The sequence below is a fragment of the Nuphar pumila genome, chromosome 15 (genome assembly GCF_984573655.1).
Source record: "Nuphar pumila chromosome 15, dmNupPumi1.hap1.1, whole genome shotgun sequence".
Taxonomy (NCBI): Eukaryota; Viridiplantae; Streptophyta; class Magnoliopsida; order Nymphaeales; family Nymphaeaceae; genus Nuphar; species Nuphar pumila.
In genome coordinates this window covers 42,065,351-42,197,823 of record NC_143263.1, presented here as the reverse complement: position 1 = coordinate 42,197,823, position 132,473 = coordinate 42,065,351, and the positions used below count along the sequence as shown (strand labels likewise).

General features: G+C 37.3%; 1 protein-coding gene and 1 pseudogene across 2 annotated transcripts; one reads left to right on the top strand and one right to left on the bottom strand.

Annotated features, from left to right (window-relative positions):
• The first annotated feature begins 22,483 nt into the window (after positions 1–22,483).
• On the top strand, positions 22,484–43,540 carry LOC149815252 (tryptophan aminotransferase-related protein 4-like; annotated as a pseudogene).
• Positions 43,541–57,177: 13,637 nt separating this feature from the next.
• On the bottom strand, positions 57,178–122,384 carry SOL1 (carboxypeptidase D). Of its 2 annotated transcripts, XM_089990192.1 has the most exons (15): positions 122,120–122,384; positions 121,712–121,784; positions 120,385–120,480; positions 120,068–120,098; positions 119,500–119,556; positions 114,300–114,395; positions 112,674–112,796; positions 112,405–112,509; positions 62,990–63,036; positions 61,673–61,798; positions 61,344–61,446; positions 59,970–60,032; positions 58,621–58,704; positions 58,148–58,211; positions 57,178–57,661 (listed from the first exon to the last, which is right to left on the bottom strand). In XM_089990192.1, exons 1-15 carry the CDS (start codon positions 122,235–122,237, stop codon positions 57,345–57,347), a joined length of 1,503 nt encoding a protein of 500 aa, XP_089846318.1. In that variant the 5' UTR covers positions 122,238–122,384; the 3' UTR covers positions 57,178–57,344. The 2 variants fall into 2 exon arrangements, with proteins under 2 accessions (XP_089846318.1, XP_089846319.1); XM_089990193.1 differs by lacking the exon at positions 59,970–60,032.
• Positions 122,385–132,473: the final 10,089 nt, after the last annotated feature.

Below are 132,473 nucleotides of genomic sequence, written 5' to 3'. Positions count from 1 at the left end.
TTTCAGATTCCGTAGGACAGAATGTGACGTATCTCGTTCCTGGAAAATGATCCAAGAGAGAGAGAGAGACGGGCATAACAGTGGATGGTTTTTTCATCCACTGTTAATAGGCGAAAAGAGTCCGGCTGATAGCCGAGAGAGAGAGAGAGAGGTAAAAAGAGATGACTAGGCATCTGAACACACACACACACACACATCACCAAATGCTAGGCAAAAAGAGATGACTGAAAATTGGCCCGACGCGGAATGGGACCAAACACACTCTGCCAAACCCATCCAAGAAGGGCTCACAGTCCCAGCCTGAATTTTGGCCACACCTGACACCACAAAATTCAAACCCCTCAAGATGATTGGGATCCTCCATAAGGCGACCACTCCCAAGTCGGGCCTGCAAAGAATATTTAGATCTAAAGTACAAGGTGAGGTCCCCTTCATTCCTACTAATAGACCACCACCACTACTTGGACATAAGTGCATCATTTTTCTAAGAAAGGTGTGGCACACCCAATCTGCCCATAACAACAGGCCTGGAGACACGAGACCAAGCAACAAACGCTATACTATTGTGATCATTAGTGCCTCCCAATAAAAAAAAAATTGCATTATTTCAATAATGTGCTTTCCAATCTTCACTGACATAAAGTGGGAAGGTATGGCAGACAAAACCGATTTAATAAGAGTCCAACAATTTATTAACAACAAAATTAAATATTAAGCACAACCAGTGTGACAAATATCATGAGATTTACGAAAATCTCATGATAATATCACAAGAAATTGCCTGAAAGTTTAAAACGACAATTTCTCACGAGATTTTCAAAATATCGTGATATTTATGAAAAACACATAAATACCATGATTTGAATGCGATATTTATGTTTTAAACAGCTATTTATCGCAAAAAATCATGTGTTTTTATTTTTATTAATATTTTCTTATAAAAAATAATTTTTATATTTATTTATTTTTTTTTTACCAAGATTTTGCCAAAAAAATGCCAGATTTATGGAATTTTTTCAGTTTCTAGCAAGTTTTTGAAAAATGGAAAATTGCCGATAAAAACGTTTGTCACTATGAGCACAACTTAGAAAATATTTGCTTGACACCCTCATGGCAAACATATGCACACATCTATATTTGTCTAGTTTTGAAACCTAAGAGAGGACATCCCCTCACCATCCACGAATGCATCCAACATCTTAGACAACTGAGCTATCTTGCTGCAAGACAATATATTAATTTAATAAAAGTTACATATTTTATTTTCATATATAATTTTTCTATGAATAACAATCAATTATAATAAAGCAAATAGGTCTTACCATCACTTGATTTGTTTATGCATTGACAACCCTAGGTTTTTTAGGAGTACGAGTCATGCAAAGCATCTGTCCTTGAAAAGGCTTCGCCCCATCATCATCAACCTATGAATAAATAAAATATGATTAAAAAGTATAAAGTCGTATACATAAATGACAACCATGCAAAATCTAATACATACATTCTCTTCTCGATATCGTGCGAAACTCTTTGTGCTCGTAGTCTGCAGAATTTTTTGTTGGGCATGATTATTTGTGTTCTTTATACTTCGTGCCTACAAAGACATGTAAGTGAGATATATATATATATATATATATGCAATATTATAATCAGATATAATAAATGCATTGAACATTAACATATAATAAAAATTGCAAACCTTCGATTGACGAAAATCAAAATGATGCATCAAACATTCTCACTGATTATCATTGATGTAAGGTGAATGTGCACCAAGGTGATCCTTGAGAGTACTATGCTGCTTGTAGATCATCCTAAGCTTGAACATAAACTTTCTTCAGACTCTAGCATATTCCTTCAACACCCACCTTTTCATTATCTCCAGAATTTCATACTTTTTTTGCATTAACAATATATGTATCTTACTTAATGTTGAAAGAATAAATGCTACATATCAAATCAATTATATATATATATATATATATATATATATATATATATATATATATATATATATATATATATATATATATACCAGAATTGAATCCCAAATATCCTCTTTGTAAGAATATCATAATGCATGTTAGGTAAAAAAATTGAAAAATGATTGTACTGTACAACAAAAATGATGCATTTCCAAAAATTGCCCCATAATTTACTAAATCTGTTAAATGGATAATTTCACAGGTTTTCACTTTTTTCAACTTTTTTATCCCTCACAACTATGAATTTATGATTTTTGTGGGTCACAATGTTGAAAGTGGATGTACCCACGAAACTTGTCAACAAAATCGCATATGAGATTGCGATATTCTAAAAAAGTGTGAAATTTCAAAACACGAGAAAATTGTGACAAGTATGACAAGGCACATTGTGAAAATTCTTTAAGTATTGCAGAAGTTTGTACCTTCTAAAATTCTAAACGAGTACTGTAGGGGTATTGTAATTTTTTTTCTTATAAAATTATGTCTTATATAAATGACATTGTTTTTTAACCCCTTATTTGCATATGTATGCCCTATGTTCGTAACCCTAGGGTTCTTTTAGTCTCAATCCTTCCGACGATCTTCTGATGACATTCAGGCTTTGTAAAAATCATTTATCGATGATGGTTCATCGATGATAATAAACTTTGAAAGCATGAGCAACACTTCATCGATGATGCGTTTTTTGCATGGGCAACACTTCATTGATAATGAGTTTTTTTAGTAAAAGTAAGGACGACACTTCATCGACAATGAGTTTTTTTGGTAAATGCATCGATGACACTTAAACGATGATAAGTTTTTTCGATAAAAGCATCAATGGTGAAAATATCAAAGGTGAGATCTTATGGTATGGGTGGGATAAAAAACCAAAAGTCCATGAGTTATTTGTGAGTGTTGTATTCTCATTATATCGAACATGAAGGATGATGATGCAGAAGGCATCCACTCTAACAAATTGTGATAGCCAAAAAGATGTGTTGAACGATGATGATGTAGAGTTAACATATCTCATAGTCAACGTTTGTTCAAACACATGGTATGGGTGAGATAGAAAAAAATCAGGAGATCAATACAAAATGTAGAATCAACGATGGTATACTGTGTTTTTTCCTTATCGAAGACGTAACACAATTTGACATTTTTGAGACCAAAGAGATGAAGGTACCTAAGGTACCTCTGCACATACCCTATTTTCTTCCCATCAAAAGAGGTAGTGATAATCAACATTCTTGCAAAAGAATGGAATGAATGCAACATATAAGCGACTTTATTTTGTAAAAAAATGAATGCAAAAATGTATGAGCAACTTTATTTTGTAAAAGAATAAAATGAATGCAATGCATGAACAACTTTATTTTGATAAAGAATGAAATGAATGAAATGTATGAGCGACTTCATTTTGTAAAAGAATAAAATGAATAAAATATATGAAAAACTTTATTTTGTGAAAGAATAAAATAAATACAATGTATGAACAACTTTATTTTATGAAAGAATGAAATAATGCAAAATGTTTGAACAACTTTATTTTATAAAAGAATGGAATAAATGCAAAATGTATGTGCGATTTTATTTTGTGAAAGAATGGAATGAATAAAATATTTGAGCAACTCTATTTTGTGAAAGAATGAAATAAATAAAATGTATAAGCGACTTCATTTTGTAAAAGAATAAAGTGAATGCAATGTATGAGCAACCTCATTTTGTAAAAGAATGAAGTGAATGGAATGTATGAGTGACTTCATTTTGTAAAAGAACATATTGCACGTATACATACAAAATTCTTATACAAATTCTCACATATATATGCAAATTTTTTTAGAATATATGAATTTCTTACTTATGCGATATTTTTGCTTTAAATTTCACTGTTACAAAACATATCTGTATGTTTTTACAATTTAACAACATATAAACATAATTGAAATTTACAACTAAAATTCATTTACAAACATAACACAACAACTACAAATTCTGTTAACCTTACATTCAAAGTTACAATGGAGTTTTTAATTACAACCATGAATGAACTTTATATCCAAATGGCATCCAAGTTTTTATTCATTCTATCAAAATTACATCCAAATGGTACCAATGCGATTTGGATTCAGATACAATTCAAATCATGCCAAAATGAATATTCAATCTGGTCCACACTTCCTTCAGATCCAAATCCAATATCCACACGTGAATACTTTCACAAAAATCATCTTTGAAAATGGTGCATGTGGTTTTTAGTAATTTTAGAAAGTTTCAAGTACTAAATTATAAATAGTGTAGAATAGGCCTTGATTTAGAATTTATAAAAAGTTTTTCTACATATAGTGAATGTCCAAAATTGTCATTGACTTTTTCTAAGGTTTCACACCACCCTCGCTCCCAAATCCTTTCTTTCCTTTTGCTTTCTGATTTCTTCTTCTTCCCCCTCGTTCTTTCTCACCTGCTATTTCTGATTTTCTTCCCCTCTATTGTTTTGAATGTTTTTTTTCTTGTTTGGATTTATTTTTGCTGTAGGTACCTACGGTTGGAGACTTCCAACTCGGATTTGGTATGAATCACCATCTACCTTCATGATCGGTGGCCGAGAAATCTCCCCCTTCAACCGACCGGTCTCTTTTCTTCTACCATCGATCTTCCTCTTCATCAACTTAGTCTCCAACATGTTGTAGCCAAAAATGAATTCCAGCAATAAAAAGGATGTTTGTGGCATGAAAACCAAGGTGTAAGTCCACTACTCTCTACCCCCACCTTCGTCGGGCAGCCCTTGAGGTGCGCCTTCCTCCCCCTCTCTACTTTTTTGTTTTTAACCCCTTGGTTTTTTTAAAGAACTCAATATTGGCCCATTTTCTTTTTTATTTTTCTTTGGGTTTTGGGTTTTAGGTATTATTTTGTGTCTCATCATTTTTTTGGGTTTTAGATTCTAGGGTCTCATCATTTTTTTGGGTGTTTTGGTCGAGTCTTGTTTCCTCCGAGTCAAAGAACTTAACCGAAAAGGCCCTTCGAGAAAGTTCTGGTTTGTAAAATCTGTATGTATAGATTTGTAGCATAGTTTATTTTTATATTTACTTTTATTTGATTAAGTTTAGAGTAGTTTTAGAGCTGATATGTGTTTCTTTATCTTTAGATTTAAGTTTTTCAAAAAAACAAAAATAAAAATAAAAAATGAGGGTTTTTTTAGTGTTTTTCTTCATATTTTTCATATTTTCTTGAAATCGTTAGTTGTAAAATAGGTTATTTTTATTATTTTCATTAAGTTTAGGTTCAGATCTAGTGTAGATTTAATTTAGATCATGTTCTTTATTTTCAGTATTTATTAGATTAAATTATTTTGTTAAAATACATTAGCCGATTTAGGGTTTTGTAGTTTCTTTTAAGTCTTTTTAATTTTAGTCAATTAGATCTGACTAATTATTGTTTAATTATAGTATTAGATTAGTTTATTTAGTGTTAATTCATGTCCTTGATTTTTGTTAATTGATTCAATCAATTTTGTTTAATTAATAGTTAGTTTAGCTAATCGATAATTAAAATAGAGTAGAATAATTAGTTTCTTTTAATTTTTTTTATTTTTTTCAACTGAATAGGTTAATGTTATTTGCCGTCTTTATCAATTTCTAAAGTTAGTTTTAATTCCAGAAATTTTACTTTTAGTACTTAGTTTAGAAAATAACATTAGTCTAATTATCATTTTTAAGTAAAATAATATTAGCTGAATTCCTTGCCTTTAATCAATTATCAGTTTTAATATAGTTAATGATATTTTCATTTGATTGTATTTTCGGTAGTAATACCAGATTAAAGTAGTTTTATTCATTAATTAGATTAGTTTTATTAATCCATGTTACTTTTAGTCAGATTTAGATTTTTATATTGCTTAGATTAGTTATTAAAAAATAGAATAGCTAATTTACTCTATTATTTAAATTAGCGTTATCTCTTATAAAGCATCATTTTTATTTTCGTTTAATCATGATTTGCTGCATTAGAATATTAGTTTCATTCAGTTAGTCAATTGTAGTTTTATTTAATTCATGTCAATTTAGTTAGTTTTAATTTTTAATCTTGCAAATAGAAATAGATAGTAGTTGTTAAATAGATTAGCCGAGTCTTACGTGTTATTTTTAATTCATGTTTAATTAGATTAGATTGTTAGGTAGTTTCTTATTTCCAAATTTGCTATTGTTTGTTAGCATATCCATACAACACGTCTTGTTAATTGCTAGAATATTAGTTAGTTTTTAATTCTTGAATTGCTTGTTATTAATTAGTTGTCTTTATTTAATTAATTAGCATAGGTTAGTTTTTATTCTTGTTTCATGTTTGTTATTTGTTAATTAGTTTGTAACTTTCGTACCTTAGTTTAGTTGTTAGTTTGTTATTAGTTTTTATCTTTTAGCTAGTTGGTTTTAATTCTTATGATTCAGTTGGCATGATTTCTTATTCATTTGATAGTTAGTTAGTTAGTGTAATTCAAGTTAGTTAATTTTTAGTTTCATTCTTTGAATTAACATTTCTACTTTTTTGATTAATTTAGTTAATTTCAATAGAGTAGTGAATTAGAATAATTAATGTCCCTCTTTAAGAGATCTTATAATTTAGTTTCATTAATTTTATAAACCTTTAGGGTAGGTCCCCTTTTTATTTATTGTCCCTCTTAATTATACTATCATTCATTATTTAGTTTAAATATATTTGGGTAGTAGTTCCCTTGCCTTTTTGTTTTTTTTTTGTTATATTATAGGTCCCTACTGTGCTAGCGTAAGGAGGAAGGGTGGGATGATGTGGATACAAACGAAGAAGAGGATTATAAAGCTCCCTAAATATTATATGAGGGCCCGAGATTAGTTTAGGATTTTTATTGTTTCTGTCTTTTTTATTTTTCAGTTAGCTTGTAATTGAGAATAGATTAATTTTTTTTACCAATTATTAGTAAATTATACTTCAGTGAATTGTTTTGCCTAAGTTCTGTTCACTGAGGAGATGATCCGACTTGTTACTCTACAACGAGTGCAAGAACTGAATTTTAAAATTATTATTTAGTGTGCAGTTCTTGATTTAAAAATAGTATTTTCAAAATCGTTACCAATTTTTTGGCGACAGTGTCGAGCAACGGGGAACGACAAAAGGCAATAGTTCACTACTTGCTTTATTAATATTTATGTTATCTTAGTTTCTAACATAGATAGTTAGTATAGGTTTTAAGATAGTTAGTACATATAGGTTCACTTTCTTTTTGTGTAGTTACAGTCTTTTCTTTTTATTAGATTAGGTTTGTCGTGCATACCTAGTCCAGACACCAGTGTAGGCAAGGGCATAGGACTTTGAGTAACCCATTGCATCTCTTTGTCAAAAATTTGAGAGAATTATTCATTCTCTTCAAGGTCCAAGAAAAATGGGTGACATGATGCTTGTTGCTCCTACACTCCCTTTGAGGGAGTACTTCGTCCCCACAAAGTACACCCAGGCATCCATCATCAAAAGACCTGCTGTAAGGGCGCCACAATACGAGATTAAGGCTAGTTTAATCCAAATGTTACCATATTTTTACGGCCTTAGTCACGACGATCCCTATAGGTACCTTGACGAGTTCCTTGAAATATGCTCCATGGTGAAAATCCAAAATTTTGGGGAGGATGTTTTAAAGTTGACATTTTCTCGTTCTCATTAAAGGACAAGGTCAAGTATTGGTTAAAGTCCTTAGATACTTTAGAAATAGGGTCCTGAGATCAAATGCAGGAGTTTCTAAAGAAATACTTTCCCATAAGTAGAACCAACCAGTTTAGGCGAGTCATCACTAGCTTCTCAGAGCTAGAGGGCGAGCAATTCCATGAGACCTAAGAGAGAATGAAAGATCTCTTTCAAAAATGTCTCCATCACTAGGTGTCGAGATGGCAGTTGGTGCAGTGCTTTTATGACAGTCTATCTGAACGAAATCATCATATGATCAACTATTCGTGTGGGGGCATATTCATATTGAAGAAAGAAGATGAGGCATGGCGTTTATTCGATACATTGAGCAAAAAATCCCTGCATCATGCTTGTAACTCTCATTCTAAGAGAATCACACCTAGCATTCTCAAGAAAGGTGGTACTCTAGAGATTGGGGAAGCTATTGAGTTAAGGAGTAAAGTTGATCTGATTACTCAAAATCTCAACCAACCTTTTGCAGGCTCAACATCTACTCATCAGGTGTGTGCTCTCTGTGCCAGTCTGACACATTCTGTTACTGAGTGCCATTTGGCATCTCAGTACCCTGAATTTATCCAATAACAAGTTCAGGTTGCTCAGGGGTTCGCCAAACCCATGAATGACCCATATTCTTCTACATATAATTTGGGTTAGCGAAACTATCTTAATTTTTTGTGGAGGAACCAACAAGCTACAATTCCTATCTCTCCATCTCAATAGGTTGGCCCAGTACTTTAACTCAATCTTATCAGAGGCTGAATTACCCTCAACCCTATCCGTTCTTTCCTGTGGTTTACCTCCCAAGAGATCGCTCCACAATTGTCTTTTAAGGAGAAAATTCTCCAAGCATTTCAGTAGATGAAAACATCCAGTCATAATGCTTTAGTGAATTATAACCAAGTGTTAAACTCCCATACTCATTCCATAGCCAAGCTTAAAACGCAAATATGACAGTTAGTTGAAGCCTTAATGAAAAGAACTAAGGGTAGTTTACCCAGTCAACTTGTTATGAATCCAAAGGGCAAGGAACCCATGGCTTTCGGTCTGAACATGACAGACCTCCACCGAGGAACGGGATAAGATCTGAGCAGAAATCATGTACCATATGTACAAAGTGAAAGTAGTTATAGAGTGTTATTTATTTTTTTCATTTTATGCTTTGCTTTTGATTAGATTGTTTATTTTCTTTCACTTTTTGTTTTCTTTTGAATTAGATTTTTTCATGCATATATGATTTAATCTTTTGTGCTCTAGTGTTATGAGTTACAGGTTACAGGACACATGGCACTTATAAAGGAGCATCCTATTTGCTAGACCAGCAAAAAATCATGCATTTGTATATACATGGTGGTGGTGTGAGGACAAGGCGACAATCAACTCAAGAGGCTCTGCATAAACATGTTGTATATTTTCTTCCTCACATAGTTATTTTTTTATGTTCTTAGGTGTGCATTAGCATCTACATGTTTGCATTATTGCATGCCACTAGGGATAGTGTCATTAAAGCATGGGTGAGGGTATGAGATGCACACCGATTTTTTTTTCTGTTCATGTATCTGTTTATGATAAAAACTCATAAAATTAGGCTTTTAAGAAATAAGTTTTAAGCATATATGAATGTTTTTATATGAGCTGACATTTTAGAGATTTTTAAGCCCCATGTAATTTTTTTTTTTGCAAAAAGAGTGGTTATTTATGTGGATTTCAAAGAAAAGATTGTATATGAATGTTAGAGTTTGTTTTGAATCACAAATATGAATATGCATAATTTGTTTTTAAAAAACTAAGCAAATGAAAAATATAAATAAATAAGAGCCTCAAAGAAAAAACACATATGTTTAGTTTGTTTGATATCTTGGTTGTTCCTTAGCAGTTGGGTTCAGACACAAGCTGACATGTTTGCGTTCCCATGTTGAAAAGGATGATGAAGAAAATCACTTCTGTGTCTAGTCGACATCTATGGCCAATTTGGTTCGTGCAAGTAGAGATCGATGGTGTTTACACCTGGTGCCGTAAAGCCTTCTGGTTTGGGAGCCACTAACTTGAAAGCCTCTTGGATATGACTCGCTCAAATCCTATTGCATAATCAAAAATCATCTACCCTCTTTTCATCAGGGGATCCGAGCCAAACAATTTGTGTCTCACTCAATTATTATTCATCGAGAAGTCAGAAATATATCTCTTTTGGACAGAAAGAGATTGAACATTCATTTGATCTTGATCCTTGTTGAGTGAAAAAGGCACTAGACTAGATTTGCACAAACCTCTAGATAAGATCCATAAATGACTTGTTTTGGGTAAGAAATGAACATTACCATGTGTATATTCAAGTGCATGGTACACATCGGTACTCCAATGCATTTCTCCCTCTAAGTTAGAATAAATATATTTTTGAACCCTCTCTTTAAAATGAAAAGTGGATGTTTGAGTGTGAATCTCGTTACATGGACTTAATAGAAAGCCTAAGAGATGTAGACATTGCACATGACAAGAAAAAAACTATACGTAACTATAAAAATTTAAGGTCTAGTGATTCAAGCAATTAAGTCTGAGGGATACTTAGTATCTGGTGCCCTAAGGTCGTTTGGTCTGGGAGTCACTGACCCAAAGCTCGCTACATGGGTCACGAAAACCTAAAAATTGAAACAATGCTCAACTAAAAAAAAGTGTAAAAATTTTAAAAAGAAAAAAAAAATAAGAATAAGAGTTTAATGAAAATTTTATTGCTTAGAAATAATTATGAAAAACTGTGCAAAAAAACATACAAGTGATGATAAATGGGCATTAACATGATTGTACTTGATTTTTTGAGAAAAAAAGCATAGATAATTACAATTTTTAGAAAAGTGAAAAAAAGTTTTTCTACTGTGGAGGCATGTAAACTCTAAATATGTTGTGAGAATGTAATTGCATGAAATATCTATTTAAACCAATTTCTTAATTGCCTAATACTTTTTGAAAAGAATTCTTAGACATGCATGACAGACGAGACCGTACTCGTTCACTAGGGTAACCCAGGGATTTAAAGGGGTTGATGCATATGCCAAATACAATCATGATTCCAACGAAAGTGAGTTAGAATTTGTTTATTATTATTATTTTTAATTCATGCATTATTTATTTTTAATTTCTTAGCAGAGTAGTTTAGATTTAGTTTGCTCGGGGACTAGAAAACAAATAAGCATGGGGGCATTTGATAATGCATTAAATGCATATTATATTATCATAAAAGCATGAAATTATATGAACTCTTATAGCTTAAACATATTTTTTTATGTTGTTTTAGGTATGAAGAAGCTACAATTCAAATTTCATCATAATCGGAGTTAAAACGAAGAAATTAGAGCATTTTTTGAGAAATCAAATTTGTACTGATTTGATCTTGATCCAGATCCAATCCAAATCATGCAAAATAGATATTCAATCTGGTCTACACATCCTCCATACCCAAATATAATATCCACATGTGAATGCTTTCACAAAAACCCTCTTTGAAAATGGTGTAGGTGGTTTTTAGTAATTTTAGAAAGTTTTGGGTATTAAATTATAAATAGTATAAAATAGGCCTTGATTTGGAATTTATAAAAAGTTTTCTATATATAGTGAATGTCCAAACCTGTGTTCATTGTGTTTTGCTAAGGTTTCACACCACTCTCTCTCCTAAACCCTTTCTTCCCTTTTGCTTTCTGATTTCTTCTTCTTCCCCCTTGTTCTTTCTCGCCTGTTATTTCTGATTTTCTTCTCCTTTATTGTTTTACATGTTTCTTTTTCTTGTTTCGATTCATTTTTGTTGCATGTACCCATGGCTGGAGACTTTTAACTCGGATTTGGTGTGAACAACCATATACCTTCACGATCGGTGGCCGAGAAATCTCCTCCTTCAACCGACCGGTCTCTTTTCTTCTACCATCGATCTTCCTTGTCATCAACTCGGTTTCCAACGTGCTGCAGTAAAAAATAGATTTCAAAAACAAAAAAGATGTTTGTAGAATAAAAATGAAGGTGTAAGTTCACTCCCCTCTACCCCTACATACCTCGAGCAGCCTTTGAGGTGCGCTTTCCTCCCCCTCTATACTTTTTGGTCTTTAACTCCTTATTTTTTTTAAAGAACTCAATCTTGGCCCCTTTTATTTTTTATTTTTCTTTGTGTTTTTGGTATTAGGTTTTATTTTATGTCTATGATCAGATTTTAGGGTCTCATCATTTTCTTTTTAGTATTTTGGTCTAGTCTTGTTTCCTCTGTGCTAAAGAACTTAACCGAAAAGGCCCTTCGAGAAAGTTTTGGTTTATAAAATCTGTATGTATAGATTCGTAGCATAGTTTATTTTTATATTTACTTTTATTTGATTATGTTTAGAGTAATTTTAGAGCTGATTCGAGTTTCTTTATTTTTAGATTTAAGTTTTTCAAAAAAATAAAATAGAAAAATTAGGGTTTTTCAATTTTTAGTGTTTTTCTTCATATTTTTTATATTTTCTTGAAATTGTTAGTTATAGAATAGGTTATTTTTATGATTCTCATAATTTTCATTAAGTTTAGGTTCAAATTTAGTGTAGATTTAATATAGAATATGTTCTTTATTTTTTATATTTATTAGATTAAATTATTTAGTTAAAATATATTAGGTCATTTAGGGTTTTGCAGTTTCTTTTAAGTCTTTTTAATTTTAGTCAATTAGATCTAAATAACTTTTGTTTAATTATAGTATTAGATTAGTTTATTTAGTGTTAATTCATGTCCTTGATTTTTGTTAATTGATTCAATCTATTTTGTTTAATTAATAGTTAGTTTAGCTAATCGATAATTGAAATAGAGTTGAATAATTAGTTCTTTTAAATTTTTTATTTTTTTTCAACTGAATAGGTTAATGTTATTTGCTATCTTTATCAGTTGTTAAAGTTAGTTTTAATTCCAGAAATTTTATTTTCAGTACTTAGTTTAAAAAATGTCATTAGTCTAATTATCATTTTTAAGTAGAATAATATTAGTTGAATTCCTCACCTTTAATCAATTATCGATTTTAATATAATTAATGATATTTTTCATTTGATTGTATTTTCTATAGTAATACCATATTAAAGTAATTTTATTGATCCACGTTACTTTTAGTCAGATTTAGATTTTTATACTGCTTAGATTAGTTATTAAAAAAATAGAATAATTGATTTACTCTATTATTTAAATTAGCGTTGTCTCTTATAAAGCATCATTTTATTTTCGTTCAATCATGAATTTCTACATTAGAATATTAGTTTCATTCAGTTTGTCAATTGTAGTTTTATTTAATTCATGTCAGTTTAGTTAGTTTTAATTTTTAATCTTGCAAATAGAAATATATAGTAGTTGTTAAATAGATTAGCCGAGTCTTGCTTGCTATTTTTAATTCATGTTTAATTAGATTAGATTCTTAGGTAGTTTCTCAGTTTCAGATTTGCTATTGTTTGTATAACACGTCTTGTTAATTGCTACAATATTGGTTAGTTTTTAATTCTTGAATTGCTTGTTATTAGTTAGTTGTCTTCATTTAATTAATTAGCATAGGTTAGTTTTTATTCTTGTTTCATGTTTGTTATTTGTTAATTAGTTTGTAACTTTCGTACATTAGTTTAGTTGTTAGTTTGTTATTAGTTTTTGTCTTTTAGCTAGTTGGTTTTAATTCTTATGATTCAGTTAGCATGATTTCTTATTCATTTGTTAGTTAGTTAGTGTAATTCAAGTTAGTTAATTTTAGATTCATTATTTGAATTAACTTTTTTACTTTTTGATTAATTTAGTTAATTTCAATAGGGTATTGAATTAGAATAATTAATGTCCTTTAAGAGCCCTTCGTAATTTAGTTTCCTTAATTTTGTAAACCTTTAGGGTAGGTCCCCTTTTTATTTATTGCCCCTCTTAATTATACTATCATTCACTATTTAGTTTGAATATATTTGGGTAGTAGTTTCCTTGGCTTTTTGTTTTCTTTTTGTTATATTACAGGTCCCTATTGTGCTAGCATAAGGAGGAAGGGTGGGTTGAGGTGGATACAAAGGAAGAAGAGGACTATAAAGCTCCCTGAATATTTTTCGAAGGCCCGAGATTACTTTAGGATTTTTATTGTTTCAGTCCCTTTTGTTTTTCAGTTAGCTTATGATTGAGAATAGATTAATTTTCTTTTTCAGTTATTAATAAAGTATAGTTCAGTGAATTGTTTTGTCTAAGTTCTGTTCTCTGAGGAATCGATCCGACTTGCCACTATGCAATGAGTGCAAGAACTAGATTTTAAATATTTGGTGCGCAGTTCGTGATTTAAAAATATTGTTTTTAAAATCGTCACATGAAGGCTTTGGTAAATTTATGGGGAATTTTTTAGAACACGACATTTTTGTTGTACAATACGATCATTTTTCATAAAAAAAATGTGAAGGTGTTTGGCAAGGAATTTGTATGATGATTCCTATGAAACTACAAAGGTATTATGTCTCTCATCCTTTTAAGTTGTCTGTACTTATTAATGACAACCTTATGCTTATGTCCCTGTAAAGGCCTATAATAGTTAAAGCACATGTACACTCTCTTATCATCCTAGCTACTACATTGAAAAGATATGCATTGATAATTTGTTAGTTGCTATAAACAACAACTCATATCAATATGATATAGCAAATACCTAATGACTTAACAATCATTTTATATTTTTGCATCGATACTTATGATGATACTAGTATAATATTTTGCATATGTTGAAAATTGAATAATAAGTTAAATATAAATAATATATAACAGAAAAAATAGATTTACCATGCATTCACTCAATATATTACACAATTAAAAAATAAAATACAAAATCTTTAAAATCTAACTTATATATAAGAAAAAAACCCACAGATTTAACATGCTTTCACTAAATAGATTACAAAATTAAGAATTAAAATGTAAAATCCTAAATTCTAAATCATATATAAGAAAAACAAGCATATTTAGCATTCATTCAATCAATATATTATAAAATTAACAATTAAAATGCATAGCCCCTAAAATCTAAATCATATATTAGAAAAAAAAAATTTAAAATCTATTCACTAAATAAATTATAAAATTAAGAATTAAAATGTAAAATCCTTAAAATCTAAATCATATATAAGAAGAAAAAAATAAATTTAGCATGCATTCACTAAATAAATTATATAATTAAAATAAAATACAAAACCCTTAAAATCTAAATCATATCAAAAAATAAATTCGGCATGCATTCACTTAATATATTATAAATTTATTAATTAAAATCTAAAACCCTTAAAATCTAAATCATATATAAGAAAAAAATAAATTTAACATGCATTCACTAAGTTGATTTCATAATTAATAATTAAGATATAAAACCCTTAAAATCTAAATCATATATATGCAAAAATAAATTTAGCATACATTAACTAAATAAATCACGTGATTATGAAATAAAATACAAAATTCCTAAAATCTAAATCATATATAAAAAAAATAGATTTAGCATGTTCACTCAATATGTTATAAAATTAGCAACTAAAATGCAAAACCCTTAAAATCTAAATCACATATAAGAAAAAAAGTAAATTTAACTTACTTGCGCTAAATAGATTACAATAATAAGAATTAAAAAATAAACTCCCTAAATTTTAAATTATATATAAGACAAAAAAAGATTAAACATGCATTTACTAAACAAATTATAAAATTAACAATTAAAATATAAAACCTCTAAAATCTAAATCATACTTAAAAAAAAGCGGTCCAATCGGTGAAAATATGGGTTCTGATAGAACAATGGATGGTGTCCCAAACAAGCATTGCCATGGACTTACCGGAGTGTCTTTCATGTCGATCTGGATACTGCCCATCTTGAGACACAAGGAGCGCCTCCCATGGAAATTAAGAGTCGATGGTATGTGGCTGAAAGTAATAGACCTTGTCTTGGGAATACGAGGGCGGTTTGAAGGTGGAGGGAGGTCAGACCTCCTTTCAATGAGGCAATGTTGTCGGAGACTCCTGCATCTTATAGTGTCGGATGACGAAGAAGCTCAACTTGAGTCTAGTTTGAGCTAAGCTTGACTGGAGTCAAATGTTTTTAATTCAAAAAGTTACCAAAATCAGTGAAAAGGTTATCAACATCAACAAACGAGTATTGTTACAGTGAAATCGATTTGCAAAGTTTACTAAGTCTAAACATCGTGTTGATTTGTTTATTATTTTTTCTTTTCTGCCTTTTATGAATCAGTCATTGTGTAAATCGTGATAGGACATATTGTTCACGTAGACATAGCTCGTAAAAGCAAATCACGATAGAAAATATATTATTATATTATAAAACTTAAGAATTATGGTTCTAAGTCAATTTGTATTTATCAAGTTACCTAGATTTGTACTTCATTAATAAACATCGTGTCGATTTATTTTTTCTTTCTACTTTTCACCTTTTATCAGTCATTGTTATAAATCGTGATGGAACATATCGTTCGCTTAGACAAAACTCGTAAAGGCAAATCACAATAGGATATTCAAACGAATTTGGTTCGATTATTTGATGGGTTTAGGTGGGATGGTTGTACAGATCGTGATAGAACACCTTCTATAAAAAATAAATCACGATCACTTATAGAACAGGTTGCAAGGCAATCAAAATCAAGCAAATCATGATAGCACGTAGTTTTTATACATGCAAATTGTTTCAGCCTTTTATCAATGTTTGTGTAAATCGCAATATGAAGACAACTCGTAAAAGCAAATCATAATTTGCGCAGTACACAATGCTAAACGCTTCTTCGATTTTATTTTTTATGAAGGTTGAACATTACAACGATTTGTTCAGTAGCACTTGTGTGTTACACTTATTAAAAAAAGAATTATACATTTATATAATGTCACATTATAAACAAGAATTATAGAATTACAATAAAGAATTATAGAATTACAACAAATAATTATCAGGATAAAAAAATCATATAATGTTTATTCTGTGGCACTTGACGACTTAGATGGACTATGAAATACAAGTTGTCTCTTTCTTTTTCTTGGTGGACTCTCTTTCCTCGATGGCCTCTTGGTTCCCTCGATCTTATTATAAACACTGATCATCATCTCTACCCGTGTATCATATTGTGACTGCATTTGTCTTTCCAAATTCTTCACCTTCTTTTGTAACTCCTTATTCTCTCTCTCCAACATCTCTAACCTTGTGGCAAAGACTACCTTCTTTTTTCTGAGCTGTGTTCGCTTCTCATTGTGTACTGCAACTAAGAGAATCATTGCTATAGCCAGAGGGACACGATAGACATGTTTTCTATATTGGGAGACGACATGATGGGGGATAGGAGGGATGCATGGGTTCCCAATATTTTCACATTGTCTATTCTCAATCTCCAGATTTCGACGCATGGGTTCTCAATATTTTTTGAAATAGTTGGGGTCATATTGTCGTTCTTTATAATCATATGCTATGGTACAAACACCTCCTTTGTTTCAGTTATCCAATTGTTCCCTGAAGCGTTCGTGCCAATTCACGTTCCTGACCCCACCACTATTCATCTTTCTTCTCACTTCCACAGGCTGCTTTGAGGTAGACTGTCCCAAGCCTGCTTGTAGGAGAACTCAACTACCATGTTCCAACTCGGTTTCATAATTGCTAAACAGCCAAATATTACAGCCAAATAATCTCACAACCTAAGCAACAACCTCTTGGTTCTCGTCCTCCCCATCTCCATACAGTCTCCACACAACTTGTACATTAGAGATTATGGTTTAGGTATAGACATAATTATTCATGCTAAAGAATGCTAAATATTAAAATAATTTATAATAACTAGTGCTAAATATATTACAATGACTGTTACTAATGAGAGCTTTGTATTAAAATGATTTACACTAATAAATGCTACATATTACAATGATTTACGATAACGAATGTTAAATGCTAAAACGATAACGCTTTGTACTAACAAAGAAAAAATCCTACAACGATCATTACTTAAGAATGCAAACGATTACAATGATTTATACTAATGAAAGTTAAATACTCAAGCGATAACAATTTATACTAAGAAATACAAAATCCTGCAATGATCATTACTAAAGAATGCTAATAATTTACACTAATGAAAGTTAAATGCTAAAGCGATAACGATTTGTACTAAGGAACACAAAATCCTTCAATGATCATTACTTAAGAATGTTAAACATTAGAACGATTTGTACTAACGAAGACAAAATCCTGCAGTGATGATTACTTAAGAATGTTAAACATTTCAATGATTTATACTAATGAATGATAAATGTTGAAACGATTGTAAACAATTTAAAACCATTTACCTCATTTAATTGCAGACCATCTAAAATGAACTTAGCATTATCTCCCTTGACATTTATTCTAGCCCACCAACCGATCTTTGGAAAACCATAAATCGCAGGGCCACAATGAGGACACAAGGCGACAATATGCTCCCATGCCCAAGCCTAAAAAAATAATATATTAGTAAGACTATAAAATATGTAATAAATAATTACGTGGACAAATGGCCAAAACCCTGCGATGATTTTTGTACCCTTACTCGCACACTAAAGTTGATTGTACAAGTATGTGAGCATAGCAACACCCCATGCATAGTTGTCGACTACATCTAAGTCTTTAAAAAACTGCAACCACAGGTAACTTATCCTCAAACGAGACAAATCAAAAAATAAAGTAAATCCAAAAAAATAAAAAAGGAACCTGCACAACTCTTGGTCAGCTCTTTTAGATGCACATGTAGCGGACCAACCTTCTCATTTATTATGGAAAGAAGAAACTTTTATCCATGTGAAAATGCTTTTACCAGAAATACATTGACTCCAGTTCTCCATCGATATTTCTAGAAGGGTTATGCACTTGTCCCTTGCGTTATAGTTTGAAAACCGTAATAGGACAACACTTCCATGGCACTTAAAGCACGTAATCCGTGTCATATCTTCTAGGGTCATGGTGATCTCAAAAGAATCAAACTAGAATGTGTTCATCTTATGATTTCACTTATTTACCAGGTGGGTCATAGTGTTCCAGCACGTTTCAAAATAATGTTGGTCCAGAAGGCCGCCAAAGTGCATATTTCGCAATCGATCCTTCTGATATTCACTTAGCTGTCCATACCACGACAGAACTACAGGCCACTAACACCGCCCTCTAAGCTTTTCACCTAGTGCTTTACTTCTCTTCTGACCTCCCTGTAACACAAAATGACATATTATTTGTATCAAATCAAAATTAGTCTCATTTGTACTTTTACACATCGTTGTACACAGTAATCGTTATAAATAATAATCATTGCACACTCAATATCACAGTAATCGCTATACATAGTAATCACTATCACAATAATCATTATACATAATCATACCTATAACAGTAAATCGTTCACAGTAATCACTATACATAGTAATCGCTATGCATAGTAATCACTATCACAGTAATTGCTATACATAATAATATTTATCACAATAAATCATTCACAATAATCGTTATCATAGTAATCACTATACATAGTAATCACTATCACATTAATCATTATACATAGTAATCGCTATCACAGTAATCACTATACATAATAATACATATCACAGTAAATCGTGACAGACATGATCGATTTATGTACCTTGGTCATACTTTCTCCTCTTCATCCCTTCCCTTCATCATCTTCCTTTCTTGTTGCTCCATCATTCACTCTTCCTCCTCCCTTCTCTGCCTTTTTTGTTCCCCATTTATTCTCTCATCATCCTCTGGCTTTCTTGTTGCTCCTTCGCTCTGTCGCCTCCCTCCTCTGCTTTTCTACTTCTTCCTTCCTTCGCTCCTTCAATTTCTTTCTTCATTTTCATTTCCTTCTCTTCTTCCTCCTGCTTTTTCCTTTTCTTTTCCTTCTCTTTTTTCTCCTGCATCTTCCTTTCCCTTTCCTTCTCTTCCTTCTGCTTTTTTCTTTCCATTTATATCTCTTCCTCCTTCTGCTTCTTCCTTTCTCTTTCTTTATCTTCCTCGTCCTCCTCCTTCATTTGCCTTTCCTTCTCTTCCTCGTCCTCCTTCTTCTTTCTTTGCCTTTCATTCTCTTCCTTATCCTCCTCCTTCCTTTGCCTTTTCTTTTTCTTATCCTCCTTCTCCTTTCTTTACCTTTCCTTCTGTTCCTCATCCTGATGCTTCTTCCTTTGCATTTCCTCTTCTATCTTCAGCATTTGTCTTTTCTTCTCTTACTCCTCCTCCTCCTTCAATTGCCTTTCCTTCTCTTCCTCCTCTTTTTTATTCTTTCTTTGCCTTTCCCTCTCCTCCTTCTTCTTCTTCAATTGCCTTTCATTCTCTTCCTCCTCTTCTTTATTCTTTATTTGTCTTTCCCTCTCTTCCTCCTCTTTCTTCATTTGTCTTTTCTTCCTTTGTCTCTCTCTCCTCTGCCTTCTTTCTTTGCCTTTCCCTCTCATCTTCCTCCTCTTTCTTCATTTGCCTTTTCTTCCTTTGCTTTTTATTTTCATCCTCCTTTTTTTGTTTTTCCTTATCTTCATCGTCTTTCTTCTTCTTCTTCATCTTTAGTTCTTCCTCATGATTTCTTTGCTTTTCAGCCTCAATATTTGATGGATAATGGTTCACATTATACAATTTCAATGCTTTATACCTGTCTTTATCATTTTCAATCTTCATTATATTTTGGTACCTTTTATAACGCTCATATAGATGAGACTGGTAGATAATTTCTCTAATAGTCATTTCATCGAACGACAAAGATTTCTTGTCCGACGAGCTTTAGACATTGCTAACCTGCACAACACATAAATTTAACCGCATCATTATATGTTATAACTGCCTCCTCAAGTATATAATAATACAAATTATTTCATTTGTTAAACAATCACCAACATTAAAAATCATCGCAATATTTAGCTTCATAAGTAAACATTGTTGTAAGATTTAGCAAACTTAAGTACAAATCGAGGTAACTTCATAAATACACATCACTACTACTTTAAATGTATAAATCATTGTTGCTTCAAACTTACAAATCGTTGTAGAAATCGCAACCTTCATAAGTATATATCATTGTAATATTTGGGCTTCATACGTAAACATTGTTGTACAATTTATCAAACTTAAGTACAAATCATGGTAACTGCATTAAATCGTTACTGCTTCAAACATATAAATCGTTGTTGCATCGAACATACAAATCGCTACTGCATTAAATGTATAAATCATTGCTGCATTTCAACGTATAAATCGTTATAGAAATTTAACATTCATAAGTACATATCGTTGAAATGTTTGGCCTTCATAAGAATAAATTATGCTAACTATTTTTTGACGCCCAGAAGGTGGATAGGTATAAATCGATTTGTTTCAGTATGAAAACAGGTATTATTTAGCATGAATGGTACAACCAGTTGTAAGATTTAGCATTCAGATTTACAAATTGATTTATTGGCATTACGAAACCTTACATGAAACTCACTGAAACGATAGGAGTTTTGGTAATCCGATAGTGGAGGAAAAACACCTAGAAGGTAGACGCAGCCAATGGTGGCAACGATGCTGCCACTGCACAGACGACAACAAAGGATGCTTTGACAACAGTAGACGATGACAAAGGGTGCTCTGACGGCAACATACGATGGCAAAGGATGCTCCGGTGATAGCAGACGACGACAAAGGGTGCATCATCAAAGGGAGCTTCTGTTACAGCAGATGGTGCAAAATTTTACTGCTTAGGGCAAAAATGAAACATTTGGACTTTGAAGAGTTAACATCATCCTCAACTTTCTGGATGGAGGGCATTTTTGTCCTTTTTCCCAGCCGTTGTTTCTCTTTTTTGAATGGAGGACATTTTTGTCCTTTTCTTGAATCATCGTTTCATGGCGAGAAAAAGTACTTAAGTATTTGCAATTGCACCATACTCTGACGCTAACTGATGCTGACACACACAGGGATATGAGCCCCACGTGCTTATATATGTGGCACTCATTTGGACCTCGAACACGCACCTGCGTCTTCGGGGAGGGAGGGGGGGCATATAACCTGTTTCGCATGAAATCTGACCAAGTTCATGAACTACAACATGTCAATTAGTCTAAATATTGGAGTTCATGGTAGAAGCACAGAGTGCAAAGCTTTTAGCTTATTTTTGTCACTTGAAATATGAGCTAAGTTCATGAATTCTAGTGATTCCAAAATGTTGTAGTTCATGAACTTGGTTGCTTTCTCCTCGAAATTAAACTTTTAGGTTATGCTTGGGAGAAAGAAGTTCAAGGGATTTAAAGAGTTGGATGAATGTAAAGATGCCCAATAACTGGAATTAGCAAATACTTCAAGAAGAACTAATTGCCAAGTCCACTTTCTTCTGCAAAAAAGTAGCTAGATCTTAAACTGCCCCCTGAACTCAGTATTTATGTCTTGGAACTCCAAGGCCATGGAAGGGTGTTTTTCCTTGTCATTGACAAGATCTGTGGCTATAGTCCTTGGAATTTCACTATTTTAACGTTTTCACTTTGGCATGTTCGTGAACTTGGTCACGTTTCATTTAGTTCCCAAACACAAAGCTGCACAAAATTAGGAGTATAAGCACATGCAGTTTGACCCAAAAGATCTGGTTCAATGAAACTCTCAAGATTGGGTTGACTGGTGGAAAAGAGCCGGTTCAGCTCCAAGCCTTAGATTGGTTGAACCAAACAAACTGATGAAAGTCTAGATCCGGTTCACAGGATCCAACATTAATTTCACTATTTTGGTTGAATCCAGCTTGGGGTCCACAAGGATCTGATCCATTAACAACCCCATGTCAAGAGGACCATGAATCATGGATTTTCTTGTTATGCAGGCTTATGAAAAGCAGACCAATTTTTTTAAATCACACAATTTCAAGTGGCAAGGAGATGCATATGCATGGTAGATAAATTGATCTAATCTGAATACAGTGTTCATCGAGTTCGTGGTCTCACCAAACAATCTGGATTGTCAGCATTGTCAGCTGTTTCTGAAGGGCCCGAACGTGAAGACTATCCATGACTATGCTTACTATTGGCCTCATTACACTGCGATTATCGAGCCTGCAGAAGAGGATGTTGTTCTCCATCACCAAGATCACGGTCCTTGCTGGTAGCAGATTCGGGTTACAATCCAAAGCAAGAGCCTTGCCAATAGGAATGGCAGTGGACCGGGGCGAAATGGGGCCCTGCCCACCTCATCCCATTTGGACCGGGGATGGAGGATATGAAATGGAGAATGAACCGATGGAGGTTAAAATCAAAACCCGTGCGGGGATGAAGGAAAATTTTTTGAGACGGGTGGTGGAGACCTTGATCCCCGCACCCGCCCTGTTCCACTGTCACCCCTACTTGCCAATACCACCTTAACATTAAATGCGTCCAACCCCTGGTGGGTCCAATACTCATCCTTAACTAGGTCTAGATCTTGATCCGAATGCATCCTGTATGGTCAGTAATGTCTGTTGGGCCTTGGGTCATAGGTTTCCCTGGCCGATCCAGATCCATTTATAATAATGTAACATGATGGGCTGGTTCCGAAAGTTCTTACCCAAGTCAACCAATTTCATAGCTGAATCAAGGTCCAAGAGAAGATCATCCATTAGATATCCAACTTGTTGCAAGCTCTAATGTAACATTAATATATTTAGCAATATGTGAAATGGAATAAATTTCTTTGAACTGTAAATATGGTTTCTAAAAAAATGTTTTCATGAGTTTGGATATCCATTAGGGTTCTCCTTCATAAAACTGTTCTTTTTGAAAAAATCGTTTTGCTCTCATGTTCCAAAACAAAAACAAAAAATCACTTTTTTATCCAATGAACTATGTTTTAGATAGAATTTGCTAAATATGGTTATAACCCATTCTGAAATTTTCCTTTCTTTATTTGATCCCAAACATGCCATTCATATTGAAAAATTTGACATTAAGATATAATGCACTGGACTGCTAGAGTTGAACAAGTGTTTTTTAATAATTTACACCCGCCCAGGTCGCCTGAGTGGCAGCTAGGGGTGGCAATTTCTGACACGACCCGCCAACCCGCCTCTTAGGCGGGTTCGGGTTGGGCTTAAGCCAACCCGTTTAATAAACGGGTTGACCCGTGTAACCCGTTTATTAAACAGGTCGGGTTCGGGTTGGGGGTATGCCAACCCGCCAACCCGTTTAATAAACGGGTTAGGCGGGTGGGTCGACCCGCCAACCCGACCCGTCAATCCGCCAACCCGACCCGCCAACCTGCCTACCTGCCAACCCGACCCGTCAATCCGCCAACCCGACCCGCCAACCTGCCTACCTGCCAACCCGATCCATCAACCCGCCAACCCGACCCGCCAACCTGACCCGCCAACCTGAAAACCTGTTTACCCGACCCAACCCATTTATTAAATGGGTTGGCGGGTCGTGTCGGGTTACCCGTTTATTAAACGGGTCGGGTTCGTGTTTGCCACAGCCGACCCGTTTAATAAACGGGTCGGGTTCGGGTTGAGGTATGCTGACACGCCAACCCGCCAACCCGACCCGATTGCCACCCCTAGTGGCAGCAGGACCTAAGAGAAGATGCTGAACTCTTGGCCCCAAGTTCGACTTTCACCGGGTGTGTGTGTGGGTGCCTTTAACTGGTGGACTCCCTAAGGACTTGTGTATCGGTGACCCCACCAGGGGTTTACCTCACAGGGTGCAGGCCCATTATGTGACCCGGTTCTGGCAAGGGTTCCATGTCATAAAAAAGAATAATAATTTACAACATATTAATGTATTGTATGATAAGTTGCAACAAGTTGTGTGATGTGGTGTTTAGTGTCTTGTTTCTTGTTAAGGAGGTCAATATCATTATAGTTAATAAACCTTTTACATTAAGTAAATTACACTGATAGCCCTATGCATCTACTGTCAAACTTACTTTGTTCATACTTCTAGAATAGGAGCAAACTAGTAATTTTATTTCATCAGTTATAAGGGTAAAATGGTAACAAAACATGAGTTAGTATTAACTCGAGAATAATCCAATGTTAATTTATAATTAGAGTAATTTGATTCGATAAAAAAACTTCGGTGGGCATTTGTAAACTCTCAAACGTTTGGTGTGGGCAAAATTAGACCCAAACGATCGAGGGGTATTTGAAAATTTCTCTTTCAATTTCACCTGTGATAAAGGTTCCTTGTTCTGTGAGCTTCATAAGGCTAAAGAAATATGAATCTGGACCCAGGCATTTGGTCCAGATACATGTCTTCTCTACTAGATACAAATGAGGAGGAACCTAGTTTATCGTTTGGATTTTTGCATACCAGTCCATGATTCGTAAACGTTAGGCCCTAGGCATGAATCAATTCTCCATTCTTCAATTGTGGGTTGGGCCACTAAATGAATCATGGATCCGGAAATTAGGAGTAATTTTTTTTTTTTTTTTTTTTTGGGGGGGGGGGGGGGGGGGGGCAACAAGAGTATAGAAGATGATGTGAGCTGGTAATGGACCATGGATCCATATGAAAAAAGGAGTGAACACCATTTGGATGAGCACACAATGGAGAAACTGATTGCCATTGATTGGTCCAGAAGCAGCAAAGACTTTGATTATTCTTTGTTTTGAAGGCCATCCATCTCCACAGATGGACGACCATGTTGGTTGACACCAGTCACGTGCCTTGTTCTCAAGGTTTTCTCAGTAAGGAAAATCATACAAGAATTTAAGATAAACCTGTTCTTTTGGAAAATATCAACAGAATATCTCTCATTCACAAGGGCTCCTCTCATCTGGTAGGGGCAACTTGTGAATGTCTCCATATTGATGGAATGTCAAAAGTTAGAAACCCACGGTTGGCATCCCTTGCCGCAAGGGGGTGTACTCCTCGGTGGGCAGGGGGGATTTCAAGAATTTTACCAACAGTAGGCCAGCCAATGTATACTCAGTGATTGGGAGCTTTTTTTTCTTGGATTGGCAAAAAAAAAGGAGAGAATCTCTCTTTCTCTCTCAATGGGTCGATGCTAGCCATGCCAGCGAATTTTCGGATGCAGGGTAACGGGCAACTCCTTTTCTTATCTGGGTCTGCCGCTTCAGCTAAGCAGAGTCACAGAGGTAGCCTGGAGCACGACTCTTCAAAGGGTTCAAAATAAAATTTTGGCCTGGCAAGCTTCCTACCTTTCCATCGCGGATAGACTGACTCTCATCAAGCACGTCCTAAACGGCATACCAAAATTTGTTATGTCAATGTTCCTGATGCCTGTGGGGGTTAGTAAGAAGCTATCTCGGGTCTTGGCGAACTTCCTGTGGTCTGGAAGTGGTCTCAACAACAAGCGTCGCCTGATAGGGTGAAAAACCCTAAGGCTTCCTCTTTATAGGGGGGGTTGGGAATCAAGGACCCCAGATTAAGGAGTATGATTCTCGTCGTGAAGCAGAGCTGACTTGCACACCAACATAGGTCCCCGTGCGCAAGCGTTATTCTTGCTAAATACGGGGGTGTGGAATCGTTGGTTGGGGTCATTCGCGTGAATCAACAAGCAATGTCAAAGCTTCGTCGCTCATGGATCCAATCTTGGTCTGTTGTTCTTTTAAATAATGGCATTGTTGACTCGGAGTCCCAGCTCTTAGGACGCTCCTTTGCTCCTAACAGCTCTTTCCGTGCAAAAGTATGCTACCTCTCTCTCCTTCCTTCGGGAGTGGACCGGTTCCCGGCAAGCCTTATCTGGGGAAGGGGACCGACTCCTAGATCTCGTTTTCTGGCATGGCTCATCCTTCACGATTGGGTGCAGACTGACAGCTTCCTCAAAACCATCAGATTTTAGTTTCTCAGTAAATGTGTGTTGTGTGAGGCGGCCGAAGAAACTGTGTTTCACCTTTTTTGAGAGTGCACTGTATTTCAAAACATCTTTAAGGTCACCTGGAATAAGCTTGTGGTCAGCGTATTCTAGGAATCATTCACCAACGACTTGTTGTGGGGTCCTCAACCAGTACATCAGTGCAGCAAATGGCAGATTATTTGGCAAACTTGGCTTCTCTCATCCTGGTGGGCTGTTTGGATGACCCGCAACAACGCCATTTTTTGGCATATTCCAACGGTTTTCAATAAACTAGTGAACCTGATATTGGCAGACGTGTACGCCATTCTGCGCATCAGCCTTCTTGAGCCTTGTCAGCACCCATCGACACCTCCTGAACCAGGGTGACACTCGTCGATCATTTGTATTTGTATCTTGCTTTCTTTTCTGGGCTTCTAGGCTTGCCTTGGGCCTTTTTTGTATTTTCGGCAGGTTCAATGTTGGTTGAACTTGTTTTTCGCAATGTTGATGGTTATAGTTCGTCTCTCTCTCTCTCTCTCTCTCTCTCTCTCTGTGTGTGTGTGTGTGTGTGTGAAGTTAAAGGGTAATTTTAAATGATCGCCAAATTTTTAGCTCTAATTAATATACCCGACAAGCAGCTCACTACAAGAAAACACGTTGTTAGCGACAGACGATAGCGACAGAATCTTTTCGTCGCTAGTTAGCGACGGATTAACGAGCGAAACACATCTATCGCTATACTCCATGAAACATACGAAACTAGCGACGAAATATAGTCTGTCGCCCAGTCTGTCGCTATTTAGCGACGGATTTTGCGACATACTATTTTGTCGTTACAGCCGCACGATTTACCGACGACTCTTGCGACAAACGTTAGTCTGTCGCTAAGTAGCGACGGACTTGGCAACGACGTATCGTCCGTCGCGAGTTTCGTAAATTTGATTTACGTGGGCTTCGCGATGGATTAAATCCGTCGCTAAATTTCGAATAACCCTAATCCCAGACAACTTTTCCTTTTCTTCTTTCGCTGCTACCGCTGTTCGTCGGTCCCACTCTCGCCGTTCGCCGGTCCCACCGTCCGCAGGCCCCGCCGCCCGGAGAAAGGTAAAGGACCCCCCCCCGGCACCCCCTGCCGGAAAGTCAGGGGGTTAACCCCCTGCCCGAAAACGCGGGGGTTAACCCCCTGTCGGAAAACGCGGGGGGGAGGGGGGGGGGTTAACCCCCTGCGTTTCCGGCAGGGGACCCCTGCCCCCTGCCTTTCCGGCAGGGGGTCGACCCCGGCAGAGGGTTGACCTAGGCAGAGGGTCGACCCCGGCAGGGGGTTAACCCCCTGCCTTTCCGACAGGGGGTTTAACCACCTGCCGTAACAGGCAGGGGGTCAAGCCTTTCCTGCTCAGGCAGGGGGGCGACCCCCTGCTGTTCCGGCAGGGGGTCGACTCACTGGCGGAAAGGCTGGGGGTCGACCCCCTGCCCGAACAGGGGGTCAGTTAACTTCCTACGTTCCGTAAGGGGGTTAACCCCCTAGGTTCCGTAAGGGGGTCGACCCCCTGTCGGAACAGCAGGGGAGTCGACCCCTTGCCAGAACAACTTTTTTTTTCGTGGTGACTTCATTTTAAAACAGTATTTTTTTATGCAGATTTTTCAACGGAACCAGCTCGTTCTCATCCACCTGTGGTAAGTAAGTGTCAAAAACAATGCAAATCGGGTAAATACCCGTGGTGAGTAAGTGATGCAAGCGTATCACATGTTATTTAATTTATTAGATATAACACTTTATTGTTCACACACTCACTTAGTTGTTGATATTTAGGGTTGCTTCGTTGGAGTTCGAAGATCATGCTGAGCATGATTTTAATGTATGAATATTGAAGTGTTCTTATTTTTGGAGTACGGAGTCCATGCTATGCATGGTAGTAGTTAGTGAGATATTGAAGTGTGTTTGCTGCAGGTACATGTTTGTCTTTTGTTTGATATGAATGATTACGATGTATTGCAATGTTTGATGTAATTGTATCCATGCTTGTATATAGTTACTTTCAATTTGATTATGACTTCCATGTGAAATTGTATAATGAAAGCATGTTTCAAATGATTGTATCGTGTCATTAATAGTTTGCACATGAAAATATTAAGTTATCAATGCATGCATCAAAATTCTTGTTATTGTATGACATCATATATTGCATGATAAATTTGATATGTTCTTCAGCGTAGCATTCTGATTGTTCTCTTTTAATTCGTTAGGCTATTATTCGTAACATCATAAGAAAATGACTGCAAACCGTGAATGGATGTACCGTAGGATAGTGAACAATGAGTTATCACATGAATATATGGATGGTGTTGACAGTTTTATTGAATTTGCAACGGCAAGTGTCAGTACAGTGGATCCCACAGGCCAGATTAGGTGTCCCTGCAAGATTTGTAAGAATAATCGATTTGTAGAACCTTATAGCGTTAGACATCACCTATACAGGAAGGGTTTTGTGAGTGAATATCAGAACTGAACGTTTCATGGAGAAGAATTTAGAAACAATTTTGATGCACGGGTGAATGTGGTGCACGATAATCCATATACGGATTTGATATTTGATGTCGCAGGAACAGAACTGGGTTCTGCTATGAGTTCTAGTGATGTAAGAACTACCGTAGATGAAGAATCACCAAACGATGCAGCTAGTAGATTTTATGATTTACTTAGAGATGCTGATGAACCACTTTAGAACGGTTGTGAGAGTCACACTATCTTGTCTGCAGTTCTTCAACTAATGAATTTGAAGTACGAGTATAATTTGAGTCAATCATGTTTTGACCGTTTGTGCATGATTGTGAAGAATATGTTGCCCAAAAATGAGAAATTGCCACAAAATTTCTATCGTGCGAAAGTTATGGTCAATGCTCTAAGTATGAGTTACAAAAAGATTGATGCTTGTCCAAATCACTGCATGTTGTATTTCAAGGAGCAGGAAAACAACATATCATGCCCATCATGTGGGCATCCTCGGTTTAAGCCAAAGACAAGAGGCAATGGTTGCACGAGATCAAAGGAAGTTTCATACAAGTTGCTCCGCTACTTTTCTATCACTCCTAGGTTGCATCGATTGTATATGTCTTCAAAGACATCTAAACACATGAGATGACATGCAAATAAAGTTCGACACGATGAAAACAAGATCACGCATCCTGTTGACGCTGAAGCTTGGAAGCACTTTGATCGTACTCATCAGAACTTCGCAATGGAAGTGCGAAATGTTAGACTTGGTTTATGTACAGATGGATTTAATCCATTTGGGGGTAGATCAACTCCATACTCATGCTAGCTAGTATTTGTAACTTCATACAACCTTCCACCAAGCTTGTGTATGAAACGTCCAAATCTTTTCTTGTCTCTGTTGATCCCTGGTCCGACCTCACCTGGCCAAAATCTTGATGTATATCTAAGGTCATTGATTGATGAACTAAAAGTACTGTGGGATGACGGTGTTACCACGTATGATGCCCACAAAAAACAAAATTTTAACATGAAGGTCGTTGTTCTATGGACAATCAGTGACTTCCCTACATATGGTATGCTATCTGGTTGGAGCACACATGGGAGGTTGGCTTGTCCGTACTGCATGGAGGATTCCAAAGCTTTTAGATTGAGGCATGGAAGGAAGCCTTGCTGGTTTGAGTGGCATCGTCGATTTCTACCCAGCGACCATCCATTTCGACGACAAAAGAATGTGTTTAAAGCGGGCATAACTGAAACGGAAGGTTCATCCTCAAGATTGCTTGGCATCGAGATTCTAAGAAGATTGCGATATTTTCCAGATGTATTAACAGATGCCTGATGTCCTACACCCTTCCGTGGATTTGGGAAGGTTCACAATTGGACGAAGAAATCTATTTTTTGGGAACTACCGTATTGACCGACCCTATTGATACGACATAATTTGGATGTGATGCATGTGGAGAAAAATGTGTTTGATTACTACGGTGTTATAGATGAAATAATAGAGTTGACTTACTTAGGCATAAATAACAGGGTAATTTATTCAAGTGTCATTGGTTTGATCCAACTGCAACAAGACTCGACAAAGCTTCAGGCATTGTGGAGGTGAATCATAAATCCAGGTTTGGAACATATGAACCATTCATATTAGTCTCGCAAGCTCAACAAGTTTATTATACTTCATATCCGAGTATAAAAAAGTCAGATAGAAATGAATGGTGGGCGGTTTGCAAGGTGAAGTCCAAACTATACCCCGAGTATGATCAGTTACAGGAAGATGAGTTAGCTGAAGACAACGATTACTATCAATCAGATGATGTCTATGACTTCGCTTATGGTCACGATGTTGCGCATGATATGCATGTCATATCTCCATTGGCCGATGAAACATTCATAGAGGAATGTGATCCAAATGATGTATCAAGTGGATGGGCAAACAATGAAGAAGAAGAAGAAGAAGAAGAAAGTCAAACTAGTGACGAGGAAGAATTCTGAAGCTAGTGAGCAAAATCTTGTACTACAAATCTCTATTTAAATGCATTGCAGTACTTGATGTGAATGATTTGAATTATTTGAATGTATTATAATACTTGATGCGAATGAATGAGTTGTATTGCAATACTTGGTGTGAATGATTAAAAATTTTATTTGAATGTATTATAATACTTGATACGAATGATTCGAATGCATTGCAATACTTGATGTGAATTATTTGAATTATTTGAATGTATTCTAATACTTGATGCGAATGCATGAGTTGTATTGCAACACTTGATGTGAATGATTAAAAAATTTATTTGAATGTATTATAATACTTGATACGAATTATTTGAATGCATTGTAATACTTGATGTGAATGATTTGAATTATTTGAATGTATTGTAATACTTGATACGAATCATTCGAATGCATTGCAATACTTGATGTGAATGATTTGAATTATTTGAATGTATTGTAATACTTGATACAAATGATTCGAATGCATTGCAATACTTGATATGAATGATTTAAATTATTTGAATACATTATAATTTATGCAACGAATGATTTGAATTATTGCAATACTTGATGTGAATGATTTGAATTATTTGAATGCATTGTAATACTTGATGCGAATGATTTGAATGCATTGCAATGCTTGATGTGAATGACTTGAATGCATTGCATTACCTGATATGAATGATTTGAATTATTGTAATACTTGATGCGAATGAATTAAATGTATTGTAATACTTGATGTGAATTATTTGAATGTATTGTATGACATATGTTATTTGTTAGAATATGGTTCGTGGAGGTTACAGTGGTCGCTCATTCAGTAGTAGTCAAGCCCAACCTTCATCTTCACAGGCTCCTGTGATAGGTATATTGATTAACTAATTGGATGTTTGATTAGTTCAAATGCGTATTCTGAGAACTTCTAACGTATTTTTTTACAGATGATGTTTCGCCTATACACGACCCACCTACACCAGTTGATCACACAAGTCAGGAGCCAACACGAGAAGCAGGGTCTTCTCAGTCTAGCACAAGAAGACTCATTCGAATAGTGTATATCGATAATCGACCATAAGTATTTCGTTTTCAATTATTGCATATCTTATAAATATTTTATATTGATATTTACTGTGTAACAATTCATGTGCAACACGAGGTTTGAGCCACAAGAAGTAGTAAGGGAGATTAGGAATTCACTTCTTCAACATCTACCAGGACCGGTTGCTCAATGGAAAGAGTACCCAAAGGAGGTGTTAGACAGATTGTGGTTCTCATTCACGGTATACAGTTGTTCCTCATAGTTAATGTGTTTCATATTTAATTTTTTTAAGTAATGTCTACTAACTTTCTGAAAATATTTGTAGGCTTCGAATCGCTTCGCAACTACGGTAGAAGAAAATGATGCAAGGAAGGTGTGGCAGAAGGTGGCTGCCAATCGATTTGCAGACATGCTGCACACTATGAAGACTGCAGCAAAAAAAGCATCTGGCGTAGTAGATGATCCACTACAGTGGAAGGGCCATGGCCCTATTACTATCAGGAGAGATTACTGGAATGAAATGTGCGATAAGTGGGCGAGAGATGCATTTAGAAATTGCTCTGCGAATGCTGCACAAAATCGAGCGAAAATGCCTGAAGCCCATCTACACACAGGTGGATCTAAGACATTTGGGAGCCACCTGAAGAAAATGGTAACTCATCAATATATAATATTAATTTTATAAGTATTGTTGCAAACTTGTGTATTAAATCTTTTGTCCTTTAACTTCGCAGGAAGCAGAAAAAGGAGGCATTGTACCATATAAGGATGTGTTTGTTGAAACACATAAACGGAAGACCACGAGAGTCTTCGTATCAGAGAAGGCGAGAACGACAACGGTATGTATTTATTCTATTAATAATCATTGCAATATGCAAGTTATCATAATGTTATCATTAATTATTAATGCATACTTTAAACATTATTTTGTAGGAGACATATGAGCAACAGATGGTAGAGCGATATGGCGATGACGTTACTTAACATCCATCATTTAATCCTGCAGCATGGGTGACTGCAGCAGGTGAACCCAAAAAAGGTCGTGTGTTCGGGTTTGGGAGTAATATGAACACTTCACCAGTTATTGCTTCTTCCAGTTACGGCTCACAGGCTACTTTCACCTACATAAGATCCAAGCAGCAGCCTATTCTTTCTGGTGATGATGTACGCCAGATCATTAAGGACACAATGAATGACTACTTCCATGACATCGTCGCCCCCTTTCTCCGAGATGAGATTACCAGTATTGTGCTGAATAGAGGATCTTCGATTGCAGGTCCCTCTCAGGTATAATCACATATTCAGTTTTTTGACTGCCTTAACACACATATGAACATGATAGAATCACATATATAACTTTTTGCCTGCCTTAGAGCACATATGAGCATGATAGAATCACATATAGACTTTTTTTATTGCCTTAGAGTACATATGAGCATGCTATAATCACATATAGAGTTTTTTTATTGCCTTAGAGCACATATGAGCATGCTATAATCACATATAAAGTTTTTTTCATGCCTTAGAGCACATATGAGCATGCTATAATCACATATTCAGTTTTTTGACTGCCTAAGAACACATATGAGCATGATAGAATCACATATAAAGTTTTTTTGACTGCCTTAGAACACATATGAGCATGCTATAATCACATATTCAGTTTTTTGACTGCCTAATAACACATATGAGCATGTTATAATCACATATTCAGTTTTTTGACTACCTTAAAACACATATGAGCATGCCAAAATCACATATAGACTTTTTTTACTGCCTTAGAACATATATCATTTATGATAGAATCACATATAAATTTTTTTGCTTTGCCTGCCTTAGAGCACATATGAGCATGTTATAATCACATATTCAATTTTTTGACTGCCTTAGCACACATACGAGCATGATCGAATCACATATATAGCTTTTTTGCCAGCCTTAAAGCACATCTGAGCATGGTAGAATCACATATAGAGTTTTTCTAGCTGCCTTAGAACACATATGAACATGCTATAATCACATATTCAATTTTTTTACTGCCTTAGCACACATATGAGCATGATAGAATCACATATACAGGAAATATAAATTGTACAAGAAATATAAATTGTACCGTTCTCGGTATTTAATTTTCAAATAAAAATTTTTTTATTTTTTTTCATTTTTGCGAGGGATTAGCGACGAAAACATCCATCGGTATGTATATAAATCTAGCAACGTCTTAGCGACGGACGTAAATTCATCGCCAAGCCGAGGTCGCCGTTTAGTACCGGCGGATTGGCCACAGAATAAAGCGCTCGTTAGTCTGTCGCAATTAGCGACGGACCTGGCGACGGATTTATTCCGTCGCCAGTTAGCGTTGAAAAAATCGCGACATAAGCATACCGTCGCCTCGTCGTCGCTACGCCTGTTAGCGACGGATTAGCGACATAATGTGGTCGTCGCTAATCTACTGCTTTATTGTGGTGGCTGGTGCCGGACCTTACCACAAGGTTGGGTTTGGGCCATTGGTCACAAATATCAATGAGGAGATGAATTTGTTGCAATAAAATGAAAACCCTCATGAAATTCACATCATATTGAAACATTTTTCTATAAAAAATATGAAATTTACCATGTTTGAATAATATTTTGTACTTTTTAAATATAATATATCTTTTTCTTTGTTTACCAAGATCTTGTTGATTTTGAAAAAATGGAATTAATAAAACCACATGATTTTTTGACTAAAAATACGTGAGAACAGGATGCATTGGTTCAGGTGCTAGGTATTTGTGGGCACAGTAAAACGATATGTTATGTCTGGCACAAGATATCTATAGCAGAGCATGAAAAAAGGCTTATGGCCCACATAACGAATGGATGACAACCTACACTTGGTTGAAGTGCAAGAGGGAGGAGGACAGAGACTGTACAGCAGCACTAGCAGCAACTGGCATAATTGGTAGGACAAGCAACATCTTTGGAGCAGATCCTCGCTATGTGAGATTGAGCCTTATAAGGTGCCAAGATGATTTTGACTTGTTGGCAGACAAACTAGAGGCTCTGGTTTCTGAGTGGGTGTTGTGTGTTCTCCTTGGAACACAAATTCGCGTGTTCCAGTGTGTACGGAGGAATATCTTGGGACTCGTGATAATTCATATGCCAATGTTGCCCACGATGACTTTATAATAAAACAACATATAAAAAAGGTAGATATGCTTTTGACGGAAATGTCCTTCCGTAAGATAGATATGCGTTGGACGAAAATGTCCTCCTGCTCCTCGTAAATAGATTTGCACGTTCCGCCTTTGTTTTTAGCTTGTGTTACAACACATGGTCGCCTTCTCGTTCCTGCCTTGTGTTAGATAGAAAACATTCTCGGGTTCGTTCCTACCTCGGCGAGATAACTATAAATCGAACGACTGGTTCAATTATTGGTGGGCATCATAGAAGGATTTGTCAGCCATCTCTTTTTACAGCCATCTCTTCTTCTTCATTTTCGTTAGGCAGTATGAAAAAAAACAATGATGCACAAACATTCCAACAAGTATCATTAAAGCGTGGTGAGTACCTTTCCATATCATCATGCTATTGTTGAAGAATGCATGTTGTCGTGAGTGTCATTAAGGCATTGTTTTGTTATTGTAGGTAGATTTTATCTTTTCGATGGTTGGAAACTTGAAGATATTTGTAAGACATTGGGAACTGTTGACAAGAATGCATGGTTACAGATGCAAGCAAGGGCCTCTACCCCATCCGGTATCGTCCATTCACTCAATATATGCAATATAACGCAAATCACGGTTGTAGTAACACGTATATCGATTTTTAAGATGTTTTGTTTGTTAATATCGATTTGTAATATATTATGTTAAATTGTCGTATATCGATTTGTAAGATATTATGTGTTTTCTAGTGTCGATTTGTGAGATACTGTTTTATTTGTTAATATCGATTTGTAATATATTATGTTGAATTATTGTATATCAATTTGTAAGATATTATGTATTTTCTAGTGTCGATTTGTGAAATATTATTTTTTTTGTTAATATCGATTTGTAATATATTATGCTGAATTATTGTATATTGAATTATAAGATATTATGTATTTTATAGTGTTTTTTTGGTGATATTGTTTTGTTTGTTAATATTGATTTGTAATATATTGTGTTGAATTATCGTATATCGATTTTGAAGATATTATGTGTTTTCTAGTGTCGATTTGTGAGATATTATTTTGTTTGTTAATATCGATTTATAATATATTATATTGAATTATCGTATATCGATTTGTAAGATATTATGTATTTTTTAGTGTCGATTTATGAGATATTGTTTTGGTTATTAATCTCGATTTGTAATATATTATGTTGAATTTTTGTATATCAATTTGTAAGATGTTATATGTTTTCCAGTGTCGATTTGTGAGATATTGTTTTGTTTGTTAATATCGATTTGTAATATATTATGTTGAATTGTTGTATATCGATTTGTAAGATATTATGTGTTTTCTAGTGTGGATTTGTGAGATATGGTAAACGGTTGTTAATATTGATTTATAATATATTATGTTGAATTGTCGTATATCGATTTATAGGATATTATGTTGAATTGTTGTTTACCGATTTGTAATATATTATGTTGAATTGTCGTATATCGATTTTTAAGATATTATGTATTTTCTAGTGTCGATTTGTGAGATATGGTTTTGTTTGTTATTATCTAATTGTAAGCTATTATGTTGTTGCTTTGATAATGTGATTCATTCAATCGTTTCTTTGACTTGCTTAACTAATCGGTAGTCGTTGTTATATGCATCTTGAATAAATCGTAGTAAATGTATGCGCTGGCTAACGTAAATTGATATTTTGCTCATGACAGTGTTGAGCATATCAACTAGTTGCAGTGAAGATGATGTGTCTCAATCACTGGAAAGACATGGAGCAACAGACATTCGTATTATCAATGCACCTGAAGAAGTGAATATGTGCACTAATGATGCATATGATAAGAAGGATGCAGACATTGGATTCACTCTAGACTTGAATATTCCAACAGAAGAAATGTAATTCGATAATGATATTCCAGCAGACAAAATACAATTCAATAATGAGGTAGACGATCATGAGAGTGCACTTGACAAAGGTTCAGGCACCTCAAGTCTACATGATAGTACACTTGACTATGTTCCCGTAGAGGGAATGCAATTTAATAATGAGGAAGTTGCATACAAATTTTACAATGATTATGCCTTAAAACTTGGCTTAAGTGTTAGAAGGTATTCTTGGGCAAAAAATGCACAGGGTGTTGTGGTGAGAAAGGCATATGTTTGTTCTAAGCAATGTTGGAAAAAGTCAAGTGGAAATCCAACAAAAAACAAGCTAGATTCAAGATGTGGTTGTCCAGCGAGAATGGTGTTAAGAAGACTTCTAAATGGGAAATATGTAGTTCATACTTTAATCAATGATCATAACCATGAATTAGCCCCTTCCTTTATGACTCCTATGTTAAGGTTACATCGTAAAGTAACTGAAGTGCATATTGCAATTGCTGAAATAGCTGATATCGTCGACATTGCACCAAGGAAGACATACAATTTGTGTGTGCACATAGATGGTGATCATTAGAATGTATCATTCACACCTATGGATCTAAGAAACCATTTGAGAAGGAAGAGGTCAGACAATATGAAAAATGGAGAAATATGTTCTTTAGTTGATTACCTACAGAAGAATTCAAGCAATGACCCTGGTTTCTTTAGTGCAATGCAACTGGATGAAGATGGGTATATTGTGAATATGTTTTGGGCAGATTCAAAGTCAAGAGTAGATTATGAATGCTTCAATGATGTGCTTAATTTTTATATGACAGTGAAGATTACTACAGAATAATGACCATTTGTGCAGTTTGTCGGAGTGAACCATCACTCACGGATTTGAATATTAGGCGGCGTTTTTTTGTATGACCAGACCAAAGAAATCTTTGAGTGGTTGTTCAGAGTATTTACACAGGCAATGAATGGGAAGCACCCTAGAGCTATACTTATATATGGTGATCATGCAATTGCGGCTGCAGTGTCTCATGTATGGCCATATGCACATCATCGCCTATGTTTGTAGCATATCTTTCAAAATGCAACAAAGAACATATGACACATTTTTAATCAGAAGACAAGGTTTGATAAAAAGTTTAGAAAGTGTGTACTTGAGAGCATGGACGAAGTCACTTTTCTGTCTAATTGAGAGCAAATGATTCAGATGTACGACCTTGAAGACTGTGTATACAACAACAACAACAACTACGCCTTCATCCCAAAATAATTGGGGTCGGCGATATGAACCAACAAAGAAAATCATTTTGGGTCTTCCACATAAATCCTTCTCCTCCAATCATTTCTATCCAATGCCATGTCCTCGGTGAGGGTCAAAGCATTCATATCCTTTCCTATCATCTCCATCCAAGTCTTCCTAGGCCTACCCTGACCTCTTTTAACTAATATATTTTCCCATTTCTCCATCCTTCTAACTGGAGCATCATTAGACCTTCGTCGAATATGTTCAAACCACCGTAAACGATTCTCTCTCATCTTATTTTCAATGGGTGCAACGCCTACCTTCTTACGTATCTCCTCGTTCCAAATCTTATCTTTTATTGTATTTCCACATCCATCTAAGCATACGCATCTCAGCTACACTCATTTTTTGAATATGATGTCTCTTGGTAGCCCAACATTCCGTACCATATAGTAAAGCGGGCCTAATAGTCGTCCTATAAAACTTTCCCTTCAACCGCAATGGCATTCTACGATCGCACAACACTCCAGTTGCACTTTTTCATTTCATCCACCCAACCTTTATCTATGATTTACATCTCCATCAATTTCTCCATACTTCTGAATGATAGATTCCAAATATTTGAAACAATCATCCACCAGTATTTCTTGCTCACCAAGCTTCACTACACTCCCATCACTACTTTGTTGCTTACTAAACTGACATTCCATATATTTTGTCTTACTCTTACTCAACTTAAAATCTCTTGCTTCCAATGTCTGTCTCCATAATTCTAACTTAGCATTAACCCCAGCTCTAGACTCATCAATCAAAACAATATCATCAACAAACAACATACACCATGGCACAATTTCTTGAATTGATCTCGTAAGCTCATCCATCACTATAGCAAATAGGAAAAGGCTTAAAGCAGATCCTTGATGTAACCCAACCGTTATAGGAAAATTGGTTGTCACCACTCCACAAGTGCGGACATTGGTTACTGCTCCTTCATACATATCCTTAATTATACTGATGTACTTGAGAGAAACACCTTTTTTCATCATTGTCCACCAGCGAACGTCCCTAGGTACTCTATCGTATGCCTTCTCCAAATCAATAAAAACCATATGCAAATCTTTGTTCCTCTCTCTATTTCTCTCAAAAAGTTGTCTAAGAAGATGTATAGCTTCCATAGTTGATCTTTCGGGCATAAAACCAAATTGATTCTTCGATATCATGACAACCTAGACTCAATCACCCTCTCCCAAAGTTTCATAGTATGACTTATGAGTTTTATACCACGATAGTTTGTGCAATCTTGCATATCACTCTTATTCTTATATACATGCACAAAATTTATATGCAGACAAAGAGAAGTGGGCATTGGCATATGGAAGATAATACTTTTGTGCAGGTATGATAAGCACACAAAGAACTGAATCTATGCATGCCACATTGAAAAAAATCTTGTATTCATGTTTAACAATGTTTTGCTTCATGAACAGTATGAATTAATTGTAGACGGTCTTAGACAAAATGAGCTTGAACAAGATGTGAAATGCTTCAACATCTGCCTTGTAACTTTGGACATGAAAATATTAACGCAACCTGCAGATTTGTATACACTAACTGTATTTGAATGGACTAAGAAAGAGGTTATACAGGTCATGTATTGCAACATAGAAGGATGTATGCAATATGAAAATATGCACAAATACCATGTTGTATAGGAGGGCGAAGAGCAAACAAAAAGGAAAGAAGCACATGTTACGTATAATGTTGACAACAAAATAGTTGAATGTATGTGCAAAATGTTTGAATTCAAAGGTATTTTATGTCGTCATACATTAAAGGCACTTAATCAAGATAAGATACAAGAAATACCTAAGTCATATATAATGTGAAGATGGACGAGACAAGCAAAGATTGAACTGCTGGATACAAATAATGTCAGTCCATCTGGTATTGATGAGAAATGCCACATAGCCTCCCGTTACCAACAACTATGTAGGTCACTTATGCATGTTGCAGATTTGGCATCTAAAAGCGAAGAAGCCTATGTATGCATGAGAAAAGTGTCAAGGAAATTACTTGAAAAGGTGCAGTTAATTCACCATGAGTCCGTTGCAGCTTATGAAGACCAATCTAAGAAAACGGGATCGAACAACGTAGGTGAAAATCATGTTTTCCCTGACCCTTATGATAAGTTGTGTTAAAGCGTCAACATCATCTTCGACAAGTCAGGAGTAAACTTTATAGATTATGATAGAAATATTCACCTAGCAAAGGGTATCAAAAGGAAACATACCTTTGATCATAGTCGTCGGAGGACAAAGGGTGCACTAGAATTAGTTTGCAAGAAAATGTGTAAGAAACAACCAACCCCTAAGCAACCAAGCCCTTCGCATGAACAAGTATGTAATACAGTATATTGTTTCCCATGTAAATTGTATTACATGCAACTTATCAATATCTAACTTGTGTAATTTCTAACATGCAGCAATACCCTACAAACGTGCATTATAATGTTGGAACTTGCAATCCCCCCGACCTGTTTGAGTGGAACGATGGCATGAGTTTGACCAGTCTTTTGGTATGTAATAATTTTGAGAGGATGTTTGCATTTCTTGTTCAACTTAATATAGTGTCTGATATTGTTCTGTTTAATGACAGGCTTAGTTGAATTCAAAAGTGAGCAACGCAACATAGGAATCGTGTGTGGATTCTTCAGCTACAAAATAGTTGTAGCATTTAACTTTTATTAGTGTAAATCGTTGTAATGTTTAGCATTCTATAATTCTTTGTTGTAATTCTATAATTCGTTATTGTAAATCGATAATTCTTTGTTATAATTCTATAATTCTTTGTTGTAAATCTATAATTCTTTGTTGTAATGTTATAATTTTTTGTTGTAATTCTATAATAGAAATCATACTACAAATACCATAAAACTTGACACTAGAAAACACATAATATCATATAAATCGATATACAACAATTGAGCATAATATATTATAAATCGATATACGGCAATTCAACATAATAGCTTACAAATCGATATTAACAAACAAAACAATATTTCACAAAAATTGACACTAGAAAACACTTAATATCTTACAAATCTATATATGGCAATTCAGTATAATAAATTACAAATTGATATTAACGAACAAAACAATATCTCACAAATCTACACTAGAAAACACATAATATGTTACAAATCGATATATAACAATTCAGCATAATATGTTACAAATCGATATTAACAAACAAAACAATATCTCACAAACCTGCTTGTTTCGAGAAAACACATAATATATGATTTGTCGTCTCGGTGAGTTTTATGTAACCATGTATTTTTATGATTAATGAAGTTACAATATCTCACAAATCGACACTAGAAAACACATAATATCTTACAAATTAATATACGACAATTTAGCATAATATCTTATAAATTGATATACGACAATTCAGCATAATATATTACAAATCAATATTAACAAACAAAATAATATCTCACAAATCGACACTAGAAAACACATAATATCTTATAAATCAATATACGACAATTCAGCATAATATATTACAAATCGATATTAACAAACAAAATAACATCTCACAAATCGATACTAGAAAACACTTGATATCTTACAAATTGATATACGACAATTCAGCATAATATATTATAAATTGATATTAACAACCAAAACAATATCTCACAAATCGACACTTGAAAACATATAATATGTTACAAATTGATATACTGTAATTCAACATGATATATTACAAATCGATATTAACAAACAAAACAATATCTCACAAACATGCTTGTTCTGAGAAAACACATAATATATTATTTATCATCTCAATGAGTTTCATGTAACCATGTGTTTTTATGATTTATGAAGTTACAATATCTCACAAATCGACACTATAAAACACATAATATCTTATAAATCGATATACGACAATTCAACATAATATCTTACAAATCGATATACGACAATTCAGCATAATATATTACAAAATGATATTAACAAACAAAACAATATCTCATAAATCGACACTAGAAAACACATAATATCTTACAAATTGATATACGGCAATTCAGCATAATATATTACAAATCAATATTAACAAACAAAACAATATCTCATAAATTGATTTTAGAAAACACATAACATCTTACAAATCGATATACGATAATTCAGCATAATATATTATAAATTGATATTAACAAACAAAACAATATCTCACAAATCAACACTAGAAAAAAATAACATCTTACAAATTGATATACGATAATTCAGCATAATATATTACAAATCGATATTAACAACCAAAACAATATCTCACAAATCGACAATAGAAAACATATAATATCTTACAAATTGATATACAACAATTCAACATAATAAATTACAAATCGATATTAACAAACAAAACAATATCTCATAAATCGATACTAGAAAACATATAATATCTTACAAATCGATATACAATAATTCAACATAATATATTACAAATCGATATTAACAAACAAAATAATATCTCACAAACCTACTTGTTCTGAGAAAACACATAATATATGATTTGTCGTATCAGTGAGTTTCGTATAACCATGTGTTTTTATGATTTATAAAGTTACAATACCTCACAAATCGATACTAGAAAACATATAATATCTTACAAATCGATATACGGTAATGCAACATAATATCTTACAAATCGATATACGGCAATTCAACATAATATATTACAAATTGATATTAACAAACAAAATAGCATAAGATATTATGTATTTTCTAGTGTCAATTTGTAAGATATTATTTTGATTTTGTTTGGGCTTTGATCGTGTTTAACCATTGATCGGGAATGAGGTGAAAAGGAGGACCACAATGATAATGCAGATGAGGTATAGTGAATTAGAACATGGTTTGCTTAATGCATTTGTTCATCTACATAATTTTTAGTTTGCAGTGTATCGTCAACCTTTTCCGTGTGGTTTTTGTAGTTTATAGTGATTTTGAATATGAAGTGACATTGACGCGGTCGTGGGTAAGAATTGAGGAACCCTCGTCTTCTCCACTCTCTATTTTGTTGTTGTCTTATCGCGACACACAAACATCATCGAAGAAACCGATGCTGGAGGAGCCAACCCCACCAAGAAGGCGGTTGCAGTTGAAATTGAAGGAGCCTCCATCTTCCCCACTTCAGTCTTCTACTCCAAGATTGTCGTACCATGAAGCCTCATTGTCGAGGAGACCCTTGTTGAGGAGCCTCCAAGAAGGCGGTCTGTGAGATTACAAGAGTCCCCACGTTCACCATCAGCATCTCTTCTGTGCTTGCCATATCAAGAAGCTTCATTCTCAAAAAGGCGGGTTGTGGAGGCGGTTTCGCCTCATTCTTTTGCTCGAGAAAAGAGAGGGTGTGCTGACAAAAACAGTAATGAGACTGACAGTAAGAATCCAAAGATTGAACATGCTGATGAACCTTTCCCTATTTCATCAATTAATGACCCCGAAGTTTCCATTTCTAAGAAAGCTGGTAAGAATTTTCACTTCTCTTTGGCTTGATAACTTACAAATTGATTTATGGCAATTCAGTATAATATCTTTCAAATCGATATACAACAATTCAGCATAATATATTACAAATCGATATTAACAATCAAAACAATATCTCACAAATTGACACTAGAAAACACATAATATCTTACAAATCGATATACGGCAATTCAACATAATATAGTATAAATCGATATTAACAAACAAAATAATATCTCATAAATCGACATTAGAAAACACATAACATCTTACAAATCGATGTACGACAATTCAGCATAATATATTACAAATCGATATTAACAAACAGAACAATATCTCACAAATCGATACTAGAAAACACACAATATCTTATAAATCGATATACAAATTCAGCATAATATATTAAAAATCGATATTAACAAACAAAACAATATCTCACAAAAATTGATATAATATCCTATAAATTTATAGTAGGCATCGTGTTAGGAAGCAATATTTGCAAATCGATGATAAAATATCATAAAAATTGATAGGGAAATTCCTATTAATGGCTTACAAATCATTATTAAGAATCAAAATATAAATCGATATTAAAAATTGATTTGTAATATATTATGCAATATTATATCGATTTGTAAGATGTGTCAATTTGCAAGATATTTGTATTATAATTTTGAAATGTGTGCCTGTAGAATTGACATTATTGCGATTTGCATGCTTGAGGTTTCAATTTGCGTATTCAACACACGTGTGCCAGGTGCGTAATTTTGGTTTATAGATCAATGTGAATTTTGTGCAGTCTTACAAAATTTATATACACAGACTACAAAATTTGTTACAAATGTCTGTACACAAAAAAATTGTCATGTTCGTGAAATTGAATGTTGAACCAAAAATTGCTATCTCTCTCTCAACAGTAGAACGTAACCCTCTTCACGTTATCCTAGAGAACAGGTAGAAGTTTAAAACGGCTTCTTCTTACTCCTGAGGACCTCGCATCCTTCATTGCTTTCTAGGTAATCTTTCAGTCTGGGGTTTTGTATCTTTCGCAATTAGAAAATCCATCAATTTTTTGCATAGTTCTATGCGAAATCTAGGAATATCATCCTAAAAAAATGAAAGTCAGACCAATATAGAAATGTAGTCAGCAATAATATGAGATAATAAAATATGTTTAAGTGTACAACATACAGCGGTGAATTTTGGTACGCATCCATAGTATATTGCTTCAATATACTTTATTACAAAGACACCACAATCGATGGCATTATTTTATAAAAGAGCATCCTCTGTGACGTGAAGCCTCCATGGGCCAATGTTGACACCCAACATGTCTCTAAAAAATCCAACCTGTGATTTATGCAAAAGCAAGTAAATTTCGGGTCACGATAAAAGATACGGTAATCTTATAGATAGAAAATTGCCAAATGCACAATGTCACGGTCTACACCAATGTTATAGTCCAAGAGTTTTATAACTATATTTTTTGTTTTCATACATCCAACACGTATAAGACTCAATGCTTTTCCGTTTGCCATAATATAGGAATCAATATATGAAAATTGATGTTAAGAATCAACATATAAATCGATATTAAGAACCAAAACAATATCTTAAATCGATATTAGAAATCAACATATAAATCGATATTAAGAATCAGAATAATATTTTAAATCGATATAAAAATTTCTATTGATAGCTTAAAATAGATATTAAGAATCAACATAGAAATTGCTATTAAGAATCAAAATAATATCTTAAATCGATATTAGGAATCAACATATAAATCAATATTAAGAATCAAAACAATATCTTAAATCGATATGTAAATTCCTATTGATAGCTTAAAATAGATATTAAGAATCAACATAGAAATCGATATTAAGAATCAAAACAATATCTTAAATCAATATCAAGAATCAACATAAAACTCGATATTAAAATTCAGAACAATATCTTAAATCGATTTGGAAATTCGTATTGATATCTTAAAAATCGATATTTAGAATCAAAACAATATCTTAAATCGATATTAAGAATCAAAACATCTTAAACCAATATTTAGAATCAGCATAAAAATCAATATTAAGAATCAAAACAATATATTAAATCTATATGCAAATTCCTATTGATAGCTTAAAAATTGATATTAAGAATCAAAACAAGATCTTAAATAGATTTAACATCTTATAAATCAATATGATCACAAACCTTTTAACTTGACGAAAAGTTTGTCATTTGGTCATCGTCACCCCAGTATTGTAGTCCATCTAAAAATCCAGTCATGTATGGCATTAGACGGACGATACTCTGTTTAACGAAACAGTAATAATAGTAAGTTTAAAACACGCAAGTACATTAGTAAATAAAAAAAATAAACATATAAGATAACCGATATACCATAAAATAAGGGGTGACAACGCGGACCAACAGGGATAATCTCTTGTTTTGAATATACATGACAAAATCGTGTATAGTCTGTTTACAACAAATATGCACTTGTCAATATACATGACTATGGCATACGTAAATGTATAACTAATAGTGGTTTCATATGTACAAAATTATTGATAGTGTATCCTTCTGCAAATTCATCTCGCATTCGGTCGATGTTCTCTTTGAGTACTTTGCTGAGTTTTCTAGCACCTTGTTTTATGGATGTTGCACTGAAATTAGCTGAATATTTAGTAAAGGAATTGTTGCATTATATTCAGTAAGCGAACTATAAACGACATAAAAAAGATGAAGCGGGTTAAAGGAATCGAAGGTACCCTTTTTTGTGGATGATTGACTTAATCATAGCATCCTTCTTCGACATCGATACAGTTTTTGCGACGATGGTGGTCAATTGAAATGTCAATTTTTCTGTTTGTTGCTCACGAAGCAGGAAAATGAAACGTCGCATGTTCCTTGCTCTTAAAGGAAATGTCATGTGTTCCTTGCGGAACACACTACCAAAGTTAAGCGACGTTTCATTTCGCATTGTTTCACGTTTCACCCATTTTCAAAAATCATTCCCAAAGATTATAATAAATAAATAAATTACATTTTGCATTAATTAAAAGACATCATTTCATTGGCTAGTATCATTGAAACGATGTTAGTGTAAATGAATGACACATCGCATAACATCAGTAGTGTATCAAATGACGTTTACCTAAACTCTAGACCCTAAACCCTAAACTAATCTTATGCGACGTTCCTTGAACTTAAAGGAAACACTCCAAATAATAAACCCTAAACCAATAATCGCTTAACGGTTGAGCAATCCTACGTACAAATCGTGGTAACTTCATAATCGCTATACCTAGTAATCGCTATTACAGGAATCACTATATATAATAAACTCAAAACTAGTAATCGCTATACGATTTAGCTAACGTAAGTATAATTTGTGGTAACTTCATAATCGCTATACCTATTAATCGCTATACTAAGTAATCGCTATCACAGGAAACACTATAAATAATAAACCGTAAACCAGTAATCACTATATGATTTAAGAAATGTAAGTACAAATCATGATAACTGCATAATCGTTATACTGAGTAATCGATATACTAAGTAATCGTTATCACAGGAAACACTATAAATAATAAACCCTAAACTAGTAATCGCTATACGATTTAGCAAACATAAGTACAAATGATGTTAACTTCATAATCGCTATACTAAGTAATCGCTATCACAGGAAGCGCTATAAATAATAAACCATAAACTAGTAATCGTTATACGATTTAGCAAACGTAAGTACAAATCATGCTAACTTCATAATTGTTATACTGAGTAATCGCTATTACAATAATCGATATAAATAATAAACTCAAAACTAGTAATCGCTATACGATTTAGCAAACATAAGTACAAATCATGGTAACTTCGTAATTGCTATACATAGTAATCGCTATATAGAGTAATCGCTATCACAGGAATCGCGATACATAATAAACCCTAAGCCAGTGATTGCTATACGATTTAGCAAACGTAAGTATAAATCATGAAAGAATTATATAATTACAAACCTAAGTTTACGTATTCTTGTCGATTTTTCAGTGGCACTTCTGTGTTACACTTATTAAGGAAAGAATTATATAGTTACAACAAAGAATGATAGAATTACAACATAGAATTATCGGGATACACAAATCACATATGTTTATTCACTGACACTTGACGACTCAGATGGACATACAAATCGTCTCTTTCTTTGCCTTGGTGGAGTCTCTTTATTCGGTGGCCTCTTTGTTCCCTTGATCTTATTAAACCCACTGGTAATCATCTCAACCAGTGACCCAATTTGTCTCCTCAAATTCTATATGTCTTTCCGTAACTCCTTATTCTCCCTCTCTAGCATCGCTAACCTTTTGTCGGATGATACATTCTCCTTTAGGAGTTATGTTTGCTCATTATCGTGTACTGCAACAGAGAGAATCGCAGGAAGTGCCAAAGGGACATGATGGACGTTACGTCTATGCTGGAAGACGACATAATCAGGGATAAGAGTGTCCTTACTTTCAGGTTGCTTTTCCTCAATCTGTCGATTTAGATGCATGGGCTGCCAATATTGTTTGAAATAGTTGGGGTTATATTGTCATTTTTTATAATCATATGGTATGGCACAAACACCTCATTTGTTCCAGCTATCCAATTGTTTCCTGAAGTGTTCGTGCCAATTCATGTTCCCACCCCCACTACTATTCATCTTCCTTCTCAATAGCACAGGCACTTTTGGTACTGATTGTCCCAAGTCAGCTTGTAGGAGTACTCGACTAACATGCTGCAACTCGACTTTACATTTGCTAAAGAGTCAAATATCGCAGACAGACAGTCTCGGAGCCATAACAACAACCTCTTCGTCCTTGTCCTCTCCATCTCCATACGGTCTCCACACAACATGTACAATCGAGATTGTGGTTTAGATATAGACATAATTATTCATGCAAAATATTGAATGCGATAACGATTTGTACTAAGAAAGACAATATTCTAAAGCGATGATTACATAGGAATGTTAAACATTATAACAATTTATGCTAATGAAAGTTACATGCTAAGGAGATAACGATTTGTACTAAAGAAGACAAAATCTTAAAGCGATGATTACTTAAGAATGCTAAACATTATAATAATTTACACTAATGAAAGTTAGATGCTAAGGAGATAACAATTTGTGCTAAAGAAGACAAAATCCTAAAGCGATGATTACTTAAGAATGCTAAACATTATAACGATTTACGCTAATAAAAGTTAGATGCTAAGGAGATAACGATTTGTACTAAGGAAGACAACATTCTAAAGCGATGATTACTTAAGAATGCTAAACATTATAACAATTTATGCTAATAAAAATTAGATGTTAAGGAGATAACGATTTGTACTAAGGAAGATAAAATCCTAAAGCGATGATTACTTAAGAATGCTAAATATTACAACGATTTACGCTAATGAAAGTTAGATGCTAAGGAGATAATGATTTGTACTAAGGAAGATAAAATCCTAAAGCGATGATTACTTAAGAATGCTAAATATTACAACGATTTACGCTAATGAAAGTTAGATGCTAAGGAGATAATGATTTGTACTAAGGAAGACAAAATCTTAAAGCAATAATTACTTAAGAATGCTAAACATTACAACGATTTTAAACTATTTACCTCATTTAATTACAGTCCATCTAAAATGAACTCAGCATTTTTCTCCTTGACATTTATTGAAGCCCACTAGTGGATCTTGAGAAAACCACAAACTGCAAGGCCACACTGAGGATGTAAGGCGTCAATATGCTCCCACGTCTAGGCCTACAAAAATAATATATTAGGAGCTTAGTCTACAAGTACTAAATATATAATAAACAAATACCTGAACAAATGGTTAAAACCCCCTGACAATTTTTGTACCCTTACTCGCACGGTAAAGTTGATTGTATAAGTGTGCAAGCATAGCAGCACCCCATGCCCAGTCGCCAACTTCATCTAAGTCTTCTAGGAACTGCAGCCACAAGTAACTTATTGTCGAACCAGAACAATTAAAAAATAAAGTCCAAAAAAATAAAGAAAAAAGTCGCGCAACTCTTGGTCAACTGCTTCAGATACACATGGAGCGAATCAACCTTCCTATTTATTACAGAAAAAATGAACTTTCATCGATGAGGAATTGCTTCCACCAGAAATACACTTACGTCATTCCTCCATTGACATTCCTAAAAGGGTCGTGCAATTGTCCCTTGGGTTATAGTTTGAATCCTGTGTTAGGACAGCACTTCAATGGCACTTAAGACCCGTAATCCGTGCCACATCTTCTAGGGTCATGGTCATCTCAAAAACCCCAAACTGAAACATGTTTGTCTTATGGTTTCACTTATTGACCAGGTGGGTCATGGTGTTCTAGCAATTTTCAAAATAATGTTAGTCCAAAAGGTCATTGAAGTGCATCTTTCGTAATCGGTCCTTCTAATATTCACTCAGCTTTATGTACAACGACAGAATTACAGACCACTGACACCGCCCTTTCAGCTTTTCACCTGTTGTTTTGCTTCTCTTTTGACCTGCATGTAACACAAAATATCAAATCACAATTAATCGCTATACATAGTAATTGCTATCACAGTAATCGCTATACATAGTAATCACTATAACAATAATCGCTATATAGAGTAATCAATATTTATAGTAATCGCTATACAGAGCAATCGCTATATATAATAATACCTACAACAGTACATCGCGACATCCAGTAGCGATTAACGTACCTTGGTCACACTTTTCTCCTCTATATCCCCTTCCTTCCTCTGGTTTTGTACTTCTTTCTTCCTTCGTTCTTTCGCCTCCATCCTCTGCTTTTTCCTTTTTCTTTCCTTCTCTTCCTCCTCCTGCTTCTTCCTTTCTTTTTTCTTCTCTTCCTCATCCTCCTTCTCCTTCCTTTGTCTTTCCTTCTCTTTCTCGTCTTCTTTCTTCCTTTGCCTTTCCTTCTCTTCCTCATCCTCCTCCTTCCTTTGTCTTTCCTTCTCTTTCTCGTCCTCCTTCTCCTTTCTTTGTCTTTCCTTCTCTTCCTCATCCTGAATCTGCTTCTTTTGCTTTTCCTCTTTCTTCTTCTTCAATTATCTTTGATTCTCTTCCTCTTCCTACTTCTTTTTCGAATGTCTTTGCTTCTCTTTCTCCTCCTTCCTCTTCTTTAATTGCCTTCGCTTCTCTTCCTCCTTCTCCTTATTCTTTCTTTGTTTTTCCTTCTTCTCCTCCTTCTCCTTCTTTTGCCTTCGCTTCTCTTCCTCCTCCTTATTCTTCCTTTGCTTTTCCCTCTCCTCCTCCTCCTCCTCCTCCTTCTGCCTTTGCTTCTCTTCATCATCCTCTTTATTCTTCCTTTGTCTTTCCCTCTCCTCCTCCTCCTCCTCCTCCTCTTCCTCCTCCTTTTGCCTTCGCTTCTCTTCCTCCTTCTCCTTATTCTTCCTTTGTTTTTCCCTATCGTCCACCTCTTCCTTCTTTTACCTTGATTTTCTTTGTTTTTTTTATTATCCTTCTCCTTCCTTTCCTTTTGCTTTTCTTCGTCATCATTCTTCTTCTTTTTTATTTGTACTTCTTCCTCATCATTCTTCGTTAGATTATCATCTTCAAAATCTGACGGATTAGGCTTCTCTCTATACTTTATTAGCAATTGCTCTCTTTCTTTATCATTCTCAATCGTCATTATTTTATAGTACGCTTCTAATTGCTCATACAAAGAATATTGTTTGATGATTTCGTCAAGAGATTTCCCCTCTAACAACGAAGTGTTTCTTCTCTTACGAATGTAAGCCATTGGTAACCTGCACAACACAAAAACTCACCGAGACGGCAAAGGGTGCTCCGAGGAAAGAAGATGAAACATTAGATTTTTTGTGGAATGTTTATAGGGTAATATTGCGAGGATCTTCTTTTATAGCAGAGGAGTTTAATGCTTATGGGACCCGCCAAAGATTTTATAATAAATAACATATACCTTTAAGTGGTTCACGTTTTAGGCAGTTTACGCAATGATGACTTTGTCGACCATAAATTGATATAGAAATTCCTGTTGATAGCTTATAAATCGATATACAAAATCAAGATAGAAATCGATATTAAGAATCAAAACAATATCTTAAATCGATATCAAGAATCAGCATAGAAATCGATATTAAGATTCAGAATAATATCTTATATCGATTTGAAAATTTGTATTGATATCTTAAAAAATGATATTTAGAATCAAAACAATATCTTAAATCGATGTTAAGAATAAAATAATATCTTAAATTGATATTAAGAATCAAAACAATATCTTAAATCGATATTAAGAATCAAAATAATATCTTAAACTGATCTTAAAAATCAACATAGAAATCGATATTAAGATTCAGAACAATATCTTAAATCGATTTGGAAATTTGTATTGAAATCTTAAAAATCGATATTTAGAATAAAAACAATATCTTAAATCAATATAAAGAATCAAAAAAATATCTTAAATCGATATGGCAATTCCTATTGATATCTTAAAAATTGTTGTAATGTTTAGTCAATTTGCCTTTGTTACGAAAATATTGTCATAGTATTACGCAAATCAATGATCAAATATCATACAAATCAATATAGAAATTCTTGTTGATAGCTTATAAATCGATATACAGAATCAGCATATAAATCGAGGGTTTAGGGTTTAGGGTTTAGGGTTAGGGTTTAATAATATATTAAGGGTTTAAGGTTTAGCGTTACGGTTTAGTATGATATTAAGGGTTTAGGGGTTAGGGTTAGGGTTAGGGTTAGGGTTAGGGTTAGGGTTAGGGTTAGGGTTAGGGTTTAGGGTTTAGGGTATAGGGTTAGGGTATAGGGTTTAGGGTTTAGGGTTTAGTAATATATTAAGGGTTTAGGGTTTAGGGTTAGGGTTTACGGTTTATGGTTTAATAATATATTATGGGTTTAGGATTAGGGTTTAGTAAGATATTAAGGGTTTAGGGTATAGGGTTAGGTATAGTAATATATTATGGGATATATATATACTGATTTGTAAAATATTAAGTGCTTTCTAGTGTCGATTTATTAGATATTGTAGTATGTAAATGAAAACTGTGTGTGAGAAATTAACATTGTAGCGACATGAGGTGGTCATTTGCGTGTTTCAATCGTTGCTCATTTGGCATTTCTATGAAAATCACTTTAAAGCTTCGTACCTGTAATTAAATAGTTGTTACATGAATCGCTATTATCAACAAGTATAAATCACTATTTCATCAAACGTATAAATCGTTCCTGCTTTAAACATATAAATCGCTACTTCAAACGTACAAATCGATGTAGAAATCGCACCCTTCATAAGTATATATCGTTGTAACATTTGGGCTTCAACAGTAAACGTTGTTTCATATCCCGCTCATTGTCAAAAATCGATATGCCTTGTGAGACCTGGATTCCGGTTAATGATTTATGTGATTTACACAATGACGTATATGTCGACCACAACAATTTTCCTTTGTATAGAAAATATTGGAATAGTATAATGCAAATCGCGGTTGTAGTAACATACTATCGATTTGTGAGATATTGTTTTATTTGTTAATATCGATTTGTAAGCTATTATGCTGAATTTTCATATTGATTTGTAATATATTATGCAATATGTATATTGATTTGTAACATATTATGTGTTTGCTAGTGTCGATTTGTAAGATATTTGTATTATGATATTGAAATGTGTGTGTGTGGCATTTACATTGTTGTGCGATTACAGTGGTGATTTGCGTATTCAAATCGATGTTCATTTAGCGATTAAAATTGAAATTGCTTCACAGCGTCGTAGCTATCATCAAATCGCTGTCACGTGAATCGCTATCATCAACACACATATACGATAAGTCATTTCTTTTATTAGTAAAGTAAATAACAACTTGATGCATAGTATAGTGCGATACAAGTGGCGATCATGACAGATAACATGAAGAATGATGTGCATGTAGATTTAGTTTTGCATGGTCGGCAGAAAGAAATCCTTTTGCCTCATAAGTACGCATAGTTTTCATTCTCCTCATCATTCTTCTTTTGCTTTTCCTTCCCTTCATCATCCTTCTTCTTCTTCATCTTTAATATCTGACGAATCAAGCTCCGCATAATAAATATCTAACAATTTGTTTCTGTTTTTTTCATTCTCAATGTTCATTATATTTTGGTACTTTACATAACCCTCATATATATCGGATTGGCGGATGATTTCTCCAAGAGTCATCCCCTCCAACGGCGAAGGCTTTCTTGTCTTACAAATTATAGTCATTGCTAACCTACACAACATATAAATTTAACCACAAATCATTGTAGAAATCGAACCCTTCATAAGTACATATCATTGTAAATCATAAATCGCTATTACATTAAATGTATAAATCATGAATCATAAATCGGCTAAATCGCTAGTGCTTGAAACGTATAAATCGTTGCTGCATCGAATAAATTGTTACTGCATTAAATGTATAAATCATTGTTAAATTCAAACTTATAAATTGTTGTAGAAATTTAGCCCTAATAAATAATATCATTGTAATGTTTGGCCTTCATAAGAACAAATCATGCTAACTAATTTTCGATGCCCAGAAGATGGATAGGTACAAATCGATTTGTTTCAGTATGAAAATAGGTGTTATTTAGCATGAATAGTATGACCAGTTGTAAGATTTAACATTCAAATTTACATAATGAAAATCGATTTGTTTACATAATGAAAATCAATTTGTTTACATAACGAAACCTTACACAAAACTCACCCAAATGACACAAGTTTTGCTAATCCGACAGTGGAGGAGAAACACCTAGAAGGTAGATGCAACCGATGGTGGCAACGGTGCTCCGACCATGCTTCAACGATAGTAAACGATGAAAATGGGTGCTCCGACAGTAGCAGACGACGTCAAAGGCAGTTTCGTCAAAGGGAGATTCTATTACAACATATAGTGAATCGTTAAAGGGAGATCTTGTTACAGCATATGGTGCATCGTCAAAGGGTGAGCCAGAACATTTAGGGTGACATATTGCAAAGAGCTCCGGTTAAAGCAGAATCATTTACTCCTTAAGGCGAAAGCGATGATGATTTTAACCCCTTCTCTCTTTTGGCGAGAGGACATTTTTGTCCTTTACTCGAAATATCATTTCATGGCGCTAATGGCGAGAAAGGGTAATTAAGTCTTTGCAAACAAACTGAACTCTGATGCTAAGTGATGCCAACACACACGAAGAAACGCGCTCCACGTGCTTATTACGTGGCGCTCATTCAGACCCGAGAACAGGCACATGCATGTTTTGGGTGGGGGGGGAGGGGGGGGGGGACATATAACCTGCTTGGCTGGTTTCCCAAGAGGGCCTCAAGACCATTTGAATGCCTTCCACTTTTTTCTAGTCTCTCTCTCTCTCTCTCTCTCTCTCTCTCTCTCTCTCTCTCTCTCTCTCTCTCTCTGGTTTCAAGCAAAAGAACCATGTTTGCAGAAATATCAACAGTGGCATGTCATATGAGCCAACCAAAAAAACCCCACAAGTGGTCATGGAATTATCTCAACAAATACATTGAAAGGGACAGCTCTTGGAGGGAAAATGTGACCTCTTAACAGTCAACAGCTACTTTTACCATGCAGCATATGGTCACAATCGATCGGAGACGGTTTCGTGTCGGTTGAAGGAAAATGGATACATACATGTTCCACTTTGCCTGTTTATGTAACAATAATTCATGCGTATGGACCTAAAATTGTTTGGCAAAAATTGAACTCTTATTGATCTAAATATGGGCTCCTCGTACTGCTCACTGTTATAACTACTGCTGCTACTTTCTGTTAAGAAATGATCATCTTTAAAGGCAAGCTACTTGTTGACCATTGTGCGTGTGTGTATGTGGTATCAATGACTTAACACCTATTCATCATGCACTGTTAAATAAATCCGACTGCGGGGATTGATTTATCATACGCTTATTTACTTTGAAACATACCTCGAACCAATACATTTAAACATCGAATTTACACATAAGAATAAAAGCCGGTCACACAAGGTTCGGAATCCATGTACCTGAGATTAAGCTCATCTTCGGTGACAAAAGAATACGTTGTACTAAATGAACCATGTTAAACCCAACTGTACCTGAGAATGCATGAGCAGGTGAGATTAAGCGTTTTGATACAGCACCAACATCCACAAAGACACAAGGTTCCGTGTAGTTACTTGGAACTGGATATGGCACCATTAATCTCCAATCCAGGACCAGACTGACAGATCCAGAAAGATATGGATTACACTACAAAGGCAGGTCAGAACCTGGATACATCCAAAATCCAGCCAACAGTGGGCCCATCGCCAGGGCCAGGCTTTTCTGTTCTGGTCCATCCCCTCCCAAAATAGATGTCACTTTTGATTCATTGGTTTTGAACACTTGGGTCTTTTGATATATTTTTGCCTCTACCTTTCTGGCTTTCATGCCCAAAACCAACCAGCCCATCACCCTAACTCAACCTACAGATATTCGTTTTCAACGAAAGCACCCTCATCAAAACCTAAGTAATCCTCAACAGTAACTAGCCCCAGTTCATTCACCATCCAAGCCCAATCAAGGTCCAACCAAGACTGGCCCAATGGAACTATCCTACTCAAACCAAATGCTGCATAGCCAGTCATCATCGCCAACTGAAGCAAAACTCTCAAAAACATGGCTCTAAAGCAAAAGAAACTTGGCCCTGCCATTCCTATTTTAGTTGCTAAAACTAGGAGTTGGATCCATCCTCCCAGCAAGAACTTTGAAATTTTGCTTGGTTGACAGCATGGAAGAAGGCTGCATTCTGGTCCCCCTTCTTGGGCCAAGTGCTAGGTGAGGCACTAACTGTGCAATAAAGGTGCAGCCTTCGGTTCTCTCAAGAAGCCACAATTACCATGGGCTTGCACCACTTCAAGACATGCCACCCCAGCCAACTTCATGGAGACCTGGATAGATACACCAACCCAACTTGCAGCGAAACACACATGGAAGATTGTACCAAATCATCAGCTGAGTTAAGTGGGGGAGATGGGTTAGACCTGGTGCACTGATTTCATGAGTGACCTATGCAGATTCCGTGTAGAATCCAAACATTCAAATAACGCATCCAACTCAGAAAATCCAAAGTAAGCCCAAGTATCTAACAATCACACTCGTGTCCAGAATATGTATTCTTTTTAGATAACCATGTTACAAGGGATGCCCCCACCTTAGCATCCAAACATGAAAAACTTGCTGCATCAGTAGTCCCAGATTCAGTTTTAACTTCCTGGTTTTCCAGTTTGGTTCCTGCAACTTTTCATCTTGATGATCTTCCAGACAGTTTCAGCCCCAAGACAACCATCTGAGGGTGCATGATTTGCGATGATATGCAACATATTTCTATTGATCAAAGTTGTAGTGATCATCACCACCACCACCACTGATAAGAGGCTATATATTATTTTTAAATAGAGAAAAATGTTTGAATCTTTTGCAGCCTAGTCAGTTCAAGCTACAACAAATTGCGGTGTATGTATTCAACATAAAGAATATTAAAGATACACTCAAGGGATGATGACCCTCTTATGGGTCATCAAGTATCCGCTTCTTGGAATCCTGAAATTTATTCTCCTAAATAAAAACAGAAGAAAACCCAAAATAGCAAACACAGCAATAGAAATTTCAAGATGACTCTTTGTTAGTACTTCCATCAGTTCCGATTTCTGCATGCTGTCATAGCTACACTTACAGTTGCTCCCTAATTCTCTGACTTTGCCTGGTGCTCCATCTTGTGGGATCAGAATGAAATCAATGTTCACTGCTTCATCTTCCATACAAACACGTGCATTTTTTGGAAGGTAACCAGGCATGGAGGCAGTGACTGCAGGTATCAACAAAATATATATGTCAAATTAGGACCAAGCATGTCCATGTGCAACAATGCAACATGCACATGCAAGGTCTAATAGAACTGTAACATTTTCATAGTCCCTAAAGTTATTCAAACATTAAGCATAAATCTAGTTGGAGAACAAGTTCAACTCTCTTCTGCTTTCCACTAGAAAGCAAAGCAATAATTGTGGATGGAGAAAATGTGAACTGAAGTTTGAGTCAGACATGCTAAGATGCACTACGTATGACAAAGAAAAAGCCATGCTTACTTAATCAAACAAGTGGTAGTTGGAAAACTATATTAATTGAATTTTCTTTTGGAAGAAATAAAACAGCTAAATTCAATAAAGATAACCAGAATATAATCATATCGTTTAAAAGTTTTCTTTTTTCAAATGCAGCTAAACATTTTGAACATGCTTGAAAAAGCCTTTCACAAGTATGGCACAGATATGGGTCTGTCAGTCACTTGTACCTTCATAAGTCTGACGAGGGGTAAGCATGCGATGATAATTGCCAAAGAGTTGGCCAGCCCTAACCTGCCAAAACCAATAATTCCTGTTAAAAAGAAAAGAGCCCCAATTGTACAATCATGAAATGGATATGAATTTACATCTGACACAATATATCACTACATCAGTCACTTCCAGTCTAGACAACAGAATGCAAACTAAATTGCCATCCAACCACTATGAAGCATTGTGAGGGAAGAGATCTGGTAGAAAAAAATGGATTCAAATTGACTTTCATGGCTTAATTTGCCTCGATGAGGCCAACCTGCATTCACTGCCCTATAGAGGGAAGGAGGCAATAAAAAATAAAATATGATGTTACACATGCTTGCATATATCCATAATTGAATAGATGCCAGTTGTCATATGTCTCAATTTTAAGAACCTAAAAATAATATGTTTGGGCTATATGCTTTTGAGAGAGAGAGAGACATGCCGTGTAATTAATTCCCTTGATATCCACCGTAGCTGGTAAAGGTTGTCCAGTAAGTGCTGAGAAAATCCTTCCATGAACTCCAGTCTGTAAAACAAGTTTTGTAGCAGCAAAAGTGCACAATAAGCCAGTGGAGAAACCAGGTGACCGATTAGGACATGTATGGACCATAGTCACAAATATCGATATTGGCTACATTTCGGCGAGGCTATTTCTCACGATATTATAGGTTTGGTGATAAATCTCGAGGCTATAAAAATAAGTAAGATAATATCATGTTTAAACAATAAAATACATGTATAATAAAAGAAATAAGTAAAAATATAAAAAAAGAAGAGAAACATACTTAAGATGTAGAAAAAATAATTGATAATATCACGATATAATATTGACAATATTTTCAAAATATCGCAATATTTTACCTATAATACTGTTTGCTGAAAATACAGAGATAATATTGTGATATTTTGAAAATATCGCTGATATCTGTGACAGAGGTATGGACAGACTTCATCACAATGAATCTTGTAACCAAACCACAAATTTCCCAATATAAACCCAGTGATATGACAGTTTTATAGACCTCGTTCCATGGTTGGCAAACTCGTGACTTGGAGTTGGATCGCCCAACCCTTGACTCATGAGTCAGTGGGTCGACTCGGTAACTTGGACGAGTTAGGACTATACATTTTCTAGTGTTAAGATATGGAAATAATCAAAATCCATATTGTATAATTACTAAATTTAGCACATGACATCAATGACTAAGCTATATAAGTATTCAACTATACACAATTGTTAATATTTATGATTTAAAAACATATAATTCTTTATAACAAGTATTTTTTTATGGGAAATATGCATTAAAATCACAAAATGCATGAAAAAAACATTGTTTTTGCATGTGGATCGGCAGTCCTGAATCGTGACCCAGTTGGGGTCCCATCCGGGTCGACTCGGGGGATTCCTGAGTCGACTCAGTCAGGTTTGCCAGCTATACCTCGTTCTTCACCATAAATTCCGACAAGCACTCTGTTGTAAGACAAACCCTTTAAGGATGACCAGAATGGCAGAATCATATTAACTGTTGCATTTCACGACCACCAGAGAAAATCATGCTCCACAATGATCAAGCCGTAATGTAAATTTCCTTGTAATATTAAATTATTAATTGATCATGATGCACAGAATAGACCTGATTAGATATTTTGGTGCAGTAAAATCATGGACTTTATATGCAGTCATTCAAGTAGGAAGTACACAATTAAGAGAGTAATCAAGCATATATAGTGTGTACAGAAGTACTAAATGATGGTTAATGGTCAAAGGACGTCCAGGCTCATCAACAATACCTTTGACATACTTGCTACAAGATTCAACATGCTCGCCCTATTGAAATCCCAAAGAGCAGGAAGCTGCACAACAAACAATTAAAAAAACAAGTGGCATACTGTACCACTGCTGGCAGCCTGGCACTAATTTAAGCAAAAGCAAAGAAACACTGTGAAGACATAACATGCATTGACATGATGCTCGACACAAAACTAAAACCACTGGTGGAGACAATAAGTGCAAAAATGGGTTAAGTTGAAAGGTTGAAATTAAAATGAGCATTGATTACTTTAATGAGGGTAGATTAGCCCCTTTAATATACAAATATGAGCATAGGTACCTTGTGAGGATATTTGCTTATCTCAAGCTAAAAGTATGGAGGGTATATAAAATTGAGAATTTTTTTATGGGTATATTTATGAGAAATAGAAGTTTTATAGACATTTGAAACGTGCTTGTGTTCAGTTAGGCACTTTCTGATAATTATTGTTTCCAGCAGTGCTTGGCCACACATTTATGTCAGCATTTACTGTAGATTCATTAAATTTTCTAAACAATATCGAAATAAATATGATGACAACTTTCATCATGCATACCCCATGGAAAACTCATGTCACTGTTGAGGAACTCAGGAAAAAGAAACCTTGTCCAAATGCATATCATATAAGAGGAATAATGATTAAGCATAGTGACAGATAAACTGGGGGTCATTTCTCAAGACACTGGATAGAAAAAGCCTCCTTATTGATATTAATACCAACTTTATTAAGGTTTATTCTAGAAATTGTCCAAATCTAAAACCATTCAAAATCTCAGACATATCTCAAGTTTAAAAATAAGCAGTCAGAGAATAAAAAAGGACCAACATCAAATCATTAGCCTGCCCTACTAGACCAAGCCTGAAGCTGCAATTTTTTATCAGAAACCCATGTCATCTCTTCTCATCTTCCCTTCTTTCTCAACCAAAAGAGGGCAAAATAACACCCCAAAAAAGAAATTATGAAAACCGTCCAAGTTCCAAATCTAGAACACCTGGGAACTTTGTTCCTAGGTCAGACCAGGTAAACCCAGAGTGCTGAGTTGATAATTTCAGAAAGAAAAATTAAGCATGAGCAGCAAACACCAGGTCAAACTTTAAAATCCCATTGACACTTTAGCAGTGATATAATAATGATTCATAATATTTCACCATTCCAATAAAGAGAACAGCCTTTGGAGATGGTACTTTGCAGAGAGAACATGTACCATCAACAAGGCCAGTCATTTATTATATCGTGTTTGGTTCCATAATAGCTTTTTGGTAACATTCTTTAAACGTTATGATGTTACTCTTGCTTCTATCACAAGCATTAGCTACCTGATGGAATATGGAAAATATTCAGTCAGCATCTAACCTCTTCAGCTCTAGGCCATTTGACATCACTAATCTCTAACGTTAATTCAAAACAGCCACCATGGATGTAGTTCCAATCTTGCATGCCGCCATATATAGGATACCTGCAATATGTATCTTTCAAGAACAAAACTACAGAAGAAAGTGACAATACCAAACACAACATAAGCAACTATAAAATGTACAACCTTTCTGTATCTTGACAAGCACAAAAAAGAGGTGGAAGAGAAGAGAGGAAAGCCTTTTAATTTATGAAAAATGCAGTGCGAAGATCCAATACATCAGCCCTTATCTTTCCTAAGGAAAATGATGCGATCCTCATTAACATACCAAGCAGCTCCATTTGTAATGCCTCCTTGGAATTCAGTGCTCTTAGACATATTGTAGTGGAAATGACTATATAAGCTCGCCATATATTGGAATGATTTATCATCAGGGCAAGCATAATACTGCTTCCTGAAAATTGAATTATAGAAGAATACCATGTCAGCATGCCAAGTAGCAGTTTTTTATAACCCCTAACCTGTGAGCTCTTTTATCTTAGCTGTTTGTAAGACATTTAGAGTTTTGGTGCTTATTTTGGATTAGTTATAACATGTAAAAGTAGCAACTGTAATCTTCACTGGGGAAACACATTAGATTCTTCAAAATCCTTACATCTTGATTGCTGGTGCCACTGCTTGAAACTACCCTACGTTTTAATGATTATTATAGCAGGATAGTTCTCAAGCGGTTGGCAGCAATAAATACAATGATTTTGGCAAGAGCTTGTACGCTCTTTTTGTTTTGAAACTCAGAAGTTAGTCCCCATGAGAAGGCATGAATGTCACAATACTCCATGGCCATCTCAAAAATTGATAGATTCCCAACAATCAAATATGATGAATTGAGTTGATATTCACTAAAATTAAAATTTATATCTTGGACAATCTAGTAAAGGGTGTCATTTTCTCAGGCTGAACTGATGGATGGATGGCTAAGCCACCCTAGACACTGAGACGAGTGTCAGCACCAAACACAGGTACAAAATGTTGGCACATCTAGCATTGAGAAATTAGATACATAAACAAAACTATGTGTACATAAATATATAACATATATAAAATTATTTGATTCCAAAGTGGTAAATCAAACTGTCAGTTAAACATATATAATTGATCATTTTGTACTCGACATAAAAACTTAGACTAAATTGAGCTTTTGCACTGACCATGGATAGAATCACAAGAAAATGAGGCACTCTTCTTTTCATATATATATATATATATATATATATATATATATATATATATATATATATATATATACTGTTTGTATTTAGTACTAATGAAGGTATGCAACTATTGGGTTGGAAATCATTAATGCAGTTGTATCTACTAAATCTAACTATATAGATGTGTTCAGCATGGTTGTTTGCTAAGGATCAAACAAGCTTTTTATGCTTAGGCAATAATATAGTCATTATTTTTATATATAAAATGGAACATAGCGAAACCAGCCAAGTCACTAGGTCGACACAGCCTAGTCCTTAGTCAAGACTGAAACAGTCGAGTCAAAATCACCGGGCTTTCAAATTATGGTAAAAAGCAAATCTTGATACCAGAAAATACACCCAACATCATTTAGATGGAAAAAGGTTTCCATTACCTTAAGTCTTTAGAGCCATCCCATGGATAGTTTGCAACAAGTGCACCCTAGAAACAACACAGTTTAAATGAGTGGATTCTCTAACAGATTAACATCAATCAAATTTAAAGCCTTCCTTGATAGGAAGGAAAAGCATTTGCACTTAATTCATCTTATCATGAACAAAAGCATTTACACCAGCAGGAACATAGATTAGGCAATCAAGTCAATACATTGCAAATGAACACCAACAAGGAAAATCCATTGCCATGGCTGGGTAACCTAAGAAAATCTTTCACTGTTCCATTGGAAAATATGAACTGCCCTTTTCTACAAGATAAACAATAGAAAAAACATGAGCCAGTCTACAGCACCCCAGAGGTTGGATAATGTCTAACGTCAACTTGTTATAGATCTATGGAGCCTCAATTTTTCCACAACCTTCGTATTATGTGTACTGATTGATGCTGTGCATGCATGTTTGGGATTGCATATGAACTTGGCCATTATATTCTCTCTTATAAAGATGCATTCCATTTGTCACGCTATCAGCTCCCATGGTATATGTGGCTAAATGCTACAGGAGGAGCTTCACCTTCAGTCTTAAACCCCCACAAGATGTCTTCAACCATAATCCATCCCAAATTACCAAGCATCATGCCCTATGTCATGTGGACTTTTCATATAGCTTGACACACCCTACAGGCACGAAGCAGGTGCAGGTGCGGCAAGACACAGGTCTCACTGCACCAGCTGCAGTCTGTTAAGACCAGAGTTACCGGAAGCGCCTAGGCAAAAGGGGAAGCGCGCTTCGGAAGCGCGAAACGTCGCGCTTCCGAAGCGTGGGGGGAAGCGTCCCCCTTTTTTGGGAAGCGCGCTTCCCCCACGCTTCCTCCTCGCTTCCCCCTCGCTTCCCCATTTTTTTCATTTTTTCGCTTCCCCTCGCTTCCGGTTCGCTTCCTAGGTCGCTTCTGATTCGCTTCCTAGGTCATTTCCGAGACGGTTCAGAATTTTCTTCTAAGTGGTCCCACGCTTCCCCGCTTCTTAAATTTTTTAAAGTGCCTCGCTTCCCGCTCCCGCTTCCTGTATCGCTTCCCGCTCCCGCTTCCTCGACTGGTAACTCTGGTTAAGACGTATCTATATATACGTATATGTATAGTAGTGTATTTAGGATAAAATGTATTTTTTTATTTCTTTTTCTTATTTTATTTTTCGTATTTTTAATGCCCTTCAAAGGGCATTTTTGTTGTGCAATTAGGCTAGCTAACTAGCCATTAGAGCTAACGGTTTACTCTAGCATGAAAAAGATATACCAAAAATCACTGAAAATAAATATTCAAGCATCCAAAAATCGTATTTTCATTGAAAATACATGATCCAACAGTTGATTCTTAGCAAATTTACCATGTCGAACACATCTAGGTGGTTGGATTTGTAAAAAAATGTTGAAAATGCCTGGTTCATACGGCAGTTCTCGTCTTCTAGTGACCCACAATTAGGCCTTCAAATTTGATCCAGTCGAATTAGTATACATTAAAATGTGACATTGTTGAGGCATGAACCTGTAAAATAAATGCATCAAACACCTTTAGAAATGCGTAATTGCCAGGCATTTTGCATTAAAGATTTATATCTTATGAAAACGGTTACAAAATATTAATTAAATACTAAAAGCCAAAAGCTGGGTATGAACTTCATTCGAATCTGAGTTGAATCCAACAAATGTAACGGATTTTGATTGAATCTGGATTAAGTTTTATATCCAACTTGGATTCGGTTGGAGTGATTTCACATTTGACTCTGAATCTGATCCAAAAACTCGATTATGGCCTATGTAACACGGACTCTTCTAACAGGGCACCGCACCCGCACCCATGTGGGTGCGACACTTGGACACGGCTTCCTTTGTGTCAGGTGAAGTCAACTACACTGAGGTCCATTTCTGTCTAAAAGTAGATTTAGTTAACCCTAACCAAGTCCAATTATATATATACCCTCCTTGCACCCCTGCACCCAAGTTTTTTTAAAGTACCGCATCGCCGCATCCACACCCATATCCGCACCCACACCCACACCTATGTGACACAGATTAGGGCATATCAGATAAGATTTGCTTAGTAATACCTCCACCCGAAGCGGATCCGACTCGTTCGCAGCCCTAAATCTATGGAGTGGGTAAGGGTGCAAACAGATCCAAGTTTGTCGAGCATTCGATCCTACACAATGCAATATTTTGAACTACGGACCTTAATTAGAATCCAAACGTTCTTTTGGGTTGGGTTTGGACCTACATGGGTGGATTTCAGATTGATATTTTTTGCTGGGTGTGCACATTAGACTCAGACACTTGTATTGTATGACACACTATGGGGATTGGCATTATATGTTGGGTTTGTGTTTGGAATCAACTTAAGACTAAGTTGCTCCCTATTCGGTCAGTTTGCTTAAACAGATTCAGACTCAGATCAACCATGATTTGGTCATTTCCTGATCCTAACGGTTAGGAAGCTCTAACGGCTAGATCTCCTCTCTATTGTGTATTTAAATGGAATTAGTGTTAAGATTAATGTATCCTTTTGTACATTTTTTGTATATATATAATATGATATGTATATATATTATATATATTATTGTTATTAAGTAAACTTAATTTAACTTAATATTAGTCGTTGGAATCTAGTCCAACAGCTAGAGAGGACTCTCTCCCTCCTCTCTCTTCTTCTCTTTTCTCTCTCTCTCTCTCTATATATATATGAGGAGTGTGTGCATATTGTGGTAGAGAGAGTGATAGTAGTTTTTAGGTTTTTGGGTGTTTGAGTGCATTTTGTAGTGAGGACTTTATGTATTTTTCTTTTTGTATTTTTAATATCCATTATTAATGAAATCATTCATTCACAATATTTGTATTGTATTTGTTTTAATGTGTCTTGTTTGTATCCAAATGATTTTTGGTTTGGCATTTGGATTTCAGTTTGGAGTATTTTGGTATACGTGTCATTTCGTGACAATTAAGTCTCTTATAAATGCATGAATTCTTTGTGCATCAGTTTACTAATAAAATATTATTTTTAAAGAGTGTGTGCTTTCTCTTTAGCCCTTAGTGGCACTTGTGCTTGCGCCTCTTGTGAGGTTTGTGGGCTCTTTCCTTATTCCATTACATAGTATCAAAGCATTGAGCCCTTGATTCTTGTGATACTTGTGATGAAAGTGCTTGTGTGAACATGAGCTCGTGGATCGTGCGATCGTGAGTTTGTGGTGTTCAAAGAGCGTTATCCACCATTCATGATTTTTTTTTCTTACTCTCATTCTTCATCATTATGGAGGACAACTATGAGTCTATCACCACCATTCCTGCGAAGCTCAATGATACCAACTACGTAATGTGGGCTTCTATTATGAAGCATCACATTTGGGGCAAAGGGCTATGGGGATTGGTTGACGGTATCAAAAAAGAACCAAAGCTTGTTCTCACAAAAAAAATGACAATGGAAAAGAGGTTGCACTTCAAGGAGATGATATGAACAAAATCGTTGCCGATTATGAAAAGAAGTGGAAAGAATGGAAGATGGGTCATTCCAAAATCATGTCATAATAGCTCATAAAAGTATGGACATCAACAAGTGTGAAAGCTTGGCAAAATTTAACTATGCAAGTGATGCACGAAAGTATCTTCAAGACATGTACTCTCTAAAGGATATTGCACATGTGTGCAATCTTCAAAACAAGGTAAAGATTATGACCAAAGGGGATATGAGCATACATGAAGAATATAATGCACTACCCCTCCCTTGGGATGAACTAGCCCTTCTTGAGCCCAAGTGGCATTATCCTATGGATATTGAGCTCCGTGAGAAGCAAGTAAAGGCAGAGCACTTCTATCAATTCATTAATGGACTTAGACGCGAGTTTGAAGGTACTAAGTCTGCCCTTCTACATAAAGGTGGTGTTCCCTATATACTAGAAACACTTGAAGAATTGATTATAGAGGATAATAGACTAAAGAAGCATGCTAACAAAGATGAAGATTCTGTGTTAGCCATGTATAGGGCCGAATCTAACACACATACAAGTCTCCTCATTTTGGGAGGTCCTCCATTGATCATGAGACCAAAAAGAAGAATGTGTCACTATTGCAACAAACCGAGTCACATCAAACCGTTTTGCTCGAAGAGGAGAAAAGAAGAAAAAAAAGAAAAAAAGAAAGAAGAAAGGAGAGTGGCATTCGTGGGACCTTCATTTGAGAAAAGTAGTGTTGATAAAGGCTCCAAAAGCATTGCATCAATGTCTCCTTCCCAACTAATGGAGGCTCTACAACCACTTTTCAAGAATCAATCATCTTCACTCTCTGGTGTTGCAGTGTCCATATGCATTGCTCTCGGTAAGTCTTCTTGGATTCTTGATTTCGGTGCGTCATTCCATATGACTCCTAATGAGTCCATACTAACTGAATGTCATGATAATCATAATGATTCCTATGTATCCATTGCCCATGGAACTTCCTTAAAAATCAAAAGTTTTGAAGTTTTAAATGATTTTTATAAAATAGCCAAAAAAATTATGTTTTAAATGTTAGTCCTATGGATATTGAGCTCTGTGAGAAGCAAGTAAAGGCAGAGCACTTCTATCAATTTATTAATGGACTTAGACCCGAATTTGAAGGTACTAAGTTTGCCCTTCTACATAAAGGTGCCTCCTAATTTTGGGATGTCTTCCACTGATCATGAGACCAAGAAGAAGAATGTGTGTCACTATTGCAATGAACCGGGTCACATCAAACTGTTTTGCCCGAAGAGAAGAAAAGAAAGAAAAACGGAAAGAAGAAAGGAGAGTGACATTCGTGAGACCTTCATTTGAGAATAGTAGTGTTGATGAAGGCTCCAAAAGCATTGCATCAATGTCTCCTTCCCAACTAATGGAGGCTCTACAACCACTTTTCAAGAATCAATCATCTTCACTCTTTGGTGTCGCGGTGTCCATATACATTGATCTCGGTAAGTCTTTTTGGATTCTTGATTTCGGTGTGTCATTCCATATGACTCCTTGTTATCGTCGCAAAATTTTTCCCTTCCCTGCAAGAGAAAGGGGAAAATGATCCTGCGAGTCAAACTTGACCAGAAATTGAAAATTGTTTTGAAATACTTGCCTCCGTTTTGAAAATAGCGAAAATTATTCCGTGGAATGGGACTCGACCTGTCGGTACGAGGTTCGACCGTTCCTGGCGCCTTTACCAGGGGTAATCGAACCAAGGACCAAATGTGTACTTGACTTAGTTAAGTTATCAAAATTGTGTTCTATCCCAAATGCACAGAGAATTCAGACATGTGCTATGAAATTTTGTAAAATGCAGGTTGGAAAACATGATGTATGCTTGGAGAATGCTTTGGAGTTGGAAGATGTTTCTAAGGCAAATGATGGAAATCGATTTCTCAAAGAAACCTCTGATAAAAGGATTTGAAATCTCAAGAAAGTTTATAAAGATTTGGGAAAATCATGAAGGAATGAGAATCTTGGGAAAATAGAAAGAATTCTTGAGAAAAGGCAAACACTTGAAGGGAAAATGCTTGTCAGGACAACTCCAACTTTGAAAATTTTCTTTGAAAAATGATTGAAGATCCATAGGAAAATTCTTTTGAGAAAAGACATCAAATCTTAGGAAATTGAAATCTTGAGAGTTGTAGCTTTAAAGACTTGAAAAACGATTTTGACCTTTTGAGACCTCATTTGAAAAGATTGAAAATGAATTCTAAGAAGGGAGTGTTTTCCAGGAAGATCATAGGAAACTTAATTTGAGAAATCCAACTTTGAAAATTTTCAGAGTCTCTTGAAGAATTAATTTCCTTAGAATGAAATTTTCTTGAGAAAAAGCATGAGAAATGCATGTAATTTCATGATGCCAATGATTTGAATGGATGGATGCACTTTGGTAAAGATATTTCAGGAAAATTTTGAGAGATTTATTGGGAAAATGGGTATTAAACCAAAGTAAACTCTTTACATATTCCGAATGTGACCGTGAACATGTTTAGAATTTAATTGATTTAATTCCGCAATATTTTGCAAAATGAAAATATGATGTGATTTTGAAGATAGCCTAATAGCTATGTCACATGGGTGCGGGTGCGGGTGCGGGTGCGGGTTCCAAAAAACCCAGGTGCGGGGGTGCGGCAGATGGGGTCGGGGTTCCCCTCCCTTACGAATCGATTTTTTTTTTTAAAAAGCAGTTGTCTGCTGCTTTTTTTAAAAAAAATAGAGCAGCTGTCAGCTGCTGACAGACAGCTGCTGTCAGCCAGCTGCTGTCAGCTGGCTGACAGAGTTGCTTTTTAAAAGAAAGAATCCAGTTGCTGTCAGCCAGCTGACAGAGCTGCTTTTTAAAAAAAAGAATAGCAGCTGACAGCTGCTGTCAGCCAGCTGACAGCTGCTGTCACAGCTGACAGACAGCAGCTGACAGCTGCTGTCAACAGTTTCTTTTTTTAAAAAAAAAATCGCAGCATAGGTGATAGGGCAAATTTTTTTAAAAAAAAAATGGACTTAAATGATCCTGGGTGCAGTCAACGCACCCAGGATCATTTGACTGCACCCGGTACCGCACCCGCACTCGCACCCGCGTCGAGTCGCGTCGACGCGGGTGCGGCACCCTGCTAGTCGAATCCCTGTGACATAGCCTAATAGTGTAGGCTCAATGTGGCTAATAAGAAGATAGTAGATCTGGGATTCGCTCGTATTCTGACTAGGGCCAAAAAATTTGAAAGTGCCTCACTTCCCGCTTCCCGCTTCCCGCTTCCTCGACTGGCAACTCTGTTCAGTAGTGTAATGGCTCAATTGGGATTTAAATTATGTTATACTAACACGACATTGTTTGTTAATTCTTATGATGAAAGTATGGTGATTTTACTATTTTATGTTGAAGATATGATCATCACAGGTAGTAACAAGCAAGGAGTTAGTCGCATCAAAGACATCCTTAAGGCTAATTTTGAAATTATAGATCTTGGTTTTCTTCATTATTTTCTTGTTATAGAAGTTGCATACTCACCCTGTGGTTATCTCTTATCAGAGACTAAGTATGGAACTAAGGTAATAGTTCGATCTGTAATTAATAATGAAAATATAGTTAATACTTTAGAGGTCCTAAATGTTAAAATGGAGAAAATAGAAAATCTTTGGATGAACCAACTCCATATAAACATATGACTGAAGCACTAACTTATCTCTCTATTACTAGACTTGATATTGCACATGTCATTCATTCTATCAGTCAATTTCAGTATTCCCCAACTAAAATACATATGAGTGTTGTAATGAGGATTATTAAATACATTAAGAATATTATTAATCATGAAATATTTTTATCGTCTTCCTCTCTATTAAAAGTGATTGCTTATTCAGATTCTAATTGGGGAGGATATATAAATGATCATCACTCAGCTATAGTTTTTATGTCTTTGTAAGTAACTCCTTAATATCGTGAAAATGCAAGAAACAACAAAAGGTGTCTCTATCTTTAACAGAAACAGAGTATCGAGTTATAGCGACTCTTACTTCTAAACTGGTGTGGTTGAGGCAACTGTTAGAAGACTTGAAAATTCACATAACAGAATCCTTAAGATTATGTTGTGATAACAAAAGTGCAATTTAGGGGGGCAATCATATGTTTCATGAAAGAACTAAGTATATAGAGATAAATTGTCACTACATTCGTGAAGAGTTTTTAAGATATATATACATACATTAAACTAATTGTGTTTAACATTAGATAGTTTCAACTTTATACAAATAACTAAAATACCCTTAAAAGAATGGTACTTTTAGAAATGCATGACTACTTTTTGGGCGTTATAGGTCTTTTGAACTTGAATGGAATTAAAAAGTCAAACACCTTTTCCAAAAAAAATAACTATGAATCCAACAAAGTTAGCTTTTTGACATCAAAAAATAGCCATATATTTTTAAAAATACCACTTTTTAAGGGTGTTTTAGTCATTTTAATATGGTTGAATTCATCTAATGTTAAACACAACTAGTTTAATGATAGATTAACCCATATATATGATATGTATATGTATGCATATATGTATTTGGTATATATAAAATATATTTTTTTATTTCTTTTTCTTATTTAATTTTTGTATTTGGAATGCCCTTCAAAGAAAAAAAAATCATGCAATTAGGCTAGCTAACTAGTTGTTAGAGCTACCTAATGACTAGTTATTCTAGCCATCAGGAATCTCTAATGACTAGGCCGCAAGGCCTACTATCACATGGGCGCTCCTTGGCTTGCAAAAGCAAAAAGTTGGGCCTTGAAATTTAGCACATAACAACTGTTATAAGAGCAGATTTGGCGTCAGTGTGGCGTTGGTCACCGAGTTTGTTTTGAGCAAGAGCATACGAGTGCCTAAGTTGGTGGATGTGTTTGTTAAAGAAGACGTGATATGGTTCTGGATTTACGTCTGGTCCAGATCCATATCACATGTTTTAGTAATTCTAATTTGCACATGTGCACATTTTGTATTGTGTATTTATAATCAGGGACATTATCGTCCATTGTATTTGTAAGTCACTGTATATTAACACAGCTTTTCTAGGTCACGATATGACCTTTCTGTGCAGCCCCTTGTCTCCCTCCATCTACCTTTCTGCTGATAATGAAGACGTGGCTGGAACTCTGAATTCTCACAGTGTTGGGGTGCCTTTGGCCAGGTTTTCTCTTCATGTTGCCAAGGTATTTTCAAAGCACCGAAGTTGTAGTGTGATGCTTCGTGGTGGAGTTAGCACGAAGGCTGGTTTGCTAGAATTGAGTTTGGCTATATAGAAGGCCAACACATAATTGGCTCAAGACAATGACGTGCAGTTCCCGTGTGAAAAAAAGTGAGTGTTTGTTTTTCTACATGCCCTGAAAGCTTTGCGATGCGCAGTGGCATATAATATGTGCGTTAAGAGGATGAATCCTAAGGATCAGTGGCGGCACTGAAGAGGGCAATGTTCGCTTGTTACGAAGTTCACCAACCACCAAGAAGAATGCCCTAAGGTTCGGGGCAAGAGCACGACAGAAGGTCGCTGAGGAAAATAGTGGACCATTATTGAAATGGCTTGAGGCGCGTTGAGGTATGGGACTTAGTGTATCGAAGAGTTGTGATGGTAACGGGTTGAAGCCAGTGTACGCACACCTTTGAGTTCAAGGGTGCCTGGTGTATGGAGGGCAGAGCGAGGTGAAGCTCGGTTGTCGTTCATCGGTTGAGGGCAACAAGGAGAAAATTCTCCGGTTATCGCTCGTTGGAATGTAGCACGAGTTGGGATTCCTTGGCTGCCTGTCCCCCCACCCCTTTTTTCACTTTCTCTACCCTGTTTTGTCTTTTTTTGGACCCCCTTTCTTCCTGGTTGAGGGCAGCGAGAGAAGGATTGCCTCGGTTGTCGCTCGTAGTTGAGGGCAACGCGAGAAAGAATGCCTTAGTTGTCGCTTGTGTGGGCTCTTGGGGCAAACTGGAGACATCCCAAGGAGTGTAGTGCAAGCATACCTCCATAGATCACGGCCAAGAGTGGGGCATATCGCATGCGGCATGATCACTGCCTAGTGGATTGGATGAAGCCAAGAGTGCCTCGGGGTCAGAAGTGGCCCTTGTTGAGCAGATGGTCAGCAAGATGTCGTGCGGGCATGAGAGACCGACTTGAGATTGGGACTACACTAGGGTCTCGTAAGTGTGAGCAAGTAAAGGAACCAAATGGTAAGAAGTAGCATAGTGTCTAGATGGGTTGCGTTGTCAAAGTTGGAAGATCTCAGAATTGAAGGTGTCGGGTAAAGACATCGTCAAAGATGACGATGAGTTGAGTGGGGGAGAGTTTTGCACACAAAGTCTCAGAGAGCCTTCTAGTGTGCCACAGTATGGGACGTGGTGCGGTGCATGCCACAGAGTGTGTTTTGTGTTTGGGTTCGGCACTAGGTTGTGTAAAGTGTGGCATGAGTACAGACGGCAACGGATGCTTGGGCATGTGCGAAGTGCGGTGGAAATGCCCTAGGAGCGATGGATTGGTTGGCCGCGACGTGCATAGGGCAGTCGAGCCAGCCTCGTAGCAAGCAGGCCCAAATTGGGCATGCCCGCATGTGCAGGCCATGCCCGGCCTGTTGTGTGTTGCAGCAGCCATGCAGGGACTGGACATGCACAGTAGTGGCACGAGAGTGCTTGGGCCACTGCTGCACATGTTGGGTGCAGACAGCAATGGAGCTAGCCATTGTTGTGCATGCAGGATGCACACGGCACCCGTGCGCGTGTGCAGCAGCATTAGGCATGTGGGGGCATGATGCATCGCACGGGTTGTGTGCGGTGTGTGGTGCTTAGTGTGTGTGCGTGGCTGCATGCTGCTGTGTTGTGGCACGCAGCAGCACGCTAAAGCGCATGTAGGCATGTGTTGCTTTGCAGCATAGGCAGTGGCACATGCAGCAACATGCACAGCACGTGCACGTCTACGTGCACAAAACTTGAAAGGGATATTCTAGCATGCATTTTAAATTGTTTGGGGTCAAGATTTAAAATACACTGTGTAAATGGACTATGGGGAATACATTGGTGAAGTCGGATTCGAAGAATTCGAAAGTTGAAAATTTTACGGTTCCCCAAGCGTTATTAGGGTTCCTACCAACGGGGGGTCAGCTCCCAAAACACCTATACAAGAGACCTCCTGCTTGAGCCGATTGGCCTGTCTTTGCACCAATTTGGCACAGGCACCCCCTATATCACATGAGTAGCATTGGGAGTGTATGGGGGTGTCTGTGTGTAGTGCAAATCCTCCATGGGACGTGGGCAATGGCCTTGAGTGTGCGGGATGCAACCCTTGGTGAAGCAGTGCAATCCCAACTGTGTATGGTGGCGGCACAGGGTCGTGCGAGTGCGTGCACAATGCCAGTGAATGAGTCTAGATGGTGTTCTTTGCTATGTCATACAAATCATCAACTGGTCTTCGAATTAAGGGTCAAAATGCCCTATCCCTTTAGTAGCGAGGTTATGCTAGGGGCGTGCCCATGGGGTCGTGATACGCTCCAAGGCACGCGAGGCTAAGGCATTCGTACGTTGTTTGCTTCATATGGCCGTCACTAAGGGATGGTGACTCAGATTGGTAGTCAGAGGCTTGGCACACGTCGATAAAGGCTAGGGGATGTATCATGCTCCTTATGACCCGCATTAGGTGTTGGTTAAGTTGGTAGTGCCACAAAGGCACGTTTCAACCCTTGTGACAGTGTGTGCTTGCCTGTGGGAGCGGCAAAGCAAGTTTGTCCCTTTAGTTGGAGGTGCTAGCCAGTATGAGAGGGCTATGCACGTAAGTGGCTATCGGTTGCACGACGACCAAGTTCGAACGGATTCCTTAAAAAGGAATGTTTGCTAAGTTGAAGTTTTACTATGTAAAGAAGACTACGTGTGGGAAATACACGTGCGTGGGGCTGACTAGGCCGCACGGGCGTTCCTTGGCTTGCAAAAGCAAAAAATTGGGCTTTGGAATTTAGTCAATGACAACTTTCCCTACTCCATTACATGGTCAACACATCTAGGGTGTGGTCAACCTCACGAGAGACTATGTGTTAAAAAGTAGACTCGATCAATGTTGACAATTAGCACAAGCTTTCTCCGACTTGTTGTATCCAACAAGGTATCTCTTGTTGTCTCCTATTTGTCTTCCTCTTCCTCTTCCTCTTCCTCATATGGGTTTGGGTGATGATAATTGTTTTATTTTATTAGTGTAAAATTGTATGTATAAAATAAGACTATATGTGTACCCTCCCCGCACCCTCGTGCCCAAGTTTTTTGAAAGTTCTGAATCGCCACACCTGCACCAATGTGACATATATCATGCTCGTATCCTCCACTTAGGAACTTGGTCTAGAGACAACAGTTTATTCTATGAGACAAAATTGCATATAACAAGCGCAAAATAGACAAGGATGGTCCTCGCCGCCCTGGATCTAGCCACTTATATATATATATATATATATATATATACTTGCAGTTTTGTATGAAATAACCATGATAAAGCTAACTCTAAGAGCAATCATTCACAAAGTTTAGTCTTTCATTTTTTAGGAAAGTACTAACAACCAGCATGGCAGACATCCCCTCCACCCAACATACAAAGTGCTATATCTGACCATTTTCAAGAACCTGACATCAAGTATTCCAATGGATTTATTTTAGTTAAAATTGTTGGATTTTGTATAGCCTTGCATAATTTTTTAATGAAATCCATGGATATTTAAATGAATAAATTTATGGTTGGTTCATGAACAATTTCATATCATTGCATGCAATTGTGGCTTGTATAAGTTTATATTGTGGTACTAACCGGTTATTTGCAACCTCAGGATGCACGGCCATTCATGTCTCATATATAAGGTTAGGGGTAAATCCTGAGTGAGTTGGGGTGATGCAGGGTGTCTTCGGTTTTTCTGCAGTAGGGTCTTCTGAAGAAGAAGCCTTCAGGAGATGAACCTACTCACAGTGCCAGTATGGGAAAATCACCCGAGAATCCAGCAGAAAACCGTGGAGCATGCAACACACATGCTTGCGGGGGACCCTCGTTGTCTCTCTATGTCAATTAGACATTTTCAGTGTGCGAAGGGCAGTTAGCCGTACGGAGAGACGATGGTTAAAAACCACACTCGTTGGTGACCTTCGAGTTGGAATTGGCTAAGCAAACTTTGGTGTTGGACAATTAACATGTCAATGATTGGTTTGCATGTCCGTGTACTGGGTAAGCAAGGCTTTTCCAATAACCGTTACGGTACCCAACGTGAGCACACCAGACAAGTCAACCCTCTAGCATGTCTTTCAATGTGAGTTATATTAATATATAATAATAATTAAGTTTATTAAGTCAAAATCATGATTTGCCAAAGTTTTCATAAATCAAGTTTTTGGGGTTGTGCTTGTAAAAACCAAAATTATTAGATATTATTTTGGTACCCCTAGAATCTCTACAACTTTTTTTTAAAGAGTTTTAATTTTTTAATTAATATCAGTTAATGAGAGTTTAGCAGAAAGTGTAGTTGGAGATTAATATTAATTAATATTATTTTGGTGCAATTGATCTAAGAGGCAAGCCCAAAGGTCCACCCCATTCAGTTTATTCTCAAACCAAGGGTGAACACAAAACCTTGATCTTAGTTCAAACTTGACTGTGGTTCGAGGTAAAAGTAAGTTGGTTCTTATCTTGTGCTTCTTTCTTCTTTCTTCAATGCCTGTGGTGAAGCTTTCGTCAGGCGAAAGGTATGCATCATCATCTCTATTCAATTTATTTATGTTAAATTTGTTAGATAGCCATTTTAAATTTTATGATCATCAGCCAAATAGCTTGGCCAGTTAATCGGTTATGGATGTAATCGGGTGAGCTACATGCTCACACCATTCAACGACTTGGTGTTCCCTATCGTTCAAGTCAACAACACATGCATATGCATCTTGCTAATTGTTTACCCATGCATGCAATGACCAAATCATAGTTTTTTATCCTGAGCACATTTTTTAAGCAAGGTGTTATAATGATTTCGTTTTGCCGTATTTGCCATGCCATTGATATCATTATAAAAGCTTTGACTTAATGATTAGAGAACCATTGAATATTAAATTTTATATCATATTCCCACTCATGCAATGACATATACGGTGGTTAAGTTGCTGTCATAATGTATGCCTTTAAGCCGAAGCATGTGATCATGCATAATATTCGCATTTTATTAATCATTATTTATGCATGATTCATGTTAAAATTGCTCTAAAAACCCATTTTTATAGTTAGTTTCGAGAAACCGCATTGAATTGAATTTTCTCAGAAAATCGGGTTTTTCAAAGCTTTCCCTGCATTTTTAGTGTTTTTATTAGATTTAGAATTTCTTAATTGTAGTTTAGTTAGCTTGGGTTTGTATTAGCTAATTTTTAATTAGTTTATTAAGTTTCGATTTTTAAAAAAAAAACATGTTTTCATAAGAGCTCTGTTTTGGAAATTATCGAAAATCTTTACTCTTTTTTGAAAAATCTGTTTTAACCTAATTAGAGCATTATAAATACATCTTTTTCAGCAAAAGGAGAGGTTTTTTCCTGATTGGAATTCAGCTCCCTTGCCGCTTGCCTCCCTCTTCTCTTCTCCCTTTTTTTTTCTTCTCTTTCTCTACTTCTCGTTATTCTTTATTTCATCTATCTTCTAAACCCCTTCTTCATCGGTTATTCTTATCTACGTCGTCGGGGAGGTGCTTACTTTCAGTCAGGAAGAACCACATCCTTCTCATACATCTCGTCGGAGCAAGCCACACGATTTGCTCTTTTCTCCTTTTCTCTTCATCGTAGCTAGATTGCATTGCATTCCATCATCGTATTTATTTATTTTTTATTTATTTTACGTAAGTTGTATAGTGCATTTGGATCTGCATATTAGATTAGATTCATCATTTGAAAAAATAATAATAATAATAATAATAAAATAAAAAATTTGTTGTGTCATTTTCTTTGATAGGTAGTCGAACTTGTGATTGGTGATTAGCGTGTTCTTTTTTTAGTCGGTTTAAATCTCTGTGTTTTATTTTGATTCAGGCAATGCGTTTTATTTTTATTCAGTCGGTATTTAATCTCAACGTTCTATTTTGATTCAGTGGGTTTTTGCACAAGGCGTTAACTGCATTGATTTTCTTTTAATAGTTAATTGTTTTAGTCAACATTTATTTGTTAGCTACCCGCTTTCATTAGTCGTGTAGGGTTTAGTTATTGATTGAATCAATGTTATTGGTTAGTTATTCAGTGTTAGACATGTATTGCATTAGTTATAAGCTATTTCATTAGTCATCTTAGATTTGAATTATATTTCTTTAGTTGTGATCTATGTCACATGGGTGCGGGTGCAGGTGCGGGGATTCGACACTTCCAAAAAACCTGGGTGCGGCAGGGGCAAAATTGTAAATATATATATAAGGGGGGTCCGGGGGTTCCCCCTGGTGCAGGTCCCGCTGCGCGGTCAGCGGGCGGGAGTCTAGGGGGGGCCGCCCCTGGCGGGGGGTTATAGGGGAGCAGCCCCCCCCCCTCCCCTCAGATTTTTTTTTTAAATTCCGCAGCCCATTTCATAGGGCAAAATTTTAAAAAAAAAAAAACCATAAAAAATGTACCAAAATGACCTGGGTGCGGTCAACGCACCCATGGTCGGGTTGACCGCACCCGCGTCGAGTCGCGTCAACGCGGGTGCGGCACCCTGCTATCCGAGTCCCTGTGACATAGGTTGTGATTATGTAATCTTGCTAGTAACATGTATTAATGCATCTTGCATCCATGGTTAGTTTAATATAGTGTGACTCAAGTGAGTTGTGAGGATTGTTTTCAATTTAAGTAAGTTAAATACATGTTATATGCTGTGTTGACTTAATAGGTTAGATTTATTTAGAATATCGTTGGGTCACTTCTTAGCATTGAAGTAGTTGTTAAGTATTTCTTTTGTAGTTAGCCATTACCGTGCACACTAATTAGTCTAGGTGTGTGCCGGGGTTTTTTTAGCATTGATTGAGTTTTGTATTCTGATTATATTCTGGTTTAGGTTTAAAACAGTTGCATAAAGTCCAGATTACTTATTGAATTAGATAGTGTCAGATTACCACTTGAACCCTAGTAGGTTTAGTGACGTCTTCTTTTAGCCAGATCCTATTTAGTTTTTTTTTATTATTATTAATATAGGTGAGTATTGTTATTCATAAGTGGATTCTAGCTGTTTAGCTAATTTCATTTCATGTGTTCACACTTAGGCCGTCATTTGAATATTTTATGTTCTTAGATTGTTAATTTAGTTAATATTGTCCAGGTTTCCCTTGTTTCAAAAAAAAAGATCAAAATCAATCATTCAGTTTATAGGATTATATTTGTTACAAGTGTTTAGCTGTTATTTAGTTTGTTACAGGTTAGGCTATACTTGTTACAATTTAGTTCTTGAGTGCTAGTTAGTTAGTTTTGCTATTTTGTCATTTAGTGTTTAGTTAGTTCATGTTATTTAATTTCTGTTTTTGTGATTTTTCTTCATATTTACCTGAGATTTTCTCGTAGACTTCTTATTTTTGTTGCGTGCTTGTTTTTGTGTTTTGCAGAGAAGCGTTTGGAGAGTGCGGTAGAGCCATTTTCGTGCTCTAAAAGTACCCTCTGAGGTCCCCTCAAGCCCTCAAAAGTGCCCTCAGAAAATCAAAAGTTCAAGAAAACAAGCATTACCTAAAGAGGGAAGGACAAAAGAGAAGCAAATCAATTCAAAGAAAGGGACATAAAGACTCAAGCACTGAAGACCTTTCTTTTAGTCTTAGATTAGGGTTTATTTTATTAATTGGGTCTGTAATAAAACCATTTATTATTCTTCTATTTAAGCCCTCTGCGTAGGGCAGCACTCCCTTAATTAGTTAATTAGTTAATTAATTTTTTTTATTTTGACAATAAAGAGTAGTTTAGCTTGTGTATTTGAATACAAGTATTTCCCGTTCCCTGGGATCGACCCGGACTCCACCACTCGTGTGAGCCGGTTTTTATATTTTTGGTGTCTGGCTTTCACACTTGTTTTTATTAAAAATATTATTTTAAAAAATGTTTTCCAAAACTCACACCAAATTTTTGGCGTCGTTGCCCGGGAACGGCGAGTAATACAAGTATTCGCTTTATTGCCATTGCTTGTTTATGTTTATTTAGGTTGTTAGTTTACTTTCTGTTCTTTAATTAGGACTGTTTAGTTTATTTTCCCTGTTTATATCTAGGATTGCTTAGTTTGCTTTCTGTAATTAGGTTTAGAACCACGTGTTTGCACACCGTAGACACCAGCTTACTTTTCCTGCATTGCTCACCCATTAGGATACCCTTAGAGGTAACTGCACACGATTGGTACCGTGCTCATAGAGTTCATTTTCTGCAAAATCCCTGCTGAGTGCAATTGTGTGGTGTTTGTTTATTTATTCATTTCCTTTGTACTCGCTTTGTGGTTTGACCGCTTAGCGCGTTAGGTAGATAGAAAGCCAGTGTCTAGGACGGTTGCTGCACTGGTTTACCCTTTGGTGCATGCACGGGCGACGATCGCTTGACCCAGAGTTTGTTGAGTTTGTCGAGGACCCTGAGTCCCTCTTTAGGAGAGCCCATCGATCCGTCCCCATGAGTTGATCCGTCCTCTTAGGGAGTACTTCATGCCCAACACTTACACTCCTGCTTCCTGCATCACGAGACCTGATGTGGGAGCGAATCATTTTGTGATTAAGGTCAGTGTTATCCAGATACTTTCGTTCTACGGCCTTAGCAACGAAGACCCATACCGTCATCTCGGTGAATTTCTCGAAATCTGTTCTATGGTGCAGATCAATAATTTCGGAGATAACGCGTTGAGGTTGACGGTGTTTCCCTTCCCCCTCAGAGATAAAGTCAAGCACTGTCTGAAAGCTCTCGATACGGTTCAAATTACCACTTTGAAACATATGCAAAGAGAGTTCCTCAAGAAATATTTTCAGATTGGTAAGACGAACCAATATCGAAAAGTCATCACCAACTTTTCACAGATTGAGTGAGAGATGTTCCATGAGATGTGGGAGAGGATAAAAGATTTTCTCCGAAAGTGTCCCCACCAACAGGTGCCCCGCTGGCAACTGGTGCAATATTTTTATGACGGTCTCACTGAGAAGAACCGTCAAATGGTTGACGCTGCCTGTGGGGGCACTGTTATGCTCAAGAGTGAAGATAAAGCATGGGCTCTTTTTGAGACCTTGAGCGAGAACTCGATGTACCATGCTTCTGCTTCACAATCCGAGAGGGCCACACATGCGCAAGATGGTGCGAAGAAGGATGGTATATTCGAGATAGGGATGCACCTTGAGTTGCAAAACAAGGTCGACCAGCTGTCCCAGAAATTGAATCAGTTGTTGTCGGGTCCCTCTCCAGCCCTGCAGGTGTGTGCGTTGTGTGCTAGCCCTGCACACCATGTTGTTGACTGCCCCGTGGCGCCACAGTATCTTGAGTTTGTCCAGGAACAAGCTCAGATGGCGCAGAGTTTCACTAGGCCTGCACCCAATCCATATTCCAGTACCTATAACCCGGGGTGGCGAAATCATCCCAATTTCTCGTAGAGAAATCCACAAGCCCAACCCCCCAACCCTTCCCAAAACCAACTCAGGCAAGGCAGTTATGCGCCTGGTTTTCAAAGAGCGAGCTACCCTCCAGCCCAGCCCATATATAGTCAGCCCCAATCCCAGGAGCCTTCGTCCAGCCAGTCCGAGGACAAGATGCTGTAGGTTTTCTCGGATCTCAAGGCGAACCTGAGTTCTCATACGCAATCCATTGCGAAACTTGAGACTCAAATGGGACAACTTGCCGAGGCGCTTAGCAGGCGGAGTGAGGGGGCTTTACCTAGTCAACTGGTAGTAAACCCTAGGGGTAAGGAGTTGATGCATGGCCTGCATATGACAGATGCCCATCAAGAGCAGGCTCAAGCGGTAATCACCCTTAGAAATGGGAAGCAATACCAAGCGAGAGAGGCTTCAGAAGAAAGAGAGAGAACGAGTGAGAAGCAACATGTCTCTACAGTCTCACTTCAGGAAAGCAAGAGGGCTCTACCACCTGAGCCTTCAAAGTCTTATACTCCCAAAGCCCCTTTTTCTTGAGGCGCTAGAGAGACCGAAGTCGTTAGGCAAGAAGAGAGTAAACATGCAGAAGATGCTTGAGATATTCAAGCACGTTAAGATAAACCTCCCCTTCCTCGATGTCATCCAGCAAGTCCCTGCATACGCAAAGTTTTTAAAAGAGCTTTGCAAGCAAAAAAGGAAGTTGCGGTCCCAAGTGCCGAAGAAGATATACTTGACAGAGCAGGTGAGTGCGGTGTTGCAGCACCAAACCCCACCAAAGCTCAAGGACTCAGGGACTCCGATTATTTTGTGTATTATAGGAGACATCACTGTTGAGCGTGCGTTGTTCGATCTTGGGGCAAGTGTCAATATCTTATCGGGTTTTTTTTATGACAAGTTCAGATTAAAAGAGATGAAGTCAACGCCTATGACTCTGCAGCTTGCAGATAGATCAATCAAGGTCTCGCGAGGGATTCTTGAAGATGTTCTGGTCATGGTGAAGGACTTCTACTTTCCTGTCGACTTCATCATTCTAGATATGTAGGGAGTGGATAATATGCGACAGACCCCCATCATTCTTAGACGCCTCTTCCTGGCCACCGCCAATGCGTGCATTAATTGCTACACGGACGCGATGGATGTCTCATTTGGCAACAGGAAGATGAGGCTGAACATTTTTTATGCGGCGATGAGACTTCTTTCGAGGATGACGGTTGGGTTACATCAAGGATCTGCTTTAAGCCCTTTCCTATTTGCGATAGTGATGGATGAGCTTACGAGATCAATTCAAGAAAATGTACCGTGGTGTATGTTGTTTGCTGATGATATTGTTTTGATTGATGAGTCTAGAGCTGGGGTTAATGCTAAGTTAGAATTATGGAGACAGACATTGGAAGCTAGAGGTTTTAAGTTGAGTAAGAGTAAGACTGAATATATGGAATGTCGGTTTAGTAAGCAACGAAGTAGTGATGGGAGTGTAGTGAAGCTTGGTGAGCAAGATATACCGGTGAATGATTATTTCAAATATTTGGGATCCATCATTCAAAAGTATGGAGAAATTGATGGAGATGTAAATCATAGGATAAAGGTTGGGTGGATGAAATGGAAAAGTGCTACTGGAGTGTTGTGCGATTGTAGAATGCCATTGCGGTTGAAGGGAAAGTTTTATAGGACGACTATTAGACCCGCTTTACTATATGGTACAGAATGTTGGGCTGCCAAGAGACATCATATTCAAAAAATGAGTGTAGCTGAGATGCGGATGCTTAGATGGATGTGTGGAAATACAATAAAAGATAAGATTCGGAACGAAGAGATACGTAAGTAGGTAGGTGTTGCACCCATTGAAAATAAGATGCGAGAGAATCGTTTACGGTGGTTTGGACATATTCGGCGAAGGCCTAATGATGCTCCAGTTAGAAGGTTAGAGAAATGGGAAAATATATTAGTTAAAAGAGGTCGGGGTAGGCCTAGGAAGACTTGGATGGAGATGATAGGAAAGGATATGAATGCTTTGAACCTCACCAAGGACATGGCGTTGGATAGAAATGATTGGAGGAAAAGGATTCATGTGGAAGACCCAAAATGAATTTCTTTTTTGGTTCATATCGCTGACCCCAATTGTTTTGGGATGAAGGCGTAGTTGTTGTTGTTGTTGTTGTTGTTGATGAGACTTCTTTCGAGGTCGATTTCATTAAGGACCTGGTAGAAGCGGAGCATGTTTGGTTATTGAGTGATCCACCTCAGAAGGAGGTTGATGAATCACTCGAAGGAGATTGCCAAGGGTCGATGAAGAGTCAGACAGGTGATCTGAGTTGGACCTAGCACTTCGAACCGCTTCCGAAGTTGGCAGAGAAGCCAGCCTGACCATCCATAGAGAGTCCGCCTGAGCTAGAGTTGAAGCCCTTACCGGCCTCACTCAAGTATGCCTTTTTAGGCAAGGATCGGACCCTCCCCGTCATTATTTCTGCAGACCTAACTGACACCCAGAAGTGTCAGCTTTAACAGGTCCTGCATGAGCATAAAGAGGCGATTAGATAGTCGGTGGTGGATTTGAAGGGGATAGACCCCTCCTTTTGCATGCATAGGATCATGGATGAGGGTGACAAGCCCTCAAGGGAGGCGCAGAGGAGGTTAAATCCTCATATGAAGGAGGTGATGAAGAAGGAGGTAGTCAAATGGTTGGACGCGAGGATTATCTATCCCATCTCCGATAGTCAGTGGGTGAGCCACACCCAGGTTGTCCCCAAGAAGTTTGGGCTCACTGTAGAGATGAATGAAAATAGAGAAAGTGTCCCCATAAGGACTACCATGGGATGGCGAGTATGTGTTGATTATAGGAAGTTAAACAGTGCAACTAGGAAGGATCACTTCCCATTGCCTTTCATCGACCAGATCTTGGAGAGACTCGCGTGCCAACAGTATTTTTGTTTCTTGGATGGTTATTCAGGATACAATCAGGTGGTCGTTCATCCCGAGGACCAGGAAAAGACGACGTTCACCTGCCCATATGGCATATTTGCTTATAGGAGAATGTTGTTCAGGCTCTGCAATGCCCCAGCAACATTTAAGTGGTGCATGATGGCGATCTTTTCGCATATGATGGATGACGTCCTTCATGGACAATTTTTCAGCCTATGGCTCTTCCTTTGATGATTGTCTCCAGAAACTATCCTGTGTGCTTCAGCATTATATGGAGACAAATCTTGTGCTTAGTTGGGAGAAGAGTCATTTCATGGTTCAGCAGGGGATTGTTCTTGGGCATATTGTGTCCGAAAAAAGGATCGAAGTCGACAAGACCAAAGTGGAGTCCATTTTGAGTTTATCTCCACCGACCTCTGTGCGGCAGGTGCATTCATTCCTAGGGCATGCAGGTTTCTATCGACGGTTCATCAACGATTTCAGTAAGATTTCCAAGGCATTGTGCAACCTGCTGTCAAAAGACCAGCCATTTGTTTTTTATGATGCCTGCCTGAAAGCATTTATATCTCTGAAGAAGGCCCTGACCACAGCTCCTATTCTTTGTTCTCCTGATTGGTCAGTGCCTTTTGAGATCATGTGCGACGCGTCTGATTACGTGGTTGAAGTCATTCTTGGCCAGAGGATAGAATGGCGGTCTCACGTCATTTATTATGCTAATAGGACCCTCTGATGCTCAGCTGCATTATATCACCACAGAGAAGGAACTGCTAGATGTAGTTTTTGCTCTTGAGAAGTTTTGTTCTTATTTGTTGGGCTCAAAGGTCATCTTTACTCAGATCATGCCGCCCTGCGGTATCTGATGAGTAAAAAGGATGCCAAACCGCGTCTCATTCATTGGATCGTTTTGCTACAAGAATTTAATCTCGAGATTCAAGATAAGAGTGGATGTGAGAACCATGTAGCAGATCATCTATCCAGACTGACAGTGGAGACATCCACTGATCAGGGTCAGATTGATGATTCATTTCTGGATGAGCAACTCTTTCATGTCAAGTGTTTATCCTCGTTCGCGCATATCATCAACTTTTTGGGGAATGGAGAGTGCCCTGCGCACTGAAACCTCAATGAGCGAGATTGATTTTTCGCGTAGGTGAAGCACTATTTCTGGGAGAAACCAGAGTTGTTTTGATTATACCCAGATTAGATGATTTGGAGGTGTGTTCCTGAGGAGGAGTACGACTGCATCTTATCTTTCTGTCATTCCTTGGCTTGTGGAGGCCATTTTTCTAACCGGAAGACCGCTGCAAAGGTCCTCCAGTCTGGATTTTGGTGGCCGACATTGCATAGAAATGCTCACGATTTTTGTAGGAGGTGCGTGCGCTGTCAGCAAACAGGACGCATCGCCAAGCGCGATATGATGCCCCTTCTTCCCATTCTTATTGTTGAGATTTTTGATGTGTGGGGCATTGATTTTATAGGCTATTTCCCGCCTTTGTATGGGTTTGTGTATATTTTAGTGGCGGTCGATTATGTCTCCAAGTGGGTCGAGGCCGTGGCCGCTCGGAACAATGATCATAAAGAGGTGCTTTGATTTATTAAGCACAATATCTTTAGTAGGTTCGGAGTTCCGAGAGCGATTATTAGCGATGGAGGTACGCACTTTCGAAATGTGCAAGTAGCTTCCTTAGGAAATACTTTGTACATCATCGAATTGCCACACCATACCATCCGCAGACCAGTGGCCAGGTTGAGGTCTCCAACAAGGAGATCAAGATGATTCTTGAAAAGACAGTCCAACCAGACCGCAAGGACTGGTCCCAACGCCTCGATGATGCCCTTTGGGCCTATAGGACTGCTTTCAAGACTCCCATCGGCATGTCCCCATACCGACTGGTTTTCGAGGAACCATGTCATCTCCCTGTTGAGTTGGAGCATAGGTCGTATTGGGCTATCAAAAGGTTCAAGTTTGATATGGCTCAAGCTGGCGCAAAGAGAAAATTGCAGATGAGTGAGCTTGAGGAGTTGCGAAATGAGGCTTACGAGAGTGTCAAGATCTACAAGGCTCGAACAAAGCAGTTTCATGATCAACATATCTTGAGGAAGCAGTTTGAACCTGGTCAGAAGGTCTGACTTTATAATTCGCGTCTCCATCTTTTTCCAGGGAAGCTGAAATCCAGATGGGATGGCCCATTCATTGTCCATAGAGTTTTTCCACATGGCGCTATTGATATTTTGGACCCTCAAACGGGTAGCATCTTCAAGGTCAATGGGCAACGGCTGAAGCCCTACATTTCTGATGTCGTGGTTAGTCAGGACATCAAGGTCATTGACCTCATTAATGAGTGAGGCAGTACTCAGCGTTTGTATGTTGTATTCTTAGGATTAGATTTTTTTGTTCTTTAGTAGTTTTGTAGGATGTGTTTTTCTTCTTTCATGAGTTTGATGTTTAGAGCATGTATGCATTGCAATTTTTTATACATTTTTATGAGTTGCATAACATTGAGACAAGTAGAACCTCTGCAGACCCATTCACATGCCGTATCAGGTAAGGTTCCACAGTGTCGATCAGGTGACTTCTACTCCCTTCCTCCCATTTCTTTTGTTCTCGTGTGCATTCATATAGTTTCATGCAAGAATGGGAGAGTGTCTCTGAGGACAGTGTCATTCAAGCATGGGGAAGGTATAGTTTGTGCACCCAAATATTTTATGTCTTTGTACTTGCAAATTGATGTCAACTCATAAAAATTGGGCTTTTAAGGAATGAGTTTGAACTTCTATGAATATTTTACAACATCTAAGTTTTTAGAGATTTTTTAAGCTCCACGAAAATTTTTTTCTGACACGAATCTAGAAAAACCTGGTTGTTTATATGGATTTCAAAGAAATGATGATAGATGCATGTTAAAGTTTATTTTAAATTACAAGTATGAATATACACAGTTTTATTTTCGAAAAACTAAGCAATTGAACAACATTGAAAATAAGAGCTCAAAAAGTGAAAAAGAGCATACATTTAGTTGTTTGGTATCTTCGTATTCCCAAGTAGTTGGGCTTAGACACAAGTTGAAGTGTTTGAGTTTCATGTCGAAAAGGACAACGAAGGAAGTCACTTCTTTGTCTAAGTTAATATATGTGGCCTATTTCGTTCGAGCAAGTAGAGCCTGAGGGGTGTTTACACCTGGTGCCCTAAAGTCATCTGGCTTGGGAGCCGCCGGTTCGAAAGCCCGTTATATGAACTTTATAGAGAGCCTAATAGATGTTGACATTGCACATGACAAAGAAGCAAGATATACGTAAACTATGAAAATTGAAGGTCTAGTGACTCGAGCAATTAAGTCCGAGGGATACTTTGTATCTGGTGCCCTAAGGTCGTCTGGCATGGGAGTCACTGACCCAAAGCTCATTACACGGGTCACGAAATTGAAATTTTGAAATAGTGCTCGACAAAAGAAAGAAAAGAAAAAATGTGTAAAAAATTAAAAATCAAGAAAAAAAAAAGAACGTAAAAAAGAAAAAGTTCACTGCTTAGAAGCAAATATTGAGAAAACCTGTGCAGAAAACATATGAGTGAGGATTAGTAAATAATATATTGTATATATTTGATTTTCTGAGAATAAAGCATAATTGATCATGTTATTTAGAAAAGTGAAAGAAAATATTTTATTCTGTGGTGGCATGTAAAAGACTAATCACGTTTTGATAATGTAATGACATGAAATATTTGTGAAAACAAACTCCTTGACTGCCTAGTGATTTTTTAGTTTGAAATTTTTATGCATACATGACAGAGATATTTATGGGTAGCATCACTGCAAACCCTCACGGTACCTTACTCGTCCACTGGAGTAACCCAGGGGTTGAAAGGACTTGTTGCATATGCTAAATGCAACCGTGATTCCTACGAAAGTGAGTTAGCATTTGTTTTGAGTAGTTTAGTATATTTTACTTTTTTGCTTTAGTTTGCTCGAGGACTAGCAAACGATAAGCATGGGGGTATTTGATCATGCATAATATTCGCATTTTATTAATCATTATTTATGCATGATCCATGTTAAAATCGCTTTAAAAACTCATTTTTATCGTTAGTTTTGAGAAACCGCATTGAATTGAACTTTATCGAAAAAATGGGTTTTTCAAAGCTTTCCCTGCATTTTTAGTGTTTTTATTAGATTTAGAATTTCTTAATTGTAGTTTAGTTAGCTTAGGTTTGTATTAGCTATTTTTTAATTAGTTTAGTAAGTTTCGATTTTTAGAAAAAACATGTTTTCATAAGAGACCTGTTTTGAAAATTATTGAAAATCTTTGGACCTATGTCACAGAGATTCGGCTAGCAGGGTGCCGCACCCGCGTCGACGCGACTCGACGCGGGTGCGGGTGCGGTCAAACCGATCCTGGGTGCGTTGACCGCACCCAGGGTCATTTTGGTCCATTTTTGTTTGGATTTTTTTAAAAAAAAAAAATTGCCGTACGAATTGGGCTGCAGAATTTAAAAAAAAATTTATGGACAGCTGCTTGTTGTTGCTGCTCTTGTTTTATAAAGGGGCACTTGTGTCCACAACATCTGACAAGCTTTGTTGGCATCCCATGCTATTCCTGCCTCCAAACAATTATTTCACAGCGTTGGAAAACATACTGTTAACTTGGAAATGATGATCCATCTTCCTCAAAAATTAAAACCAAAATTCAAGAGCCTTTTGAAGTCTTTATGCTTCAACCAACCAGATCCTTTTTCGCCAAGGATTTTCTCTCTCCATAATAAATGATAATGGTGGTGGTAGAGCCTTGATGGCTATTAGTATTCACTTTTCTCCTGACGAAATGGGTGCTCTAGCCGTAGCCTTGTGTAGACCTCTCTTTTCCACATGTCAAATCCAATAAATTTCTTTTAGCTGTCATCGTGTGCAACTGTATATAAAATGAAATTTGAAGAACCCTAGGCAGTGGCGCCATAGGCCTCGTGAAGACTCTCTCTCCAACAAACCACGTCAAACCTTTCACTTATATTTTTTCGTGAAGACCAGGGAGTTTCAGACATGATTGAATCATGACAGTCAGCAGAACGTAGCAGGCTGGGTCGATCAGATTGCCAATCCTTTCGGTTCATCAATTTTGTCCCGTTGAGCTAAAGTACACAACAAGCAGAACGTGGGCAACAAGTCTTCAAACAAACACACCAGCAAAAAAAATTGAACCCCGACCCGTGTCGGGGGAACCCCCGACCCCCTTCTATATATATATATATATATATATATATATATATATATATATATATATATATATACACATTTTTTCCCCTGCCCCACTCCCGAATCCGGGTTTTTTGGAAGTGCCGAATCCCCGCACCCGCACCCATGTGACATAGCTTTGGACTCTTTTTGAAAAATCTATTTTAACCTAATTAGAGCATTATAAATACATCTTTTCGAGTAAAAGGAGAGGTTTTTTCCTGATTGGAATTCAGCTCCCTTGCATCTTGCCTCCCTCTTCTCTTCTCCCTTTTTTTTTTCTTCTCTTCCATAGTCGATTTCTTCTCTTTCTCTACTTCTCCTTCTTATTCTTTATTTCATCTATCTTCTAAACCCCTTCTTCATCGGTTTTTCTAATCTACGTCGTCGGGGAGGTGCTTACTTTCAGCCGGGAAGAACCACATCCTTCTCATCCATCTCATCGGAGCAAGCCACACGGTTTGCTCTTTTCTCCTTTTCTCTTCATCGTAGCTAGATTGCATTGCATTCCATCATCGTATTTATTTTTTTTTACGTAACGTGTATAGTGCATTTGGATCTGCATATTAGATTAGATTCATCATCTGAAAAGAAAATAAAAAATAATAATAATAAAAAGAAAAAAAGTTGTGTCATTTTCTTTAATAGATAGTCGAACTTGTGATTGGTGATTAGCGTGTTCTTTTTTTAGTCAGTTTAAATCTCTGCGTTTTATTTTGATTCAGCCAATGCGTTTTATTTTTATTCAGTCGGTATTTAATCTCAATGTTCTATTTTGATTTAGTGGGTTTTTGCATAAGGCGTTAACTGCATTGATTTTTTTTTACTAGTTAATTGTTTTAGTCAACATTTATTTGTTAGCTACCTGTTTTCATTAGCCGTGTAGGGTTTAGTTATTGATTCAATCAATGTTATTGATTAGTTATTCAGTGTTAGACATGTATTGCACTAGTTATAAGCTATTTCATTAGTCATCTTAGATTTGAATTATATTTCTTTAGTTGTGATTACGTAATCTTGCTAGTAACATGCATTAATGCGTCTTGCATCCATGGTTAGTTTAATATTGCGTGACTCAAGTGAGTTGTGAGGATTGTTTACAATTTAAGTAAGTTAAATACATGTTATATGCTGTGTTGACTTAATAGGTTAGATTTATTTAGAATATCATTGGGTCACTTCTTAGCATTGAAGTAGTTGTTTTAAGTATTTCTTTTGTAGATAGCCATTACCGTGCACACTAATTAGTCTAGGTGTGTGCCATTTTTTTTTAGCATTGATTAAGCTTTGTATTCTGATTATATTCTGGTTTAGGTTTAAAACAGTTGCATAAAGTCCAGATTACTTATTGAATTAGATAGTGTCGGGTTACCACTTGAACTCCGGTAGGTTAAGTGACGTTTTCTTTTAGCCGGATCCTATTTAGTTTTTTTTTATTATTATTAATATAGGTGAGTATTGTTATTCATAAGTGGATTCTAGTTGTTTAGCTAATTTCATTTCATGTGTTCACACTTAGATCGTCATTTGAATATTTTATGTTCTTAGATTGTTAATTTAGTTAATACCAGTGTTGTGAAAAGCGTTGAGGCGTAGCGAGGCACTCCACCAAAATTTGAGGCGAGGCGTAAGCCTCGAGGCGCAAAGCGTAAGCCTCAAATTTTTTTTTTAAAACTTAAAAAAATTATAAAAATTATCTAAAATTATAAATAAATAAGAAATGCTTTATTGACTATGTCACAAAGATTCGGCTAGCAGGGTGCCGCACCCGCGTCGACGCGACTCGACCCGGGTGCGGCACCGGGTGCGGTCAACCCGATCCTGGGTGCGTTGACCGCACCCAGGTAGGTCCATTTTTTTTTGGATTTTTTTTTTTAAAAAAAATTGCCCTGTGAAATGGGCTAAGAAATTTTTTAAAAAAAAAAATCTGCTGACAGCTGTTGCTCCTGCCTTTTCAATCCTGATCTTTTTTTTCATAAAGGATTTTCTCTCTCCATAATAAATGATAATGATGGTGGTAGCCTTGCTGATCCTTCTTTTTCGTAAAGGATTTTCTCTCTCCATAATAAATGATAATGATAGTGGTAGCCTTGCTGGCTATTAGTATTCATTGTTCTCCTGACGAGATGGGTGCGCTATCGTGCAGCTGTATATAAAATGAAATTTGAAAAAACCCGTGTCGGGGAACCCCCGACCCCCTTATATATATATATATATATATATATATATATATATATATATATATATATATATATATATATATATATATATATATATATATATATATATATATATATTACATTTTTTCCCCTGCCGCACCCGAGTTTTTTGGAAGTGCCGAATCCCCGCACCCGCACCCATGTGACATAGTTTATTGATGAAGCACCAACCAACACGAAATAAAAAATCTCAAATAAATACGGAAAAAATATGAGATAATTAGTATAAAAAAAATTAATGTCTATATTTTTTTTATAGAAAGAAAAATTTAGACAAAACCTTAGCTTATATTAGATCTTTTCTGGGGTACATTAATCCACGGGAAACAGAACTAGGAGACAGAATTCTGCACAGAATTTCATATCAACAATAACTAATCATACTACACAGAATATTTGCAATGTTGAGAGAAAAAACTGAAGCAAAACATCAATGAGAGAGACATCAACTGGAGGAAATCAAGGCAACATGGATATCTTGAGAGAAAAAAATGAAAAACATAAAAACTACTTTAACTACAATGTGATTTTTATACAAGCTCTCCAGCTCCACCAATTTAATGCAGCTCGCACATGATATCTAACCTACCAATTACGATCTAAGAACAACTGAAGATTGATATGGGAACACCTAGAAACAAAAAAACATATTTGCAAAAAAAAATTTGTGTGCAAATCTGTTGGTTATAGCAGGCAGGGGCCGAGCCCCTACCTGCCTGAAACAATATATGGCAGGGGCTTGGCCCCTGTCTGCTATAACCAACAGATGGCAAGGTGATGCAGCCGTCAACTGGCTGCTACAAAGGCAGCGAAGACGCAGTTGTTGGAGGCGATCTCCAACCCTCGCGTGAGCTTGATGGAAGCTGGAAAGGCACGACTGGTACAATCGTAGGCTGAACAGACTTTAAAAACAATAAAGAACTCACCCAGATGGTGATGCTGGGCTTATTTTATTAAATACCAATGTCTATGACAGGTTGCTGATAAACAAATTGAAGGAAATGGTAAACAACGAACAGTAATGAAAGAAAAGAGCAAAAATGACAGGGAAAGAAAGTGAGGCTGCTGAGAAAAGAAAAGAAATTGTAGTTATTCTCCAAAGACTGCCTCACTCAGCCCTAAGTCGTGCTTTTTAAAGATGGTCACTGGATCCGGGTCCGGACCCGGACCCGAGAAGGCTTCAATTCGGGACTGGATCGGTGCTGAGCCAGGTCTTCCCTTTTCTGGAGTAGGTGCGCGTTATCTTCCTGCATCGAGTCAACTCACCTGGGGTCGGACCCTGTTGCTGGGTCCGATCGTCCATTCCAACTGGTGGGTCGGGTTCCCTGGCCGTGCCAGGGTCACATGGTACTGGTACCGCCTGCCCTGCATCATTCTCCCCTGGTTGGAAAGAAGTCGGCTCCGACGACTTGTTGTCTCCACAGTAAGCATATAGATCAGACACATTGAAAATCGGGGAAATGTTCCAATCGGGAGGCAGTTCTATTAGGTAGGCATTCGAACCTAAACGTCGTAGGACCTGGAAGGGACCATATTTCTTAGGACTCAGTTTATTATAAGTGCCCACGGGAAAACGCTCAGGACGCAGGTAGACCCAAACAAGCTGACCGACTTGAAACTGAATGTCGCGACGACCTTGGTCAACGAAGGCTTTGTATGCTTCGTAACTCTCAATGAGTTTGGCCCGGACTTGCCTATGTATATCACGCATGTATTCAACGGCATCAAAGGCTTCTGGGGCGGGGTCAGGGAGACTGAACACTGGAGCTAGATCGACGACATGAGTGGGCGACCGACCATAAACCACTTGAAAAGGAGACTTGCCTGTGGACCTATTGATGGAACTATTATACGCAAACTCGGCTTGAGGCAAGACTATATCCCAGGTTTTAACATTTTCCCCTATTAGGCTCCTTAACAAGTTTCCTAAGGTGTGGTTCACAACTTCGGTTTGGCCATCGGTTTGGGGGTGGTACGCACTACTGAACTGAAGCTTGGTCTTCAATAAAGCCCATAACGATTTCCAAAATTGGCTCATAAAGCGCGTGTCACGATCAAAAGTGATTGTGTGGGGTAGACCATGGAAGCGAGCGATGTCCTTGAAATAATAGGACGCTACTAAAGAGGCATCGGTGGTTCGCTTACACGGGACAAAAATAGCCATTTTGGAGAACCGATCAACAACGACTAAAATTGAATCAAAACGACGTGGCGTTCTGGGTAGGCCCACGATAAAATCCATAGATACGTGCTCCCACGGCCGTTCAGGAATGGGTAACGGAGTATACAGACCACTGTTCTGACGATGACCCTTGGACACTTGACACACATGACACCCTTGGATGAACTTGACAACATCTTTGCGCATTTTAGGCCAAAAGTATCGTTCATCTAACAGAGCGAACGTCTTATCATGCCCGAAATGCCCTGCAAACCCTCCTTCATGTAATTCAGAAATCAACTGAAGCCTAAGGGAGAAATCAGGCACACATAATTTGTTCTCACGGAAGAGGTAAGCATTATGAATACTAAAACGGGGGTCTAGGGTGCGATCTGAAGAAATGCACCCCTCCCAGACTTGTTGAAAATCCGGGTCCATGAGATATAATTCTTTGCACTGTTCGAACCCAACGACCTGCATTGACATAGTCATCAGGAGGTTGTTCTTCCTGCTAAGAGCGTCAGCCACCTTGTTGAGGGTACCAGATTGATGGCGAATTGAAAAGGTGTACTCTTGCAAGAAGCTGACCCACTTAGCATGACGAGCACTCAACTTCTTTTGACTATTCAGATACTTCAATGCCTCATGGTCCATATACAAGACAAATTCCTTATAAATGAGATAATGTCTCCAATAACGAAGGGCTTGTACGACGGCATAAAACTCAACATCATACGTGGAATACTGACACCTGGCATGTGTCAGCTTCTCACTAAAGAAGGCAACAGGTCTGCGATTCTGACTCAAGACTGCGCCAATTCCCACCTTGGAGGCATCGCACTCAACCTCGAAGACTGCACTAAAATCAGGAAGGGCTAAGACAGGGGCACTGGTCATTTTCTCTTTGATGATAGAAAAGGCTTTTTCCGCAGCAGGCGTCCACTGAAAACTAGTACCCTTGAGACACTCTGTGATGGGGGCCATGAGGGTGCTGAAGTTTCTCACGAAACGTCGGTAAAAAGTGGCTAATCCGTGAAAACTACGGATCTCGCCAATAGTCTTTGGGACAGGCCAATCGACAATCGCACGAACTTTCGCGGGGTCTGCCTTAACTCCATCAGATGACACAATAAAGCCTAGGAAAACGACACTGGACGTCATGAAACTCACACTTCTTCGCATTGACATACAATTTTTCTCTCCTTAAAATTTCTAAGACCTGACGCAGGTGACTCAAATGGTCAGACAAAGATGAACTATAAATCAAAATATCATCGAAATATACCACGACAAACTTCCCTATATAAGGGCGTAGCACTTGGGTCATCATATTCATGAAAGTACTTGGGGGCATTGGATAGCCCAAATGGCATGACTAACCACTCATACAACCCATCACGGGTCTTGAATGCCGTCTTTCACTCATCCTCCTCTCGGATACGAATCTGGTGATACCCACTTTTTAAATCGATTTTGGAGAAAATGGAAGCACCAGCCAACATATCAAACATATCATCCAAACGAGGGATGAGAAAACGGTATTTGACAGTTATGCGGTTTATGGCTCGACTATCCACACACATGCGCATGGACTCATCTTTCTTAGGGGTGAGCAAGGCGGGTACCACGCAAGGGCTCACACTTTCACGAATAAAGCCCTTTTGCAGTAACTCTTGGACCTGCCTTAACAACTCGGCATGCTCGGAGGGGTTCATACGATACGCGGGGAGATTGGGGAGACTCGACCCTGGCACAAAATCAATAGCATGCTGCACAACCCGCATGGAAGGAAGACCATCTGGAAGGTCATCCAGCATAATGTCGCTAAACTCTTCAATAAGGGGTTTGATGTCCGTAGAAACTGGTAACAACGTATTCACTGAGGGTTTAGCCACCACAGCATAACAATAACCATCCTCCTGACATTTGTTCAAGAAAGACCGGTAGGATAGTCCGGCCAGCCGGGGAACTCGCTCAGGCTTATCTACCGTGGGAAACCCCGCCTCCTTGATGGGGAGAAGGATTATCTTATGACCTTTAAAGATGAACGAGTACGTGTTCCTACGGCCATCATGAATGGTTTTGCGATCAAACTGCCAAGGACGTCCCAACAGGATGTGACACGCACTCATAGGGGCTACATCACACCACACCTCGTCGTGGTAGTGCTCCCCCATGGAGAATCGGACTAAACAACGCTGGGTGATGGGAACCTCGTTTCCTTTCTTGAACCACGCCATCTTGTAGGGGTGAGACAGTTTCTCAGTTCTCAAATTCAAGGTAGACACAACACTCTCGGACACCATGTTCTCACAAGCACCGGTGTCGATAATAACATCACATGCGTGACCCTCACAGTTGCATCGGGTTCTAAAGATGTTGTTCCGTAGCCATTCGGCAGGGGTCGACTCACGGGGTGCGGTCAAGACATGACGGATGGATAATAGATTGTCGACATTGCCGTCGAACTCTATGACTTCCCTCTCATCCTCATCCTCGACCAAGGACTCACTCTCGGATGCTGACTCCACAATACCTTCGACAAGATGGGTGTTTTTGCCCACAGTGGGGCACCTAGACGTGACATGCCCTAGCTCCAGACACCTAAAACATCGGATGGTAGACTCACTAGGTTTGGTTTTAGATCGAGTATTGAATGTGGGTCCGGACGGATCAGGTTTGCTAAATTCTGCTCTAGGGGTAAACTTTGAGTCCTCCTTCCTAGGGGAGCTCGCTCCCCTGGTTGGAAAACTCGACTTGGGTCGACTGGACTGTTCACTACGGGAGGTCCTATATTCCTGCCTCCGTTTCAACTTTTCCTCGACATTCATGGCATAACTACTGGCCTGATCTAATGTCTCAACCGTGATACAACTAAAGTCGTCAGAAATAACAGGACGGAGACCAGAGATGTACCTCGTGACCTGTTGGCGGGCAGTTTCCTCGATCTGCACTCGTAGAGAAAGACGATGGAACTCGGCAGTGTACTCCGCCACAGTACGAGTGCCCTGACACAGGGTTAGATACTCCTTGTAGGCTCTCTCAGCGTGATCCGAAGGCACGAATTTTGATTGCATCAGTCTTTGCATCTCCTCCCACGACTGTACACGCCCTAGCCCCTGTCGCTCCCTCGATCGTTGTAGCTCCACCCACCATGTCAGTGCTAACCCTCTCAACCGAGTAGACGCTAAAGAGACACAACGGTGTTCTGCTACGGTGTGGTAGTCAAAGAAAAACTGCACGGCATAGGACCAGTCGAAGAACTGCTCTGCGTCGAACCGTCCTGCAAACTCCGGAAGGTCCAGTTTCACCCCATAAGTGAAGGGATGCTCCACTGCTCTCTGTTGTCGAGCCTCCACCATTCCTGCAGGATACTCGCTCCAGAACGCGTCGTCGTCCCACGCTGCTTCATCGTCCTCTATGTGGTACTGCTCGCCTGGATGTTGGTGCTGACGGACTCCACCGAGGGGTAGTCGACGCTCAGGTCGCGCAGCTCCCTGCTGAAATTGTCGCGGCCGGGTTTGCCCGTGGGCGGGCGCCGCCGGTGGCTGTCGCTGTGGCACTGATATGTAAGGGGGTCCTACTAAAGGTGGGGGGTTGGGTTGGGTCTCTGGCTCTAAGTGGGTAGGAAAAGGGTAGTAAGGGTTTGGGTTAGGATAAGGGTGTAGGGTCGGGCGAGGTACTGGGTGTTGGATCGGGAAGGGGTTACTGGGTTGGTTAGAGTTCGGGTATCTAGTTGGGTTGGGGGAGGACTGGGATGGTTCGGGCCTAATCCTAAACTACTCGTCGGACCCAGATTTGGGTAGGTCGGATCGGGGATCGAGTTGTGGGGATAAAAGGTTTTGTTCGAACTCGATCCACGGTCCATATGAGTATGTGTCTGGTTTTGACCCGGCTCAAGATCAAGCTGGAGTTCCGTCCGGGTCCGATACAAGTTCGGGTCGGTATGGGATCCATTTTGGGATTCAAACATCACGGGTTGGGTCGGATTCGGAGCGAACTGCGAACCAAACCCAACTGGGTAGGCTGGGTATGGGCCTGTCAGACCCGGACCCGCTCCTGAGAACCCAAAGGGTGGTCCTCAGTAATCGGGTCCGGACCCGAATAAAATAATCTCCTGACCGGTCCCTGAGGGTTCAGGTCCGGACCACAGGGGATCGGTCCCCTTAGTCTTCGAGCTGCCGGCAACCACAACCCCGCGCGCGGGTGTCGGGAGGGTTGACAGACCCCTCCCTGCACGAGCTGACGCTGGCACACCCACTGCCTGAGTCGGCGTCAAACCCGGGTCATGCAGGCCAGGTCCAGCCTGCATTCCCAGGTGCGTGGGTCGATGTCAGGCCTGCGGGTTTGCGCCAGTGAGGGGAGGATCTCCAAAAGGCCCCGGGGTCGGCTGCATCGCAGTCGCACCAGAGTTCAGGGGGGGCGTACCTTGCTGACGCGCCTCTCGACAGACAGTCCGGCGCAGGCCTTCCCCAAAACCCTCCTGAGTTACCGCAGGCTGAGGACCCACTTGGGCTGGGTCGTTCATTGCAGCCGTGAGGATACCAGCGTCGCCCACAGTGGTATCCACTGGTTGGGTTGTCGCTGGGTTCGATCCTGCGGTCGATTCGATGGCGACGAGTCGACAGTCAATCCCATCCATCCTCTTTGTGATTCCAGCCATCTCTCTGTTCAGGCGCAGCATATTCTCTTGCATCTTTGTCATCATCTCCATCATGCGCATCATTGGGTCCTCGGTAACGACTTCTTCTCGTTCCTTGCCGCGTGCCGGGTCGTCCCTCGTCTCTTGAGCCATGCGGCTGCTGACGGAGGATGCATGTGCTCTGATACCAAGTTGATGCAGCCGTCAACTGGCTGCTACAAAGGCAGCGAAGACGCAGTTGCTGGAGGCGATCTCCAACCCTCGCGTGAGCTTGATGGAAGCTGGAAAGGCACGACTGGTACAATCGTAGGCTGAACAAACTTTAAAAACAATAAAGAACTCACCCAGATGGTGATGCTGGGCTTATTTTATTAAATACCAATGTCTATGACAGGTTGCTGATAAACAAATTGAAGGAAATGGTAAACAACGAACAGTAATGAAAGAAAAGAGCAAAAATGACAGGGAAAGAAAGTGAGGCTGCTGAGAAAAGAAAAGAAGTTGTAGTTATTCTCCAAAGACTGCCTCACGCAGCCCTAAGTCGTGCTTTTTAAAGATGGTCATTGGATCCGGGTCCGGACCCGGACCCGGACCCGGACCCGAGAAGGCTTCAATTCGAGACTGGATCGGTGCTGAGTCGGGTCTTCCCTTTTCTGGAGTAGGTGTGCGTTATCTTCCTGCATCGAGTCAACTCACCTGGGGCTGGACCCTGCTGCTGAGTCCGATCGTCCATTCCAACTGGTGGGTCAGGTTCCCTGGTCGTGCCAGGGTCACATGGTACTGGTACCGCCTGCCCTGCATCACAAGGGCATCGGCCCTTGCCTGACTGAATCATAGAATGGCCTTGCCATTCTATGGCCCCTGCTAGAAACAAAAAGCAGGCAAGGGCTTGGCCCCTGCCTACTTTAACCAATAGATGGCAGGGGCCGAGCCCCTGCCTGCCTGAAACAATATATGGCACGGGCCTTGGCCCCTGCCTAACGGAAATCATATATAGCAGAGGCCAAGGCCCCTACCTGACAGGGACCACAATCGGCAGGAGCCATGGGCCCTGTGTTAAATTGTAATTTATAAGACAATGTATTTTCTATATATATTTTATATATATAAAAGAAGATACATATACATATATATATTTCATATATGTATATGTATTCATCTACTTGTATATATAAAATATATATTTCTTTATTGTATTGGCTGTAGGGGTATTTTAGTCATTTCTACATTTTACGCATATTCATGTTTTTGAATATGATTGTAATTCTTCCTTTTTATTTTTTTATTTTTGTAGTTTTTTTCATTTCTTATTTTTTTATATATATATATATAATGTTTTTGTACACAGTCAGTGGCTGACTGTGTACAGTGTACAACAGTCAGCCATTGACTGTGTACACAGTGTTAAAAATATAGACGTTGGGCTGATTCCCAACGTCTCTAATAAGAGCTGTTGGGAATAGCCCAACGTCTCTTAAGTTTGCTTATAAACAAGGCTACGTGAGCCCATTGTATGAATTATTAGAGTAAGGAGTTGTCTCCTTAAGCTTGTAAACACTGTGAATTTATTGCACTTTCTTTGGTGTAAAGCTTATAAACACTGTGCATTTATTGCACTTCTTTTGTGGTGTAAAGCTTATAAACACTGTGCATTTATTTTGTGTATTGAGTATTTGAAGTATCAAGTTATTTGAAAACGTGATTGTTTGCAAGGATTCTTCACATGGTATCAGAGCCTCGTTGAAGAAGAAGAATTGTGATTCTCCTCCATTTGAATACCTCGAAAAGCATGCCTTCAAGCTTTTTGAGATCGAAGTGGATCATCTTCTTCGGGCAATATTTTAGAAGCCTCTTTTATCAAGAAAGACGCGAAAAATACTTTAGGTACGTATTATTTCTTGTCTTCTTTCCTCTCTAATGGGCGAAAAAGACTCCCATTTCTCTCTTGGGTTTAAGCTTAATGGCTCAAACTATCATGTTTGGGCCGGTAATATGGAAGCCCGTATTAAAGGAAAGGGGCTTTAGGGTTACATTCATGGATCAATACCGGATCCGGAACCCAAAATCACCATCATTGAAGAAGGGGATATTAAGATCCTTGAAGGGGATAAAAGACAAAAGGCTCTTAAGGAATATTCTAAAAAACATGATGATTGGAAAATGAAGAACTTCAAGATCTTATCTTGGATTTTTTCATCCGTTGAGACCAAGATAAACGCCAATATCATCAAATTTAAAAAAGCTTCCGAAGTTTGGTTGTATCTTGAGAAAATGTACACTTCAAGAGACTTATCTCACAAGTACTTTCTCCAAAAGAGGGCTTTGACCCTCCAACAAAATGAAATGACCATTCAGGAGTACTTTGCCGAATTATCCTCTATTTGGGACGAGTTTGCCATCCTTGAACCAAAATGGAGTGGAGAAGCAATCGAATTAAGGCACAAACAACTTGAGGAAGACCGGTTCTTCAATTTTCTAAATGGACTTAGACCCGAATTTGAACAAGTTCTGTCCTCTCTTCTCTCCGCTTTTACATCTCCCTCACTTGAAGATGTAATCACCAAGCTAAGTGGTGAAGAAACCCGTATGGGGATTAGCAAGAATAATCCTAGCATTCTTGTTACCTCTTCTACTCAAGAAGATAGTGAAATGGTTAATGCCGTGTCAAGACCGGAGAATAACGTGAAGACCTATAGACCTCCTCATTTCAAGAACCAAGGTCAAGGAGGAAATGATCGGTATGGAAAAAGAGACTAGCAAATTGAATTGCCACTTTTGTAAAGAACCAGGACATATCAAACCTATGTGTCCTAAATGGAAGAAATTAATTGTAACGGCTATGGCATCCCAAGCAGAAGAACGACCTTCATCATCAAGTGAGTCTCTTTCCCTTCAACAAATCGTAGAGGCATTGCAACCTCTTCTCAAGGGAGGCATTTCCGGAGCCGCCATGTCATCTTCTTCCCCCGGTAAGACATCTTGGCTTTTAGATTCCGGGGCATCCTTTCACATGACCCCTAGTACTTGCTCTCTTTCAAATTTTTCTAAAAAAAAAATTTCATCCTTTGTCTCAACCGCGGATGGAACACCTCTTGAGATTAAAGGAATAGGCAATTTTGAAAGACAAAACTTCTTTGTTCCAAAAATTCGTCTTATCCCAAAACTTAATTTAAATCTTCTTTTCGTCTCCCAACTCTCGGACCATGGTTGCGATATAAAATTCTCTTCTAATAAATGTTGGATACAGGATCGTCAGTCCGGGAGATTGATTGGGAAAGGCTCTAGAAGAGGAGACCTCTACTACGTTGATTTTCTTCAAGTTCCCAAGAGTCAATTTTGTAATGTTTTTCAAAACAAAGATATTCATGTATGCCATAAGAGATTGAGTCATCCCAATATTGTTAAAATCTCCTATCTGCCTTTTATTAAACATCTTTGTAAAAGCGATTTTCTATGTAATGAATGTATTCTTGGAAAAATGAAATGTTTGCCTTTTCCTCAAAGATCCATGTTTACAACAAAATCATTTGAAATTGTCCATTCCGATGTATGGGGTCCGGCTCCTGTGATGTCAAAGGGAGGATTTTCATACTATGTGATTTTTGTGGATGACTACACTAGGTTTTGTTGGATTTATTTTCTTAAACATAAACATGAAGTTTTTTCAACTTTTAAAAGCTTTCATATGATGATTTCAAATCAATTCAATGGATGCCTAAAAATCCTTAGGTCCGACTCTGGAGGAGAATACCTCTCAAATGAATTCAAAAGTTATCTTGAAAATTTTGGTATTCTTCACCAAAAATCTTGTCCGAAAACCCCCCAACAAAATGGGCTAGCCGAACGAAAGCATAGGCACATCATTGAAACAACTAGGACTTTACTCATTTCACAAAACATTCCAAAGAATCTTTGGGCTGAGGCAGCCCTTACCTTTGTCTATCTCATAAACAGACTTCCATCGAAAAATTTAAGCAAAATTTCTTCCTTTGAAAAATTATACGAAAAGGAACCTGATTATAGCAGGTTAGGGGTCTTTGGGTGTAAATGTTTTGTTCTTACTGATAAGAATGACAAACTTTCTCCTAAGGCCATTCCTTGTGCCTTTCTTGGCTATTCTGAAACCCAAAAGGGTTTTCATTGTTATGATGTCAAAAGTGATAAACTGTATGTTTCCAGAAATGTGAGTTTTTTGGAAAATCTTAGTGGATTCGAATGTTGTGAATCTCATAATGAAAACGTGGATTATTCTTTTCTATTTGATTTACTGAATAAAGACGATGATACTAGTGATGATGAGTCAGATCAAAGTAACTCAAATGAATTTGAAACTGAGGAAAACATCCCCTTGCTCCCTTCATCACATCAACATATTGATGAAGGATTACCTAGAGACCCTATCACCTATACTCATAGAGATCGAAACAACTTTAGAAGTGCTCTTGAAAGATATGATGATGCTAGTCCAAGTACTCCTCAGAGCGAAGTGATCCCTCGTAGAACCGAAAGTAAAAAACTCCTTCTAGGTTCATTTCCTATGACTCTTTTTCACCTAAATATAGGGTTTGCCTTAGTGTCATTCACTTATATAGAACCTAGAAATTTTGAAGAAGCACGAAAGTGCCCTGAATGGATTAGTGCAATGGACAATGAACTTGAGGCTCTGAGAAAAGCCAAAACTTGGGAGTTTCAAAATCTTCCTAAAGGTAAGAAAACAATAGGGTGCAGATGGGTTTTCAAAGTAAAGACTAAAAGTGATGGATCCCTTGAAAGATATAAAGCTCGTTTGGTTGCAAAAGGATATAGTCAAGAGTATGGTATTGACTATGAAGAAACTTTTGCTCTTGTAGCTCGTATGGTCACTGTCCGATGTCTTATAACCGTTGCTTCTATCAACAAGTGGAACATCTATCAAATGGATGTTAAAAATGCTTTTTTAAATGGCGATTTAAACGAAGAAGTTTATATGAATGCTTCACCTGGAATTGAGACTCCTAAGGGAAAAGTGTTTCGTCTTCAAAAAGCACTTTATGGTCTAAAACAAGCCCCCAAGGCTTGGTATGATAGGTTTAACTCTGTAATGATTGAAAATGGATTTTCCTCTTGCTTTACTGACATTGCTCTATTTGTTAAAAAATCCAATGCAGGGATTGTGATTTTATTATTATATGTTGATGACATGCTCATCACCGGGAGTGATTCTAACGGAGTTAAGAGTATAAAATCTATCTTGAAAGCTAAATTTGAAATGTTTGATTTGGGTTTTCTAAGTTATTTTTTGGGGATTGAAGTAGCACACTCCCTTAGAGGATATTTCTTATCTCAAACTAAGCTTGCTTCTGAGATCATTGACAGGTCAGGTATTACAGATGAGAAGCTTTGTGAAACTCCTGCAGTAGTAGGGGCAAAATGAAAATTGATGATGGGGTTCCCCTTTCGGATCCTACACCCTACAAAAAGCTTGTAGGATCATTGATGTATCTGAGTATTACCAGACCAGATATATCCCATGCAGTCCATACTACAAGTCAGTTTCAGCATGTGCCTACATCAGTTCACATCAGTGCCATCTTGCGAGTCGTAAGATACATAAAAGGCACACTAAATAAGGGAGTATTCTTATCCTCTTCTTCTGAATTAAAATTAATTGCTTATACTGACTCTGACTAGGGAGGTGACCCAAATAACCGTCACTCCACCACTGGTTTTTGTGTGTTTTTAGGAGACTCGCTGATTTCATGGAGATGTAAGAAGCAGCAAAAAGTGTCTTTATCCTCAACAGAAGCTGAATATCGTGTCATGGCGACTACTACCATGGAAATTGTATGAATTCATCAGTTATTAGAAGACATGGGGATCTCAATAACAGGGCCCACCAAGCTATGCTGTGATAACAAGAGTGCAATATATATTGCCAAAAATCATACTTTTCATGAGCGGACTAAACACATTGAGATGGATTGTCATTATGTTCGGGAAGCGTATCTGAAAGGAGTTATAGATCTTCCATATGTAACTTCAGAATATCAGTTGGCAAATTTCTTCATCAAAGCTTTGTGTGCTCCGCGGTTCAATTTCCTCCTTGGCAAACTTTCGGTCATCTTGCCCTAAGTTTGAGGGGGGTGTTAAATTGTAATTTATAAGACAATGTATTTTCTATATATATTTTATATATATAAAAGAAGATACATATACATATATATATTTCATATATGTATATGTATTCATCTACTTGTATATATAAAATATATATTTATTTATTGTATTGGCTGTAGGGGTATTTTAGTCATTTCTACATTTTACGCATATTCATGTTTTTGAATATGATTGTAATTCCTCCTTTTTATTTTTTTATTTTTGTAGTTTTTTTTATTTCTTATTTTTGTTTATTTTATATAATGTTTTGTACACAGTCAGTAGCTGACTGTGTACAGTGTACAACAGTCAGCCATTGACTGTGTACACAGTGTTAAAAATATAGACGTTGGGCTGATTCCCAACGTCTCTAATAAGAGCTGTTGGGAATAGCCCAAAGTCTCTTAAGTTTGCTTATAAATAAGGCTACGTGAGCCCATTGTATGAATTATTAGAGTAAGGAGTTGTCTCCTTAAGCTTGTAAACACTGTGCATTTATTGCACTTTCTTTGGTGTAAAGCTTATAAACACTATGCATTTATTGCACTTCTTTTGTGGTGTAAAGCTTATAAACACTGTGCATTTATTTTGTGTATTGAGTATTTGAAGTATCAAGTTATTTGAAAACTTGATTGTTTGCAAGGATTCTTCACACCCTGCCTGCCGGAATAAATCGCACGGCAGGGGCCGTGCCCCTGCCTGCTACAGAGATTCAAGAGAGGGAGGCAGACACGAAGGAAAAAGAATGAAGGGGGTCGGGTTACCTGGGGTATGGCTACTTCCAGCGTCGCAGCTACTTCCGGCGAGGAGGAGGCCGATAAGGGAGAGACGCTAGAGAGGGACTGCGAGAGAGAGGGAGAGGGGCTGCGAGAAAGAGGGAGAGAGAGAGACTGTGAGAAATGGGAAAGGGGTTGTGAGAGAGGGAGAGATTGTGAGAGACGAGAAAGAGAGGGGCTGCGAGAGATTATGTAGGGCCCCCGACCCTCGTTAGGGTCGGGGGCAAGATTTTAATTATGGTCAAATGAGGGCTTTGACCCTCATTTGACCATAATCATGTGGCGTGTGTGCCTCACCCTGAGGCGCGCCTCGCCTCGAGGCGTACGCCTCTGTGCATTTACGCCTCAAGCCTGCACCTCAAGGCACAAAGGCCCTCGCCTTGAGGCGAGGCGCGCTTTTTGTGCCTTGAGGCGCGTTTTTAATAACATCGGTTAATACTGTCCAGGTTTCCCTTGTTTCAAAAAAAAAATCAAAATCAATCATTCGATTTATAGGGTTATATTTGTTACAAGTGTTTAGCTATTATTTAGTTTGTTACAAGTTAGGCTATACTTGTTACAATTTAGTTCTTGAGTGTTAGTGAGTTTTGCTATTTTGTCATTTAGTGTTTAGTTAGTTCATGCTTTAATTTCTGTTTTTGTGATTTTTCTTCATATTTACCTGGGATTTTCTCATAGACTTCTTGTTTCTGTTGCGTGTTTTGTTTTTGTGTTTTGCAGGGAGGCATTTGGAGGGTGCGGTAGAGCCCTTTTCGTGCCCTAAAAGTACCCTCTGAGGTCCCCTCAAGCCCTCAGAAGTGCCTTCAGAAAATCAAAAGTTCAAGAAAACAAGCATTACCTAAAGAGGGAAGGACAAAAGGGAAGCAAATTAATTCAAAGAAAGGGACACAAAGACTCAAGCACCGAAGACCTTTCTTTTAGTCTTAGATTAGGGTTTATTTTATTAATTGGGTCTGTAATAAAACCATTTATTATTCTTCTATTTAAGCCCTCTGCGTAGGGCAGCACTTCTTTAGCTAGTTAATTAGTTAATTAAATTTTTTTATTTTGACAATAAAGAGTAGTTTAGCTTGTGTATTTGAATACAAGTATTTTTCGTTCCCTGAGATCGACCCGGACTCCACCACTCATGCGAGCCGGTTTTTATATTTTTGGTGTCTGGTTTTCACACTTGTTTTCATTAAAAATATTATTTTAAAAAGCGTTTTCCAAAACTCACACCAGCATGCTCCCATGGCTATCAGCCATGACAAACCCATCTATGTCTTGTGTACGTGCAACATCTTGTGACTTGTCTTAGCAATTTTTTTTTTACGAGTTACATGAAAGTCAAGTTGTCTTATTGGACTGCTATTGATATTTGGAATTATGATGAACTTTGGTAAGGTTTAAAAATAATAAATATATTATCATATGATTAGTTTTCCCATACATATCAACAATCGTACATACATCTTCAATGAAACATGGCTAAGATGTTTGTATTACCTACGGTGTGTCGTTCCAATGCATGAAGATCGAACATTTGAGTCCCTTGCTATTTTAGTAATATGTATTATTTAAATTAAATAATTATTTTAATTATTTTTTAATGACATGTTATTCAAACAAATCAATGTTATTGATATTTTATTGAGTTCTATAGGTTATTTATCGATCTTGGCCTACCACGTTTCCCAACAAAAAATACATACAAGCTCATATCAGTCAAGTCTGATCCAGTCTCATTGGATAAGAAAATCAACAAAATCACAGTTCAAACCTGATCCAACAGTCAATTCGATAGACCTGAGCATGACACAAATATTATTTGGGTCTTCCTTTCTTTGCCCATATCCACTTATTTGGATCCAGGTCATGTTGGGCAAACCTCTTGGCACCCTAATTATGGCAATAACTGTTAAAACACGTGCTTAAGTACACACACACACACACACACACACACATATATATATATATATATATATATATATATATATATATATATATATATATATATATATATATATATATATATATATATATGTATATATATATGTTACTTCATACCCGATAATGGGTATTTCTGTAAATCTGCCCAATAGGGGCAGTATTGTTATTTATTTTTTTACTGTTTTCTTTTTCTTTATTTCTTTTTCTTTTTTATTTTAATTAGTGTATTGTATTGGGGGTCCCAACTAAGAGTCGTTTGGGACCCCCAACAGTCATTAATATGACCGTTGGGGGCCCAACGACTCCTAGTTGAGCCCCCCAATGCTGTTTCCTTTTTTAGCTCTCTCTCTCCTTTTTTCGGCTGTATAAATAAGGGTGTTCACCCCATTGTAATGCAGGCTTGTCCAAGCCCTATTGCTCAATAACATTCTCTTTTTATTTGTAAGCTCTTGGTTGGCTTTTGTATTTGCCCCTAGTGGACTTGTTGATTGCTATTACTCTTGTGGTTGTCCTTTGTAGGACATTGGGTATGCTTTAGCATTCTCTATATCTAATTCTGCTTATTTTAGTACATGTTTCTCTCTTCTTGCTCCTCTCTCTTAAGCACCATGGAGAGTGGAGGGTGAACAAAAGATAGATGGTTCAAACTATTTAGTATGAGCATCCGCTATGGAGAACAACCTCAAAGGCAAAAAGCTTTAGGGTTATGTGATGGGCACTGTTCTGGAACCTCAACTTCAACTTACCAAAATAAAAGGAGATCAAGAAAAGGCTTTGGAAGGAGGTGCGTGAATCAAGGCGATTGAAGAATATCAATCCAAGATTAAGGATTGAGAGCGTAAACATGCAAAAATACTTGCATGGTTTATAAACAATGTGGAGTTGAAAATTTGTGCAAATATTGCCAAATTTCGTAAAGCTAACAAGGCATGGTTCTTCATGAAAGGTACGTACACACAAAAAGACCTCGCTAGACAATTCCTTCTTCAAAAAAATATTCATACCATTAAGCAAGGGAACATGTGTGTCAGTGACTACTTTAGCTATCTTAGTCCCTTATGGGATGAGGTCTCTCTCCTAGAACCCAAGTGGGTGACTAGTGAAGATGTAGAGCTTAGAAGAGAACAAATGGAAAAAGAACACTTTTTTCAATTTTTACATGGGCTTAGGCCCGATTACGAGCAAGTTAGATCTTCTCTCCTCCATAAATCTAAGCCTCTTCCCCTAGAAAATGTGGTTGCCAAAATATGTCAAGAAGAAACCCGTTTTAGCACAATAAAAGGAAGAAATGAAGTCTTAGCCGTGTCCAAGCCTGGCAACCATGTTAAGACCTACAAGCCTCCACATTTTGGGAGGCAAAATGGCTATAATGATAACTATAAGAAGATCATATGCCATCATTGTCAAGAGCCGAGGCACAGTAGACCAAATTGCCCCAAGATAAATGAAGCTCCCAAACCTAGAGTTGTTTCTGTTGAAGAAACCACTCCAAGGAAGGAAGATTTAACCAAAGGAAAAGATTCATTTTCTCTTGCTCAACTATCGGAGGCGCTTCAAATTCTACTCAAATCTCCATCTACATCTGGTGTCGTCATTGCCTCTTCCTCTCCTCCAAATATGTCTTCTTGGATCCTTGACTCAGGAGATTCTTTTCATATGACACCGGTTGAAAATGGGCTATCCGACTTATGTTCTAATTCAAAAACCTTCTATGTTTCAACTGTCGATGAAACATCCTTACAAATCAAAAGTATTGGAACATTAAGCTCTCTTAAAAAAAAATTTGTGCCAAGTGTTAGAGTTGTTTCATAACTAAATTTAAATCTTCTCTCCGTTTCTCAAATTTGTAATCATGGATGTGAAATCTCCTTCTCAAATAAGGATTGCTCTGTGCAGCATCTCCGGTCCAGGAAGCAGATTGGGCAAGGCCATAGGAGGGGGGATCTCTATTACATGAACTACTTGAAACTCCCCACCAACTCTTTTTGTAATTATGTCCAAGATAAAAAATTTGAGAATTGGCACAAAAGACTTGGACATCCAAGTTTCTCAAAAATGTATTCTTTTCCCTGTGGAAAAAAATTGTAATGAGAAAAATTTTGTTTGTAAGGATTGTATTTTTGGAAAAAGGAAATTCACTCATTTTCCAAACAGAACTTTTCTGTCTAAGAGGCCTTTTGAATTAGTTCATTCGGATGTATGGGGGGCTTCTCCTGTCATATCAAAAAGGGGATATTCATATTATGTTACTTTTATTGATGACTTTACTAGATATGTATGAATTTATTTTCTTAACTTAAAATCTGATGTCTTCTCATTCTTTAAAAAATTTCATATGATTGTCAAAAATCAATTCTCAAGTAATATCTTTATCCTTAGGTCCGATTCGGGTGGAGAATACTTGTCAAAAGAGTTTCAAAATTATCTAGAAACTAATGGCATTTGCCATCAAAAATCTTGTCCTTGAACTCCTCAACAAAATGGTTCAGCCAAAAGAAAACATAGACATATTTTGGAAACTACTGGAACTCTTCTTATTTCAAAAAAAAATTGGACCGAAGCCGCTCTAACATCAATTTATTTGATAAATAGAATGATATCATCATCTTTGCAAAATATATCTCCCTATGAAAAACTATTTGAAAGAATACCCGATTTCAATAGGTTAAGAATTTTTTGTTGTAAATGTTTTGTTCTTTCACATAAAAGAGATAAATTATCACCAAAAGTTATTGAATGTGTATTCTTAGGTTATGGAGAAAATAAAAAAGGATTTAAATTCTTCGACTCCAAAAATAACAAACTACATGTATCAAAAGATGTAACCTTTTTGGAAAATGAAAATGGTTTTAAAAAAACTAAAGACGTTAATGAAAGCGAATATGCCTTCTTGTTTGGTCTTCTTCCTCAAGAAGAAGTGATTCCTAATGAAAATGTCGTGAATGACCAAGAGGACACTCCTTTGAACAATATTGAAAATGAAAATGATATCATTGATAGTAGACCAATTCAAACCTATACTCGGCGTGGTCAACAAGTTCCCATGAATGCATTAGAAAAATACTTCCAGGATTCTAGCATAGAGGAAACTTCACTTAAAAGATCGGGTCGTATCTCCAATCCCCCTGACAGGTTTGTTTCTTATGATTCACTAACACCAAAATATAGGACATGCCTAATTGTGTTACACTCATTCCATGAACCATCCCACTATAATGAGGCTAAGAATTTTCCCCAATGGGTTGAAGTCATGAGCTTAGAACTTAGTGCTCTTGAAAAAGCAAAAACTTGAAAAATAACTTTATTACCTGTGGGAAAAAAATCTATAGGATGCAAATGGGTCTATAAAGTCAAAACTAAGAGCGATGGGTCCTTAAAATGCTACAAAGCTAGGTTAATAGCTAAAGGATACTCTCAAGAATACGATATTGATTATGAAGAAACCTTCGCCCTGGTTGCTAGAATGATCAGTGTTAGGACCCTTATTGTTGTTGCTTCTATTAAAAAATGGCCTATTTATCAATTAGATGTTAAAAATGTATTTTTAAATGGTGAACTAAATGAAGAGGTTTACATGGATCCTCCGTCAGGGGTATGTATTGGTAATAATAAAACTCTTAAACTTAACAAAGCTTTATATGGATTAAAACAAGCCCCAAAAGCTTGGCATGATAGATTTAGCAATGTAATGACATGTTTGGGTTTTCGGTCTTACTATACTGATACTGCTCTTTTTGTGAAAAGTACAGGGTCTTTGGCGGTTATTCTCCTGCTTTACGTAGATAATATGATTATCACTGGAAGTGATAAGCAGGGAATTACCCTGACATAATTATCTATCACTCGACCAGACATTGCTTATGCGGTTCATTCAGTCAATCAGTTTCAACATGCACCCACAACGGTGCACATGAGTACAATCTTAAGAATCATCAGATACATTAAAAACACTATAACCAAGAGAGTTTTTCTTTCCTCATCTTCGTCACTTGATTTAATTACTTATACTGATGCTGATTGAGGAGGAAATCCCAATGATAGAGTCCCAACTACTGGTTTCTGTATGTTTTTAGGTGACTATGATTTCTTAGAGATGCAAGAAGCAGTACAAAGTATATTTGTCCTCAACAAAAGTTGAATATCGTACAATGGCTACTACAACCATGGAGCTCGTATGGCTTCGCAGCCTTCTTAGTGATATGAGCATAGTCATCTCTACACCTTCGAAGATGTGTTGTGACAATAAAAGCACCATTTATATTGCAAGCAACCACACTTTCCACGAGCGTACTAAACACATTAAGATGGACTGTCACTATGTACGTGATGAATATCTAAGAGAGACTATCACATTACCATACGTTACATCCGAGTACCAGTTGGTGGACTTCTTCACAAAAGCTCTTGTTGCTCCTCGCTTTATCTTTCTACTTAACAAGCTTTCAGTCATCGCCCCGTAAAGCTTGAGGGAGGGTGTTAAAACATATGTACATTATATATATATATATATATATATATATATATATATATATATATATATATATATATATATATATGTGTGTGTGTGTGTGTGTGTTACTTCATACCCGATAATGGGTATTTCTGTAAATCTGCCCAATAGGGGCAGTATTGTCATTTATTTTTTTAATGTTTTCTTTTTCTTTATTTCTTTTTCTTTTTTATTTTAATTAGTGTATTGCATTGGAGGTCCCAACGACTCCTAGTTGAGCCCCCCAATGTTGTCTCCATTTTCAGCTCTCCCCTTTTTCAGCTGTATTAATAAGGGTGTTCACCCCATCGTAAAGAGGCTTTTCCAAGCCTTATTGCTCAATAAGATTCTCTTTTTATTTGTAAGCTCTTGGTTGGCTTTTGTATTTGTCCCTTGTGGACTTGTTCATTGCTATTACTCTTGTGGTTATCCTTTATAGGACATTGGGTATGCTTTAGCATTCTCTATATCTAATTCTGCTTACTTCATTACAATAACGTCATGACCAATTTGAATCAGAGGATTTTCCACAAATATGTAAATATTTTTGAGATTTGTTGTTTCACAAAATCTTAAATATTTATGAGATTTGTTGTATTGATGAATATATGATACCTACTTATGTTTCAATGATATTTGAGACAGCAGACAACATGTAGGGGTCCAAACCCTTTAGACTTAGTAGAATTCTGAAATGAATTACAAGATATAGGGACACGCAAAGTAGATTTCAGTTAACATTTTTCTTTTTCAAGGAAAAAAAAAGGGAAAAGAACAGAAAGAATACAAAAGGAGTCATGCTTTCTACTAAACAACCACTTCTATTCTTAAAAACAGCGAGCAATATTACCCCATGCAAACTGGCAGATGCAGTAAATTGTCTCTCCTTCATCCAATCCATTATTGCCTTTGTTTCAGGTTGCCTTGAACCCTCATCATTATTCTGAGGAAAAAACTGAACATATTTCTAATGTTAAGCAAAAATACAGGCTACACCCAAGATAAACAAAATCAAGGAAAAAACGGAAGTTCACATCCTACAACCAAAACCAAGGAGCATAACATTCTTTGAGAAAAATATACAATCATATTCAAATGTACAACAAAAAAAACACATACTTGATCAGGAAAATCTCGATTTAAATCAACGTTGTTTGCATTACCACGTCTCCTCAAAGAAAATCCATCAGGATTCATTGTTGGTAGTAAGTGAAGATGGACGTTTTTGATGATTAAAGATGCCTAGGGAAAGTAAAAAGGAAAATTGAACCGAATCAGTTCATTGAAAGAGGAAGTCACTTGAAAAAAGTAAAGCATGAGCAAATAACAACGTTGTTCCCTATGCCAATCATGCCTAGTGAAAGCTATGCTTACAATATTTGTAACTAAAGGAGACAATATAATTATAAAAGAAAATGACAGATCACACTCACATTTTTTGCCTGAAAACTTCACATATAAGCACAAAACTCAACAGAAAAATGAAAATTATTGGTTTTTGCATTCAGCAGCAATAATGAACACTGTAAAAAAATGATAACTGATCACCAGCATCACAAGCTACACAAGAGGTGACCCCCCCCCCCACCACCACCACACACACACATAGGCACAAGCACACACACCTCCACCCACCCACGTGCACACACACATGCAGAGAGAGAGAGGGGGGGCGAGGGGTTGGGGCTTAACCCAAAATTATCAGAGTCAAGATCACAGCTATTTAAACAAATAGCGGAATCTGGATATAGAAAACCAACAGTCGGCATGGTCACTGGTTTCAGGACACAGGTTGGCTGGCGCAGCCCAGGGTCCGCAAGGCCCAAAGACACTTATACGCCGGAGTAGGATTGCTTGAAAAAGAACTCTAGTACACTCAACGGTCAACATCAGGTCATGGGTGGGTTTGTTGCCCAAAGTACAGAGCCCAGAAATATGTATAGACCTAATGTGATTTTTCTTTTTTCTTTCTTTTTTTTTTTTGAGAGAGAGAGTGAGAAGGAATTTTTTTATTAAGAACATTAAAGGCTACGCAAAACATGTAACAAGAAGTCACACAGAAGAAAGGAAATGCAAGCATAAAGAGAAACAAATTAAAGACATCCTATCCTGTTAGAACCTATACACATTATATCATCTAGTCTCCATTTATCCACCTGCCAGTATTATAATGTGTTTCAAACTGTGATGCAGTTCCTGAGGTTGGACAGACAGTGTGATAAATGCACTTTAAAAACAAACAGCAAAGAAAACAACAAATACAACTGACTGCAAGTGTTCAAAATGACAGGAGAGCCACATGGCATTAAAATCCAAGAACAACCAGCTAAAATGGACATTGACATCTAATCGTTGTTTATTTCAGTGAAAGCTAACTCTGAAACATTTCCCAGTGTCAAAGTTACACAAACTTGATTCTTGTTGTATCGGTATAACAGGCCAAATTAAAAGGCAAGCTCACTTGATACTCAATAGACCTCGGAATTGTTCAGATAGGCTTTGCTTAAAGGATATATATGTAAGACTTATTGAACCATATTGTACCAGCAGAGTCTGTCTGACCCAATGAAACAAAATGACCATATCACAAGGATCAATGGTAATAAAAACTAATAGTGCACATGCAGATTGTAAAAAACATGCATACCTATATCTTGGGAAACAGAAAAGATCAAAACTCACATGCATAGGCAGCCAAATTTAAGACCATCTGAAAGTTAAAATAACAGTCTGAGGCAAAATTACCAAGGGATCCTTCCTGTAATTATCACACAACCAATTTGCCAACAGTAACAGCAATTCACGACCAACAGGTTCATCACCATGCACGTTCCCAACAAACTGTACATACATTTAAATGTCATTTGGTCAACTAGATTTAGTTAGAAGGATCAATAAAAGATTTTTATAGCGTAAGAAGAAGGCTATGCAACATTAAAGATTACACATTCGTGGTCAAATTCAAAGAGGACGATGTTAAAATATGTATTATCGTCATTTGTAATCTCGTATATATTTATATTCATATATATATAGATACATATACATATATATATGTATATGTATATCTATATATATATGAATATAAATATATATTCTTTATTCACCCAAAAGGGTATTTCTGTAAATTCCTGTTTTGCGCATATTCCACTTTGGAATATTGCTTGTAATTTTCCATTTTTATTTTTTATTTTTTATTTTTCTTCCTTTTTTCCTTTTTAATTTTTGGCTGTTGTGCCACATAGGGAGGCTCCCCAAAGAGTCGTTGGGGAGCCTCCAACGGTCACATATGTGACCGTTGGGGGCTCCCAACGACTCTCTTGGGAGCCCCCTTTGTGGCTCCTTTTCTTGCTTATAAATAGGGGCTCTCCCCTTTGTATTTTCTTACTTCTTGAGGGAGCTTATGCTCCATTGTAATGGGGTTTTTACCCCTTGTCCATTGTTTCTTCAATGATATGCAACTTATGACTTTATGTCATATTTTTCCCTTTTTATGGGTTTTATGGGTTAGCACATTATGTGCTTGTGTTGTTTCCCTTTAATGGGTATATTTGCACTTCACGTGCATATGTATGGGTTCATTATTGAACCCAATGTATTCCAACTCACTTTCTAACATGGTATCAGAGCAAGGTTGAGATCGAGTTGCTCTTTGGTGCATCGGGAAGCGTGGTATTCAAGAATTTGTTAAAGAAAAATGGTGAAGTATTCGTTTCTCTCTATTGTCTTTCTTATAGTTATTCGGTATGCATTCTATTTCTTTGAGTATTGTATGAAGAATGTAATATGTTCTTTTCTTTATGTGTGCTTTTTGTCATTATGTCTTTTTTGAGTTACTTGCTACTCCATTGAATCGTTTTCGTATGTTTTTCTTTGAAAAACTTTAAATGATAACTTGTTTGGCGAAAAATTAGATATATGATTGCTCAAAACTTGCTTTAATAGGTCGGTAAAAATTTATGACTGTTGGAACTTTGAATTTACATTTTAAACCTAACCTTGTTTATGAAAATATCTTCATATGAATGTTTAGTCTTTAAAGAAAGGTATGTTAAGATTAAAATGCTTGTGAAATATAGTTTTTTGAAAAATGTTTGGCATATATGAAAAATTCCATATTATGTGTCCGTTTTATATGAGCAACATTTAATTAAGAAAGTTTTTTTTATATATAATACCGGTTGAATTAAGTTTTAAAATGATCTTATGGAATATGGTGATTTTCTTTCCATCTTCAACATTTAGAGAGTTCTCTCTCTTTTCAATAAGAGACATTTATATGTTGTGATTGTCTCTTGTGGGTTTTGGTGTTTGCCCTTTTGTTTGTTCATTAGTGAATGTTGTAAGTGCTTAATGCACTCTTTTGCTTTTCCGCATATTTCATTACAAAAGTTATGGTCTTCACTAATGTTTATTGTGTACTTATTTCATTAGGAGTAGGTAATAATCTATTAAGTCATGTTTTTTGATAAAACTTAAGAGTGTTAAATTTTTCCTCAATAAATGTTTACTTTTTATTTAAGCCATAGTACAATCTTATTTATCATAAGGTTTTGTTAATGAATCTATTTTGTTGGGATTTCTTCCACTTTAATGGAGTTTTCTCCTTCTTTGGGAGTTGTATATGTTTTTTGTTCAAACTCTCCTTAAGGAGCCTTTCGGTCCTTATTATCTTCTTGTGAGTATATACTCTTTTATGAAGATTTCATGATTGTTTATCATTTTTAAGTTGCAATAGTAGATTTCATAAGTTTTTCGAACTTCACCATCTTTATGAATGCCTATATTGGCCTAAGTTTGTTATTTTTTGAACTTCACCAACTTCACCGTTTAATTGCACCTTATGTCTTTCATAGTTAAGGCTTGTTTGTTCCAAATCGGTTCATACACATGATGTTGCTTAATATTTCATGTTATGTTGCATAGTAAGCCTTTTTTGGTGTACAAGACTTCTTTTGAAGATTAAGCATAATTCGTGTTTATGCAAAATTGTTTTGATGGATTATATTGGACCTTTGATTCAATTTGTTAATCGGTCCTCTTTGTAAAAACTTTTATTTGGAAAATGATTCCTTATGTGTTTATTGCCCTTTTGTGGCATTTATGTTTGTCCATCACATGTTATTTAATGCATCATTTATTTGGCCTTAGTATTGTTATATTAGAGATGTTTGTCGAGGTGAGTTATGGGCACCTCGTGTTGTATCATTTTTAGATTGTCCACCTTCCATATTATAGATGGTTGTTAAGGTGAGTTATGGGCACCTTGGGACTCTAAAATGATTTGTTATTTGATCTCTAATTATGAGTGTGACACTCATTTTTTCTCTTGTGCCATTGATATTATGGATGCTTCTATGTAAATGTGATGGACATATGGTATTTGAAACCTTAAATGTTTTAAGGTACATTTAAAATCAAGATGTTTTGGGATTATAGCCCAACCTTTTATTTGTTTATGAATCTTATGAGTGCATTTGCACATTTGTGATTCCGTATGTTGTGCTCGTTGTGCACATGTGTTCTTGTGTTTTTTCACAAGTGTTCTTGGTGTGTATGTTCACACATTTGTTCTAAAGAATATTATTTTATCGGTTGTAGTATCTTGTTGAAGATACGTTTTACTTGCATTTATTCCAAAATGTTATTATGAGTATTCTTTTTTAAAAAGGAATATTGTTTCATTCAAGGTTTATTTTCATTACAAGTTTATTGCCTTAAAAGTCTTTTCCTTTTATGCCCATTATCTAAGTGTCATCATATGTAGACAAGAATTTTATTACACCTTCGTGTGTTTTTAGCCCTTTGTTGGCTTTTGCTCTCTTGGTCTAGTAGCTGAACACACTTGACTTGAGTGTTTTTATATGTAGACAAGGCACGTTGATTCACACCATGGTGTGTGATTTTTAGCCTATGTTGGCGTTTGTGTCCTTGTTCTAGTCGCTTAGATGTATGCCCATGGTTGGCTTATTTCACTCATTTCAAGTGTCATCTTATGTAGACAAGATATGCATTGTGTTTTAGCCCATGGTTGGCTTATTACTCTTGTTCTAGTAGCTAAACATACTTGGTTTTAAGTGTATTTTTTACGTAGACAAGAGATACTTTTTAGTCCATGTTGGCATGTATTCTCTTGTTCTTGTCGTAGATGCACTTATTTCAAGTATTATTATATGTAGACATGAGGTTCTTTTACACACCTTTGTGTGTGTCTTTGGCCTTTAATGGCTTTATATTCTTGATCTAGTAGCTTATACACTTGATTTATGGGTTTTGGAGGACTAATGAGGAAGTTGTTTGTAATGGATAAACTATTGTTGAAATTTGCAAAATTTCATTCATGACTTATGTTTTTCAAGTAACTCATATTTTTTGATATGGATATAAGTTGATTTCTTAGCATTTAATCTATATATTAAGTGCTTATGGTTTTTGCCACCCTTATATGCAAAATGTGGATTTTGTCAATTAAGTATGATTTTCATAAATGATTTTAAAACCTTGTGAACTCTTGGGTTTATTTTACCTAAAGTATGCTTGGAGACTTCGTTTCTCTTGTTTGGGACTTCATTACATGTTTGAAGCATGATCATTAATGAGTTCTTTGAGTATTAATTCATTTAATGATAATATGCATATGCTCTTTATGGCCTTTTTTGGGCTCTCATTCAATAAAGCATAGGTATTTTATGCCTCTTCATAGGCTTCTTGTGGTATCCCTTTGTGGATCACTTTGTTATTCCCCATTATGGGGTTATATTTGTCCAATGATGGACCTTATGAATGCATTATGCATTCTTACAATTTATTTTTGCATAATTTGCTTCCGCTCAGTTTGTTTTAACATAATGTATGATTTTGAAACTTTAAGTGTCATTTCTGCATAATTTGCATAATTTCTAACATAGGTCAGCCATAATTATGCTAGTTAGAAATGGTCCATTTGAGTAAAAGTGCAAAGATATGTTTTACTTGTTTCTTTGTTGATTCTCTACAGGATCGCTAAAGATGTGGAACATTAGATGCATCATGGATTCGATCGATGGGGAATTGGACTTGAAGACCTAGCTCAAACTGTCATGAAGATGGAGTTTTTTCTTAAAGACTTTTGAAGAATTGGACTTCGTCTCAAGACTTCCCTTTGATTTTCCAAACTTTCGGGTTTTTTCCCCGCAAAGTTTGAGGGGGGATGTTAAAATATGTATTATCGTCATTTGTAATCTCGTATATATTTATATTCATATATATATAGATACATATACATATATATATATGTATATGTATATCTATATATATATGAATATAAATATATATTCTTTATTCACCCAAAAGGGTATTTCTGTAAATTCCTGTTTTGCGCATATTCCACTTTGGAATATTGCTTGTAATTTTCCATTTTTATTTTTTATTTTTCTTCCTTTTTTCCTTTTTAATTTTCGGCTGTTGTGCCACATAGGGAGGCTCCCCAAAGAGTCGTTGGGGAGCCTCCAACGGTCACATATGTGACCGTTGGGGGCTCCCAACGACTCTCTTGGGAGCCCCCTTTGTGGCTCCTTTTCTTGCTTATAAATAGGGGCTCTCCCCTTTGTATTTTCTTACTTCTTGAGGGAGCTTATGCTCCATTGTAATGGGGTTTTTACCCCTTGTCCATTGTTTCTTCAATGATATGCAACTTATGACTTTATGTCATATTTTTCCCTTTTTATGGGTTTTATGGGTTAGCACATTATGTGCTTGTGTTGTTTCCCTTTAATGGGTATATTTGCACTTCACGTGCATATGTATGGGTTCATTATTGAACCCAATGTATTCCAACTCACTTTCTAACAGACGAAAGAGCAATTAGCCATTTAGGATCACTGATCTGAACATGGTCCTCCTCAAACATGGCATATACCATGATTTGCAAGCTCATTAAACATAAACCACATGAATGCAAACTCACCTTAAATGCAGGCTCTGGCTCTTCTTGTCCAGGCTTATCAGAAATTTCTAGCACCCACTACAAGCAGAAACGAGGGATAGTTAGCCATTAACTATAACAAAATTTTATATATATGCACCATGTTGCTTGTAGTGGAAGGAAGATAGTTCTAGGGGTAACTCAATTGCTAAAGATAAGAAACAGTATTGCATAGAGGTGCAGATGCAACTTTTCTCCTGCTGTATCCATAAAGTGACATGAGAAAAAATTGTAATTAAGATTAGCCAGGGAAAAGCAACTGACAAGGCACCAATCTCCTGTGATTAATAACAGAAATCATAATAGATAATGTATCCACTTCATTGGGAACCATAGAAACCTACAAAATTCTCACCCTGGCCCCAATTAGCTAAACAAGATACAAGAACTGTGAAGGACACATTAGCAGTATCAAAAAATAACAAAACGATCTAAATCTATAAATAATAACAGTGATCTTTCTCATTTTCAGATCAAAAAACAACAAAAATACCAAACAAAAGCTCTAAGATCAACATGTACGTAGTAATAAATGAGTGATAAATATTACCAATGGAATTCCCTTCACACTGTTCCCGATGCTAAACAGTTGCCACCATCCCTCGAAGAGACACAAACCTCAGTTAGCAAGATAAGACGCTAGATGAACAAAACGTTCAAATAAGTTCTCAGAAATTACAAAGAATTAAACTTAAATGCAAAATAATCAACACAAGTTAACTAGTCCTAAAAGGATACCAAGTGATTAGACCAAAAAGTTGTATGCTATGAGAAATGTGCTTGCAAAGCTATACATGCATAGTTCATACATAGTTTCATCTTTTAAGGCAATATGCTTAGACAAATGTTCATAAAAAGGAAAATTACCTGTATATCCTTGAAATATTAGCACACTTATGAGTAAATCCCTTCATGGCTTTCTCCAGCTCAAAGTTGGTCATATATCCATGAGTGACATCTTTTCTGTGATAGGGTTAAAGAGTTCTAATTCACATATCATCCAGACATCATTATGGATAAAACCTTCTTAATATAGGATCATGACTTATTTCTCGGATAGGGGGGGGGAAAAAAGAACATAGAATCATAACTCAGTGAAAGACTAGGGAATTAGCATGTGAACCCAAAGTGCAAACTGGGTAAACCCAGATACACATTCAACACTTGGAGTTTGCCTCCGTTTATTTCATCAGTTCGATCTAGGGATGCAAATGGGTCTGATCCAAGATGAAGGTTATGTAATTTTTGGTTGTTCCCAATCCAATTCTGATCCGAATCTCTATGTATCTAACTGTTCAGAATCAAAACCGTTTGCATCCCTGGTTCGATCTGTCTTACAAGGACTAGAAAATCCTTGCAAAGCTTTGTGCATGTCAAAGAGACCCAACCAAACCTTAGAAAACTTTCTTTCAGTGAGGTTGTTGAAGACAGTCATTTGTCCAAAAGTGATGGGCTTTCTCAGCGAAAATCAGATAGTGAACAGATCATAATTGATCGATTTCACAGTGATCTGGCAAGACTTAGTAAAAGAACTTAACAATAGTATTCAAAAAAGTTCTTAGTGCTGAAGGTTTTATGAACTTTGAGTCCAAAGGTTCCATGGATGTTTTTTCCCATACAACAATCAATAGTGGATAGGGCTGGTAAAAAAAGAGATGAACGAACCAACAGGGCGTTCAAGCTTGGCTCATCCTTGTGCTGAGCTGAGCTAACCTGAGCCTGAGCTCATGGCAAGCCCGAGCTAAACGAGCTGAGCTAAAGCTGGCTCATTTATAAAAAAAAAAGGTACATTTTTTCAAAGCTGAAAATGATAGAATTTGGACTCTAAACCTACTGAGCCAAGCTCGAACTGGCTGATTTACAAAATAAATACAATTTCAAAACTATAATTAGGATTTGAACTCTAAGCTTATTGCTTGAAAGCCAAACACTTCAACATCTATACTCTATGACATAAAATATATTTGAAATATATTTATTACTAACTAACGAGCCGAGCCAAACCAAGCCAAACACTTGTTGTTCGTGTTCGGCCTGGCAGCCTATTTCGCGAGTTCGAACGAGCTCTTTATGAGTTGAGGCACGAACTCCTCGTCTCATTTCCCAGCCCTAATAGTAGAACAAACAACAGTCTCTATGCATACACTTCTGGCCCAATAAAAGCAAACCAGTTAATGATACTACAGCTAGATACACTTCCACAGGTTGATTCGCCTCATCAACAAGCAAATGCCGGGCAAAAGGAGCATAGCTATGATTCGTGAATCCTGCAAATTTCCCGAAACAACATAATCATAAATATGAAGTGAATGAAATTTTCCCAAAGTTGTGCATGTGCTTGTTTGCGTATGCGTGGAAAACATGATGCACCCATGTAACTATTGGTACAAGATGCTAGAATGGAAATTGAGATCACCCGGTTATCGAGGAAACCGTGAACACCGTATGCGATTCAAGATGCAACTGATCACAATGTTTTACTCGTAAGCAGACGCATCAAAACACCCGCCAATCATAACTTCCAATATCCAGAAATTGCACGTAAAATGCGCATTAAAACACGAAAAAATTACAAGGAAATTTGGGTTCTTCAAACGCGCACCTGCTAAGCCGTAGATCCGCTCGCCTCCTCTCGAATCCGCGGAGGAGGGGAAGCAAGAAACGAGGAAGGCCACGAGTAGGAGGGAGGGAAGGGAAAAGGGCGAAGAAGGAGAACCCATGAAGAAATCTTTGAGGAGATAGCCCCTCCGCTTGGGGTTCGAACCTGAGACCTCTCGGCCAAGATAGGGTTTACTTTTCAGCACTGACGCAGCTACCAGAATCGGCCGGACGGATCAATGGACGGCGAAGAAGCAAAACGGAGGGCCTTTTTTGTTTGTTTGAGTGCTCTCTCAGATCTTGACGCCTTTGAATTGAAGCTCGTCGACCCAGCTTGGTTCGTGATGCTATAGGGGACCCAGCTTGGTTATACTGTGATGGGTCGCCGGAATTCGAATCCCAATTTCATCGAAAAACAAAAAAACAAAATTGTCAAAGAATTTTGATAGAACTGGATTCTAATTCCACCCAATTCCACAAATCCAAACACAAGTTGGATATACCCCCACACAGTTTCGGATGTACAAGGTTTGATTGATTCTTGGACTCCAGGATGTGGGATTGAGATTTGGACTCGAAAGTTCGTTTTTTTTTTTCAAAGATAGGACAAATTTTTAATCATTAAAAAACTACCTTTGAATATTTTAACATTAAAAATGGGTTTTTATTGAAATAAACTTAAAATGTAATAAAATATTTTTAAAATGTCAAAATAATGTCATATGTGTGGGTGTTCCAGTCGGCGTGTGTCCGTTCGTGTAACCAGGGACACAAAGCCAAAATTGCGTGTCCCTGTAGCATAGATTTTGAGTTAGATTCGGACCTGGATAATTAAAGCCTTTACCGAATCCAAATATGATTCGGGGAATATGTCCTAACAAGATTTACATTTGCATATAACCGGGTAGGATCTTGACGGCCTTGAACGTAAAAGTGCTAAAAGCCTAAAACAAAATTCGAGTCAAATTATCATTTGCATCCGGTTTTGCTCACTGGATCTGACTAAACAGACTCGGATTCTGTTGGATATCTGACCCGAACTCAGACTGTTTACATCCCTGCCACACGCCAGTAGGGCTGGGAAACAAGCCAAGGTGCTCATGGCTCGGTTTGTAAGAGCTTGTACAATAGGCTTGGCAAGCTGAATATGAACAATAGGTACTGGGCTCAGCTCAACTCGTATAATCTCGTTCTGCCAGTAAAAAATATATTTTAGATATGTGTTTTTATAATTTTATTTTTTTTAGCTTTAAAATAATATTTTTTTTTTATAAACAAGCTAGTTGGAACTCGGCTTCCCTGGCCACAAGAATAAGCCAAGCTTGAATACTTCAAGTTAGTTTACCAGCCCTACACCCTAGGGTGCAAAAGGATCAGGAAAGGACCAAATCATGGCTGATCTGAGCCTGAATCTGTTTAAGCAAACTGTCCAAATATGGAGCAGCTTAGTCTTAACTCGGATCCAAACACAAACCCAACATAAAATGCCGATTCCCATGGAGTCTGCCATACAAGTGTTTGACTCTAATGTGCACACCCAGCAAAAGACATAAATCTGAAATCCACCCATGTAGGTCCAAACCCAACCCAAAAGAACATTTGGATTCTAATTAAGGTCCGTAGTTCACAATATTGCATTGTGTAGGATCGAATGCTCGACAAAAGTGGATCTGTTTGTACCCTTGCCCAATCCATAGATTTAGGGCTGTGAACCTGTCGGATCCATTTCGGGTGGAGGTATTACTAAGCTAATCTTATCTGATATGCCCTAATTGCATTTTGGATCAGATTCAGAGTCAAATGTGAAATCACTTCAACCGAACCCAAGTTGGATATAAAACATAATCCAGATTCAAAATCCGTTACATTTGTTAGACTCAACTCAGATCCGAATGAAGTTCATACCCAGCTTTTGGCTTTTAGTATTTAATTAATATCCTGTAACCGTTTTCATAAGATATAAATCTTTAATGCAAAATGCCTGGCAATTACGCACTTCTAAAGGTGTTTGATGCATTTATGTTACAGGTTCAAGCCTCGATAATGTCACATTTTAATGTAAATACTAATTCGACTGGATCAAAATCGAAGGCCTAATTGGGGTTCACTAGAATACGAGAACTACCGTCTGAATCGGGCATTTCCACTTTTTTTTTTACAAATCCAACCACTTAGATGTGTTTGGCATGATGAATTTGCTAGGAATCAACTGTTGGATCGTGTATTTCCAAGTTGGATATAAACTAAACAGATTCAAGTTATTCAGATATCTATTTCTTCTTTTTTTTCATGACTAAGTTCCTTGTCAAAGCGGGCTAATCTCTGGGTGGGGTCACCAACACCCAAGCCCTTAAGAAGCCTACACATGAAAGGCACCTGCTTGGTGGGAGTTGAATATGAGACAGACAAAGGGGTCAGCACCTTCTACCCAAGCCCGCTGCTGCTAGGGCAAGTCGGGCAGGTGTAGCCGGATATCCTTGCTCAGATTTTAATACATAGGTTAACATATAACAGAATAAAAGAGTTTGTTTTTTTTTCGGTCTTTGTGATTTATAAAAAAAAAATAGGATATTTTCAGAATATTTTTTACAATATTGAAGGTGGCAATGGAGATTTGATTTTTTATATTATCAGAGTCAATATTTTATTTCCCATTTAATAATCTCATGTACAGTCCGATGGGTGAGAAAAAATCTACTCCAATGTTTCAAACTTTCAATAACGTGAGCCAATACACATGAAAGAAACAGGGTGCCTTTTGACTCTGGCATAGGGTTGCAAACTGGTCAAGTATTGTGTGACTCTGATCGGGTCCATATAGACCCAACTATATCTGTTTGGATCTCACCTGGATTCGGATGTGAACTATGTGGATCAGACAATGTGGGCCAGTCTTGTTGGAGTTGGTCTTACTGTGTAACATAGTCATGTTGGGATAAACCACCACGTTGGTGTTGGTTACCCACGATGTGGATAACCCTCTCCCATGGAGGGTGTTCCTTCCGTTAAACCAGCACAGAATCATGGGGGAACAGTTGAATAAATTGTTCACACTCTTTGCTTATAAATGAGGTATCATGGGCGACCCCAAAATATAGAGAGAAAAAGAGATACGAAAATATAGGGAAAACCAGAGAGAGGCGCATTGAGGTTTCTTGCTTTGCTCACCTCTCTATTCAAGGGTTTTTCCTATTCGGCAAGGGAACTGGTCCTACTCATCGACTGCATCCGATAGCCTGCGCTCGTGGAGGGCCACAGTCCGACTGAGGAGAAGCCTTTTTTTGCTCCAGCCACCACCAGCGGCTTCCCCTATTCCGGTCGCCACCGCCAGCCACCGATCTGATTCACCAATGGCGGCATCAGGTACGCCTTCCAGTTGTTCATTGTTTGTGCGCAGGCTGAACCCTACAATGGGTTATGGGCCCACGCATTTCGCTGCGTCGATGCCCGTCAGACTGGAGTCTTTCCGATGAGATTGCCAGCTGATGTCTACCTGGCAAACCCCTTTTTACCTTATTGTCGACCTTGACAGGGTTAGCCTTTTTTTTGAGATGAAAGAGGGTAATGCCTCCAGTGGGTACAGGTCGGCGATCCGTTGCCATTCCTTTCGGTGATGCCAGTTGTGTCATCGTTTCTTCCTAAAAACACCCAAAAAAATCTTTACCTCCATTTTTGGGCATCGATCGGGGCCCTGATCCGCCAGCCGATCCTTCCCTGCTTTTTTCCCTTGCGGGCGCTGCAGATCTGCTGCCACCATCTTGCCAACGGTGTCGTCGGCCATGGGAGCCATCGGCACCTTTGCAGCATGCCGGGTTGCCAGAGATGTCGCCTCTCCATCATCATCAGCCATAACCGTCAGGCTATTGGCAAGATGGTAGAGGGTGCTGCATTTTTTGCTGACGGAGTCGTCGGGGACCTTTTGGTTGTTGGACCGTCGGAGACGGCGGCGGCGCTCTCTGAGAAAGGAGAGAGAGAAAATCGGAAGGAGGGTTGAGGGTTTTCTGAAACCCTATTTTGTAAAACAAGGGTCTTATTGTTTTGGATCGGATCCATGATTTGGATTCGGATCCGCCCTACCCAAACTGATCCATAAGGCTCAGCTAGATCGGGTCCATGCTTTGGGTGAGGGATCCAGTTTTCTCAGAAACCTAGACCCATGTAGCTTCGGATCAGGATCGAGACCACAATCGGATCCGAACCCGACTTACCTCTATCGGTCCATAAAGGTTCTTTAAATCGTTTTTGATTCTCGGGTAAGGGACCCAGACCCTATGACCCCGACCCGTTATGAATTTGGGTTCGGGTCGGGTCTATGCGATCCGTTTTGGATTTATGGAATCCTACCCGATCCACTAAGTTCTTTTGGATCGGGTTGCGGTTCATACCCAGATCTGATGGCCCATACCGACCCATGATATCGATCTGGGTCGGATCCGGATACAGATCTTCAGGTCTCAGATCCCAAATCTGAAAATCACTCTCTGGATCAGATCCAGGTTAGCCGGATCTGGTTCTTTCAATGGCAGATCCAGAATCTGGTTAAAACTGGATTATGCGGTTCTGGATTTGTCAACCTGACAGAACTGGATCTGAATGCACTGTAACACAGCCTGAACCGTCTCAACCGGTTCAACCTATTTCTGAATCGATCAGGGTCTCTCTCGAACTGGTTCTCAGACAACTAAGACTGGTTCACTGTAGCAGAGACTGGTTCAGAGTGTTACAGACCTGGTTTAATGTATTTTGAACCAATTCAGAGCTTGTTTTGACTGATTCATCCAGCTTTGGAACCGGTTTGGGGGTCTTTTGACCAATTCATCCAATTTTGGAACCGTTTTGGGGGTCTTTTGACAGATTTATCCAGTTTTGGGACCGGTTCAGGGGTCTATTTTACCAGTTCTTTGCGTTTTGAGACCGATTCAAGGGATTATATCACTGGTTCAGAGGTTTTATAATCGGCTCATAAGGATTGAGAACCGATTTAATAAATTGGTGACCAGATCAAGCTTTCATTTCAACGGTTCATCAATTTTTTTTTTATATGGATATTGATTTTTTTCTTCGGTCAGTGGGCATAAGCATTAAGTTACAGCATGTTTAAGTGTTATTTCATTATTTTATTAATATTCAATATTGGCATTATGGATAGTTAGATGATTTAGTATATTCACGTCACCAAAGTGACAGAATACATGTATGTTGTCTAAATTTTTTTGTACTATCATACAGTTTTAGCCAATATAAACATTATACTTAGATTCATGAAATGATAAATGACCCAAAGAAAGTTTTATCGTGTTTGGAATTTAAGTAGGGTAAAATAAGGTAAATGTGTCGAGATACATCGCACATGTGTATCCAAAGGTATCTTGTGTTGATGGTCTAACTTTACAAGAACCTTAGTTTTATTAAATATGGTCGGTAGACAAAGTGGTTTTGCGTGTTGCAGCTCTTACCAAAGTAAGGCTTCAATGACCCCCTACACTTACCTGGAAATAAGCATATTAAGGGCATTTATTCATTTGCTTTTTCCATTAAGTTTTGTCTCGTACGAATGCCTTTTTGATACATGTCTTTTGTCATGCAATTTCTAGTCCTATGATTTTAGATGACTCTAGTTGTATTCCCTTTCTAGATGGATCAAACTTTAGTGATTGAAAAAAGATTGTTCTCTTTATATTAGAGTATATGGATTTAGATCTGGCCCTAAGGATAGATGAACTCGTTGCTCTGACTGATCAAAGCACTGTTGAACAAAAGAGTGCTTTTGTGAAGTGGGAGCGCTCGAATAGACTTAGCATGTTGCTTCTACAATCTAAGGTGGCTATGAATATTCGAAGTGTTATCCCGCAGTGTAGGACAATCAGAGAATTCCTGAGTGCTATTGAAGCACAATTCATGAGTTCAAACAAGGCAAGATCCAGTACCCTGATGTTGAAGCTTATATCTATGAAATATACTAAAGGAGGAAACATTCGCTAACACATTTTGGAGATGAGAAACATAGCGTCTCATCTGAATGACATGAAGCTGACCATTTCTGATTCTTTTCTAGTGCATTTAGTTCTAGCATCTTACCCTTGGAGTACAGACCTTTCAAAATCTCTTACAATACACATAATGATGAATAGATGTTTAATGAACTTATATCCAAGTGTGTTGAAGAAGAATACAGATTGAAATGAGAGAAGGCGCATAGTGCACATATGCTTCTCATGCACCCAAGATAGGACCAAAGAAGAATGCATTTAAGAGAAATGCTAGGAAGAAGCCAACAGGAGATAAGACATCCCAAGGCAAGCAATCTGACTCTGCTCCCATAAAGTGCTTCTTTTGCAAGAAGAAAAGACACAGAAAGGTAGATTGCATAAAGTAAAAGAAGTGGTTAGAAAAGGAAGGTAATTTGTCATTTATTTCTTATGAATGTAATTTATTACAAATTCCTGAAAATATTTGGTAGATTGATTTTGGTGTTACTGTTCATATTTCCAACTGTCTACAGTTGTTTCTCAGCAGAAGGGAATCAACAATGCATGAGAAGATCATCTATTCGGGAAACAAGATGTGTTCGCATGTGAAGAGTGTTGGGACCTGCAGGATTACTTTAGATACAGGCATAGATTTAGATCTTCATGATGTCTTTTATATTCCATCATATAGTAGAAACTCAATTTGAATTTCAAAAGTGGATAAATTTGGATATTGTTTTAAATTTGAAAATTTCAAGTTATTCATATATAGAAATTCAATTAAAATTGGTTCTGCATCAGTTTACAATGGTTTGTATAAATTAAACGTGAAGATCCAAATTCAGGAGTCTTTGACTTCTGAATACGCATTGGTTGGGAATAAACATAGCATGATTAATAATAAATCCTACATGCTTTGGCATCGAAGGTTGGGTCATATCTCTAAAAAGAGAATAAAGAGACTCGTAAATGAAGAGATCTTGAAATCTCTAAATTTTACCAACAATGACATATGTGTTAATTGCATAAAGGTTAAGCATGCATACACATATAAAAGCGGGTGCCAAACATAGTAGTGAGATGTTGGAGATAGTCCATACAGATGTATGTGGACCGTTTACCCCTTGTTACACATACAAGAAATATTTTGTCACATTTATTGATGACTATTCACGGTATATGTATCTCTACTTAATTTTTGAATAATTTGATGCTTTTCAGATGTTTAAAGAATTTAAGAAAGAAATAGAAAAATAAACCGATAAAGTTACTAAGATAGTCAAGTCTGATGGAGGTGACAAATATTATGGTAGGTATACTGATATGGGACAAAGGGAAAGATCAGTAGCGTGATTTCTAAAAGAGGAAGGCATTGTACCTCAGTATACCATGTCTAGTAGTACCCATCAGAATGATGTTGTTGAAAGAAGAAATCAAACGCTTAAAGAAATGGTCAAAGCTATGTTGAATTATTCAACACTTTTCATGAAGTTGTGGGGTGAAGCCTTAAGGACTGTTGTCCATATTTTGAATAAGGTTCCTACGAAATTTGTGCCTAAAACTCCCTACAAGTTGTAGATAGGTAGGAAACCATCATTGTCTTATATGCACATATGAGGATGTCCAGGAGAGGCTAAATTGTATAACCCCCACATTAAAACCTTTGATCCAATAACAACTAGTGGATATTTCATTGGTTATCCAAAGAGATAAAAAAGATACAAGTTTTACTGCCTATCTCATTCACCATAGATTGTTGAAACGGATAAGGCAAAATTCCTTGAAAATGGTTCAGTAAGATTAAGTGCACTGCAAAACCTTGGTTTTGAGGAAATACAGGATTCAGTTTCATTACTTGTTAAGGAAAACACCGAGAGATACCACATTATTATCCCTAATGATGATGCAGTTGATCACCCGATTGTTGATACACAAATTCAAAGTGAACCTATTGTGGGCAATGCAGATAAGCACGAACAGGCTGAACATGTTCAATCTGAGCTTGAAGAACGACCTGTTAGAGATTCACAAGAGTTAAGAAATTTGATCCTGATTATGTGGTGTACCTTCAAGAGCCTGATGATTTCATAGATATAGATGATGACCCGTTGTCTTTTATGAAAGTTGTTGAAAGCAAACAATCTTTGCACTGGATAAAAGCCATGAAAGAAGAGTCAGACTCTATGGCTAAGAATCAAGTGTGAAATCTTGTCGAGTCACCTAAAGGAGTAAAACCCATAGGGTGTAGATGGGTCTTTAAAACCAAAAGGAACTCCAAAAGTGACATAGAGAGACATAAGGCAAGATTGGTTGCTAAAGGGTTCACCCAGATGGAGGGCATTGACTATAATGAGATATTTTCTTCTATCTCAAGTAAGGAGTCAATGAGGATAATTTTGGCCCTCATAACTCATTATGACTTAGAGTTACATCAGATGGATGTGAAAACAATGTTCCTCAACGGGGATCTGAATGAAGAGGTATACATGGAACAACCTTTTGGTTTCTTTGAAGATGATCGTTTGGTTTGCAAGCTTAATAAATCAATATATGGACTTAAGCATGCCTCTCGACAGTGGTATATTAAATTTTCCCAAGTCATTGTGACTTTAAGGTTTACAGAAAACATTATTGATCAATGTATATACCTTAAGGAAAGTAAGAGTAAGTTAATTATTTTGATTTTATACGTGGATGACATTTTGCTGGCAACCAACGATATAAAGTTACTTTCAGAGACAAAATAGTTTCTTGCATCATATTTTGATATGAAAGATATGGATGAGGTTGCTTATGTACTTGGCATTGAGATCCGTCGAAACAGAGCAAAATATTTTCTAGGCCTCTCCCAAAGATTCTACATAAATAAGGTGTTAAAGCGATATGGGATGAGGAATTGTTCTCCTAGTTCAACACCCATATCAAAAGGTGACAAGTTGAGCCTAAAGGATTGTCCACAGGACGATGTTGACAAAGCACAGATGAGTGCTTATCCATATGCATCAGTTGTTGGCATCTTGCAATACGTGCAAACTTGTTCTCGTCCAGATATCTCTTTCGCAGTAGGGGTGCTTTGTAGATTTCAGTCTAACCAAGGCATACCCTATTGGAAAGCTGCCAAGAAAGTCTTGCGGTATTTGCAAGGAACAAAAGACTATATGTTGATGTATCATAAAGTTGATCACCTCAAGGTCATTGGCTACTCAGATGCGGACTTAGAAGAATGCCTTGATAGTAGAAAGTCTACTACTGGGTACGTCTTCTTACTTGCTGGGAGCACGATCTCTTGGAGGAGTGGAAAGCAGAGGACCACTGTTACTCACACCATGGAGGTAGAATTCATAGCATTGTACGAGACTACCTCGCAGGCTATATGGTTGAAGAACTTCATATCACTGTTAAAGGTGGTCGATTCTATTGAGAAGCCACTGAAGGTCTACTGTGATAATGAAGCTGCGGTGTCCTTTTTGAACAACAACAAAAGTACTACGTCATGCAAGCATATGGAGTTGAAGTGTTTTTTTTTAAAGAAAGGACATAATCATCTATTGCATATTGTCAATATTGGTACAAAAGAGATGATTGTTGATCTTCTTACTAAAGGGCTAGCACCGGGATTATATTTCGAATATGTATTGAGGATGTGCTTGTTAAATTCTTTTTGACATATGCATATGAATAAAGTGATCACATTCAGTTATTTGATTCTCGTTATTACTTATTTGTTGTTAATCTCATAAGGATTAGAGATTCAACTAAGGATCTATAGAATAGATTATAAAGGCCAATCTATTCATCAAGTCATTCCCATAAAGTTTTCTGGTTAAGGGTCTATAGTCGGAACAAGTGGGAGAATGTTGGGATAAACTACCACGTTGGTGGTGGTTACCCATGATATGGATAACCCTCCCCCATGGAAGGTGTTCCTTCCATTAAACATGCACAGAAACAAGGGAGAATGGTTGAATAAACCGTTCACACTCTGTGCCTATAAATGGGGTATCATGGGTGACCCCAAAATATAGAGAGAAAAAGATATACGAAAATACAAGGAAAACCAGAGAGAGGCGCATTGAGATTTCTTGTTTTGATCACCTCTCTATTCAAGGGTTTTTTCCATTCGGCAAGGGAACTAGTCCTGCTCACTGACTGCATCCGGTAGACTGCGCTCGTGGAGGGCCGCAGTCCGACTGAGGAGAAGCCTTCCTCTGCTCTAGCCACCACCAGTGGCTTCCCCTATTCCGGTCGCCACTGCCAGCCACTGATCCCGGTTCACTGATGGCGGCATCAGGTATGCCTTTCTGTTGTTCATTGTTTGTGCGTAGGCTGAACCCTACAAGTCATTCATTCTATTTTTTTTTTCTTATTAGTTTTTAGCTTTCTTTAGTT

Bases quoted from the DNA above. Each gene is read 5' to 3' on its own strand.
- SOL1 (XM_089990192.1), bottom strand. From the start codon at position 122,237: ATGGGTTCTCCTTCTTCGCCCTTTTCCCTTCCCTCCCTCCTACTCGTG. The intron at 112,510-112,673 runs GTATGTGTTTTT...AAATATGTTCAG, and splicing joins ATCGAGATTTTCCTGATCAA to TTTTTTCCTCAGAATAATGA. The intron at 60,033-61,343 runs GTTAGATGCTGA...TTTGTTGTGCAG, and splicing joins AATGGCCTAGAGCTGAAGAG to CTTCCTGCTCTTTGGGATTT.